Genomic DNA, 142,228 nt, shown 5'->3' on the forward strand with positions numbered 1-142,228 from the left:
ATTGGTTAGGGAAGAGAAACTTTGTTTAAAAATTTGGGGTCAGCAGAAAAGAATGTTAGCTCTGGCTTGTGGGTGTGACATTCTTCAGGCCCCTCAGGAAGAAATTTAGAACAAAGAGTGGTGGTCAGAGCTCAGTGCCCAGTGTCCCTTTATCTGAGGTCTATGTGCCCAGGCATCCCTTTTGGTGGGGTTTGGGTTTCTGACAAACAACTCCGGGACATATGTTAAGGTGCTATCTTTAGTTTCTATGGCGGAACCAAACATCCCACGATTCTAGCTTTCGTGGCTGTTGTTTTGGGCTACTGTTATCTTCTTGCTTGTCAAGTTGCTTATTTATTTCTCCAGGCTAGCAAGGTGCCCAGAATTTCCCTTGAAGGAACTCAAGATTGTCCTTTATTTCCATGCTTGAGGGGACCTGAAGGCCCCTACGAGGGCGTCCCTGCTCCATCTCAGAGTGCACTAGGTGGTCTCTAATCTGGAGAAGACTCTGCTAGCCTTACAAAGAAAAACTAAGATGACATGTGACATGGCTTCAGAGGATCCCCATGGGAGCTGTCACAGAGTTGCAGCCCCTCCAGCACATGCTAAGGATGTGTTCAGAGCGGAGGGAGGTGAGGAGAGCTCAGACCTGGCCTGTGTGGGTGCAGGAAGACCTCCTGGAGGAGAGCAGGATGGGGAAGTGACAGAACAAGAGATAGCGAAAGGCTGAGAGGGAAGGATGGAGGGAAGATGGATGGGAGGGATGAGGAGGGATGGAGAGAGAAGGTGAGAAAGAGAGAAGGCAGGGATAGGAAAATTCGGGTAGTTTCAGTAAGAGCAAAGAAGGCAAAATGGCAGGGGCAAGAGTAGAGGAAGGAATGCAGAGGAGTGGGAGGGACTGGAGTCCAGGCTCTTCCTCTAAACAATATGAGAGAGAGCCCCAAACCAGCCTGTCTCCAGATTTTCTTCCCTCCTGTGCCCCACCCAGCAAAGAGCTGCTGTTCACCCATGGGGCTCCAGCAGGGATCTCTGGGCAAGGGTGATCTTCAGGGACAGAACTGCCTTGGGTTGAATAGGGCCAGAGTGGCAATGGCGATCATGGGAGTAGCTGGGGCCCAACACAGGAGCCAGTGGCTAGGAAGCAGGGGCTGCAGCCAGAGTCTCTGGGGCTGGCATCAAAGGACTGTTTGGAGTAGCATGACATCGTGCTTACTGGGTCGCCCCCATTGGGTCTTTCTGGTCTGAGCCTGCCTGGAGGCTTGCACTCCTGGGGAGGGCTCAGCCAGCCTTGTTCTTGGCCCACTTGGGCCTGGACAGAGGCAATAGGAGTTAAGTTTCATGTTGATAACAGCTTCTTTATTTGAACTCTAAACAGATGATTACTGTCCTCAAGTTGTTCCTAGTCTTATTAGCAGATACACATTGGAGGAGAGACAGAAATGATGAAGTGGACCACCCAGGAATCTCCATAACCCTCCAGGCCATGGGCCAGCCTCTGTCTTTGTCTTCTCTGTACCTCCTTCCAGTCAAGTCCCCGAATTTCTCAGCCACCTGCCCCAACTCCATCCTCCTTTTCTCGTCCTCATTTTCTCCAGTGTTTGAAGCCTCCAGCCTGCTTTATTATGGGTGTTTGAAGGGGGTGAAGTGAGGATAGTGCCCGTGGTTGGCTCTGGCCTGTGCTGCTTCTGTCCCATGCTAGCGAGAGGGTCACTCCACCTCCTAATGCCCCATGAGTGAGAGCAGCTGCCCTCTATGGGTTATGTTTCCAGGAGGCCTGGGGAGAGGTAATGCCTGATCAGTCCCTTTCCAGGAAGGAGGAGAACAGAAGTTGGAGGCCCCAGTACTCTACCCAGTGTCCTGAACTATCCAGGAAAGTCCATCCTGTCTTCACCTGCTGCATCCCCAGGAGGAAGCCAACAACCCAGAGAAGATTAATCAGGATAGGGATGGTGCAGTGCCAGTGACATCCCCCTGGAGAGGCCGGGGCCTGGGGCAAATTACCCTATAACAGCAGGTTAATTAGATAAGACCCAAATTACATGAGCAAAGCTTGCAAGCCCAGCAATTTGAAGGTTTCATGTTGTTTCAGAGGTGGAGAGGGCTTGATCTCTAGCTCAGCATAGAGAAAATGACTTCTTGCTCCCAGGCAAGCCAAACCCACGAATTAAGCTCTTGACTGCCCATCCACAAGCCCCAGTGCCAAGCACATATAAAGGCACCTGCCAGTCCTCACTACAACCAGCGGAACCTTTTGGGATTTTGCCTTCCTCCCTCCTGCATCTGAGCTTTGTCTCCACCAGCAACATGAGCCGCCAATTCACCTGCAAGTCGGGAGCTGCCACCAAGGGGGGCTTCAGTGGCTGCTCAGCTGTGCTCTCAGGGGGCAGCTCATCCTCCTTCCGGGCAGGGAGCAAAGGGCTCAGTGGGGGCTTTGGCAGCCGGAGCCTCTACAGCCTGGGGGGTGTCCGGAGCCTCAATGTGGCCAGTGGCAGCGGGAAGAGTGGAGGCTATGGATTTGGCCGGGGCCGGGCCAGTGGCTTTGCTGGAAGCATGTTTGGCAGTGTGGCCCTGGGGCCTGTGTGCCCAACTGTATGCCCACCTGGAGGCATCCACCAGGTTACCGTCAATGAGAGCCTCCTGGCCCCCCTCAACGTGGAGCTGGACCCCGAGATCCAGAAAGTGCGTGCCCAGGAGCGAGAGCAGATCAAGGCTCTGAACAACAAGTTCGCCTCCTTCATCGACAAGGTGGGTCTTCTAGGGCCTGGGGAACTTGTGAACCGCCCTCCTCTTCTCTTCTTGGAACATAAGATTTTGTTACAGCAGGAGAGATTGAGGTTAGATGTGAGGAAGACTTTACTGTGGACAAGGTAGGTACATCCCATCAACAGGGTGACCTGTGTAAGGTTCTCTGTGTTGTCTTTCCAGAGAGAAAACAGAGGCAGGTCAATTTCTACTGGCAGAGGCTTCTCAGGGCTCCCAGCAAGAGATGTGGTCCTTCCTCTTGAGGGCTAGCTTGGTGCCATTTCTAGGCCTGCAGGCCGTGTGCAGAAAAGGCCTGTGAGAGCCAGTCTCGCCCAGAGTAAGCGGGGAAGCTGTCCTCCTCCCCTGGCATGCTGCCCTGCCCACTGGTCACTTGCCCAGCGGATCAGGAGCAGCAGGAAGGGGCCGCTTCAGGCCCTCTGATTGGGCATTTGCTCCAGTCAGTTGAAGACTTTCTTGAGAGGCAGAAGAGGGCACTGGGGAAGGGGACTCCACAGTGCTCTTGTGCTCACTGCTGGCCACAGCTGAGTGGCTCTGGGAAGGTGATCTGCCTGTCTGTGTCGCCATCTCCTCATCTCTAAAATGGAGATAATAACTTCTGTCTTGGGGTTGTTGTCAGGCTTATAAAAAAAATGCAGGTGAAGATCTTGTCACAAGCCTGACGCACACTAAATACTCCAAAAATGACTGTGATTGTGACTCTCATTTCTTATCTCTGGAAGGTGGGGGAGGGAAGCTCAGGGGAGGAATCAAAGGTGTCTAGAGACCTGAAGAGATGACACAGTCCAGATAGGCCCCAGACTTCTGGCAGAGAAGAAACGATTATCCCTATCGTATGAGTCACTGAAGGCATGGAGGTAAATGGCATTCCCAGGGTCATCTGGGGAAAGGGAAGGGTGAGGCTGGACCCTCAGCCTTTTGCCTCCAGACCCAGAGGAGGAGACTGGAGGGCTCTGTTGGCTCTGTGGCAGTCAGGCACCAAGGACGGGTCAACCCAGGACAAAGTCTATGGGTGAGACGGTCATGTGGCCATCAGAGTTTAGCCAGCTCCTGCAGCTCAGACTTCCTGCCTGGAGGAGTCCCTGCTGCTCTCGGCTCAGCCTCAGGGGCTAGGACTGGCTCTGCGGCTTCTTATTCTTCTAAGCCTTTTCATATCTGCAAGATCAAAGTGTTCTGAGATGGGGTCTGGGTGATGGGAGTGGACTGATTGATTCTTGGCTCGGCTGGTCAAAACCTACAGAAGGATAAAGTCTGGAGACATGGGAAGAAAGATGAACATGAGGACGGTCACATCCTGTTTATAAAGATGGTCGCCCAGAGGGAGGGGAAGGAGGCTGAAAGGCTTGGACAGTTCCCAAATAATTTCAGTCTCCAGAGATCAGTCCCTTAACCTCAGGCAGCCAGAGAAGATGGGTAAATCTTTTCGGCATCCAGATGTGTTCAGTAGTGCAGGTGTGTATTGTGGTGTCTCAGATGCAGGATTTACTCTGTGGTTAATGCTCAGCCTCGTAGATCACATGAAAAATTCAGGATTGGTTAAACCAGACCAAATGCTGGAAGACGGGCTAGAGACAAATTTTCGGGGAATAATTCTATCTTGACACTGAATCTTAGATAGTTTTCCCATGTCTTGTGTTTCTGATGTGGGGGAAGACAACCTTATTCAAGCAGTAGCTGTGCTCATGTAGATTAAGGGAAGTCACATTTTAAAAACTGTGTTCCCCATCCCCAAAAACCAAACAAGAGGTGTGTATGGACATCTCCTTCTGGCCAGTTTCCTGGCTCAGTGAGGGGCTACAATGGGATCAGGAGCTCCATCTGTCCATCATGTTCCATGTGCCATGCTTGTGGCAGAGAAGATGGTTCTGGGGAGCAGGACCAAGGAGGGAGAGGAGGGGCTATAAGCAAAGATGAAGCTGGTGCCTGCTCCAGGCATTTAAAATACCTAGAAGCCCTTGGCCCAAGCCTTACTGAGCTCTGACATGCCCTGAAATGAAGAGAAGACTTTTCTTCAGGATGGTCAACCTGTCCAAAATGGTGGACCCATCCTGGCTTCTCTGCTGGTATTTTCAATCACAGCCAAGCCCTGAGTTGGTGCAACCATGGAGGGTGCTGGGTGATTGCATGCACGGGTTACAGGGACATGTGTCTAGATTCAGTTCCGGGCTCCACCGCTTCTTAAACTGTTGGGCCTTGGAAACAGCCGAAGTTGCTCTGTGTCTCAGTTTTCTCTCCACAGCAGAGGGTAATGATTTGCCCACCTCTTTCAGCTCTATTGAGGAGAAAATGCAGATAGAAGCTTTACACAATGCCCTGTGAGAGACACATGTGACTATTACGGCAGGGGTTCAGCAGTTTCTGGGATTTGGGTTCCAGGTGCGGTTCCTGGAGCAGCAGAACCAGGTGCTGGAGACCAAGTGGGAGCTGCTGCAGCAGCTGGACCTGAACAACTGCAAGAATAACCTGGAGCCCATCCTCGAGGGCTACATCAGCAACCTGCGGAAGCAGCTGGAGACGCTCTCTGGGGACAGGGTGAGGCTGGACTCGGAGCTGAGGAATGTGCGGGACGTAGTGGAGGACTACAAGAAGAGGTGAGCAGGAGGAGTCCCCCTGTAACTGGACAACTGCCCTTGTCCCTCTGAGGGACCTCTGGCAGTCACCCCAGCTTAAATGCTTTGGAGGTCGGTGGAGGGCATTGTTCTTGGTCATACCAAGCAGAATCACCCCAACAAAACTCTGGAACTTGCTCTCTGCTCCTCCAGCCTCTGGCCTGACTCTTAGGACAAATGCCCAGTGAGCTGGGCAGTGGGCAGAGGGTTATCTCTGGCTCTGGGTTTAGGGAATGTTTGGGGAAACCACTCATGTTCTCCTCCCATGTAAGAGGAGGGTTAAATGCAACTGGCTCCAAGATTGCTCTCAGGGGTAACTGAGGAAACGCAGATTGGAGCACTTTGTCATTTGTAAAGCTGTACTCAAATTTGGGGAGGGCAGTTCACATCCTGGTTCCTCTGAGAGTCCCACAGGGCATTCGCTCCATGTGCTCCTTCCTCATTTGCCACGCTGGATCTTTAACAGTCTCATTCTTCCAAACTGGTTAGCATGTTCCCTCCTCCAGGAAGCCTTCCCCCACTTACCCCCGCCCAGTATTCTGTGGTCCCCAGCACCTGTATCTTCTGATGGACACGCTGCTCCTTGCTCAAACGCTGCCCTGTGCAAGCAAGGGCTTTCAATTAGATATTAACCAATGAGCCCTCACATTCCCACAGGTATGAGGAGGAAATCAACAAGCGGACAGCGGCAGAGAACGAGTTTGTGCTGCTCAAGAAGGTGAGGGGAAGGCAGGCCCTGAGTCCCGGGGGCTGGCCTGGGACCTGGAGGAACGGAGCCCGCCAAGGTGCTCTGTTAACCCCCCTCAAGGTGAACTGATTCAGGAAGAGCAAGGTGAAGGCAGAGAAAACTTGATGAAAGACTATCCAGAAAAAAGAATGAAAAGGCAGGGAGGGTGCCAGTGAGAGGACACCTGACTGCATGTCCAATGCAGCTGTGGTTTGAACACGGAGAAGAATACAGAGGACAACACTGAGGGGCTCCCCTGCAGCCCCGGGACCCGGCTCAGACACCACAGACGATTCATTCCTGCTGAGGGAACAGATTCCCAGGGTGGGGTGGGGTAGGGCTGGGCCTTTGCTCCTTTGTCTCCTTTCCCAAGGCAAAGTGAAGAGAAGAGAGTGACTCCTTCCTCACTCAGGGAACCCAGGCAGGGATGGCTGCTGCCTTCTTGGCTGTACCGGCAGTGACAGGGGATGGTGGGGGCATCTTTCAGGATGTGGATGCTGCTTACGCCAATAAGGTGGAACTGCAGGCCAAGGTGGAATCCATGGACCAGGAGATCAAGTTCTTCAGGTGTCTCTTTGAAGCCGTAAGTCTGTCTGCCCACTTGGTTCATATAGGGGAGGCTGGTGGGTTAAACTCTATTCTAGGGGCTGCAGGAGACATGGAGGCCCCAGCCCTCAGTGAGACCCCTCAGTTAGCCAACCATCTCCCGCATCAGCCTTGCGAGGCTCCTAGGTCTGCACACTCTGAGTGGGAAGGGAATGGGCCAGGCTCTTGCTCCACAGCAGTGGGAATCTGTCTGGGCCCAGCAGGGAACTTGCTTTTCCGCAAAGCAAACAGCCCTGGATGGCAGCAGCCTTGGGTTCCAGCCTCCAAGATGGCATCACCAGAATTTGCTCATCTTGTGTGGGGGTGGTGGTTGGCCTCTGACAGCAGTTGAGCCGAGAGACCATCTCTGTGTCCCCTGCAGGAGATCACTCAGATCCAGTCCCACATCAGTGACATGTCTGTCATCCTGTCCATGGACAACAACCGGAACCTGGACCTGGACAGCATCATTGACGAAGTCCGCACCCAGTACGAGGAGATTGCCTTGAAGAGCAAGGCCGAGGCTGAGGCCCTGTACCAGACCAAGGTGAGCTGGGCTGAGGTGGGGCCAGGGAGGGTGATGCCAGCGGGCAGCAGATGGAGACAGATCGTGCCCAGAATAGAAGCAGTGTCCCAGTAAGTGTCTGTTGTGTTCTGATCCCAAGATACATGCACTCCCATGACACACTCATGACTCTGTGCTTTGGGGTCCCCAGTTCCAGGAGCTTCAGCTGGCAGCTGGCAGGCATGGGGACGACCTCAAAAATACCAAGAATGAAATCTCGGAGCTCACTCGGCTCATCCAGAGAATCCGCTCAGAGATCGAGAACGTGAAGAAGCAGGTGAGAGCACCTTGGCCTTGGCCTGTGGTCAAGTGCAGGGGAGCATGAGTAGAGGGGAGATGAGCTGCTGAGAACATGGGCCTCCCAGATCGCTGCCTGGGAGAAGAGAGAAGGCCAGTGAGGTCGCTGCCTCAAACACCTGGAGCAGGACGTTCCTGGGGCATACTCATCTCTGACTCACTCCAAGGACCTCGGCCTCGAAGCCCCTCCTTAGAAAGCCTCCTCGGCACTGGGCTAAGACCTTCCCCCAGCGATGTTCCCTCCTGGCACCTGTGCTTCACTGTATTTGTCACACTTCCTGTTATTACTGACACTGCCACTAGACTGAAAGGGGGCAGGGAGCTGGCTGCTTTGTACCCTGTTTCTCCAGCATCTAGCACAGTGCCTGGTACATAGTTGCAGCTTGATAAACATCTGTGGAGTTAATGACTGAGATGGAGAAATGGGCTCAGGGAGCACCCATTAAGGTGCATTGTTAAGGATTGACTAGGGACTACTCCCAGGAATATAGGATGCAGCCTCGGCTTGTAGGTGAGACACAAGATGTACATATATGATAGCAATGGCAGCGGCACCTATTCTTCTATCGCACTTCATCCTCACCAAGACCCCGAGAGGCAACAGTTGCCCTCACTGTTGTTACAGATGAAGAAACTGAGGCTCAGAGAGGATAAGGGGGTTACACAGCTGGTAAGTGGCAGAGCTGTGATCTGAACCAAGGTCTCCTGACTCCTAGTCCAGTGCTCCTTCTATTCTTTTGTGGGCTTTAACACTTAGTTGCTTTGTGACCTTGGACAGGTTACTTCTGCTCACTTCACAGGGTGTTGCAAGGACTAAATGCGTTAAGTTATGTCAATGGTATGTACAGTATTGAGCCTGGTGCTGGCATACACTAAGTGCTTGGCAAATAATAGTTGCTCCCGGGGTGTGTCCTTCCCTGTCCCCCTCAACTGTGGTGCCATGCTCCTGGGCAGCTGCTGCCCTTGTGTCTGCCACAGCATATTCAACCATCTCTCCTCCCAGACCTAAACAACTCAAGAGCATTGCTGTCATTCATTTCGTGCCCTTGGCACAATATGGCTGAATAAATGTCTTTATGCTGAACTAAAGTGGCGCTCAGGAGGGCATGGCTGCATGATTTCCATCACCCACACATCCAACACAGGGAATGGGGCTAGAGCTAAGGAGGGAGGTGCCAGCCCCAGAAGGGGCTCTGCTGCAAGGAAATGTGATGGTGTGTGGAGGGTGGAGGCGGGCCACTCTGCCCCACTCTAAGGACCCAGAGGGATTTGGATGTGGATGGTTGCAGTGGCTCCTCCAAATTTTTCGACTTCACCAATTCCTTCCTTAGGCTTCCAACCTGGAGACGGCCATCGCTGATGCTGAGCAGCGGGGAGACAATGCCCTGAAGGATGCCCGGGCCAAGCTGGATGAGTTGGAGGGCGCCCTGCACCAGGCCAAGGAGGAGCTGGCACGGATGCTGCGCGAGTACCAGGAGCTCATGAGCCTGAAGCTGGCCCTGGACATGGAGATCGCCACCTACCGCAAGCTACTGGAGAGCGAGGAGTGCAGGTGGGCGGGGTGTGCCCAGACAGGAGGGCCCCAGGGGTTTGGGAAGACCCAAAGGAGAAAGCCTAACACATCTCAATCCAGAAGAGATGAGTTCTTACGAAGTGATAGGGTGATGAGGATAGAAATAATGATAGTAATTAACAACACTACCATCAGTGGACATGAGTATCCACTCAGTAGACTGTGAGAGCTTGCTTCATGGCAGGCACTATGCTATGTAGTAAGCTATGCAGATTTGCTCATTCTTCCTGGGCATACTAGAAACAACCACCGCCCTGCTCCCTGCAAAACCCCATTACTCTATTAGGCATTCTTGTTCCCTCTTCCTGATCTGTCCATGTGCAACATGGGCTTGTTGGGGGTATGCCGGGGCAGCCACCCCAGCTTCCCCAGGGCTCTACAGGGATGGCAGGCTGGTGTGTGGACCTGACACGTGGGAGGTAGATACACTGCCCCTACGTGTGCACCTCTTGTAAACTATTGTTTGACTAGGGTTGTTGTCTGGTTACCCCAAAGATTCAGGGGTAGTCTCCAAAACTTCTCAGGCTCTGCTTGCATCAAAGAAGCTTTGGAATTTCCACAGGTGCCTGTTGGGTCCAAAAACCCACATAAGGCTGATGGTGGCAGTAGCTTTGAAGAGACTGAGCTGGATGACTTCTCTTCTCCTCTTATTTTATTTCTCTCCTTAATAGGATGTCAGGAGAATTTCCCTCCCCTGTCAGCATCTGTAAGTATTTGTATACTTTGACCTAAAATTGTAAAATCTGCAGCCTGGAAAGGACCTTAGTGACACCCTCTGTGTGTAGATGAGGGATCTAAGAACCAGAGAGGGAAAAGCTTTGCCTGAGATCACAAAGCCAGATGGCAGAGCCATGGCCAGAATCGGCTTTCCTGACTCCCAGGCCAGGCCTCCTTTATTCTTATCCCTCTGACTTTCTGTTCCTAGGGGATGGCAGCAATGGAAAGCTAATGTCATGGGAAAGCAAGGGTCATGTTGCAGAAAAATGATGCATGGATCTGTGTGAGGCTTAGGGAGTCAAGTTTGCAAACTGCAACCAGACTTGGGCTTGGGAAGTAGGGAGGGCTGAGGGAATGAGAGAATGAGGGATCTTAGAGGTCAAGCTGGCAGTATCAGATCACTGCATTGCTTAGCAGGGCTAAAAGAGTTAAACCAGAGCTTGGGAAAGATGCCTGCTGTGGGACAGCTAGCAGGAGGAAGAGGTTAGAGGCTGGCAAGTTTAGCAAAAAGGCTAATAGAAAGGTCAATGGGTGGGTGTCCAGGAGGACAGGTAGGGGTATTGGTACCTGGACCAAGGAGTAGGGCCTCTGAGCATTAATGGGGCAAGACTCAGCCAGATTGGATATAAGCCAAACAAGCCAAGGACAAAGCATTAGGGAAGCTGTCTTTGGTACATTCTCCCCAGGGGGAGGGAGCGGGTGTGCACCTCCCCACTCAGCTTCTCCAAGAAGAGCCCTGTCTGCCCTGGGGAAAAGGAGGCCTCCCCAGCTCTCTGCCTGAGTGAGTGTTGGCTTCGGCTCCCCCTGCAGCCATCATCAGCAGCACCAGTGGCGGCAGTGGCTATGGCTTCCGGCCCAGCACGGTCAGCGGTGGCTACGTGGCCAACAGCAGCAACTGCATCTCTGGAGTGTGCAGCGTGAGAGGCGGGGAGGGCAGGAGCCGGAGCAGTGCCAACGATTACAAAGACACCCTGGGGAAGGGTTCCAGCCTGAGTGCACCCTCCAAGAAAACCAGTCGGTAGAGAAGACTGCCCCGGGCCCCGCCTCATTCCATGACCCGGCTCTGGATCCCACACTGTACTTCCCACAGCCTACTCTCAGCTCCATCTCCACCCTGCTGGTCCTGCTCCCGTACACCTGGCACTGGCCTTGGCCACCCACTTCTCCCAGCCTGTGTCTTCCTGATCCTGGGAAGGCCTGGATGACCAAGCTTGGTGAAATTCCTCCCTGTACACACCCTGTTCACTCCTTGGCTGTGGTCCCCCAGCTACACCACCAGCCCAGGTCCCGGCTGCCAGCTTTCCTCCTCTGCCCGGCCTCTAGCTCAGTTGCTAACTACTCTGCTGGGCTCCCTGGGTCTCTGCCCAAGGCCCCGCACACACTGGGGCCTAGCATAGTTCCTGCCTATGCTAGGAGCTGTCTCTGTGTTCAAGAAAAGGAGGACTGAAGGACAAACAACCAAGAGTGGCCCAGTCCCCACCCCCACATCTAGCTCAGTCTCAAATCTGAGTGGGACCAAGTGCAATTCAGGGCCTTTTTCTCCACTCACCTGCACCCAGAAGCAGAGAAGAGCAGGCACTGTTCACTTTTCCTTTATTCTTAACGGCCTTCCTCTGTTGCATCCTCAATAAACAGCACAATCTCATGGCTTGGTCTCTGAGTATTCAAAGTATGCACATGCACCTCAATTCACTCACATGAGCGCGCACCATGTACATTCATGAATGCATGAAGCACAAACACACACACACGAGTACATCACTGTGTATTGCCCATGCAGCCTATATGTCTGTGTTAATTTTCAGGAGGCAAATGGGGTGTGGAGCAAGGTCTGAGAGGAGGGGCAGGGAGGGAGGAAAGGAGAAGCCCAGAAAGCGTGTGCATGTACTGGCTGGAGGCTTCAGCAGATGGACACGCACAAACTGTGTCCAGTGACAGAAATGGTCGTGTTCCTGACCTGACCTTGCCTCTTTCTGAGACTGCACCTTTCCTCATCGGAAGGTGGGCTTAGTGCACAGGTATTTGCATTTGTCCAGCCCTTTTCTCACTGCTCAGAGGCCTGGCCTCCTGCGGGGGTCAGCAGGTGGGAGTCCCACACTCTTGGCTTCTCAGATGGAAAGATAAGTAACAAGTCTTGAAAGTTGGGGCTGGTGTAGGGAGGAGTGAGCTGGGGTCCCACCATGGGGTGGGGGTGGGCTGTGAATTTCAGTGACTGTGGGGTTGGCACTTCCCCAGACATACTCCTATCCCACCTTCCAGAACCACTATGGTGATGGCCCGTCCTGCCTTGGTAAGGGGTGTAAGGAGAGTGAACAGACAGATTCCCCAGGCCAGCTCTGTGTCTTGGGTGGGGAGGGGAGGTGTAGGAGGCGCAGGGCATTTGCAGGTGGGTGGGAAGCCAACGTCTTTGCAGTGAGTTGGCAGCGACCTAGTCTCACAGTAGCCACACTAATGACGTCATCTGGGGGAAGGAAGAGGGTTTCAGTTTCATAGAGGAGCAGGGAGGCCTGGTATTGGGGCTGGGCTGGAGGGGGATCAGAGGATGAGGGTTTGGGGCAAGAAGACCAAGTATAATGGAAGAGGAAGACAGAGGGTCTGGAGGAAGGGACGGATGGTCTGAGTTGACATCTAGGACATTTAGAGTAGTGACTGGGGCTTAGGGCAAGGCTCTAAAGCCCCTGCCCAGGAGATGGTCAGAGCCGGAGACTCCTGGCTGTCATCAACCTGTCAGCACCATCATCCAGCAGGTGGGTAAGTGGAATAAGACTCAACAACATGTTTGCGTCCTTGATTGATAAGATGAGGCATGTGTGTGTGAATGCATGTGTGTGTGTGTGTGTGTGTGTGTTCAGTACTGGGCACAGACATTGCCATTTCCTCAGTGAAGGCACCATGCACACCTGCTGCCTTTGCTAGCCTCCTGCCTTTGCAACAGTAGGGACCGAGGTTGGAGAGCAGAAAGAACTTTCCAGTTGAGAGGCTAAAAGAAATGGCTAGATTCTCAAATGTGAAGGTGGAGGCTTCTCTAGATGATGCTGGTTTATCTCACAGATTTGAGGAGGGAGGGAAGAACTCCCTTTATGCCCCAGGGCTCACAGAGGTCTCCTGAGTGGGCAGGGTTATCCTGGGTTCTGAGTCTGTTTTCTAGAGCCACAAAACCAAGTTCTGGAGACTGGAGCCTCCTGCAGGAGACTCAGAAACCCAGCACTGGGGCCCATGGCAGGGGCCTGAGCTATCAGCTTGACAGGTTCCAGCATGAGAGGGCAGGGCTTGATGGACAATTTTGGGAGCAAGTGAGGGCTCTGAGGAAAGGAAATAATGACAATGACTAGCAGGCAAGGTGGCCACCATGTGAATCTACATGGTAATTTGGTTATGGCTGCCAAGAGTAGTAGTTCTTTAAACAGGCTGAAAAATAACCTGGGAACTTAGAAAAATACTGCTGTCTAAGTCTCTACTCCAAACCAATTAAGTAAGGCTACCAGAAGTAGGGCCTAAGCACTGACTGGTATATTTTAAAAGTCAGCAAAGGAGTTCTAATGAGCAGCCAGAGCTGGGAGCCATCAGCCTAAACTGTGATTTGGGGGATGCTATGGTGGCATCCAGATACAGATGGAAAGAGTGGTTTAATCGATTAGTAATGTCTGCCACGGTCACCAGTGGAGGAAGTGATAGTGCATATTTTTCTTCTGATGGGTGCCTACCTGTTGCTTTACAGTTTACAAAGCATTTTCATGCCCATTGCCTAAGAACAGCTCTGGGAGTGAAGGACTGTTGTTACGGCCATTATACAGATGAAAAAATTGAGGATCAGAGCCCCAGCCTATTTATAGTCACCCTGGGCTAGACCTCAAGGATACCCTGTGTATTGTCTGCCTTTTTGGGGGCCACGGGGAGGAGAGTGAGTGCAGGCCTCCGGCTCGCAACTCTGGACAGGAGTTCGTCCTTGGCAGTGCTGCCACCTGCCTGCTTCCCCCAGCTGGAAGGTTCCAGGAAGAGGCCATCGCAGGGTAAATGTGGAAGAGGACTAGTGCTGCAGGGACTCTTCACAAGGCCCTGGTGTCCTGATGGGGGGTGGCTTCTGTACTATATAGCAGGAATTGCTCCGTTTAGTTTACCAGTGGGAACAAAATGTCAGTGGGTCAATCCCAAGGTGAGATGGAGATGCTGGAGGATCTCTTGGGCTGGAGACAGAGACTGGCCCAAGACAGCACTACAAGCAACTGGACAGCTTCATTGAGCAGGAGCGCTTTGTGCAAGAGGGAGCCTGGGGGCGGGGCGGCGGGGCTGGGGCGGGGTGAAGAAGGCATCCAAAGGCAGAGGGGGCTGTGACTGCAGGACTATGGGAGACGAGGAGAGGAGTCATAGTTTATTTGCTATGGAGTCTGTTTCCTCAAGTGCAGACAGTGAAGGCCCGATGCTTGACAATTGCCACTTGGGAGAGAGCCCTTCTCTCTTCCAGTTACTCCCACAGAAAGGACTTACTGGTCCTTTCTGGCATCTCTCCTAGTGCCAGTGACCAGAGACTGGATTGCCTTCACCTTCATATTCCCAGCACATGCCTGGCACCCATTTGCACTCAGCATGAGCTGATGGCCTATCTCTCCTCCCCATGGGGCTTTGACTCCAGGCTTTCCCTGTGGACACTGACAGGAGCCGGTCCTCAGGACACCCAACTGGAGGGTGCCTGCAGCAGTCCAAGCCAGATACAGCAGCCCAGAGGGGGAACCACCAGGGGCTGCTGGGGGTCAAGCCTGCTGTAGACACGGAGGTTGGCACCCTCAGGACACCTCTGGGGCTGAGGAGAGCAGCAGGTTCCCATGGCACCTGGGCGTCTTGCCGAGGTGGCGGAGGCCTCCCAGCCTTGGCCACTGCTCAGCTACTTCTCTCCATCTCCATGGCTTGTCCTGCACTTCAAACCCAGAGTACCGGGCAGGGGAAATGGAAGCTGATGTTTGTGGAGCACCTTCTATGGGCCAGGCTCTGGAGGCTGGGCACAGCTCCTTCATCATCCCTCTGAGATGGGTGTTATTATTCCCAAGGCAGAGACATAACAATCCCAGGGCTGCAGAGCCAGAATCCAGTGAGGTCTGTCTCTCCATAACCCACACTCTTTCCACACCACTGCCCTGCCTCCCGGGATGGGAACTCTGTGCCCCTTCGGCTGCACCTTTCCACCCTCCCCTGATGTCCTGCAGGCTCCCTGCCCATTTTCTGTTGGCACTTCTATCATATTCCATCAGCCAAAACCTGATGTCTCTGGGTCCCAGGCACTGGCTGGGTCCCTTTCCCCTGGGCTTTCCTACTGCATGCTGCCTGCAGAGGCTGTGGCCCATTGTCACTTCCAGGCCGTGGAGGTGGATCCTCTCAGTGTTGGGGGTGTCTGGACAGTGCCTAGGACTCAGCTCCACTTTTGCCTTCTTTGAAGCCCTGGTCCAGAGGTGGCTAGAGCAATGGAGGAGGTGTGGGCCCCACAGGAAGCAATGGGGACAGGGAGGAGGTGGGAGAGGGAGGAGGTGGTGGACTGAGGTGGAACTGGGGTGTGGAGGGTGGGCGTGACTTTGGAGGGAGAGAGGTTGGAGCAGACTGGAGTGGACAGCTTATCCTGAGCTGAGTTAACTGGGAGCAGAAGCATCAGAATGAAACCTGAGACCAGCAAGAAGGCTCTGGAGAGGCAGAGAGGAGATGGGGCCGGCCATGCAAGTGGCCTCTTCCGGGCACTGGCCTTTCTTCAGACATTGGTGTGGTGGTCCAGCAGGCTGGAGATGGCCATCTTGTCTCCCATCCTGGCTTTAGAAAAGTTCTACCTTACATCTGACCTCCACCCTCCAGCCACACGGGCCCTTGCTCCCAACAGCTCACTCCCTCCATGGCCAGCAATGAGGACTGTCTTTTCCCAGCTGGCTCTACCCTTGGCCTTCCCAGGCCTGCAGCCTGACCTGAGGCTCACTCTCTAATGTCCCTTCATTCAGTTGTGGCCTTCTCACAGTGCCAGCTCAAGGAGAGATGCATTTTCAAGCCCAGGTTTCTGCCATAACTATTTCTTGTTCCCTCCATCCTTGACTAGAGTACAGTTGCAGTCCACAGCTGGTGCTAGTGAAAGCGGTAGAGAAATCCACTGATGATCCAGAAATGAAGGCTACACCGTAACACAGAAACTTCAGGATCACAGCTGAGCCAAATGGGAACCAGCTGCCCTCACTCGATCCAGACTTTTTTTTTTTTTTTTTTTTGGTTTGAATAGCTCTTTAATGGTCTTGGAATCCAGCCAAATGGGAAGAGAGGGGCCTCTGAGATGCCATGGAAAATCCTTGAAGCAAATAAAAGGTGGATGAATCATAACACTGGACTGCTTTAGGGATGGCTGGGACAAGGGAGGGTAGAGGGAAGATTCTTTCTCGATTTTCTCCCCAAAGCAAACAAAGTGAGTACCAGGGAAAGGGGCCCCATGCAGGCTGAGGCAGGTTTGGAAAAGAGAGTTGGTGGGGACACTGCACCCTCTGAAGCCAGAAAGTCTGGGGCATTCCCTCTGCACATCCTTGCAGGCAAGTCCAGCTCAGCCTCAGGGCTCTCTGGATCTGAGACCCCTTAATCCATGGTCAGGGGTAATGGAAGGCATTTTCCCAACTCAGATGGAGGTGGCAGGGCCACCACCTTTGAGCATCCTTCATGTTTGTGAGCAGTGTAGGTGTCCCTGGGTAAATGCTTTGGCTGGAAGAGATGTGCAGTGAGGGAGCCCTGAGCCAGGCCCAGAGCCTCCAGACCACTAGAGTCAGACATTAGGAGTCCACCATCATCAAACAGCATTTCACATGAGCTGCTGGGGCTGATTTGGAGCTCCAGAGAGCCAGCCTTTTATTTTGCCAAATTGGACATTAAGAGTGCAACAATCACCACCCACTACCGTCATCATTTCATAAAAGAAAAGGACAATTTAACAGTAGGAAGGACATTCTCTCAGACTAAGCTCAGCCCTTTAGATAAAGTCAAGCTAGCCCCATGAAAGATTTACTGCATTGCACTTACTTTTCTCAATTGCTTCAGACTACTGAGAAACACATCAAACCTGCGCCCTGTCTCAGCATTTCCCATGCCACCTCTTTGTACCTCAGGGTCCTCATCTACACGATGGGAATATGACCACACTGTCAACTGCACAATGTTCAGAAAATCACCAAAAGGGATGGAGAAGGGGAAGCACACAGAAAAATACCAGGATCTCCTGCCTGTCAGGAACAAGGATGGCGATGATGAGGGTGACGACGATCCTGCAGGAGTGATGCCTTGCAGGGGTGAGGGGCCTGGCTCTGGGCCCAGCCTCCAGCAGGGCTGCCACACTTAGCAAGTTCTTTCATCTTCTTGCGTCTCTTTTCGCTTCTGTAGAAGTGAGGATAATAATAACAATAACAGTAATAATAATAATAATAACTACTTCTTTTCATCTTTTTGTTTGAGACATAAAATCCCAGGCCCATAGTAAGAGCTCAATAAATGTTAGCTATAGCAATAAATGATTACTATTATTAGATACAATAATACCTACCCTAGAAACTGTCGGTAATTTTTAGGGGTTCACTGGGGACTCTAGTCCTAAATCGATTTCCCAGCAGCGGGAGTACTTGTCTCCTCCTCCTTCTTCTTGTGCCCTAGACCAGTGTATTTTAGACCACGTTTCTGAAATGTTGCCTCCTCCAGGGGACTAATCAGAGCTTCAGTCTCTAACTTCCTTCTCCATCTCACCCCACTGCAGCGGAACTTTCCCCTGTACTTCTCCCTGAACCGAACTCTTGGAGTCTCCTTCTAAGGCCATGCCTTGCTCCCAAGTTCATGATTTACTTTAAACAGGATTGCTACTTCTACCCCCAAGTACCCCCTCCTCGACCTTTGGAAGTTTTGGTCAATGTGTCCCCTGCATCCTGGAGGTTCCTGGTGGGCACAGCTTGGGTGGTGCAGTGTTTTTTGTGTGTGGTGTTCATGACAGAATTGCTGCAGGCTGCACAAGGTGTTTGCAATGATGGCGATTACAGGAAACCTGCAGAGCCACAGAGCTGTGTCCCCAATGCTCTGGACACCATTCACTGGCACAGACTCCCCTCTCTGTGATGTGGGCACCCCTTGGTCTTGCTTCAGAGCTATCTTTGATGGGGTTAGAAAAGACTAGCAGATAGGTGGGAGACCTAGTCACCACCTGACATCCTGAGTGCCAGGCCTGTCAGCAGCCAGTACCGAAGGGCAAGAGCAGGCAGGCAGGGCTGGGGTTGAGTGCCAGCCTGGGGAATGACATCTCTGTGGCACTGTGGTTGACTATCCAGGGCACGTGTCTACAAACTGGGATGGGAGGCAGGACAGTGGAGTGGAGAATAGACTGAAAAAGATGTCCATAGTGGAAAAAAGGGAGGAGGGGAAGAGGAGGCGCAGGGACCTCTAGTCCACACCTCTGAGACTCTGCGGATTTGGAAAATGAAGGAAGGGAAGGGACAGGCTGTCAGTGCCACAAAGGACAGGGCCTGGGCAATGGGCTCACAGGGTAGTGAGAGGGGTGGAGACAGTGGTGTGCTGGTAACTAAAGTGTGCTGCTGAGCCTAACAACCAGCTCTCTGAAAAAATGCATAGATGTGTATATATACAAATATATATATGTAAATGTGTATTTATGTTTATGTTATAAGATTACTAGAAGTTTTACTGCTACATTAGATATGTAGCATACAGTTTACAAATAATAATAAAATCTACTATAGTCTTTTTTTTTTTTTTGAGACAGAGGCTCGCTCTGTTGCCCAGGATGGAGTGCAGTGGTGCCATCTCGGCTCACTGCAAGCTCCGCCTCCCAGGTTCAAGCCATTCTCCTGCCTCAGCCTCCCAACTAGCTGGGACTATAGGCGCCCGCCACCACGCCCGGCTAATTTTTTGTATTTTTATTAGAGATGGGGTTTCACCGTGTTAGCCAGGATGGTCTCGATCTCCTGACCTCATGATCCACCCGCCTCGGCCTCCCAAAGTGCTGGGATTACAGGCGTGAGCCACCGTGCCCAGCCCTACAATACTCTTTATTATAAACTTGATACAGCCAAGTGACCTTCACGGAATGCTTTCAGTTGGCTTTTGCCAAACTCTTATGCCCATGGCTGGCCAGTGGCTGCAACCAACAAACTAGCATAGCCCCCACATGAATGTTAGCTCCCATGTTCATCTTCACAGTTAAGATGAACGTGAAATGATGAAGATGAATGTTGGAACTTACTTGCTCCTCAATGATGTGAGTGACTTCTTGGCTGAATCAGATAATGGGTTTTAAATACCGGGATATTATTTTGTATTTTTTGGCTATTCATAATGTTATTATCAATGGGCACAACATACTTTGAATTTTAATCTACATTATAAACATTTTCCCCATCAGTTTATTAAATTTAGACCAGAGCTGTCCAGTAGAAATGCAATGAAAGCCACAGATATTATTTAAAATCTGCTAGTAGCCACATTTAAGAAATAGACTAAATTAATTCTAATATATTTGACATAATATATAGAAAACACTATTCTTTCAATAGATAATCAATATAAACATTTTTGATGATATATTTTACATTCTTTTCTTCCATTCTGAATCTTCGATATCCAGTACGTATGACATATCTAAGCTTGGACTAGCCACATTTCAACTGCTCAGTTAGCCACATGGCAGCTGTGTGAGGCTGTGCAGCTCCAGACAATCAACCAAACAATAAACCAAGCTCTGATGTGTAGTGCTTGCCAGTTCGCTTGGGGTAAATTCTCCCACAAAGGTGATTTCAAGCTACCAACATAATGTTACTGATTACAGGCTGGAAAGAGATGTGAACACCATGGTAGGGGATTTCTGCATGTAGATTCAATAAATGTCAACAACCACAAGAACTTTGATAATAGTAAAGTATAATAAAATTAGAAAATGATGAGTTTTAAACATTTCTTCCCTTTGTTTTTAATGCAATGTATTTAACTATAATTTTACATAATTTAATTTGAATTATGGCTATGTTTAATAACAGCTCACAACGTTCTTGAAAATTTAACAATTGGCTTTTGCAAACCCTTTCAGTTTGCTCTACCACAACAGTAGTCAGGTATAAGAACACAGGGAGGTCTTCAAATGAGATGTGGTTTTTTTGCAACGATCAAAATGGGATTTATGTTTAGTGAAACTTAACAGACACTTATTGAGGTACCATCTGGTACAGGGATGATGCTGGAGGGTTGGCGCAGGACGGGGTGGATACAGAATGAACACAATGTGATTCTGGCCCTCAGAGGTATTAAGGTTCTAAGGAAGCACAGATGATCACAGTAATAATAATATGTGCAAGTTAAAATGGTGGCCCTGAGGGTTGTGGATCCCAGAGGCGGCAAGGTTAAAGGGCATTTGGGTTCCAGACCTGGCTCTGTCTCTAAGTCACTGCCTCATTTTGCCCTCAGTTTCCCTGCCTGTTAAATGAGGGGTTTGAGCTGGGTGAACCCCCAGGTTTCCGTCCAGCCTCCAAGGTGGGTCTTCCAATGTAGCGACTGAAGAGTGTGGCTTTCTGGATTAAAGGGCATTGGAGCTGGGCTTTAAAACACTGCCTTCTCCAATGTCAGGAACTGTGAAGGTAAAAGGGGCAGGAACGTGAAAGAAGCTTTGGGAAGATGAGATCCCTGGGCTGAATGCAAAATAAAGAAGGAAGAGTAAAGGGGGTAAGTACCAGAGTTTTAGGGGTAGGAGTGATGTTAGAGTTTATCTAGAGATCTACTAGGCCAGGGCTTCAGTTTACAGATGGGGAACCTGAGGCTTAGAGACGTTAAATAACTTGCCCCAGGTGACGCAGCCAGAAGGTGGCAGAATCAGGTCCACATGACTCTATACAGATAAGGATATACGCAATGTGTGCTTTTTATGCCCAAACTCACACCTTTGGGTGGCTATTCCATATAGCAACTTATTTCTAAATGTTTGGGCCTAGGATAATCATGGATGAAACCAAAACTAAAATTTTTCTTCTTATATGAAGACGGTTGGGTCCAGGATACTCAAAAGGATGTCCTGAGAAAATGGCATGGAATATGGGGCAAATTCTATGAAAATGCGTAAGGAAAACATAAAAACTGATAAAGCTGATAAAGCAATTTGCTTACATGAGCCCCTGAGAAAGGTCGAGGTGTTTGGGTTCCTCAGCTTTGCATCTGCTGTCAGGAGGCCCCAGCAGCTTCCTCTTTGCATCTGAACGCTTAGCCCAGCTGGCCTGGTGTCAAGCAGAACACAGTCAGCAGGCCGGGAGCCCAGGCAGGCCTATCCCCTCCATGCACCGAGACAAAGCCTCCACTTCTAAAATGTCTCCAGGCCAGTGGCCCAAGAGGTTTGAGTCTCCCACAGATGGACCCAGTAGGCCAGGCTCAGTTGGAGATTTTAATTTTGGACTCGTCAGAGTTCCAGAACTCTGGAATGTGGCAGCATGGAGAGAATTCCCGGCTCCTGGCCTGCAGCCTGCCCCTTTCTCTTCCTACCCCTGGCTTTGCTCCCTTGCCTACACAACCACAATCTGCAGACAGCCTAGAGGTGTGCCCAGCACCCGGCAGTCTGCTCTCCAGAGGACAGGCCTGAGCGTGGGCTGGGAGTCACTGGGGAGGGAATGCTGGGGTTTTAGGTAGCTGAGCAGGTCTAGAAGAGGAGTGTGGCCCCCATGAGCATGGCCCTTGGCCCTGCAGACTCCTCACTCTGTGGAACAAGGGCAACTAGAAGGCCCAAGGCAGGGGCCCCTCTTGACCAAGTCTAAGGGGACTTTGGAGACAGCATCCACACTTGGGACACCAACTGGGGGAGAACCAGGTACCCAGGCCAAGCTTCCGGTGTCAAAAGACAGGAGGACGGGATAGGAAAGGAGAGGTGCAGAGCCCGTCAAGGAAATGGGAATGGGAAATAAACACAGAGATAAACCTTGAAGGTGGGAATCGTGATCATCGCTATAGTTAATTGAGGGTTTCCTGTGTGTCAGGCCATGAGCTACGTTCTTTAAGGATATTTCTTCTTAAATCCTCAACAATCCTATTAGCAACCCCCCCCCCAACCAATTTATATTAATAAGGAAATTTAGGGCCAGAGGGACTATGAAACATGCTTAGGGCCACCAGGGTGAAGTGGCCGGCCATATTCTCTCCTACCTAGGGAGAGAGAAATTTTACTGTCTCCCTCTTTTGTCCCAGATCCGGCACCTGAAGACACAGGTCCAAGTCCTGGAGTAGCAATGGTCCTTAGGGCTTCCAGAGAGGAGGGGTACTCTGTGTGGGGCCAACAGTAAGGGTCTGGGAGGGAAAAGGATGAAGCTGGAGTCAGCCTTTGGGACTGGGCAGGAACTGCAGAGATGGTCAAAACCAAGCAAGGGGCCCAGTGACCCAGTGACCCAGGGAGAAGCCAAGTGCGTTAGGGTGAGAAGCTTTTCAGGTATTTGTCCCAGGTCTTGCCAGAGGGCGGCAAGAGTGGTTCCCAGCATCTCTCTGTAGGCAGCACCTATCACAGGTGGGGTGGGGTAGGGTGGGGCACCACAACCTTCTCCCCCTTCCCCAACACACCCAAGCTGAACCTCCCACAGCCCCTGTTGTTTTGATGGCCTGGTCAGAAGCTGCAGTTTGCCACACTCACCCTCTCACCCTCTAAGGACTGCAGTACAACTTTCCAAGTGCTCATTTGTGGTTTCCCGTCCCTCGATGGTGTCATTACAGAGATTCCCCCACGCCACCCTGACTCTGCGTCAGGGGTGTGTGTTCATCCAGGCACACAGCTGGACACTCAGAGGTTTAAGGCGGCCCAGGCATGAACCCTGGCCCCACAACCCAGCCCTCTCCTAAGTGTTGCAGAGGAGGTTCCTTGTGTGGTGGGAGAAGAGGCCTGAGATCAGAGAGCAAGGGAAAGGCTTGGCCTTCCAGGCTGGAGAATGAACAGGGACCCAGGAAACAAGTAAGGTCTATCTCTAAAACTACTTACTCAAAGGAGGAGCCCAGAGCTATGTTAGAAGGAGTCTGGGGCCAAGGCTTGAGGAGGGGCAGAGGGGAGGGCAGATGTGGTAAAGCCGAGCTCCCTGGGCAGAAAGGGTATGCTGCTGCAGGCACACAAAATCACTTCAGGTTGCATGGCACAGCCTGTGTTATGGTCATGGCATGATTTTGGTGTAATTAGAAAATATGTAAGTCAGTAGTTAACAGAGTTTCCTTATCAAACAAATATACTAGGTCAATATGTAAGCCAATTAAACAAGATACATATTAAAGAAAATAACAGGACAAGTGGTTTGTGGATACAGGCAAACTTCTGTTGGTGGTCCCTGAATGACCGTAGCTTGGGAAATATTTGACTCATATAAATGTGAAAGAGGGCTGAAGGGGCACCGCTGGAGAGGCCAGCAATGCCATACTGGGCTTGCATTAGTGGCAAGGGCTGCAGACACTCCTGAGGGCTGTGAGGAGCTGGGTCAGGAAGCTGCCAGTGTAGGCAGCCTAGGATTTAACCATGTCTTCTCCCTAGGAGTCAGCATCCTTGGAGTTGGAGAAGGGAGACCAAGCAATGTCCACAAACATAGAAATACTTGTTAAAGAGGAAGAGGGTCTGATCCTCTTCAGTGAAACTCCACAGAGCGGAACAACGATGTGGAAGTGGATGTTAGAGGGAGGCAGATTTCAACTCACAATGAGGAAGAACACGCTGGCCGTGAGAACCGCCAGCAGCTGTACTGTGGGTCTGGTGCGTGTGTGGTGAGCTCCATTTCGCTGGTGCCTCCCAGCAAGCACAGTGCAACTGTGGTGCTCCAGGAAGGGGAGGTAGAAGGGAGACACAGACACTCTGCTTTCAGAGGCAGGTGGAGGAGCATGTCTGCGACCAGGTGGCCGGTGTCACTTAGGGCCCAGCCACGTGCTGAAGAGAGATGCTTCCCAGGCTGGTTAAAGGCCAATTCTGCTTCAGAGCAAGATGAATAGGAACAGGGAGTATAGACTCTGAAGCCTGATTGACATGCTCCTGCCCTCAGCCCTCAGGAGGGTTTTGGAAACAGCCCGCCTCAGCCATCTTAGGATTCTTATCCATGGAAAACAACTGCAGGCTGAACCTGAGCAGATAGGAAGGAAGCCTGGGGCCAACTTGCTGCCCAGCCCAAGGCCAAGCTGGGCTCTAGAACCTGACCGAGGCAGGTAATCCATGGCGCTGGAGGCCTTGGGAGGCACCTGCCCCACTGACTCACAAGGTGGGGCTCAATTTGGTAATGTGAACCCCAGGATTGGGGGTTAGAACTCCCATGTTGGATTGGCTTCCTCAGGGAGGAAACTCAAGGTCTTGTCTACTCTTTCCCTTCCACTTTCATCTAGAGCTGTCCCCCGGCAGTAGGACCCGCCATGCTCATTTCTTGGAGGGGAGTGGAGAGGGCGCAGGCTGTGGGAGCCCTCACGAGGGTGTAGGGTGAAGTGCAGGACAGAGTTGCTGAGCAGCCCAAAGCTATTTTCAGATCAAATACTTTGTCTTTAGATTGTGCTCCCTGCTGAGGTCATGATGAGATAAATCTATGTGGCATGCCCCTCTTCTCCTCAATGAGTAGACTCTGTCAAGATTCTACACAAAGTGTGCCACAGTTCTCTGCCAACTAAGAAGGCTATGGGGCCTTGGGAAGATGGACAGGGTCCATTTCTTTCAGGCTGAGCCCTCTGGGACTATCTGGGGGGAAGGTGTGCATCAGGCTGGTTTTCACTGCCTCCCCACAGGAGCTGGGCCTCTCAGGAAATGTCTACATTTGTCTGCCAGGGCAACGACCTCATAGAAATCCCAGTTAATGGTGTCATATTCTATGACAGACACATGCCTCACCAACCAGACTATTCCCTGCAAGCTGCCATCTTGCCTTCCTTGATCTTTCCAGAGTGAGAACCTGTACCTAGCAGCCAGCGATGGGGGAAGAACCAAAAGTGGACAAAAGCAGCAATGGGCGGAGCCAGTTGCCTGGGAAATGAGGCCACCGAGCTGCTGGGAGACCAATCCCCTCCACAAACCAGGAGAAGCCTGGGAAGGTGGGGTGTGCTTCATCAGACCGCTGGGTGCAGCAGGCATGGATTTGAGGGCTCACTGCTATCAAAGAGTAGCCAAAGGGTGGGTCTAATTCCAGCACCAGTTCTTCCCCCCCTCAGCCAGAGAGTGAGCACCTAAGCCTGGCAGTCAGCACAGGGTACAGCTCCTGCTAAGCCTCGGGGCAAAGCAATGTGGAGGGATGGGGAGAGGAAGTCGGTACTGAGGAAGGTAGACTCAGGGACCAAATTCACAGTGAGCTTTCGATCTGAGACCGGTGGACAAAACCCTCAAACACATAGAGGCGCTGGGTCAGTAAAGCACACGTCCCGCAGAGGGTCCTGGCAGATTCCCCAGCGGATGGTGAAGGCTGCCTGCTCACTTATTCCATAGACCTAGTCCAATGCCTGCGGCTACACAGTGGCGCTCAGTGAGGTCTGTGGGGTGGGCAAGTAAGTGAGGTGAAAAGCGGTCCTCAGGAGGAGGCCACCTTTTGGAGGGAGCTTCCAGGAGCAGAATTCACAATGAAGGAAGGGCAGGCAGGGCTGGGAGGCAGGGCCAGGGGAGGAGACCATGAAGGTGGAAGAGGGTCTCCTGAGTGTGGCAGAGAAAAAGAAGCCTCCCTTGGCTGCAGCAGAATCTAGATAGAGATGGTGTGTCTAGACATGGTTTCTTGTTCTTGCTGTAGTAAAGTTACCCTAAACTCTGGTAAGACGGCACAGATTTGAGATGTGATGGATCTGGAGGTCAGAGTCTCTCTGGGCAAAAATCAAGATGCTGGCAGCTCTGACTTCCCCTGGAGACTCTGGGGTAGAGTCTGCTTTCCTGCATGTCCAGCTTCTAGAAGTTGCCCACATTCCCTGGCTCATGGCCCTCCTCCCTTCATCAAAGCCAGCAACAGGGGATCAAGTTCGCCCCAGACGGTGTCACTCCAATCTCCTGCTTCCCTCTTCCACATTTAAGGACATTTGGGATTATATTAGGCCCACCCAGATGATCCAGAATAATCTCCCTATTTTAAGGTCAGGTGGTTAGCAACCTTCATGCTATCTTCAGCCTTAATGTCTCTTTGCCATGTAACATAACAGATGTACAGTTTCTGGGGATTAAGATGGGGTCTTCTTTGGGGATCATTATTCCACCTATCATAGATGGTAGGAGGGATGATGAGGAAGGGGGACCCAGAAGAACGAATGGTTGAGGATAAGGCCAATAAGAAACTACTGTGCATTCCTGGGCAAAGGAAGGCCCTGCTTCACCGAAGGACTGGGGCTAACCTTGGTTCTCAGGATGAGAGTGAAATCATTTTCCAGACTCAGAACAATGGAGCCATGTTGTACCTGAGGACTTGCAGACCATAAAGTGTTATTGTTCTTTGCTGAGGGCGGCGTGCCAACCTGCAGGAGGCCATGACTGATGCCAGAGTGAGGGGGCCCAGCCCTCAGGGATGCCCAGGTCAGCTGCCCGAGAGGCCTAGACAGGTCATGGCATCTGCTGCGTGGCGTCAGTGGCTGCTGAGTGTCTCCCTAGCCCTGGACACTGAGGCCCTCCCTTCCAGGATGGCCTGGGGATGAGGAGGCTGATGGCTGGGTCAAGGCCTCAGAGCAGATTGAGAAACTGGCTGGGACTCCTGGGGCAGGTGGCTGAGGAAGGAAGCAGGGCGAGGTGGGAAGCAGGGCATGGTGGGGGAGGGGAGAGGGTCATGGTGAATGGAGCTTTTGTTCACTCCTTGGCACAGCCCTGCCTGGGAAGGCTGATGGGTAGAGATGGAGAGCATTTGGGCCTCATAGACCCAGAGAGCTCGCAGCTACATCTTGCAGGGGGCATTGTGGCATTGATGACCCTAGTGGCACCCCCAGAATTTCTTCCTGGGTAGGGCTTGGGGCTTAGAGGTGGCGATCTGGTTAGGAGGGGTGGTGGCATGGCAGGTCTGTGTCAAAGCTGGTTCGCAGAGGAGCATACCATTTTGTTTAAGTGGCATGTCTATTTGCGTGACTTCAGTATATGGGCTGCTGATGTTGCTGACGGGGATACTGGCTTTTCAGGGTCCCCTCAGCAATTCCCCTTATGTGCTGATTGAGAGCATAAGCTCTAGGAGCAGCCAGACCTGGGGTCAAATTCCAGTTTTGACAAATATTATGAGCTTAGGTAAGACATGTTCCTTTCTGAGGCTCAGAAAACGGGACAAATAGTAGTGCTGATCACCTGTGGATGAATATGGATGAATAGTAAGTAAGATAACGCATGCTACATTTTGGCACAATGTCAGGCACACAGTAAGCACTCAGTATCCATTCACTTCAAAGAAGGGCTGGAGGAAATCAGGTCCAGTATCACCAAAAGCAACGAGGCTACATATCTCAGTGAATGGTGCTAATTTCTTTTCTAAGTGGGGCAGCCTCATGCAAGGAGCTGGTCAGTCTCCAAGAGGCCACAGGGTGGTTTGGCCCATCCCAAAGGATCCAAAATGCCAAATAATGCTCAGGCTGGGTTATTCCATTTCATACTCTCCTGATCATGGCCTCTGCTCATCCTGAACAAAGTGTCGCAGGGCCCTGTTTGAGTGTCTTGGCCATAAGCTGTTGTGGGGTTTGGAGAGGGGAGGAATAGAGCAAATCGCTGAAGCTTGGGCCAAGACACTGGGCTACTCCCGAGGTATTAGGAAGTATCAGCAGTTGTTAGCCACGTCTCATGCATCTGGAAGGACTGCCCCAGGAAGCATCTGGGCTTTGCCCTGGGCCTAGTGCCAGGGTAGGAGGGAGATGGGTGTCAAGCGATCCCCAAGCTTCACCCTTGAGGACATTGTATAGGATTTTATAGGGAACCCCAATCCCCTGAGTCTTGCCCCAGAGTCTTAGTGGCCCTGCCCTGGGTTCTGGCAGTTCAGAGAAGGGAGGGGGTCTCCAAGGGCACCTCCCCTGTCTATACTCCAGGGCAGGGGTCCCTCTCTCTTAGGGTTGCTGGAAGATGTTGTGGTATACTGACTGCTGAGTGGTATCTGGGGCCCTCTCTGTTTGCTGCCTTCACAGACTATCCGGAGGTTGAGGCCTCTGCTGAAGTCATCCTCTTCAGAGTCAAATCACAAGTCCTGCACTGAAAATCCAAGTGCCCACAATGGTGACGACAAGGGCTTTTGGAGACACCCTTGCCTGGGCTCTTACCTAGGCTCTGTCACTTGCCAGTTGCTTACCCTCTCAGGGCAACAGTTTCCTCATCTGCAAAACAGAGATCATATTAGGCCCACCCCACGAGGCTGTGAGGAGTAAATGAGTTGATACATCCAGAACCATGCCTGGCTCACAGTCAGTGCCACTCAAGTGTGGCGATTGCTGTCATCTTTCACCAAGCCACAGAGCACATCGAGGGCTCAGGCTCATCCCACGCTGTGAGCTTTTTGGGGATCATGAAAGTCCAGAACTTCAGAGAGACAAGCTGCCTAGAAATCGTCAGATACATCTCCACATCTCCCCCATTTGCAAGAGACTGCCAGAGAAGGCATCTGGGTCTTTGTTTCATGTTTTGTGCCAGAGAAGATGGGAGTGGGGAGGCACAGTGTAGGGAGGGAGGGAGCAGGCAGAACCAGCACTGAGCACTGACCCTCTAACATTAAATCGGGAACCGGCAGACATGGGGTTGAGGCTGTGAAGGGATCCACCTGGCTGGAGAGTGGAGGTGAGGCTGAAAGGCCCTGGGGACCAGGGACTTGTGAATGAGCAAGAAATAGTGGGAGTCCTTGACAACTGTTACAGAGGATGTGGGTTTGACTGGAGGCCCAGCTAAGCACTGTGAGGCTCTGGGCACGGGCAGAGGGAGTCATGTGTGAATTCTCACTCCTTATTATCAGCCACTGGAGTAGAGGCGATCAGCGTCTGCAGACTGGTGGGACCTCGTGGCCTAGAGCAGACAAATGCCTTGGAGGAACAGGCTTCGGTGCTAACTTAGGCTTGAAGGCCAGTCTGCTCCCTGGAAAGACCCAGACCAGCACCTGGACACGAGGGCTCTGGACAGGGGAGGGGTGGGGAGCAGTAAAAACACCCTCACCCATCACGGTCACCTGTCAGCCCTGTCATGCACACAGCCCTCGGGAAATGGCTCTCTGAAGGGGACTGAGACGTGCAGTCTTGGACTGGGAGACAAGTAGGCTCTTGCTGAGGCCCAGATGGGCAGTGCAGGGCAACAACAGCGTGTGGGACAGGACCAGGACCCAGGCTTGGCTCTCACCTCACCTTGCCAAGGGCTTGGCGTTAGGCTCCACCTCCCTGAACTCAGCCTGTTCCTCTATGGATGGATCACTGGGCTGTTTTTTTTCTCTGAAACCAAGTCAGGCCAGCTTCCCTAACCCGGCCCTTGCACAGTGACCCGTCACTGTCAAGTGGTGTGGGCCACCATCCTGGGTCTGGTAAGGAGATCCTAGAGGAGACCCAGCTCTGTTCACAGTCCTGGAGTCTGAGGGAGGAAATGGGGAAGGGCACAGGGCCACACAACCAGAGTCCAGAAGTCCAGTGCATGGCATCTGCCTTGGCCAAGTCACACATGTGGAACAGGACCTGATTCAATGACTGGCATGAATTGAAACGCTCCTGCATGCTCTCTTGTCTCAGTTGCTTTTTGCACTGCGTCTCCCTTGGAAGAAGCCTTAACCTGTTTTCACAAACCCTCAACAGTTATCGTTGGTCCAAGTGGACAGTGAGCAGGTCAGTGTTCACATGTGCCCACGGAACCTGAAAATGGGAGCTGCGAGTGTGTCCTGGAGTCTGAGGGAGGAAATGGGGAAGGACACAGGGTCACAGTCTCACATAGACGGTGGGACTGGGGCCAGCAAGGTGTCCCCTGGCCTTGAGGACTGTGCAGATGCCGAGTGCATTTCCTGAGGGTGGCCCTGGGAGAGGCAACAGCTCCAGCCTCAATGCTGTCATTTACTTTCTTTTCTCCCTCACCATATTACCACCCTCTGTATTGATTCGCCCCACCTGCCCTCCACCCATGATCAGAGCTCACCTGACTCACCCCACTTGCCCCCCACCCATGATCAGTGCTCACCCAAAGCAGGAAAGCCAGATGGAATAAGCCTCTGTCTCCGGCACTTGCCCTCCCTCCCAGGACCAGGAAGCCCTGAGCCAAACACAAACTTGGAGTGGGGGCAGCTGCAGCATCTCCTCTGCCTCCCCGTTCCCAGTTGTGGCTACTGGTGAGAGAACAGAAAGTAGCAGGGAGAAATGGAACAGTGGGTGAGTTGGGGACGTCAGCAAGCTTCCTTCTGCACCTCTGATGCTGCAGGGATACAACCTGGTGTAAATGAGTCGTGTCTCTGCCTCTCCACTGAAGAGGGAGGCTGCAAATCCCCAGAGTATGGGACACACTCACACCTACATTGGACAGCCAAGCTGAGGAAGTGCTAAGAGCCCTTCTTTGCATGCTCCAGTTTCAGATTCATATATGTAAAGTGTGAAGGGCAGTGCCTGGCACATGGTCACTCCTACGTACATGTTTATTTAAAAAATAAAACCACCCTCTACGAGAAAGCAAAGCACAGAGGACTTTGCTGTATATCCTTTTTTAGTCCCTCTGACTAATTAAAGTATCTGTTGATTTCCAGCCCATAGTTTCAATCAACCAAGGGGGATTTTCAAAGAGTTTGGTGTGCCATGAGCAAAACTCCTTTCATACAAGGGAAGAACATTCCTCAGACTTGCAGAGGCCTGCTGGAGGGAAGCAGAGGGCTCTGCTCTGCACCCTCTCCTGCCAGGGCCAATCAGCTGCTGAATCTAAGGGATGGGGGCCAAGGCTGCTCCCCATAGCCCCCTGCAGGCCTGCCCCTCCCTTCCTGCTCAGCCCCAGCCAGCTCAAAATTAAAATTCCAGCTTGCATGGCCCTTCCAATGAGCCCAGGCCCCTCCCTTCTCTCCCAGCTCCACTGGACAAAACTATGTAGTGAGAGGTTGGGCAACTTGTTCAGGGTCCCAGACCCATCCAAGGACTGGGTCAGGACCAAGACATGGTCTGGAGTGGTGCCATATGCTTTTGCACCGATGCTGTGACCCACAATGTGTGCGAAGCCCGTGCACAAGAAAAACTCAACTCCAGGGGGTAACTTGTCACTACGACCTCAATAATGGCAGCAGGGACTCACCTCCAAAGGCCCTCTGAGCCAAGGCTGAGCAGTTGCTTTACATCTGGACATTTGCCTTTCTACCTAGTCCGGTTTTCAGACTGGGGTCTGAAAGCCCTAGAGACATTGGGCTGTAGGAGGGAGGGGGTGGTGTGTCCAGCTCTGCAGATCCAGAGTGGCCACTCCCCTCAGGGCCCTGTGATTCTGAGAATCTAGCTAGGACCAGAGCTGGGACCCAGGTTGGGATGGGGGCAAGATTCCACTGGCTTTGGGTGGAGGCAGGAAAATTCTTCCCTCCATTCCCCCCGAGGCTAGGGCTTTGTGAAGAGCTATCTGGGGCTGGCCCGCTGTTCCATCTGCCCTTCCCCATCCTGCGAATCTGGCTGCAGGCTCCCTGATGGGGCTGCCAACCATAGCCCAATGAATAGGGTGACTCACACCTCAACTATTGCTCCCCACTTTTTGTGCTGAACAAGCGTGAGGTGGAAGGGCTGCAAAGTTGAGGCCACTAAAGCTTTCTTTCTCTCCTGGAGGGGCCTGGGGGCTGGGGTGGCACGTGCAGGCTACTTGTTAGTAGGCTCAGATGCAGAACACCCTCAGAATAAGGGTGAGGGAAGAAGAAGGATGGAGGGAAGCCTAAGGAATAAAGAATCCTAAGTGCTAGATTAAATCCTAAATCCTAAACACAGAGCATACCCAGTGTGAAGGGGACAACAGACTCATCCTGTAGACACGGACTGAGAGACAAAAGCAGATGGACAAGACTCTGGGACTCAGCATAGGGCTAGAGGATTCACAGAAATATATGTGAATATATATAATGTATATACATTCTGTTATACATAGGTTGGTGTAGATATAGGTTGGTGCAAAAGCAATTGAGGTTCTTGCCATTGTGGGCTTCACATAACAATCTGGGGAAGGAGCGGAGGAAGAGGATTTTCTGTCTGTCAATTCACTCCAAAAAATATCTGCAGAACACTTCCAGTGCCCAAGGCTGGGCTGAGGGTGTGGGTCATGCAGAGATGTTCCCTAACCTTGGAGACTGCCCTGCTGGGGGGGACTTAGAGGATATGTACAAATGCTGTTCTATTGAACATGTTCTATTTATCATGCTCTATTAAATGTATCTTCTACTAAAGCCCTACAGATTGGAGTGGAGGCTCTGAGGAGAAGGAATCCTGGGCTGGGATGGCAGGATTTGCCTAACCCTTGTTCCACGAATGGATACCACCCTCTCCCTGGTGTCTGTGAAGGGCTTCTCCATGTATGAAATGCTGACCAGGTCCTACATTCCCTGCACAGCTCTGCGAGAGAGGTCAGGGCAGCCGGCTTACTGTCCTTTCTCTGATGGGGAGAGCAGCAGGGCGGGCCCTGCACTGTCTTCTGCTGACGAGGAAAGCAGCACCCAGAGGAGAAGCTGAGCAACATGTCCCACCAAGCCTGGGAACTGCCTCTGTGGGGTGCCCAGCAGGAAAGCTCCCTGGTGAGCCTAACACAATCCCTCCCTTCCTGCCACAGTGAAATTCCAGGCTGGGGTGGGACTCTCCCGAGCTGCAGTGGTGCTGGTGCCTGGCTCCCCACCAGGAGAGGCTCCATTATTTATACCTGTCCAGGTCTGGCATTGAGGGAGGGGCAGCCCTGCCTGCTCATGGGAGGATTCCCACGAAGCTCGGACAGAAGAGTGCTGCTGCTTCTCCCATGGAGCACCCACATGCTCCCTGCTCCCGTGGAGCACCACACACTCACCTGTGTTGGTCCCTGGCACATGGATCTGAGCTTGGCACACTCTAGCAATCCTCAGACTAGCCAGAACGCATTCCTGCTCTGCCAAGTCCTCTTTCTTCACAACACAGCTGGGAGGAGAATGAATGGGGAGAAGAGAATGTCCCAGTGTCTCAGGAGGGGTGGGGCTTCCCTGAGGGCAGTGAGGTCTGTACCCGGGACCTGTGAGTGTATGTGGTGGTGGGGATATACCCCGATATCGATCTTTGAGTGGAGAGGGAGCATCCCACTACGAGTCCTCAGACACTTGCTTCAGGCTTGGATCTGTTCTGTTCTATCAGGAGCCGAGGGTCCCCTGCTATGTCTCAGGCCTCCAGGACACTCACATCTGTTCTCCAAAAAGCAACCAAATGTGAAAATGGTGAGCTCAGCACAATTCATCTCTGAGGGTCTCAGAAATGCTCCAGCCAGGGAGGCCACCCAAACCATTTTGCTCAAGACCTGTAAGACCGGCTCCGGCCATTGGTCTGTCTGCCGAGATTGACCTGTCAGCTGCTTGCTCATCGCAGCCCTCTGGTGAGAAGTCACTGTTTCAGCTGATCCTCAGCACCAGGGAGTCATTTTCCCACAGCCTTGGCTTCCTTGTGGCCAACCGCAGGCCCTGGTGAGAGATTCCTGAGCCTGGGTCTGGTCCTGTTCTTCTACTCTTGAGAATATAGCCCCCCCTCCCTGAGGCTTTGAACCCATCCCCATTGCATTCCTACCTGCAGCCTCGGGCCACAGGGCGCCCCCGAAACTCTGAACAGCCCAAGCACTGTCCTGCCTGAGAGCCCTGCTTCTATTTGGGGGACGGCAGAGAGGTGGCCCCACTCAGATCTGCTGCCAAAAAGAGTGGGTGTGGTTTAGAACAGACGTGTGTTAAAACCTCATCAGAAACCCCCTTTCCTCCACCTGGTGCCACAACCCCCCAGACAAGTTTTGCAGAGGGGATCTCAAAGGGCCCTCCCTAAAGCAGCTGGCAGATTGTCATGCCAGCTGCCTGGGCCCACAGGCCTGCTCTGGCTAGCCTTTCTGGCAGGACAATCCATAGACTTAGAATCCCGTTTTCCATTGCCTTGGCCCTGAAGGAGGCTTTGGGCTACAGCATAGAGAAAGCAGAGCAAGTCCCGCTGCTTGGAACAGGGTGGTTCGCCGTTATAACAGGCCGTCAGACTCTCAACATGTTCCTGATGAGATTAGAAGCTCCTGCAGGTATGTGTTTGTGGCGGCCTTCAGCCTGTATCAACACATACGATGACTCATTTCTTCCCTAGTGGAATAGAGCTTGCTGGAACACACCTGGGGGGTTGGGGAGCCGGCAGAGTAGCTACCCCCAAAGAGAGACGCTATAGCCCATGAGTCTCAGGGTTTTTTTTAAAGGGATTGCATGGGATCCCCGGGTTTCCTAAGCCCCCCACAGAGTCCTGCCCAGGCCAAAGAGCAAGGAAAAGGTCAAAGGGCAGAAAAAATGCTGAGTTAGGAGGAGCTATGGAAGGATAAACCTGGCCTTAAAGAGGTCAAAGTGGTTTATAGGGGGCGCTGAGGGCTTCCCACATTCTCTGGCCTAAACCTTGCAGGCAGATCTGCCCAGTGGGCTCTGGGATAGCTGTGCCTTTCCTAAGAAAGAAATTGTGCAGAAAAGGATGAAACTCTGTTTTCCCTCTAGCATATAACCAAGATATAAGGCTACAGATTGCCTTTCCCAGAGGGGAAAACCCTGCAGCAACCTGCTGCCTGGAAAAGTGTAAGAGCAGATCACTGGGGAATCGTTTGACCCCCGCTGATGGAGAGCTTCCCCAAGCTGGAAGGGCAGGTGCTCAGCATGTACTGTACTGAGATGGTTGTCAATACTCCTGGTCCTGTAAGAGTCCCCAGGACACTGGCCATGCCAATGCCCCCTCACTTCCTGGCATCCTTTTTGGGCTGCTCACAGCCCCCAGCCTCTATGGTGAAGATATACTTGCTAGCAGCGTCACCAACTTGCTGCCAAGAGATCAGTGCTGCAAGGCAAGGTTATTTCTAACTGAGCAGAGCCTGCCAGGAAGAAAGCGTTTGCACCCCACACCACTGTGCAGGTGTGACCGGTGAGCTCACAGCTGCCCCCCAGGCATGCCCAGCCCACTTAATCATTCACAGCTCGACAGCTCTCTCGCCCAGCCCAGTTCTGGAGGGGATAAAAAGGGGGCATCACCGTTCCTGGGTAACAGAGCCACCTTCTGCGTCCTGCTGAGCTCTGTTCTCTCCAGCACCTCCCAACCCACTAGTGCCTGGTTCTCTTGCTCCACCAGGAACAAGCCACCATGTCTCGCCAGTCAAGTGTGTCCTTCCGGAGCGGGGGCAGTCGTAGCTTCAGCACCGCCTCTGCCATCACCCCGTCTGTCTCCCGCACCAGCTTCACCTCTGTGTCCCGGTCTGGGGGTGGCGGTGGTGGTGGCTTCGGCAGGGTCAGCCTTGGGGGTGCTTGTGGAGTGGGTGGCTATGGCAGCCGGAGCCTCTACAATCTGGGGGGCTCCAAGAGGATATCCATCAGCACTAGTGGTGGCAGCTTCAGGAACCGGTTTGGTGCTGGTGCTGGTGCTGGAGGCGGCTATGGCTTTGGAGGTGGTGCCGGTAGTGGATTTGGTTTCGGCGGTGGAGCTGGTGGTGGCTTTGGGCTCGGTGGCGGAGCTGGCTTTGGAGGTGGCTTCGGTGGCCCTGGCTTTCCTGTCTGCCCTCCTGGAGGTATCCAAGAGGTCACCGTCAACCAGAGTCTCCTGACTCCCCTCAACCTGCAAATCGACCCCAGCATCCAGAGGGTGAGGACCGAGGAGCGCGAGCAGATCAAGACCCTCAACAATAAGTTCGCCTCCTTCATCGACAAGGTGAGCTACGATCTTTTGTAAACAATCACTGTGGGTCTGAAATAAATGCCAAAGAGAGAGAAAGAAGGAAGATGTTTTGGCTTTGTGCAAATACTTTTATAGTTGTACAGTTCTGTGTTTCCATTTGTTTCTGTGCCCTGGATTTGTGGACACGTTCTGAATTAGACTGGAAGCTGGGAAGGGAGAATTATTTCTTCCCATTCAGAGGTTAGCTCACAAGGGCCTCTTGACAACTGTTGGACAGAGAGATGAATTCCATGCCGTATATAAAGGGGCTGACTGTACAGGAAGGTAGACAAGTGCATGGGCAGCAGCCTGAGTGCCTTTGCAGCCACCACTGAGCCGGGACACTCTCCAAGCAGCACTCCTAGTGCTTTCTGTGCCCTGGATAAGTGTCCTATCTCCCCCTGGAAAAGTGAGTTTGGGTGCCTCAGTCTGCACCTCCCCTCCTGGGGCCCAGGGCCAGGCACAGTGCACAGGAAAGCTTTAGAGGGACAGAAAGAGGTGGGAGGCACCTTAGTGAGTTGATCATAGAACATGAAATCCAAGTTTCTCTATCTTCAAACTCTGCTCCCCTCCAGGTGCGGTTCCTGGAGCAGCAGAACAAGGTTCTGGACACCAAGTGGACCCTGCTGCAGGAGCAGGGCACCAAGACCGTGAGGCAGAACCTGGAGCCGTTGTTCGAGCAATACATCAACAACCTCAGGAGGCAGCTGGACAGCATCGTGGGGGAACGGGGCCGCCTGGACTCGGAGCTGAGAAACATGCAGGACCTGGTGGAAGACTTCAAGAACAAGTGAGTTGGAGTGGAGGGTGGACACAGGGGAGGGTGGTGTCTTCTTGGTACCAGATGGGCTTTGTTACTAGTCCACTACCATGCCTTCCTTGGGGGCTGGGAGGCTATACCTTCCATGGACACCTCCAGTACTAAAACAAACAAACAAATACACAAGCCAGGCTCATGTTTCGAAAGTTCCAGCCCCAGGCTCAGGCCCTCTGCAAAGAACCTAGTCAACAGCCAGAGCAACATGCTCTGTGCCCTTGGCACTACCTGGTGAAATCTGCCCTGATGTAAGGCTTGCTCTCTGGGACTTTCCTCCCCGGTACATGGGCCTTTGGATAGATTTGTCTCAAAGCAGGAGCTGGTGACATAACCCAGCTTGGTGGCTCAAATAATTTCTTTAGTCTTATGAACCAGCAACTAGGATGCTAGATTTAATTTTGTTTCTTTTCTTTTTTTTTTTTTAAAGCCTCTGAAAGCTCAAAAAAGAACACTAGAGAAATTGACTAGGTAATGCAGTTGGGGAGAAACAGCACAGCTTTTCTGCAGGAATCTGCTTGAAACAACTGAATTAGAGCAATAATAGAATTATTATATGGTAGGCAGTTACAGAGAAAGCAGTATTTAAATGGAGAGCGACCTTGGCCAGAGGTTCATGCTACCAGTGTCCCCTCCCTCTCTGCCTATGAGGAGAAGCCCCTTCCCACTGCAAAAGTAGGCTTACAGTTGACTGCATAATAAAGACCCCTTACCTGTTGCTCATCCTCTGACAAACACTTCCCATCCCTTTCACCACCAGGTATGAGGATGAAATCAACAAGCGTACCACTGCTGAGAATGAGTTTGTGATGCTGAAGAAGGTGCGTGTGGGTGGGAGAGAACCAGCAGCCTGCAGCTATGCTCTCTAAGCGTGGAGCTCACTTAAGTAGGGTGACGGTGTGTGCAGTGCCAACCATCCCTGTTTCCCCAGGATGTAGATGCTGCCTACATGAACAAGGTGGAGCTGGAGGCCAAGGTTGATGCACTGATGGATGAGATTAACTTCATGAAAATGTTCTTTGATGCGGTAAGAAACTTATCTAAATTTTTCACATGGGTGGGTTTTTTTCCCTCAAGTTGTCATATCACAATGAGTGAAAGATTTGAATGGAACTGACATTAAATAACATAACACAGAACCAGATGACCAACTCCAAATCTCCCTGCAGGAGCTGTCCCAGATGCAGACGCATGTCTCTGACACCTCAGTGGTCCTCTCCATGGACAACAACCGCAACCTGGACCTGGATAGCATCATCGCTGAGGTCAAGGCCCAGTATGAGGAGATTGCCAACCGCAGCCGGACCGAAGCCGAGTCCTGGTATCAGACCAAGGTGGGTGCTCTGATGACTGTCTCCTGAGTGAGGGGACACACCCATGTCTAGGATTCTAGGCCATGACGACACTAAGAATGGGGCTCCTGGAACCTGCTGAAGCCCATTGGGATGCTTTATAGGAATGGCCTTGTAGACAATTTCCATCTAAACCCAAGGACCTGAGAAAGAATCTCACTCTGAATCTCACACCAGTATCTCCAGGAGAGCAAAGGCACTAGACTAGCTTGACCTTGGAAAAGCCTGAACCAGCCCCACACTATTTGCCACCACTTAGTACTCACTGCCTGTGAACTTTGGGAAAGTTCTTCCCATTCTCATATAAACAGAATCTTTCCTCTTTCCTGGCCGCATCAGTATGAGGAGCTGCAGCAGACAGCTGGCCGGCATGGTGATGACCTCCGCAACACCAAGCATGAGATCTCTGAGATGAACCGGATGATCCAGAGGCTGAGAGCCGAGATTGACAATGTCAAGAAACAGGTAGGGTGAAATTGAAAGAGGGCAAGGAAGGGGCCTGAGCTCTAAAAGAGACACCTACTTTGTTTTATTTTGTTTTACTTTTGCTAAACACATGCAGCTAGATCCAGTACCAGTGTTTCAGTGTCCCGCCACCCACGATGTACTGGTTTCTCTCTGGGATTCATGATAGTTTGGTTTGCCTGACCCAGAATCTCAGAAGGAGACACCTCAGGTCCCAAGCAACCCCACTCTCCTCCTTTCTATCTGTAGTGCGCCAATCTGCAGAACGCCATTGCGGATGCCGAGCAGCGTGGGGAGCTGGCCCTCAAGGATGCCAGGAACAAGTTGGCCGAGCTGGAGGAGGCCCTGCAGAAGGCCAAGCAGGACATGGCCCGGCTGCTGCGTGAGTACCAGGAGCTCATGAACACCAAGCTGGCCCTGGACGTGGAGATCGCCACTTACCGCAAGCTGCTGGAGGGCGAGGAATGCAGGTGAGTAGAGAGCATGAACTCAAGATGGCCCTCAGCTGATAAAGCGAAGCTGCTCTACTGTGGGGTGTACAACACACATACATGAGATCAGTGACTTGTGCGTGATAATGACACATCATCAACACTATTTCAGTCTGACTCATGGCCATATAGCTGACCTCAACTCACTTTTCTGGTCTCTTTTCCCCCACCAGTGTTCCTGGGCACTGGCTGTCCTCCAAGCACCTGAGCAACTCAGCAATCGTCTTGACACTTGTGCCTTTTCTGCTTTTGCTCACATCCTTTGCTCAACCTCAATATCCATGTCATGCCCACCTCCATCCACCCTTGTCCTCCAGTACCCCTTCCTTCAGGAAGGCTTTCATGTTTACTCCAGCTGAGTTAAACTCACCTACCTTTGGATTGTCAAACTACTGTTTGCTTCAACCTCTGACATTGCCCATTGCCTACTTTCTGTTGGAGGAATTTCTGTCCGTGCCAAGTTCTCTCACAGAATGTAACTCCTACAAGGCAAAAACTGCTTTCGACATAATCACATTTCCCAAATCTCTTATACTTTCCCCATAGTGGGTGGAGAAGAATGTGAATTATAATTCTTTCCTAACAACTTGTTTCTAGGTCAATCCCTCTTCATTGGAAAATCCCTCTGGAGAGTTCTCCCTTCCTTTAACTTAAGCAGCTTTTGGGTGTACAGACTCCTGGCTTATGGAATGAACTCGAATCATAAGGATGGGAGTTAGCCATATAGACTAATGCTGTCTTTTTGGGAGCTTTTAACCCTTAATTCAATTTTTCCCCTTTCAGACTCAGTGGAGAAGGAGTTGGACCAGTCAACATCTGTAAGTAGCTTTGAACAGACATTAACAACGACAATAATATAGGATATATTTAGTGCCAACTCAGAATTCTGCTGTTTCTAGATCCAAACTTTTCCCATCCCAGCATACGGTTATTTATAATAATACACTTAGTAAGTTGTGGGTGGTGGAGGGGAAGGACAGATTGGGACAGGAAACAATGTGGCTTATGTCTCATCTCTTAAAGGGTAAGCCACGCATCCTATGCTTCTTGGACCCTGTCCCCTGCCTTGCCCCTAGTACCTAGCTCCCCCCAGTACCTAGCTCCTCCCCTCAGTACCTAGCTCCCTGTAGTACCTAGCTCCCCTCAGTACCTAGCTCCTCTTAGTACCTAGCACCTTGCCTCTTACACTCACCCACTTTTTTAGGGACCTTAACTAAATGACAGTTCTTCCGGGCCTTGTTTGCTACTCTGTAAAGGGGGTCCAGTAGAGTGCTCCAACACCAGCAGATCAAATAAGTGGGCCATGCAGGATCAGCCTGGCAGATGGTCTCACTGAGTCCCCCCTCCTTTCCCTGCAGCTGTTGTCACAAGCAGTGTTTCCTCTGGATATGGCAGTGGCAGTGGCTACGGCGGTGGCCTTGGTGGAGGTCTTGGCGGCGGCCTTGGTGGAAGTCTTGCCGGAGGTGGCAGCGGAAGCTACTACTCCAGCAGCAGTGGGGGTGTCGGCCTAGGTGGTGGGCTTAGTGTGGGGGGCTCTGGCTTCAGTGCAAGCAGTGGCCGAGGCCTGGGGGTGGGCTTTGGCAGTGGCGGGGGTAGCAGCTCCAGCGTCAAATTTGTCTCCACCACCTCCTCCTCCCGGAAGAGCTTCAAGAGCTAAGAGCCTGCTGCAAGTCACTGCCTTCCAAGTGCAGCAACCCAGCCCATGGAGATTGCCTCTTCTAGGCAGTTGCTCAAGCCATGTTTTATCCTTTTCTGGAGAGTAGTCTAGACCAAGCCAATTGCAGAACCACATTCTTTGGTTCCCAGGAGAGCCCAATTCCCAGCCCCTGGTCTCCCGTGCCGCAGTTCTATATTCTGCTTCAAATCAGCCTTCAGGTTTCCCACAGCATGGTCCCTGCTGACACGAGAACCCAAAGTTTTCCCAAATCTAAATCATCAAAACAGAATCCCCACCCCAATCCCAAATTTTGTTTTGGTTCTAACTACCTCCAGAATGTGTTCAATAAAATGCTTTTATAATATAAGCTGGTGTGCAGAATTGTTTTTTTTTTTTCTAAGTTTACAATCAGCCTAGAGACACCATGAGGGTCAGTCTACCCAGATGTGATTGGTTCTTTTGATGATTCACAGGGAGAATGGGATAACATTTAAGGGAAAGTGGCTATTGGGGGTGGCCCAGAGACTCCAAGAAGCACAGAGATTATAAAGTCTCTGCAATGAAGGAGTCTCTGGAGGGCATTAATGGGCATGTGCATTGTACTACAATTTAGACAGATTTTAGAGCCTTTTGTTAAAGAGGGCCCTATGCAAGGTGAGATGATTTGCAAGTAGCAGCATATTTGGGCTTACGTAAAGTTTGTAAATGAAGAATATGTTGCCTTCAGGACCTCAAAAGACCTAAAAGATGTTGGTCCTATTGTAATATTGTGGGCACTAAGATGCTCAATAGCTATTTTTTGACAGTGTCAGGGATGGAGTAGCTCTTGGTTTACCAAATAATTTCTGAAATTTAATGTGGCAGGACTTTGCATGACCTGTGGGACAATGGCAAATCCTTTTTTTCTGAGCTCCTTGGTATCTATATGTCCTGAACGCGTGTATCAAATGCATCTCTTTGGAGGAGGATTCAGCAATGTAAATCATATCTGTACTCCTGGAGAAAGTCAGATGCATTTAAGAGCTTGACTGCAAAAATTGCATGTCATGGCAGGGCTGTTGAGGCAATCCCTGAGTATCTGGGAAAGCTGTGTCATGCCCCCTTGGTGGTGAAGCGAGTTGTGACTGAGAAGCTGTGGCAATGGGCATTCAACAGAATATTCGACAGCCAAATCCATAAGAAGGAAATATCTACCAGCTGCCAATTGGATAAGTCAATAATTTCAGTAATATTGGGTATGGAGCCTTAGTAGGCATGACCATGACATTATGGTTGTGGTAATCCACTGTGAGTCACCATTCATTTTTCCCAAGTTTAAAAATAGGCCAAATTAGGTTGTTGATGGAAAAATAATGGATATAAACAACCCTTCTCTAAATAGATCCTGTTTAATGGGCTTCACTCCTTAAAGGTCCTGTTTTAATTTACACTGGGGCATATTAACTATTTTAACTAGGGGTTGGGGAGGCCCATGGTGTCCCATTTTGTCAAACCAATTTATAAATGCCAAGGACTTGATTTAATTTTAATTTATGACTTATTGGGTTAGACTGTCCATGCCCATTGTGGGAAACTTTAGAGGATGCTATGATCGTGGGAAATTTAAGCAAGTCAGTAGTTCTGCTAATTAAAGTGAGGCATGCCTTTTTGTTCTCTATTTTGTGTTCATTAACTTCCCCAAGATTACAGGAGTACCTTGTTTAAATTTAATAGGATCCCCAGGTATAAGTATTATTTGAGCTTCAGTATGGATTAAGGCCATGAAGAATTGTCAATTATTGTATGTCAGCAAATGTGAAAGTAAATTCAGAATTTATGTGGCGGAGACACCAAGACAGCCTGCACACCTTTTTATCTTTTAGATGTATAAATTATTTTAGCCAATTTTGGATTTCCAATTGTATCAAATTATGGATCTTTGTTTTAATTTTTTGTTTCTTCTCCCTGTTTTCAGGTTTTTATCTCTATCTTTCTTGTGGTTTCTGAATATAATTTGGCAGGAGAGGAATTCTCTCTACTCTGCCCATATTTATATATTTATTCCTCCAAGGAGCCTCAAATCTGTATTGTCAGGGCTCGAGGCCTCCCCCATGGAAATAGTTGAATTAACCCTTTGGCTGTGCCATGTGTGTTTTTTTCTATAACCCAGAGGATGAGGATCTTTTCTGGTAACAGAGGCATAGACGGCGGCAGCGGCGGCAACAGGAGCAACAGCAGCAACAGCAGGCAAGATATTTTACAGGACTCTAGTTAGTAAGCACTCTGGTTTTTTGTTTTTTGTTTTCCTACAGAGTTTTGCTATTGTTGCCCAGGCTGGAGAGTAATGGCGCAAACTTGGCTCACCACAACGTCCTCCTCCCAGGTTCAAGTGATTCTCCTGCCTCAGCCTTCCCAGGAGCTGGGATTAAAGGCGTGCGCCACCATGCCCGGCTAATTTTGTGTTTTTAGTAGAGACGGGGTTTCTCCATGTTGGTCAGGCTGGTCTCAAATTACTGATCTCAGGTGATCCGCCTGCCGTGGGCTCCCAAAGTGCTGGGATTACAGGCGTGAGCCACCGTGCCTGGCTGCCATCTGTTTTCAGGAGCGTGGCTTCAGCATGCCTCATAGTAACTGCTCTTCTTCCACATGAGTGACCACCGGAAGGGACCACATATCAGTCTTTTCCCTGAAAACTCCATAGAATGAGGGCCGACACCCGCTTGAGACACACAACCAGTAGTCACGGGGTAAGAGCCATTCCCCTGAGCTTAGCATCAGTCCCAGTTTATGCTGGAATCAAGAAATACAATTCAATATGGTGCATACAGATAGGTCTGGGCTGAGGAACATGATTCAGGGCCTCCTTAAGAGGGCCCCCAATCCCATACTCCTGTCCTTAAATCCCAATTTTTGAAACTTCTGACTTGGGTCAATTAAATCTGTAACAGAGGCTCAGCAGAACTCAGCAAATGCAGCGCAAAGCAACACAGCTCAAAGTGCAAGTTTGCCAGCAGGCAGCAACACAACTCAAAGAGCCCCATAGTCAGCACACAGCAACCCAGAGCAAGACAGCAGAGCCAGACTGGAAGCCAAAGCAAGAAAGAAAAGACTCCGGTGGTAGCAGTCATCATCTAGACATCTAGCAGGCTCACAGTGCTGATTGTCATGACCACCTTCCAGAGGCAAGATGGACAGCCACACAAAATTTCGTTTAGCTGTTGAGACTGATGACATCACACACACACACACACACACACACTCACACACACACACACACTCCAAGAGGGGATGAATGGATATTTAACTCAAATAATAAGGCTTTCTGAGGAAAGCAAGGCAGGACTTCCAAGCTGGTCCAAAAGTGGCTTGAGTGAGCAGGGTTTTTTATAGCATCAGGTTTTTTATGGTAATTAGGGGTGGGGCCTGCATGTGGTTTGAAGTTGGAAGTTGCTATCATTGCCAAAGGAAGGAACACCTCGGTTTTCATATCAGTTTTTCCAGATATGAGCATAATAGGAAAGGGAGGCAAGCGGCTTGCTTAGAAGTTGTCAGCAGTCAAGCATCAGTGCAGTCAAGATGGTTTAATGTTTAAAAAATCATGTAATACACAAAATGAATAGAATAAAGGGAGATAAATCAAATGGCCGCCCAAAAAAGCAAAAAATATTATACTTAATAGTAAATGAAACTTTTCCATTGAACAAAAACGGGGTAAGGATAACTATTATCACAATGATTACTCAACTTTATACTGGAGATCTTAGCCATTGCAATAAGGCAAGACAAAGAAATAAGCATCTTCTGGATCAGAAGAAAAGCAAACTGCAGGCGATCACATATGACATAATTGTATACATAGAAAATTAAAATAATCTACAAACTACTAGAATTAATAAGTGAATTTATCAAGGTCACCAGAAAATCAATATACAAATATCAATTATACTTTTGTACACTAGAAAACAACAGTTAGAAAACAAAATTTGAAAGATATTTTTAGTAGCATAAAAAATCTAATACCTAGAAATAAACTTAACCAAAGATGTGTAAGACAAAAAACTAAAATGATCCTTTTGAAAATATTAAAGAAGACCTAATAAACAAAGGTATATGATATCTTCATGGATTGGAAAACTTAATATTGTAAATACATCAATTTCTCCAAATTGAACTATGGGTTTAATGCAATTTCAATCAAATTTTCACAGATTTTTTGTGGAAATTGATAAATCTATTCTAAAATTTGTGTTGAAATGCTATGATTTGAATGTCTTGCCTCCAAAATTTGGATGTTGCCAATGTAATGATATTTAGAAATGGGGCCTTTCAGAGTTCAGAAGCTTCACACAGGATTCAGTTAGGTTGCTCTTCTGCTCTTCTGCCAGTTGAGGAGATAGCATTCCTCCCCTCCAGAGAATGTAGCCCCCATTAGACAACCAAACCTGTCAGTATCTTGATCCTGGACTTCCCAGCCTCCAGAACTGTGAGAAATAAATTTTTGGTTTTTTAAACTACCCAGACTCAGCTATTCCATTATAGTAGCACAAAATGAACTAAGACAGGAAATGAAAAGGAGCTAAAATAGTCAAAACAACCCTAAAAAAGAAGAACAGCTTTTACACTGTTGGTGGGAATGTAAATTAGTTCAACCATTGTGGAAGACAGTGTGATGAGTCTTCAAAGATCTAGAACCAAAAATACCATTTGACCCAGGAATCCCATTACTGGGTATATACCCAAAGGAATAGAAATTATTCTATTATAAAGATACATGCATGTGTATGTTTACTGCAGCACTATTCACAATAGCAAAGACATGAAACCAACACAAATGCCCATCAATGATAGACTGGAAAAAGAAAATGTGATACATATACACCACAGAATACTATGGAGACATAAAAAGAAATGAAATCATGTCCTTTGCAGGGACATGGATGGAACTGGAAGCCATTATCCTCGGCAAACTAATGCAAGAACAGAAAACCAAACACCACATGTTCCCACTTATAAGTGGGAGCTGAACAGTGAGAACACATGGAGACAGGGAGGGGAACAACACACGCTGGGGCCTATCGAAGGGGTTGGGGGAAGGGAGAGCATCAGGATAAACAGCTAATGCATGCAGGGCTTAAAACCTAGGTGATGGGTTGATAGATGCAGTAAACCACCATGGCACATGTTTACTTATGTAACAAACTGGCAGATCCTGCACATGTATCCCGGAACTTAATATCAAATTAAATTTTAAAAAATGATGAATAAAGTTGGAAGACTTATAGTTCCAGATACTGAAACTTATTATAAAGTTGTAGTAATTAAGAAAGTATGGTGCTGGGGAAATGATTGACAAATGGACCTATGAGATAGTATATAGAATCTAGAAGCAAACTACATATTGACTCAATTGATTTACAACAAAGGTACTATTACAGTGCAATAGAGAAAGGATAGTCTTTTCAATAAATGGTGCAAGGTTAGTTGGCTGTCTATATGGGAAAAATGTATTATGATTTCTACTTCATCCCATAGATAAAAATCAATTTCAGTTGTATTATAGTCCCATATGTGAAAGGTAAAACAATAATTCATTCAGAAGAAAACAGAAGATATCTTTATGGAGTGAGGATAGGCAAAAATTTCTTAAATGGGATAGAAAAAAGCTTACCTTAAAAAATTGATAAACTTTGTTCATAAAACAATATGAAGAGAGCAAAACAGTAAGCCACAGCCCTGCAAAATTTTGAATATATATAAATATTATATATATACATAATTTTTATATATATGTGAAATTGTATTCAGAATATACAAAGAACTACAAAACAGTACCCACAACAGCATTCTTCTCACAAAGGACATTCACAAAGATAAGTAATATGCTAAGCCATAAAACAGTCTCAATACACTTCAAAATATTGAAAACATACTATGTTCCATGATCATGGCATATTAAATTAGAAATCAGTAATGAAATATATCTCAACAATTCAAAAATATTTAGAAACTGAACAAGACTTCTAAGCAACCTATGGGTTAGTTAATGCGGATGATTTGGAGGAAGGGTCTTAAGCTTGGTCCTTGTCTATTGTCTGCCCCTTACAGGAGAAATCCAAAGCAGTAGCCCAGCAAACAACCTGTGCCCTTGTCTGTGATTCCATATAAAGGCAGGATGACTTCATAGGCAGGGTTGCCAGATTTAGCAAACAAAAATACAGGATGTGCCGTTCAGATTGAATTTCAGATAAACAATAAATAATTTTTTTTAGTATAAGTATGTTCCATGCAACATGTGGAACATACTTACTCTATATTTTTTGTTGTTTATCTGAAATTTAAATTTAACTGAGCATTCTCTATTTTGTCTGAACAACCCTATTCACAAGTGACTGGGATGGCAATGCCTGCTCCAAGTCTCAAGCCAACTGGCATCTAGTTGGTCTCTCAGTTGTGGGTAAGAGTCTGGCCTTTACTCGAGGCTGGCGAGGTACCCTGCCAGTAGCCTGCTGTCCTGGAGCTTTTCAGCTGGGGAAAGAGAACAGACTTTGCCTGGCACACCGGGAACTTGTCCTAACAGCTTTTGAGGCTTATACAACATTGGTGATCGTCCACCCAGAGTGTCCTCCAGAATCACTGACTGACAGAGTAGGTGTGGAGCATGGTGAGTTGTCGGTGTGGAGAGGGGCAGTTCCTTGAAGATGAGGAATGTTTGTGGGATGAGAATATTTCTAAACCAGCACATGGTCAGCAAGGCAATCTAACAGAAAAGTTCATATTCTCAATCTCCTTTATTCAACAGAACAAAAGAAGGCAAAGAGAGCAAAGAAAAGCAGTGCAGAAATGCAGACTGCATCAGAAGGTACATCACACACCATTCAGGGACACTGCAAGGGAAGATAAGGACAACTTATTTGTCAGATGGGAACTCCTGAGTGTAGTTATGATGGGCAGGACTGTTGGGAATTGAAGAGAGGACTGCTCCTCTGCAGCTGGACCCAGATTGAGCTTCAGCTTTTAGTGGGGGGCATATGTCATTTTCATCTCAGAATTATGGCAGACTCATGTATCTGTAATAAGATGGAAGCATGAGAAGGATGTTTGCATGTCTGTGTGATAATGACCGTTGATCTTTTGATGGTGATCAATGGGAGCTCAGTGGAACAGGTATCAGCACAGAGGGGAAACAAAGGGTAGAAAACCTCAGCTCTGATTTAAAGAGCAAGAGAGACTAGAGGGACTTTTAGTTTGGGGTCTGGCACGTCAGGAGGTTGAAAGTCATCACTACATTCTAACAAAAAGTAAAAAATGGAACAAATGAAAAGCAACAACTCTTCTTCATCTGTCAGAGAACTGAGATTACAGGGCAAACCACTGCCTTCCAACTGGAGAGTTAAAGAGGCAATTACAGAGAATCCCAACTTACCAGAGTAGTAACCCATGAGCAGAAATCTCCACAGGAACCAGTATTTGGGTAGAAAACCCTGAGCCATAATTGGTAAATTGCCGGAGGCTCCATGTGGATAAGTTTGAGTGTTGAGAATTCCAGGGGAGCCCACTCTTAGAGGGGCATACTTAGTTTTACTCCATGGGCTCCACCAGGTCCTCACAGAGAAAATGTGAGAAAAATCTCATGCTTCCAGTAGGGGGAGCAGACAAAGAACCATTTTGAAATAGACAGAGCATTCTGTTCTTAAGGCAGTCCGCCGTCAGGAACAACTATTTAACCACAGGCAGCCCTGCTGAGGTTTTATCAGAGCCTGGTCTAGCTGGAGAAAGGGAAATACCCAACCCCAGCTCCCTCCAGCTATGCTGGCCCTACTTAAAGAGGTGAAAAAGCCTCAGAAGCACTTGTGAAGTTCACAGCCAAGGGGCGCAGGCTCACTAAAAGACTGAGACCTAATCCTAATCATAGGTCTATAGAATACCTCCCCTCACCTCATACCTCATCACTACATTACTAAAGCTTATTTATCAGTTTCTTCCATCCATTTTCAACAAAAAAATTACAAAGCATACTTCAAGGTAGAAAACAGTTTGAAAAGACAGAGCAAGTACCAGAACCACACTCAGATATGGCAGGGATGTTGGAATTATTAGATCGGGAATTTAAAACAACCATGATTAACAAGCTAAGAGCACAAATGAACAAGGTACACAACATGTGAGAACAGATGGGTAATGAAAGCAGATAGACAGAAATTCTAATAATAAAAAATAAATGCTAGAGATAAAAAACATTATAACAGAAATGACGAACGCCTTTTGTGGGCTCATTAGTAGACTAGACACAGCTGACATTAGAATCTGAGCTTGAGGGTATGCCAATAGAACTGTTTTTTCAGTTCTTTCTAAACTGAAAAGCAAAAATAAAAGAAGACTGAGAAAAAAAAAACAGAATATGCAAGAACTGTGGGGGAAACTATGAAAGATGTAACTTGTGTAAAAGGAATACTAGAACAAGAAATAGAGAAAGCAACATAATAAATATTGGAGAGAGTAATGACTCAGAATTTCCAAAAATTAGTGTCAGACATAAAAAAACCTGTGTATATTATATTCAAACTGTAGAAAATGAAAGATAACAAAAATCCTGAAAGAAGCCATGGTTGGGGGGGAAACAGCTTATCTATAGTGGAACAAAGATAAGAATTAAATCTCACTTCCTCACAGAAACCTTGCAAGCAAGAAAAGACTGGAGTAAAATATTTACTGTTGGGTGAGAAAACAGCAACACAGAATTCTATATCTTGCTAAATTATCCTTCAAAAATGAAGAAAAAATAAAGACTTTCTCAAGACAAACAAAAATTAAGAGAATATGTTGCCAGTAGTCCTGCCTTGCAAGAAATGTTAAAAGAAGCTCCTCACCGAGAAGGAAAATTATATAGGTCAGAAACTCGGATCTACATAAAGAAAGGAAAAACATTAGAGAAGAAATAAGATCTAACAGATAAATTGTTCGTTCAAAATAATAATAGCAACAATGTCTTCAATGTTTATACTTTATGTGTAAGTGAAATGAATGACAGCATTGATACAAAGGATTCAAGGGAGGAATTAGCGATACAGTCACCCCTTGGTATATGCCAGGGATTGATTCCAAGACCCTGCACATATACCAAAATCCTGGCATACGCAAGTCCCACTGTCAGCCCTGTAGGATCCTCTACATGAAAAGAAAAGTTGGTCCTTCATAATACTTGGATATTGCATCTTGTGAATTCTACATATATGTGGATCCATGAAGTTCAAACCCATGTTGTTCAAGGGTCAACTGTACTTGGTTATTACAAAGAACTTGCAATACCCATGAAGCAGTATAGTGTTATTCGAAAGTAGACTTGGATTAGTTGTAAATGTATATTGCAAACTCTAGGGCAACCACTGAAAGAGGTTAAAAAAAAAAAGTATAACCGATATACTAAAAAGGAGAGAAAATGGAATCATAAAATGCTCAGTTAAAACCACAAAAGATGAAAAAAGAGTGGGAGACAAAAAAGGAACGAAAAACAAGAGCAATAACTAGAAAACAGTAAGAAATATGGTAGATATTAATCCAACTATATCAATAATAACTTTAAATGGTGATGGTCTAAATGCACCAGCTTAAAGATAGGGATTGTTAGAATGGATCGAAAAACAAAACCCAACAGCATGCTGTCTTAAACAAACCCATTTTTAAATATAAAGACATATATGATTAAAAGTAAAGGTATGGAGAAAAGATATACCATGCTAATGCTAATTAAAAGAAAGCTGAAGTAGCTGTATTAATTTGGGACAGGACAGACTTCATAGCAAGGAAAATTATCAGTAAGAAAGAGGGGCATTACCTAATGATAAAGGTGTCAATAATAATCCTTAATTCCAAGATATAACTATCCGTAATGTGTACGTGCTTAACAACAGAGCGTCAAAATATGTGAGGCAAAAACCAATGGAATGGGGTAGAGAAACAGAAGAATCCACTATTCTAATCAGAGACTTCAACACTATTTTATATTAGAAAATATTTATATTGATTTTTTATTAGAAAATGAGTAAGGACATAGTTGAACTCAAAAACACCATCAATCACCTCAATATAATTGACACCTTTAGAACACTTCACCAAACAAGAGCAGAATACACATTATTCTCAAGGTCACATAGAACATTCACATTGTGGCCATAAAACATACCTTAAAATTTTTTAAAAAATATAAATCATACAATGTATGCTCTCAGACCACAATAGAAGTAAGCTAGAAATCAATAACAAAGATAGTTTAAAAATCCCCAAATACGGCCAGGCATGGTGGCTTATGCCTGTAATTCCAGCACTTCGGGAGGCTGAGATGGGCAGATCACGAGATCAGGAGTGAGAGACCAGCCTGACCAACATGGTGAAACCCCATCTCTACTAAAAATACAAAAATTAGCTGCACGTGGTGGCACATGCCTGTAATCCCAGCTACTCAGGAGGCTGAGGCAGGAGAATTGCTTGAACCTAGGAGGCAGAGGTTGCAGTGAACCGAGATCACGCCACTGCACTCCAGCCTGGGCGACAGAGTGAGACCATCTCAAAAAAAAAAAAAAAATCCCCAAATACATGGAGATTAAAAAAAAAAAAATCCCCAAATACATGGAGATTAAACAACACACTTCTGAATAACACGTGGGTCAAGGAAGAAATCTGAACATACATTTTTAAATATTTTGAACTAAATAAAAATGAAAATATGACACCAAAATTTATGGGATGCAACAAAAATAGTGTTTAGAGAGAAATTTATATTGAATGCATGTATTAGAAAAGAAGAAAGATCTAAAATCAATAATCTAAGCTTCCACCTTAGAAACCTAGAAAAAAAGAAGGAAATTAAATTCAAAATAAGTAGAAGAAAAAAGTAATACAGATTAGAGCAGAAACAAATGAAATTAAAAGCAGGAAATTAATAGAGAAAATTAATGGAACCGAAAATGATTTCTTTGAAAAGACCAGTAAAATTGATAAGCTTCTAGCCAGGCTAAGAAAACAATAGAAAGGACACAAAGTTACTAATATCAGAAATGAATAAATCGACATCACTATATATTCCATGGGGATTGAAAGGGTAATGAAGAAATATTATAAACAACTCTACATCCTCAAATATGATAACCTAAATTAAATGAACCAATTTTTTGAAAGACATGATCTGCTAAAATTCACACAAGAAAAAATAGACTAAAGAAATTGAACCAATAGTAAATAACTTTCCAAAAGTTATTTATTTACCCATCCAGGCCTGGATGGGTTCACAGGTGGATTCTACCAAACATTGGCAGGAGAAATTGTACCAATTCTCTATAATCTCTTTCCAAAGATAGAAACACAGAGAACATTTTCTGACTCATTCTATGAAGCCAGCATCACCTTAATACCAAAACAAGACAAAGATATTGCAAGAACAGAAAACTATAGAGCATTATCTCTCATAAGCATAGCTGTAAAAATCCCCTATAAAATATTAGCAAATCAAATCCAACAATGCATAAAAAGAATTATAAAAGAATTATACACCATGACCAAGTGACATTTATTCCAGGTATGTCAGACTGGTTAACATTTGAACATCAGTTAATGTAATCAATCACAACAATAGGCCGTAGAAAAAAAAACACATGATTATATCAATAGGTGTATTATGAAAAACAATTTCACAAAATCCAACACCATTTATAATGCAAACTCTTAGCAAGCTTGGAGGAGAGGGGAACTTTTACAACTTGATAAAGAACATTTACAGAAAACCTGTGCTAAGATTATACTTAATGGTGAGAAACTAGAAGCTTTCCTGCTAAGATCAGGAACAAGGCAAGGATTTCCCCTCTCATCACTACTTTTCAAAATAACTGGAAGTCCTAGTTAATGAAATAAGACAAGAAAAGGAAATGAAAGTTATACAAATTGGGTGGGAACAAATAAAACTTTGATCACATGACATAATTGTCTATGTAGAAAAAAAGATGCAATGAAAAACTACCCAAACTTACAAGTGATTATAGCAAAGTTGCATGATACAAGGCTAATATAAAAAGTCAATCACTTTCCAATGTACTAGCAAAGAACAATAGGAATTTGAAATAAAAACATGATACTATGTATATTAGCACCTCCAAAAATGAAATAGTTGGTATAAATCTAACAAAATATATACATATCTACATAAGGAAAACTACAAACTCTGATGAAAGACATCAAAGAACCAAATAAATTGAGAGATATTGCACGTTCATGGATAAGAAGATTCAATATTGTCAAGATGTCAGTTCTTCCCAACTTGATCTACAGATTCAATGCAATCCCAATCAAAATCTCAGCAAGTTATTTTCTGTAGACCAAAAAATGGATTCTAAAGTTTTATGAAGAAGCAAAAGATCTAAAATGGCCCAACACAATATTGAAGAAAAAAGTCAGAGTACTGTCAATACTTAACTTCAAGACTTACAATGAATCTACAGTAATAAAGACCATGTTGTGTTGGTGAACGAGTTGATAAATAGGTCAATGGAACATGATAGGAAGGCCAGAACTAGACCCACACAAATATAGTTAACTGGTCCTTGACAAAGAAACAACAGCAATATGAGGGAGCAAAGACAAATGCTATTGGAATAATTGAATACCCCACATGCAAATGAATCTCAACACAAACTTTACACTTCCCACAAAATTAACTCAAAATGGATCATAGCCCTAAATGTAAAATGCAAAGCTATGAAACTCCTAGAAGATAACATAGGAGAAAACCTAGATGACCTTGGGTATGGTGATGACTTTTAAGATACAACACCAAAGCCATGATCCATGAAAGGAATAATTGATAAGCTGGACCTCATTAAAATTAAAATCTGCTCTGCAAAACACACTGCCAAAAGAATGAGAAGCCAAGCCACAGACTGGAAGAAAATATTAGCAAAAGACATATCTGATAAAGGACTCTTATTCAAACTACAATGTATTAGATAACTCTTAAAATTAACTGTAAGAAACCACCTGATTATAAAATGGACCAAATTCTTTAACAGACACATCACCAATGCAGATAATACAAATAGTAAGTAAGCATATGAAAGATTTTCAACATCATAGGTCATCAGAGAAATACAAATTAAAACAATAATGAAGTATCACAACATGCCTCTTAGAATAGCCAAAATCCAGAACACTGTCAATGCCAGGTGCTGTCGAAAATATGCAGCAATGGGAACACCTATTCATTACTGATGGGAATGCAAAATGGTATAGCCACTTTGGAAGACGGTTTGGTAGTTTTGTACAAAAGTAAACATACTTGGCCGGGCACAGTGACTCACTCCTGTAATCCCAGCACTTTGGGAGGCAGAGGTGGGCGGAACACGAGAGCAGGAGTTTGAGAGCAGCCTGACCAACATGGTGAAATCCTGTCTCTACTGAAAATACAAAAATCAGCCGCGCATGGTGGCGCTTGCCTGTAATCCCAGCTACTCAGGAGGCTGAAGCAGGAGAATTGCTTGAACCCAGGAGGCGGAGATTGCAGTGAGCCGAGATCGCGCCACTGCACTCCAGCCTGGGTGACAGAGCGAGACTCTGTCTCAAAAAAAAAAAAAAGTAAACATACTTTTGCCATACAATCCAGCAGTTTCACTTCTTCATATTTACCCAAAGAAATGGAAAACTAATGCCCACATAGAAATTTGCACATATATATTAATAGCAACTTTATTCCTAATTTTCAAAACTTAGAAGCAACCAAGATGGGTGCTTAGACAATTGGCTGAATAAATAGACAATTTGTGGTACATCCATACAATAGAATTTCATTATTCAGCACTAAAAAGAAATGAGCTATCAAGCCATGAACAGGCATAGAGGAGCCTTAAATGCATATTGCTAAGTGAAAGAGGCCAGTCTGAAAAGGCTACATGCTGTATGATTCCAACTACACAACATTTTGAAAAAGGCAAAACTGTGGAGACCATAAAAAGCCCAGTGGCTGCCAATGGTTAGGGGGGAAGAAGGAATGAGTAAGTGGAACAGGAGGATTTTTAGGGCAGTGAAACTATTGTGTATGATACTATAATGGTGGGTTGTTGCAGGCTGAAATAGTGAGGGTCGTGATCAACTCAGTATACCACTGGAGGCTGTATGAGTAAACAGCAAACTAGTCTCATGAGTGCAGGTTGTTGGCAAACTGGCAAACTGCATCTGCCACCCAGAAGGAATGCTGAGGGCAGTCACGCCGGCAGTGGTTCTTGTGATTAGGCATAATTGACACCTGTTAACAGTAACGTGAACCTGTGATCAATTAAGCAGCTGACCAATCATTACCTCCTCCTCCCTGCTCTTTCTACACAATAAATACGAAGGGCTGTGGAAGCTCAGCGGGCTGCCTTTGCTCACTAGAAGCATGGAGCTCTCTTCTCCCCTGGACTCCTTCTTTAAAACAGTTTCTTTGTCTTAAGTTTTCATTTCTACGTTCATCCCCCTTGGTTCAGTCCCATGGTAACCGCGGCAAACTGCCACAGTGGATATATGTTATTACACATTTTTAAAAGACCCATAGAATGTACAAAACCAAAGTGACTCTAATGTAAGCTATGACCTTTGAATAACAATGGCACATCAATGTAGATTCACCAATTGTAACCAATCTGCCACTCTGGTGGGGGATGTGGATAATGAGAAAGCTATGCATGTGTGTGTGTGGGTGTGGGGTTTATATGAGAATTCTTTGTAGTCTCTGTTAAATTTTGCTATGAACCTGAAGTTGTTCATAAAGTCTATTTTAAAAAATTGTACAATTAATTTGGAAAGCTAATACACATTGACCCTTGATGTCACAATTCAATTTCTAGGTATTTATTTAAGCAAAATGAAAACATTTGCCCACAGAAATATTCACAAATATGTTCATAACTGCTTTATTCACAGTAACCCCAAACTGGAACTATCCCAGGAACTCATCTGTAGGAATGAGTAAGCAAACTGTGGTATATTCATACAGCAGCACACCACTTAGCTGTAAAAAAGCATGAAATACTGATACGAATAACAACCTGGATGAATCTCAAAAACATTTTGTTGAGTGAAAAAAGCCAGACACATACAGCATGTATATAAATGGCACATGTGCAGTATGCATACACCCTATGATTCTTTGGTGGAAAAATCAAAACAGTATTTGCTTGGTGCAGTGGGATTCATAGGGAAGGTGCACAAAAGAATTTTCTGGAGTAATGGGAATATTCTATACCTTGATAGGGTGTGACTTATAGAGGTGCATGGATTTTTCAAAATAGATTGAACTCTGTACTTAAGAGCTACACATTTCACTGTATGTAAATTCTACCTCAATAAACAAAACTGTTTTCTTAAAAATAGAAAGTGGTTGGGCATGGTGGAACTTCTCTTTAATCCTAGCACTTTGGGAGGCTAAGGCCAGAGGATCACTTGAGCCCAGGAGTTGGAGGCTGCAGTGAGCTATGACCGTGCCACTGCACTTCAAGCCAAGCTGTGGAACAGGGAAAGACCTCCATCTCTTAAAAATGAAATAAAATGATATGCAATAAAATAAAAATACAGAGAGAAAGAAGATTTCACTTTTCCTCTTTCTATAGTGGAGATAGGAAAGAAAGACGTGTGTTAGGAATGGAACCTCCTGTGGATGGATTAGCCAATCTACAGTTTCTGCCACAAGGTCCAGACTTTCCTAGCCACGTTGTGTGTTCCTCTGTGCCTATCTGGAAAAATTCAGGCTATTTCCCTGAAACAGCTGAGGGAAGGGAAGAGGGAAAAGAGAAGGAAATTAAATTTATCAGATCCCCCTGAGGCCTCACTTGCAACATGAGTTCCACAGACTTCTGCCAGAATAACAAAGATCTGTCGCTAATCCTGCCCCTAGGCTTAAAGTGAAATTATACAAGATTAACAGATGGAAGCAGCCAGGAAATTCCAGGAAATCTCAGAGGAGACTGGCTTACTTTCTAGGGTATTTGTACTCTAAGAGTAAAATGATTTGAAAGTAAATTTTATAGGTGGGAATTACTCCAGATCATTCCAAATGTGGAGGAATTACCTATTACCTCATAATTAATCAGATATTTTCCCTGAAATATTTTCCTGAATTAACCAGATATTTTCCTGAAATAAAGGGTGTTTGACCAGAAGGCCGATGGAGTGAGACATCCCTCTGTAAGAATGCACTTCATCCTATCTTTTACATTATTTAAGCCAGGCCCTGGGTATGTCACTGGGGGATAGTTGAAATATTTTTTCCCAAGTATACTTAAAAAAAATTAGACTGTGTAGTGAGGGGAGCCTTGCAGCAGTGAGGAAGTAGAAACCAGAGTTCAAAGTGGAGATGGGATAAGAAGGGAGATGGGAACTGGGGAAGGCAGTGGAGAGAAAAGGAAACCAGTCCATTGGAAACTCTTCTTGCAGTTTTTACTGGTCTCTCTGGAAGGCTGGCAGGGCTCCCTTCAACCCTGTTCTTATCAAGGACCTCAGCCACGTGACAGAAGGAGAGCCTGGTCCTTCACCTGCACACTATCTCCTGCTCACAGAGGAGGGTTCCTGCCTTGTCCTGTTGTGCAGCCTGTCCCTTTCTCGCCTTCTTATCTTCCCGAAAGCACTTCTCTGCACTTCCAACCTCACTTCTTGCCTCCCATCATCAAAATGCCTCATTCATAAGATACACACTGCTCTTCCTCCTCTAACTAGTGTCCCCACACGGATCAGGAAAGCCAAAGGTTGTCCCCTTCTTCCAAATATGCCCGTCAGTGCCCAGCCCAGTTGTGCACTTTCCAGTGATGTAAACATCCAAGTGCACCTACTTACCCAGTACCAGCATGCACAGGGTGAGTCAAGACGGATTGGACACATGCAAAATATGTCACTCGGTAACTACATTTTATATGAACATGCGTCAAACTCAATGTGTAGAGAGCCATCAGAGTAATTTCTGTAATCGTACAAACACTCAATATTTGCCCCTCGAAGCACAGAACATGCATCAATCCTTTAGGCTAATGATTGTTTCCAGTTCACTCCAGGCTCCTTGTCAAAATCCACTTTTTTTTTTTTTTTTGGACACAGGGTTTTGCTCTGTTGCCCAGGCTGGAGTGCAGTGGCATGGTCATAGCTCACTGCAACCACTGGTTCCCGGGCTCAAGCAATTCTCCCACATCAGCCTCCCAAGCAGCTGGGATTACAGGTGTGCACCACCATCCCCCATTAATTTTTGTACTTTTTGTAGAGAGTAGAGATGTGGTCTCACTATGTTGCCCAGGCTGCTCTCAAACTCCTAGACTCAAGTAATCCACCTGCCTCAACCTCCCAAAGTGCTGAGATTACAGGCGTGAGCCACCGTTCCAGGCATATAATCTACTTTTGATGGTTGAAGTGGCAGCTACAATGCTTCCCTCCATCCCTCAAGTCTGTGAGGAAGAGGTTCTTGATGTATCCTCAATGGGAAAGTCACATGGAGTGACATCTGGGGATTTAGGAACCACACTTTTAAAGGCAGGTTGGCCTGTGCAAAATGTTATTCCAGTGACCTCTGGACTCCACAACTGACCTGAGATAGAGCCCCATCCCGCTGGAAAATGGAGTTGTGAGACTTCCTGCAGCTGTAGAGAAAGCCACTCATGGATCATGTTCAGATAGGCAATGCTGTCAATGTTCTCTGCAAAAAAAAATTTTTTTAAATAAATAAACGGACCGTGTGTGTGAAAATTGAGAAACAGAAGGGAAGCTCCAGAGCTAGGTGCATACTGAGTATTCATAAACAACATGATTACTAAGTAAAACAATTTTGAGGGTTTCAAGACTCTCTAAACCACTAGGTCTACCATAGAAGGCTGCACATCTCACACTAGCCTTCGTGCTTCTCTCTATGTTGCTTACACGTGTGGCTGCCAGTATTTCTCTTTCAGTGGGTGCTCCCTAGGGACAGGCCTGGCTCACTGGGATTCCCTCTGAGCAGCATCATCCTGCATTGTGGCTTGCAGGATTAGGCACTGAATCTTAAAGCTTTTGATGATGATGACAATAGCCTCTCCCTCATTCTCATCTGCCAACTCCACCCTGGGAGGCAGAGCGCCTAGGCAAATCCTCTTTGAGGCAGAGTTTCCATGAGCTCAGGCTTCAGGAGCTCCCTCCTGTCCTCCCTCCACACTGGGAACAACTCAAGAGTGCAGGTTAATCCCTGGGCCTGGAACAAAGGCATTCTGCATTCCAAGGCAATCACAGACAGCTCCCACCTGAAGGGAGGCTCTCCCGGCAGAAGGAAGAGGCTGGGTTCAGCTGTCCCCTGGGGAGGAGGCTGGCTGTCATCCTGCTTACTCATACTGCGTGCTTTGGTTTCTCTCACATAGTTGCCTGAACCATCACCCTTTGTTCTAATCTTCTTATGAAGGTTGTGCCTTCCCCACTCTGCTCTTCTAGGGAAACAGAACACCTCTGGGCACCACCATGGGACATGAGCCATGGTCACCAGAGAGGTTTCACCTGAGAATAACCATCCAGGGTAGATAGGGTGGCCTGCCTATGAACATGACCCTCTCCTGGGATAGGTGGTCGCTGGCAGAGGTAGACTCAGAGGCAGAGAGGGCTGGACTCACAGGAGAGAAAAGAACAGTGCCCAGCCTAGGGCAGCTGTCTGAAAGCAGGCCAGGAACAACAGGCACCTCCCACACCAGGACAAAGAAAGACATAGACAATCAATGGCAAATGAGCCAGGTGCAAACTTCCCCTTTTAGGGGTGGTGGGGGCTGGGAAGAAGTGGAATCAGAAATAGATCTTCCGGCAGCAGCAGGATTCCCTCCTCTCTAACTCCCCCTCCACTGTCTTAGAAGCCCTTCATCACCTCTCATGAGTCCTCCCAGCTGACCTCACTCTATGGGGTCACTGGACTTCGTTCCCAGAGCATGCCTGGCAGCTGGGAATGGGAATTTTTTTAAAAAACCTCTTAGTAGATATATAAGAGAATGTCATATAAATCTAGCAAAAGGAGATACACTGGTGTCAGGAAATTAAACATGGCACTTTATATTGCTGGTGCTGTCTGATGCACACGCCAAGCCTGAGATTGAATAAGATGTTGAAGTTAAACCATCCTCTGATAGACTAAATGAATTACATTACATATTTTATTCAGGGATGAGTTCACCCCCACACTTAAAAAGACAGGAACTCATTAATGAAAAAGGAACTGATGCAGTTGGCACTGCTGGTTAATAGCAGCTGCCCCTGTGTGTGTACCCCAGAGAACAGCCTGAGACCCAGCAGAGGATGGGCAGGGGAACCTGACTCCAGAAGAGGGAGAGCAGTCTTCTGGGCTCCTGCCAAGAACTCAGAGGTTGGATCCTCTCTCCAACCACCTTTCCTTCCAATCACTCAGACAACATGCTGCCTCCCCCACTGGGCGGAGCTCTGTCTGCCCCATGCTGCTGCTCAGCAGAGTAGCTGCAAGCTGGCAAATTGCTCTTCTGATCCTGTTGCTCTTCTGCCTTCTGCGGCTCTGTGTGGCATCTGGGAGCAGGGCAAACCTCTATACATGGCTTCCTAAGTCCTTACTAATGTGGCACAAGCCTGCAATGTTGGTTTCATTTCTCTTACCGGTCTCTGAACCACCCTCCTCCCCCACACACGTACCCTGCACTTGTGTCCCTGTTCTTGATGCTTCTTGTGGGCCTCTACATACAAAATGTCTTCATACTTTCCTATGATAATATTAGCTCACCTTCGGTGAGAAATTATATGCCAGATGCCTTGCTAAGACCTTCAATTAATTATCTCACTGAAGCCTCACAATAGCACTTTGAGGCTGGTGCTATGTTCACTCCCAGATTACAGGTGCAAAAACAAGGCACAAAGGGGTTAAGAAAGTGCAGAGGGACACCCAGGTGCTTGGTCATGAACCTGAGCCCTCTGTCTCCAAAGTCCATGCTCTTAACCAGGGGTTGGCAAATGTTTTCTTTAAAGGGACAAATAGTGACTATTTTAGGCTTTGCAGGGCATACAATCTCTGTTGTAACTACTGAGCTCTGTCTTGTAGTGTGAAAGCAGCCGTGGACATTGGACATTGACACAGACATAGGACACTGGGTAAATGCATATAGCTCCCACCTGAATTGCCAACCCTTCTTACCCATCCTAGCATCATTCATGCCAAGCCTAAAGCCTCTATCCCAAGAGAGTAGAGTGGGTCGGAGCACATACCAGAAGGAACACTTCTTTCCCAGAACTGGGTGGAAGCACATTCTTGGTCAACCATTGTGCAACCAGGGTGGAGGGAGGGGAGCTGCTTCCGTTGTCTTGAGAAGGTATCTCGTTCTTGCCAGACGCTGAGTTAGCACCTCCTTTAGACAGGGAACACCCTGTTCTCCTGGATGTTGTGTCCCCCCCTCCAAATGTTGGAGAAATGGGACTGCTTTTAAAATAGTAACAAGAGCTTTCCTGAGGCTCTTCTTAGCGTGGGAGTTTGTTCTTTCTCCTGCAGTTGCTCATTTATCCATAGGTTCTCACAGAACAAGATTGCCCAGGATTGCTCTCCATTCTCCTCATGCACAGTGCTTAATGCATGGACTGGAGAAGTGAAGCTCATTCCTCTGTAAACCAAGCACACTCATCTTTGGCAGCCTGCCCACCCTCCCAGAAGGTGTATATGGATTTGAGATTTCAAGCACTGAGATCAGAAATTAAAATGTGGAATTGACATGTTACATCATCACACTTGTAAGGGCACAATTTTATGATTCACTGCTTCCATATGCCCCTTGACTTTCCCTACACACCCAATTAAACTGTCTGACTCTTGATTCTTAAGAAATGTCAAAATCTGTGGGAATAAAAATCCAGTGAATTCCTTAATGATTTTTATATCACTCATTTTCCGTTGTTTAAATTAAGCTCTATGTAAATGCTCCAAAACAGCAGGGAGAAGGTGTCTATGAATTTCAACTGGAAAGGCAGATTTACATGAGACTAAGCTCAATAGGAAAGCAAGCACTGGAGAGAGAGGTGCAGATATGGAAAGAAACTCCTGGCAGAAGTCAGGTCTCTGAGCACCCTGGGCAATGTCTGCTCCCTTCATCTTAGGTAAACGGCATGTGGGCAGGTGATCACACAGTACACAGAACAAATGTTGCTCCTACAGTGTAAAGACTCAACTCCTCTGTCCCTCTTGCCTGACAAAGGAGGGTTAGATCCCTAAAGCAGACCCCGTTCCTATGTCCAGGACACAAGGGAGGACAGCCAGGAGCTCCAGAAGAACTGGTCCAAATGCAGTGGAAAAAACACAACAGGCTACTTCTTGCTCAGGACATCGGGCAAATGCCCATACGCCTTCAGGAAGGATCCCACTCAGAGGGTGAGGCTGGTGCAAGTGGAGTAGAAAACCTGTGTGGGAAGGGGGCACACAGGGAGTGTCTGATGAAGAAGAAAGAGGGGACAATTATCACAGATCAGCTCCTTGTCTCCTTTGTTTGAGGACATGACTAACTCATGACTTCAGTGAATGTATACCCGGGCTTATTGTGTTAGGATCAAGTCAAGGCTGGAAGGCAGGAGAATTTCTCTATGACTAAAGGAAGCCAAAAAGCAATCTTCATATTTCATACCTTTCTAGAAACTGGGTGTGATCTCACTGTTGGTAAAGCCCAGCCCTTCCCAACCTGCAAGCTCACCTTCCAGGACTGGGCCCAGCCCATGCTCTCCATATATAAGCTGCTGCCCCGAGCCTGATTCCTAGTCCTGCTTCTCTTCCCTCTCTCCTCCAGCCTCTCACACTCTCCTAAGCCCTCTCATCTCCTGGAACCATGGCCAGCACATCCACCACCATCAGGAGCCACAGCAGCAGCCGCCGGGGTTTCAGTGCCAGCTCAGCCAGGCTCCCTGGGGTCAGCCGCTCTGGCTTCAGCAGCGTCTCCGTGTCCCGCTCCAGGGGCAGTGGTGGCCTGGGTGGTGCATGTGGAGGAGCTGGCTTTGGCAGCCGCAGTCTGTATGGCCTGGGGGGCTCCAAGAGGATCTCCATTGGAGGGGGCAGCTGTGCCATCAGTGGCGGCTATGGCAGCAGAGCCGGAGGCAGCTATGGCTTTGGTGGCGCCGGGAGTGGATTTGGTTTCGGTGGTGGAGCCGGCATTGGCTTTGGTCTGGGTGGTGGAGCCGGCCTTGCTGGTGGCTTTGGGGGCCCTGGCTTCCCTGTGTGCCCCCCTGGAGGCATCCAAGAGGTCACCGTCAACCAGAGTCTCCTGACTCCCCTCAACCTGCAAATCGATCCCACCATCCAGCGGGTGCGGGCCGAGGAGCGTGAACAGATCAAGACTCTCAACAACAAGTTTGCCTCCTTCATCGACAAGGTGAGCCAGTGCCATGCCCTCCATCGGGCACTTCAGGGTCCCCAGACCAGAGGAGCAACACCTTCCTGCCAGGGAGACCTAGGAGGGTGGGAGAAGGGGACTCAGCCCAGCTCTGCAGAGAGTGCAGATGGCTGCTGGTGCCCAGCAAGCAGCAGAGAGGGCATCACTCCCCATGGGATCTCTGGAGTGGCCCTCACTCCTGCCTAGGGAGAACCATAACTTTTCATAAACCTGAAGCACAGATGAGGCCATCAGAGAACGGAGTAGGTTAACTCTTCCCTTTGAAGCGTCAAAGAAAATGCCAGGAGTACACGGGCTGGTAAATTACACTCTGGGGTCTGGATAAGAGGAAAAAATATTGGAAACAAAAGAAAGGATATTTTGGCTAGATTAAGAAAAAAAAGACTTAAAACGTTTATACGTTATGTGGAAATGTTAATTAATCCTCAAAACAAAGAATGATCATAACATCAGGATGTTTTAGAGGAGAGACTTGCACAAATGGGAAATGAGACTGGAATCGAATCATTGGGCAACATTTAACATCTCTTCTAACTGAGGTCCTATCAGTAATAAAAACTGTGTAAAATTTATCAGATGAATACTATTTTATAACTATGTTTGTAATTTTGGCTGGGAAAAGAAGGAAAAGACATGTTGAAACTCATTAATATGTCCAATAACTTAGAGAGTGAGAACACCTCAACGGTCCGTGGGACAATTTCTCTAGTGAGATTGGTGGGGTACAAAGGAGAAGAGGTTGGGGGAGCAGAGCTCAGCCTGAGCCTCTCTACATGCACTGTAGTAGCCCAGCACCATGGGAATCTCCCGGACCTGCCAGGAAACCGGATACCAGACACTTTTTCTTCCTTCCCTTGCCTGGAAAATGATCATCTTGTCTCTCTTTCAGGTGCGGTTCCTGGAGCAGCAGAACAAGGTTCTGGAAACAAAGTGGACCCTGCTGCAGGAGCAGGGCACCAAGACTGTGAGGCAGAACCTGGAGCCGTTGTTCGAGCAGTACATCAACAACCTCAGGAGGCAGCTGGACAGCATTGTTGGGGAACGGGGCCGCCTGGACTCAGAGCTCAGAGGCATGCAGGACCTGGTGGAGGACTTCAAGAACAAGTGAGTTAAACAGGAGAAATGGACTCAGTTTCCTGCAGCACACACTTCAAGACTATTGGGTCACCAGGGCCAGAAGGGGGTAATATTCCTAACAACCCATGTCCATGGAAATAAAAAGCACAAATTAGTCCCTAGGAGCAAACCTACAAGAACCACAGATGGTTATGGGAGGATGGGGAGATTAAACAAGTGGCAAATTTAGTAGAAGCAAAAATCGTCTCTTAGGCTCTCTGTGGCAGGAAAGCCCAATTAGAATACATTCCATTCAGGAAAATGTTGAATCCCAGGCTGCTTTTCTGTTTCATCCCACCCACTGGCTCATATGTGTCCCATGCCTTTCTTCCTGTAGATATGAGGATGAAATCAACAAGCGCACAGCAGCAGAGAATGAATTTGTGACTCTGAAGAAGGTGAGCAGATGAAGCTGGGGGTTCAAACTCATTTAGGAGAGAAGTGGCTCTGTGTCCTCGCTCCCCTGGGAGAGGAGAATTGGCATGGGGACTAGAAGATGGGTAGATTGGAAAGGTGTGTTCAGGTAACTCCAGGTTGTTGGCTCTTTCTCCAGGACGTGGATGCTGCCTACATGAACAAGGTTGAACTGCAAGCCAAGGCAGACACTCTCACAGATGAGATCAACTTCCTGAGAGCCTTGTATGATGCAGTAAGCATCTCCACCATCCTTCTGTTTACTCTGATGGGGTCTGCAAAGGGGAGAAGATGTATAGGGTTGGGTATCTCTGTAAATGTTGGAAGTGAAGTTGACCTTATGACCTTCTGTTCTGCAGGAGCTGTCCCAGATGCAGACCCACATCTCAGACACATCCGTGGTGCTGTCCATGGACAACAACCGCAACCTGGACCTGGACAGCATCATCGCCGAGGTCAAGGCCCAATATGAGGAGATTGCTCAGAGGAGCCGGGCTGAGGCTGAGTCCTGGTACCAGACCAAGGTGAGCAGGGAGTGGGCAGCTGCTGAGGAATCCCTGTGTCCATCCCTGAATCCCAGAGGACTGCAGACTTCATTGGGGACATCCCCTGAGAGGAAGCTGGAGTCCTCTCACAGGACATGCACTCTGCACTATTAGAGTAGACATTTGGGGAACTTATGCCCAAGTCAAGGAGGAAAAAGAACCCAATGCAGGAGGAAAGCTGCCATAGACAAGGACATAGTCATCTCTGCATTTAGCTTCACCCTGATTGCTGGCTTTTAGAAATTGGTACAGAACATTTCTACTCCCTAAAGAAACTAGGCAGGCAGTGGTGCCATAATGAGGATGGTCTGTGACTCCAGTGTTTAGTATCCACCAAACACATAATATCAACTTTTCCTCAAGTTTCTTGAGGAGAAGCCATTAGGTCCACTTCATGACATGCATGATACACAAGTGAAAGTCATCACTCCCAGGTAAGAACCCATAGACACTGTCTCTCTCTCCACCTCTGGGCTGCAGTACGAGGAGCTGCAGGTCACAGCAGGCAGACATGGGGACGACCTGCGCAACACCAAGCAGGAGATTGCTGAGATTAACCGCATGATCCAGAGGCTGAGATCTGAGATCGACCACGTCAAGAAGCAGGTATGGTGAGGGACAATGGAGGAGAGAAGCATTTCCTTGTCAGGTCATCAGGCAGCCATCAATCATTATATTAGGGAAAATCCCCTGGAACTTATCAAAACCAGGGAGAGGAGGCTATCATTTCCTACCCTTAGTGGGTACCCACTGCTTAGGAGACATAGATCCTACCTATGGCATGACACAAACACATGAGAGAACCAGTCATGATGCTCAGAGTTGCAAAAACATGGTTTAGAGCAGGAGTGTCCAATATTTTGGCTTCCCTGGACCACAGTGGAACAAGAAGAGCTATCTTGGGCCACACATAAAATACACTAATACAAATAATAGCTGATAAGCTAAAACAAAACAAAACAAAACATACAGCCTTGTCCAGTGGCTCATGCCTGTAATCCCAGCACTTTGGGAGGCTGAGGCTAGTGGATCATGAGGTCAGGAGTGAGAGACAAGCCTGACCAACATGGTGAAACACCGCCTCTATTAAAAATACAAAAAAATTAGCCGAGCATGGTGGAGCATGCCTGTAGTCCCAGCTACTCAGGAGACTGAGGTAGGAGAATCGCTTGAGCCTGGGAGGTGGAGGTTGCAGTGAGCTGATACCGCGCCACTGCACTCCAGCCTGGGTGACAGAGCAAAACTCTGTCTCAAAAAGAAAAAGAAAAAGAAAAAACCCTCATAATGTATTCAGAAAGTTTAAGAATTTGTGTTGGGCTGCATTTAAAGCCATCCTGGGCTGCATGTGGCCTGTGGGCTGTAGGTTGGACAAGCTTGGTCTAGAGGAATTGGATTTATTTCCATAGGAAGACTGACTTGGAAACTGCAAAGGAACAAATTGAAAAAGAAAAGAGCAGATAAGAAAGCACAAGGAACATTGTTTCAACTCTGCTCAAGACTCAAGGTGAAAGAGAGAGTAGAGGAAGGGCAAAGGACAAAGAAAAGTAGATGAGAGATTCTGAGGGGGAGGAAGGCAAGGTCTCAGCAGTCTCATGTGAAGACTCATCACCTCACTTCAGGATGGTCTTAATTTTGTGTATGTTAGTGTCATCTATATGAGGTAATCATAAGTGGTCTTGATTTGACTGTGGAGACAACACTCCAAAAAAACCAGCAGGTACATTTCTTCCAGTGTCTGTGTCCACTGCAGTGTCTCCCATTAGTAAATATCCACATTCTCCCACAGAGTGGTTCACAAAAAGGGTTATGAGTTTTTGTCAAATGAACCAGACTGGACAAAAACTGCAAAATAAAAAAAACAATAGATAGGAAGAGTCAGAGCTCATTCACCATCAATTCTGGGCTCCTGGCCCCTTCTTCACTAGGAAATAACCAGCCAGGTTTAGTCTCCTCTGGAAGACCGGATGACAAGTTTCTTCTATTCCTTTCCTCTTCCAGTGCGCCAACCTGCAGGCCGCCATTGCTGATGCTGAGCAGCGTGGGGAGATGGCCCTCAAGGATGCCAAGAACAAGCTGGAAGGGCTGGAGGATGCCCTGCAGAAGGCCAAGCAGGACCTGGCCCGGCTGCTGAAGGAGTACCAGGAGCTGATGAATGTCAAGCTGGCCCTGGACGTGGAGATCGCCACCTACCGCAAGCTGCTGGAGGGTGAGGAGTGCAGGTGGGTAACTGACACGACCTCCTTCAACAGCTGAGTCCATCTTCAAGTTTCCTGGCACTGAGCACAACTTTAAGGTGCACTGCCCATGGCCATAATTGCTCTTCCTGAGAGAAAACTAAAAGAGCAGTTTCCCATGGACTCTTCCACCCACCGAGGCTGCCCACGCTGGTCCAGGGAAGGAAGAGCTCTCTGAGGTCTCACCCTCCCTGTGTTCCTCTCCACAGGCTGAATGGCGAAGGCGTTGGACAAGTCAACATCTGTAAGTACCTTTGCTTGCCTTCCTCCCCTGCCCTCGCACTCTTCTGACTGGGCTCAGGCTGACAGGATGAGCTCACCATGGCTTTTTGTGTCCTTGTCCCCTCCCCATCACAGCTGTGGTGCAGTCCACCGTCTCCAGTGGCTATGGCGGTGCCAGTGGTGTCGGCAGTGGCTTAGGCCTGGGTGGAGGAAGCAGCTACTCCTATGGCAGTGGTCTTGGCGTTGGAGGTGGCTTCAGTTCCAGCAGTGGCAGAGCCATTGGGGGTGGCCTCAGCTCTGTTGGAGGTGGCAGTTCCACCATCAAGTACACCACCACCTCCTCCTCCAGCAGGAAGAGCTATAAGCACTAAAGTGCGTCTGCTAGCTCTCGGTCCCACAGTCCTCAGGCCCCTCTCTGGCTGCAGAGCCCTCTCCTCAGGTTGCCTGTCCTCTCCTGGCCTCCAGTCTCCCCTGCTGTCCCAGGTAGAGCTGGGGATGAATGCTTAGTGCCCTCACTTCTTCTCTCTCTCTCTATACCATCTGAGCACCCATTGCTCACCATCAGATCAACCTCTGATTTTACATCATGATGTAATCACCACTGGAGCTTCACTTTGTTACTAAATTATTAATTTCTTGCCTCCAGTGTTCTATCTCTGAGGCTGAGCATTATAAGAAAATGACCTCTGCTCCTTTTCATTGCAGAAAATTGCCAGGGGCTTATTTCAGAACAACTTCCACTTACTTTCCACTGGCTCTCAAACTCTCTAACTTATAAGTGTTGTGAACCCCCACCCGGGCAGTATCCATGAAAGCACAAGTGACTAGTCCTATGATGTACAAAGCCTGTATCTCTGTGATGATTTCTGTGCTCTTCACTCTTTGCAATTGCTAAATAAAGCAGATTTATAATACAATATATTCTTTTACTTTGCCTTGCTTTGGGGCCAAAGTTTTGGGCTTAAACTTTTTTATCTGATAAGTGAATAGTTATTTTTAAAAGATAATCCATTCTTTATACACATAACTCCCCTCCTTTAGAGAGGTTCATCAAACTTCAGCTTGGTATCATGACATTCAGAGTGTATTTCTAGATCAAATTCCATCTGAACTTTTGGCAAATGGAGTGGGAGGCATCTGGTCCACCAGCATTGTCCACTCCGTTTTAACTGTCCATACCAGGAACTAGCATCCCATTCCCTCTGCCTTGGTTTCCAGGACCACTTTTCCCCTTATGCCAGGGCTCAGCCTAATTGTCCAGTTAAGAAACATATTCTCGGCCAACTAGAGCAAGTTATTTGACAAAAGAATCAGATATGTGATTAATCATTATAATTGCCCTCATAAGCAAGAAACTTGCCTGACAACATGTATCAAGCACAATTAAAATGTGCATACACTGAACCGTAATTATACTTCTAGAAATATATCCTGAGGAAATAGAACAAATTCAGAAAGGTGTATGCACACAGATGTGCATCACAAGAATCTTCACAACAGGGAAAAGTTGGAGACATTCGAGTTGGTCAAATTAAGAGCTCAAAGACTCAGGCCAAAACTCAGATGCTTATTCCTTGAAGAGTGAAGACAGTAGAAGAAAAAAATTTCCTCCTTCTCATAGGAGAAGGCTCTGATAGAGATCCACAGATAGCAAGCCTAAGGCTCTGATAGAGATCCAAAGAAACCAAATCCATGTTGCTCAGAAGAGATGGTCCTATTCTTCTCTTTGGTGTGAACTGTCCTGGTTTAACTTCTATGAATGGAGAAGGGAAAACTCAGAATAAGGTTCAAGGTTGGTCTATTGACTTGTCCTGTCCCCAGGCCACTTCAGTACTTGTTGCCTCCATGAGTGACAATTATCTTCCTAACTCTAAGATTCTCGTATCACTGAAGAAATTTTCTTGGATTATACTGGTGTTTCTGGATCCTGCTGTATTGGTATCCAACTGTGTTCATCTCCAAAAGTTCCCCCAGCAATATGGGAAGTTTCTCACATTGGCACTTCCTCACATTCTCCCCAGAACTTTCCTGACAGCAGAAAGGTGAAGACTGACTTCCAAAATCTAAGCAATCTTACCGCATATATATGTACCCTTGAGAAATAATGAAAAAGAAAATAATTGATAAGAAAAATTATCTAGAATACAACAATACAGCAAAAGGAGGTTAAAAATTATCCATATAGGTTTAAAGAAAATTAAAATCTTATGGTTCGTGGGCATTAAAGATGTAATAAAGAAATACTACAAATCACTCTATTGGAAATTTGATAGCTTAGTTTGAGAAGAATTGTTACTAATTCTTCTGTAAATGTTGAGTAGAATTCAGTAGTAAGGTTATCTGCTCCTAGATTTTTCTTTGTTGGAATACTTTTTATTACTGATTCAACCTCATTACTTGTTATTGATCTGTTCAGGTTTTCTAATTATTCTTAGTTCAATCTTGGTAACTGTTTGTGTCCAGGAATTTACCCATTTCCTCTAGTTTTTCAAATTTATTGGCATATAATTGTTCATAAGTAGTCTCTAGTGATCCTTTGTATTTCTGTGTTGTCCATTGTGATGGCTCCTTTTTCATTTCTGATTTTATTTATTTGCATCTTCTCTCTTTTTTTCTTAGTCTAGCTAATGGTTTGTCAATTTTGTTTATCAGCTTTTTGTTTCCTTGATCTTTGGTATTTTTTAGTCTCATTTTTGTTTATTTCTGATCTGATCTTTATTATTTATTTCCTTCTACTAATTTTGGGTTTGGTTCTTTCTTGTTTTTCTAGTTCCTCAAGGTACAACATTAGGTTGTTTATTGAAACCTTTCTAGTTTTTTTATGTAGGCACTTATTGCTATAAACTTGTCTCTATATTAACCCTTCTCAAACTATTCCAAAAAAATTAAAGCAGAGGAAATTCTTCCTAACTCATTCTACAAGGCCAGTATAATCCTGATATCAAAACCAGACAAGGATACAATATGGAAAAGAAAATTAAAGGCCAATATCCCTGATGAACACAGAGGCAAAAATTCTCAACAAAACACTAGCAAACCAAATTCAACAACACATCAAAAAAAGAATACACCATAATCAAGTGGGATTTATCACAGAAATACAAGGATGGTTCAACATACGCATATATGTCATACATCACATTAATAGAATGGACGAAACCATATGATCATCTCAACAGATGCAGAGAAACTTTTGATAAAATTCAACATCTCTTCATGATAAAAACTCTTAATAAATTAGGTACAGAAGCAAAGTACCTCAATATAATAAAGTCCATATAGGAAAACCCATAGCTAACATCTTGCTAAACAAGGAAAAGCTGAAAGTTTTTCCTCTAAGAACTGGAATAAGACAAGGATGTCCTCTCGCCACTTTCATGCAACATAGTATTGGAAGTCCTAGCCAAAGCAATTAGGCAACAAAAAGAAATAAAGGGCATCCAAACTGGAAAGGAGGAAGTCAAATTGTCCCTGTTTGCAGATGACATAATATTTTATATAGAGAAACCTAAAGACTACAAAAGTGCTTAGAATTGATAAACAAATTCAGTAAAGTGGCAGGATACAAAATTAATAAACAAATACCAGTAGCACTTCTATACCCAAAAACAAAACTAGCTAAAAAAATCAAGAAGGCAATCCCATTTACAATAACTATAAAAATGAAATAAAATTTCCAGGAATAAATTTAACCAAGGAGGTGAGAAACTTCTGCAAGGAAAACCACAAAACTCTGATGAAATAAATTGAAGAACATACAAACAAATGGAAAGATATCCCATGCTCATGGAATGGAAAAATTAATATTGTTAAAATGACAATACTACCCAAAGCAATCTACAGATTAATGCAATCCCTGTCAAAATATTAATGATGTTCTTTCCAGAAATAGAAAAAAAATTCTAAAATTTGTATGGAACCACAAAAGACCACCACCCCATGCCCAATAACCAAAGCAATCCTGATCAAAAAGAACAAAACTGAAGTTATTATACTACAAGATGTCAAAATATATCACAATGCTGTAGTAACAAAAATAGCATGATACTGGCATAAAAACAGACACAGAGACCAATGGAACAGAATAGAGAACCCAGGAATTAATCTACATCTCTATAGCCAACTGATTTTTGACTAAGTTTTCAACAACACTCACTGGGGAGAAAAACAGCCTTTTCAATAAATGATGCTGGGAAAACTGAACATCCATATGCGAAAGAATGAAACTAGAGTCCTACCTCTCATTTTATATAAAAATCAACTCAAAATGAATGAAAGACCTAAATGTAAGACCCAAAATGATAAAACTACTAGAAGAAAACATAAGGGAATCACTTCATAACATTGGTCTGGGAAAAGATTTTATAAATAAGACCTCAACAGAACAAGCAATGAAAGCAAAAATAAACAAATGGGATTGTATCAAACTAAAAAGCTTCTGTACTGCAGAGGAAACAATCAACAGAGTGAAAAGACAACCTACAGAATGAGACTAAAGTATTTGTTGAGTCTTCATCCAACAATATCCAGAATATATAAGGAACTCAAACATCTCGACAGCAAAACAGCAAACAATTCAATTTAAAAATTGGCAAATGATCTGAACAGACATTTATCGAGAGAAGACATATGAATGGCGAACAAATATATAAAAAATGCTCAACATCACGAATCAACAGGGAAATGCAAATCAAAACTACAATGAGCTATCATCTCACCCCTGTTAGGATGGCTATCATCAAAAAGACAAAAAATAACAAAAGCTGACAAGGAGGCAGAGAAAAGAAAACTCTTTTACATTGCTGGTGAGAATATAAACCACCACAGCAACTATGAAGAATAGTATGGAGGTTCCCAAAACAACTACAAATGGAACTACTATATGATCCAGCAATCTCACCACTGAGAATTTATCCAAAGGAAAGGAAATCATGATATCGAATAGATATCTGAACCTCATGTTTATTGCAGCACTATTCACAATAGCCAAGATGTGGAATCAACCTAGGTGTCCAGCAACAGATGAATGGATAAAGAAAATGTGGTATATATACACTATGGAATACTATCCAGCCATATTAAAAAGTCAAATCTTGTCATTCATGGCAACATGGATGGAACTGGAAGACATTATCTTAAGTGAAGTAAGCCACGGACAGAAAGTTAACACCACACATGCTTGCTCATATGTGGAAGCTTAAAAAACTTGATCTTAGAGAAGTGAAAAGTAGGACAGAGGATACTAGAGGACAGGAAGTGTAGGGGGAAGGGTGGGATAGAGACAGACTTGTTATAAGGTGTAAAATTACAGCTACTTTGAAGGAATAAGTTCTAGTGTTCTATACTACCGTAGGATGACTATAGTTAATAATGTATATGGTTTCAAACAGCTGGAAGGAGGATATTGAAATTTCTCAACACAAAGAAAAGCTAAATGTTTGAAACGATGGATATGCTAATTACCCTGATCTGATCACTATACATTATATGCCTAGAAACATCACTATGTACCTCATGAAGATGTACAATTATTATTCATCTATTAAAATTTTAAAGGACTTTCATATTAAAAACAAATTGTAAACTTAGATTAAATGGGCTTAATCTTGAAGACACAAAATACCAAATATCTCACAAAGATAAACTGACAGTCAGAATATCCATATACCTCTTAGATAAATTGAATCAATAATATATAACCTTTCAATAAAGAAAGCATTGAGATAGATATTTTCATTGGTTCACTCTAGGAGCACTTAAAAAATGAGATGACAACAATACTCTACAATCTCTTTCAGAAAATAGAAGCAAGACAGCACTTTCTAATTCATCATATGGAGTCCAGTATAACACTTACATTAAAACTAGATAAAGACATTTCAAGAAAGAAAAACTACAGATCAATACCTATTATAAACATAGACACAAAAATGTTTAAGAAAATATTACCAAATTGAATCCAACCAAGTATATAAAGAATTATATACTATGAACAAGTGGGATATATTTCAGATATGCAAGCCTAGTTTAACATTGAAAATCAATCAATGCAATCCACTACATCAAAGGAATAAAAAAGGAAAATCAAGTGATTACAACAATTGATGCAAAAAAGGTATAAAACACAACCTAACACCCATTCAAGTTAAAAAAAATTAACTCTCAGAAAGTATAGAGACAACTTCCTAAACTTGGTAAAGAATGTCTAGAGAAATTCCATAGCTAATAACATCACACTTAATGTTGAGAGATTGGACCCTTTTCCCCTAGACTAAGAACAAGGCAAGCATATCCTCTCCCACTGCTATTCATAATGTACTGGAAATCTAACTAGATCAAGAAGATGTGAAAAAGAAATAAAAGTTAGACAGAAATGGAGAAATAAAGCTTTTTATTCTCATATGACATTATAATCTATGTAGAAAATTCTAAAGAATCTACCAAAAACCTCCAGGAAATAATAAGCAAAGATGGCAAAACTGCATTAAAAAAGGTTACTGTAAAAAGTAAGTACATTCTTTTTTTGTTTTGTTTTGTTTCATTTTTGTTTGTGTTTTGAGACAGGGTTTTGTTCTGTTATCCAGGCTAGAGTGCAGTGGCATGATCATGGCTCACTGTAGCCTCAACCTCCCTGGTTCAAGTGAGCCTCCCACCTCAGCCACACAAGTAGCTGGGACTACAGGTGCATGCCACCATGCATGGCTGATTTTTTATATTTATTGTATATATGGGGTTTCACCATATTGTCCAGGCTGGTTTTGAACTCTGGGAATCAAGCAATCTACCTGCCTCAGTCTCCCAAAGTGTTGGGATTACAGGTGTAAGCCACCACACCTGGCCAAAAAGTAAGTACATTCTTATATGCCAGCAATAAAGAACTGAAATTTGAAATTAAAAATCAATATTATTCACAATAGCACAATTAGATTAAGTACTTAGGCATAAATCTGACAAAATATATAGAAAAGAAGCTATAGGTAGAAACTACTAAATAATGATTAAAGAAATCTAAGAGGTGAATAAATTAAGGGGTATTACATATTCAATATTATTAATTGAATTGACTCAATATTATTAAGCTGTCATTGCTTTCTAACTTGATGTATGGATTCAACATAATTTCAGTACAAATCCCAGCAGGCTAGTTTCAACAAACTGAATAAAGATTGTATGTAAAGAAAATAGATCTTTGCAAGGTGAATAAGTGAAACAACTGTAGTGATGAAATAATGATATACATTTGCCAAAACCCACAAAATTTTTTGTTTTAAGATTAATGTTATTTTAACTGAAAAAGTAAGAATATAAATTTATGAAGTTCAATATGATGTTTATACATGTGTATACACACACACACATTGTGTAATGATTAAAGCAGGCAAATTAACAAGTACAAGCTATCAGTGGATCTACCATTATGAGGTCTGGAGGACGGTAACCCGCTTCTGACAGCCCCACTAGGCAGTGCCTCAGCGGGGACTCTGTGTTGGGGCTCCAACCCCACATTTCCCTCCCACACTGCCCTAGCAGAGATTCTTCATGAGGGCTCCACCCCTACAGCAAATTTTTGCCTGGACATCCAGGTGTTTCCATACACCCTCTGAAATCTAGGCAGAAGTTCCCAAACCTCAATTTTTGACTTCTGTGAACTCAACACCACATGGAAGCCACCAAGGTTTGGTGCTTACATCCTCTAAGACAATGGCCTGAGCTGTACCTTGACCTTTTTTAGCCACAGCTGGAGCTGAAGCAGTTGGGATGCAGGGCACCGTGTTCCAAGGCAGCATAGAGCAGGGGGACCCTGGGCCCAGCCCAGGAAACCATTGTTCCCTCCTAGGCCTCTTGGTCTGCTGCTGTGAAGGTCTCTGACATGCCCTGGAGACGTTTTCCCCATTGTCTTGGTGATTAACTTTCACCTCCTTGTTACTTACGCAAATTCCTGTAGAGGGCTTGAATTTCTCCCTATAAAATGGGTTTTTCTTTTCTACTGCATCATCAGGCTGCAAAATTTCCAAATATGCTCTGTCACCTCTCGAATGCTTTGCTGCTTAAAAATTTCTTCTGCCAGATACCCTAAATTGTCTCTCTCAAGTTTAAAGCTCCACAGATCTCTAGGGCAGGGTCAAAATGCCTCCAGTCTCTTTGTGAAAGCTTAGCAAGAGTGGCCTTTACTCCAGTTCCCAACAAGGTCCTCATCTTTATCTGAGACCACCTCAGCCTGGACTTCATTGTTCATATCACTGTCAGTAGTTTGATTAAAGCCATTCAACAAGTCCCTAGAAAGTTCCAAACTTTCTCACATTTTTGTATCTTCTGAGCCCACCAAACTGTTCCAACCTCTGCCTATTACCCAGTTCCAAAGTCACTTCTACATTTTCAGGTATCATTATAGCAGCACCCCACTTTCTGTGGTAACAATTTACTGTATTTGTCCTTTCTTTTGCTGCTATGAATAAATATCTGAGACTGAGTAATTCATATAAAAAAGAGGTTTAATTGACTCACAGTTCTGCATGGCTGGGGAGGGTCTCAGGAAACTTACAATCATGGTGGAAGGCACATCTTCACAGGGCGGAAGGAGAGAGAATGAGTGCAAGCAGGGGAAATGCCAGATGCTTATAAAACCATCAGATCTCATGAGACTCACTCACTATCTCGAGAACAGCATGGGGTAAGCCACTCCCATGATACAATCACTTCCCACTGAGTCCCTTCCATGACACATGGGGATTATGAAAACTACAATTCAAGATGTGATTTGGTTGGGGACTCAGCCAAACTATATTATGTTTATTTCTTAGAGCAGTTTTAGGTTCACAACAAAATTGTCCAGAAGATACAGAGACTTAGCATATATCCCCTGCCCAAACAAATTCATAGCTTTGCCCATGAACAACACCAAACAGAGCAGTACATTTGTTGCAACCAACGAATCTACATTGGCATGTCATTATTATCCAAAGTTCATTGTTTATATTAGGGGTCATTCTTAGTGTTGTACATTTTATGGATTTTGAATAATGTATTATGACATTTATCTACCATTATTGTATCATACAGATTAGTTTTGATCTTAGTTTTGTACATTTTATGGATTTTGAACAATGTATTATGACATTTATCTATTATTGTACCATACAGGTTAGTTTCGCTACCCTAAAAAATCCTCTATTCTAAGCCTATTCATCCTTCTTTCCCCACTAACAGCCAATAATCTTTTTGCTGTCTTCATAATCGTGCCTAAAGTATGCCATCTAACAGGAATCATACAATATGTAGCCTTTACAGATTGGCTTTTTTCACTTGGTAACATGCCTCTAAATTTCCTACATGTCTTTTCATGGCTTGACAGCTCGTTTCTTTTTAGTGTTGGATATTATTCCATTGTCTTGATAGGCCACAGTTTGTTTACTACTCACCTACTAAAAGACATATTGGTTGCTTCCTAGTGTGAACCCCAAATATATGAGACAGGTCTCAGTCAATTTAGAAAGTTTATTTTGCCAAAGTTGAGGATGCACACCATGACACAGCCTCAGGAGGTCCTGACAACCTGCGCCCAAGATGGTTGGGGAACAGCTTGGTTTTATACGTTTTAGGGAGACTTGAGACATCAATCAATATATGTAAGAAGGTACATTGGTTCAGTGTGAAATATGGGACAACTTGAAGCTGGGAGGGAGGCCTCCAGGTTATAGGTAGCTAAGAGGCAAATAGTTGCATTCTTTTGAGTTTCTTATTAGTCTTTCCAAAGGAAGCAATCAGATATGCATCTATCTCAGTGAATACAGACGGTTGACTTTGAATAGAATGGGAGGCAGGTTGCCCTAAGCAGTTCCCAGCTTGACTTTTCCCTTTAGCTTAGTGATTTGGGGATCCCAAGATTTATTTTCCTTTCACACTAGTTTGGGCAATTGGTAATAAAGCTACTATAAATATCTGTGTATTAGTCCATTCTCGCACTGCTATAAAGAAATACCTGAAACTGGATAATTTATAAAGTAAAAAGGTTTAATTGGCTCACAATTATACAGGCTCTATAGGCCTCTGCTTCTGGAGAAGCCTCAGGAAACTTATAATCATGGTGGAAGGTGTAGGAGAAGCTGGCATATCTTACATGACTGCAGCAGAAGGAAGAGAGAGAGAAGGGGAAGGTGCTACACACTTTTAAACAACCAGACCTCATGAGAACTCACTCACTATCATGAGAACACAAGGGGGGAAGTTTGCCCGCATCATCTAATCACCTCCCACCAGGCTCCTCCTCCAACATCGGGGATTACTATTCAACATGAGATTTGGGTGGGGACACAAATCCAAACCACACCAATCTGTGTGCAGGTTTCTAAGTGGGCATATACTTTCAATTCATTTGGGTAAATACTAATGAGGTCAATAGCTCAATTGTATGGTAAAAGTAGGTTTAGTTTTGGGAGAAACTGCCAAACTGTCTCCCAAAGTGGCCATGTCATTTTGTATTTCCACAAGCAATGAATGAGAGTTCCTGTTGTTCCACATCTTCACCAGTATGTGGTATTCTCAGTGTTCTGGATTTTAAACATTTGAATAGGTGTGTAGTGTTATCTCATTTTTTTTAAATTTTAACTTACCTGATGACATATAATGTTGAACATCTTTCATATGCTGATTTGCCATTTGTATATCTGCTTTGGTTATGTATCTGTTAAACACTGGCCCATTTTATAACCGGGTTGTTTCTTATTGTTAATTTTAAGAGTTCTTGTATAGTTTTGGTAACAGTCCTTTATCAAATATGTCTTTTGCCAACATATTCTTACTCTGTGGCTTGACTTCTCATTCTCTTGGCAGTGTTTTGTGCAAAGTCTCATGCATTGAAATTTTGATGAAGTTCAGCTTATACACACACACACACACATATAGAAAGAGATATCCTTTCGGTTATACACACACACACATATATAGATAGATAGATGATAGATGATGGATACATAGATAGATAGATAAGAGAGAAAGAATTATTATTATTAACAATCAGCTGATGTAATCTGGGAGGCTAACAAGTCCCAAGATGGTAAGTTGGAGAGCCGATGTTCTAGTTCCAGACTCCATCCCAAGGAATCCAAAGATTTGATGGTGTAGCTTCAATCCAAAACACCACAGGCTTGAGACCCAGAACTTGCAGATGTTTTAGATAAAGTCTGAGGGCAATATAAAAACAAAAATCCAATGTTCCAGTTCAAAGACAGTCATGCAGGATGATTATCCACTTACTCAGTCTTTGTATTATATTTATGCCTTCAACTGACTAAATAGGCCCACCCACATTAGGAAGGGTAACCTGCTTTACTCAGTCTAACAATTTAGATTCAGATTTTAATCTCATACAGAAGCATCCAAAGAGACACATCCAGAATAGTGTTTGAGCGAATATCTGGGCACCCTGTGGCCCAGTCACGTTGATAGCATTTTGTTGCCCATTGGCATCATTTTGTTGGTAAGGCAAAGAAAGTAGACAACCTGTGATTTGTGAGCCACTCTGCAGTGATCTTTGTTGGCTTTTTTGAATTGATGTTTAAAAGAATTATTCACACAGCCTTGTACCATAATGAGAATTCCAACCCACCTGAATATGCCCCGGGTCCTTCCTCCCAGAATACCTCCTGTAAATGGCAGCCCCAGAGGATGCTCATCTCATTAAAAGTGAGCACCAGTTGGAAAGGAAGCATTCCAGGATCCACAAAAGATCTATGCATTTAAAACTGAAAGGAGTGAGGAAAAAAAAGGCACTTAACACTCAACAGAAAAAAGGCACAATAAAGTGTTAGCAAAAAAATTTCAGTGAAATGATGACCTCCATAAATTAAGAGAACTAAGGGACAATATATTGAGACAATAAAGAACAATTGAAACGAAGACCAACTGAAAGCAGCACAAAGAGGAAAGAAAGATATTGCTGAAGGCACAGTAATTGATGTATAGGAAAAGATGGAGAAATCAAACAGAAAAAAAGGGATCAGAGTGGTAAAAGAGAATAAAGAGAAAAAAATAGATTTGGAAGGCAAAGTAGAGACAACACAAACTTAATTGGAAGATAATACATGTGTATGTGTTTTATATATATAATTTTAAAATATTTTATATATGTATGCAAATTTAATATATAAAACACACAGACAAACCTCTCTCTGTCTCTCTTTAGCTATAATTCACTTATACAATACCTTTCTAGAGGCCTTACTCTTTACATATAAAACTCCCCCTCCTCTCTCACCCTTTGTCTTCTCTCTCATACACATACATATGCACACACACACACAAATACACACATCTCACATATTCCCCAGAAAAAGCTCAGAAACATATTCAAGTAAAGTTACTAGAAGGATACACAAGGACCTGGTAACAGTGCCTACTTCCACATAAAAAAGTTTGCATGGCTGGGGAATGGCTTTAGTAAGTATTTTCTCCTTAAACATTTATTACATATTCAATTTATAAACATATAAATGAATGTGTAAATAACAATTTTCAATTTTTTTATTTTAATTAATTAATTTTTTTGAGACAGAGTGTCGCTCTGTCACCCAGGCTGGAGTGCAGTGGTGCAATCTTGGCTCACTGCAACCTCTGCCTCCCGGGTTCAAGGGATCCTCCCACCTCAGCCTCTAGAGTAGGAGCTGGGATTACAGACATGCACTACAACACCAGCTAATTTTTGTATTTTTAGTGGAGATGGGGTTTCACCATGTTGGCCAGGCTGGTCTAAAACTCCTGACTTCAGGTGATTCGCCCGCCTCGGCCTCCGAAAGTGCTGGGATTACAGGCGTGAGCCACTGCACCCGGCCAATTTTCAATATTTAAATAGGCATTCTACTACATCCACATCTGGAAAGTCTAAGTATATGAGAGTCTTATTAAGCTTCAAGTTTTAATGATCAGTTTGCAGGAAATATAGAGGACACAGTAGCATCTTAAATGAAACACTGTGAGTAAGCAATGAGGAAATCCCAAAGACTGAAACACTACTCAGGACAATTAACCTGGTCTTATCAACAAAAGAATTGTAAACAATAAGGAAATAAATAAACAAGGACATTGGAGAATTGAATAGACACATTGATGTTAATAAATACACAAATTGGCTGGGAGCGGTGGCTCATGCCTGTAATCCCAGCACTTTTGGAGGCTGAGCCAGGTGGATCACCTGAGGTCAGGAGTTCCAGACCAGCCTGGCCAACATGGCGAAACACCATCTCTATTAAAAATACAAAAAATTAGCCGTGCTTGATGGTGGCCACCTGTAATCTCAAACTACTCGGGAGGCTGAGGTGAGAGAATCTCTTGAACCTGGGAGGCGGAGGTTGCAGTGAACCTAGATCGCACCACTGGACTCCAGCCTGGGCGACAGAGAGAGACTCTGTCTCAAAAAAAAAGAAAAAAAATTACCCTTCCCCACTGTCCCCTCTACACCCCCTCTCTATGCTCTTTTCTTCCTAGTAAAGCATTACTTTCTTTCTAGCTCAGTGATGCCACTGGATGTGATGTCTTCTATCTCCTTTTGTGTTGTCATCTTTATTAGAGTCAACTCCTTGAGGGCGAAGACTTAATAAATACATAAATTTTTAAAATACAAAATAATATTTCAGTTATATTTCTAAAAGGCCTATCATTTAAAGATTAATATTGAATTAATATTGAATTAAATCCCAAATATTTTTGGGATTTAAAAAAATTTAACATTGATAAGGGAACCGGGTGGAAATATACAAGAAATAAGACTGGCCATAAGGTAATCATCATGGAAACAGGTAATAGGTATATACAGGCCCATTGTGTTGTTCTGCTCCTCTACATGTTTGAAATTGCACACAGAAGGAAAAACAATTACAGGAAAAATGTTAATATTTCTGTTAAGGCATTTGCAATACAGTGCTTGTGATCTCCAACATCTCTGCTGGAAGAAAGTCAGGCTGGGAAGAGGAAAGCACTCACAGCATGTTGATAAACAGCCTAGCATGCAGAACCTTTGCTGAAGACAGTGACTAACTTCAACTTCATGAACTGAGAATGCTCTTACTGTGCTGAAATCTCGAGTCAAAGCTGGAGGCAGGAACATTTTCCCTGACTAAAGGAAGTGAAAAATGCCATCTCAGCATTTCATAACTTTTCTAATCCAGGTGTGATCTCACTATTTGTAAAGCCCAGCCCTTCCCAACCTGCAAGCTCACCTTCCAGGACTGGGCCCAGCCCATGCTCTCTAATAATATATAAGCTACTGCTGGAGCCCGATTCCTTGTCCTGCTTCTCCTGCCTCTCGCCTCCAGCCTCCAACGCTCGCCACAGCCCTCTCATCTCCTGGAACCATGGCCAGCACATCCACCACCATCAGGAGCCACAGCAGCAGCCGCCGGGGTTTCAGTGCCAACTCAGCCAGGCTCCCTGGGGTCAGCCGCTCTGGATTCAGCAGCGTCTCCGTGTCCCGCTCCAGGGGCAGTGGTGGCCTGGGTGGCGCATGTGGAGGAGCTGGCTTTGGCAGCCGCAGTCTGTATGGCCTGGGGGGTTCCAAGAGGATCTCCATTGGAGGGGGCAGCTGTGCCATCAGTGGCGGCTATGGCAGCAGAGCCGGAGGCAGCTATGGCTTTGGCGGCGCCGGGAGTGGATTTGGTTTCGGTGGTGGAGCCGGCATTGGCTTTGGTCTGGGTGGTGGAGCCGGCCTTGCTGGTGGCTTTGGGGGCCCTGCCTTCCCTGTGTGCCCTCCTGGAGGCATCCAAGAGGTCACTGTCAACCAGAGTCTCCTGACTCCCCTCAACCTGCAAATTGACCCCGCCATCCAGCGGGTGCGGGCCGAGGAGCGTGAGCAGATCAAGACCCTCAACAACAAGTTTGCCTCCTTCATCGACAAGGTGAGCCAGTGCCATGCCCTCCATCGGGCACTTCAGGGTCCCCAGACCAGAAGAGCAACAACTTCCTGCCAGAGAGACCCTAGGAGGGAGGGAGAAGGGGACTCAGCCCAGCTCTGCAGAGAGTGCAGGTGGCTCTCGGTGCACAGGAGGCAGCACAGATGGGCATCACTCCCCCATGGGATCTCTGGAGTGGCCCTCACTCCTGCCTAGGGAGAGCCGTAACTTTTCATAACCCTGAAGCACAGATGAGGCCATCAGAGAGTGGAGTAGGTTAATTCTTCCCTCTGAAGTGTTTAAGAGATTACAAAGCAAATGCCAGGAGTATATGGGCTGGTAAATTACACTCTGGGGTCTGGGTAAGAGGAAAAAGATTTAGAAAGAAAAGGAAAAGATAATCTGGCTGGATTAAGAAAAAAAGGGACATAGAAACAACTGTAAAACATGGAGAAATGCTAATTAATTTTAAAAACAGAGAATGACCATAACATCAGAATATTTGAGAGGAGACACTAAATGGGAAAGTAGACTGAAATGTAATCATGAGTCAACATCTAATATTCCTCCTAAGATCCTATCAGTAAAAAAACTGTGTACAATATATCAGGTAATTAGTATTTTTAAACTAGATTTGTGATTGTGCTTGGAAAAAGGAAAGAAGAAATGTTGAAACTCACTGATGATCAATAGCTTACAGCGCGAGAACACCTCAGTGGTCCGTGGGACAATTTCTCTAGTGAGACTGGTGGGGTGCAAAGGAGAAGGGGTTGGGGGAGCAGAGCTCAGCCTGAGCCTCTCTACATGCACTGTAGTAGCCCAGCACCATGGGGACCTCCCAGACCTGCCAGGAAACTGGATACCAGACACTTTCTCTGCCTTCCTTTGCCTGGAAAATGACCATCTTGCTTCCGTTCCAGGTGCGGTTCCTAGAGCAGCAGAACAAGGTTCTGGACACCAAGTGGACCCTGCTGCAGGAGCAGGGCACCAAGACTGTGAGGCAGAACCTGGAGCCGTTGTTCGAGCAGTACATCAACAACCTCAGGAGGCAGCTGGACAACATCGTGGGGGAACGGGGCCGTCTGGACTCGGAGCTGAGAAACATGCAGGACCTGGTGGAGGACCTCAAGAACAAGTGAGGACTCCATTTCCTGCAGCACACACTTCAAGACTATTGGGTGACCAGGGCCAGATGTGTGTAGGATTCCTAACAACCCATGTCCATGGAAATGAAAAGCACAAATTAGTCCCTAGGAGCAAAGCTGCAAGAACCACAGATGGTTATGGGAGGATGGGGAGATTAAAGAAGTGGCAAATTTAGTAGTAGCAAAACTCATCTCTTTGGCTCTCTGTGGCAGGAAAGCTCAATTAGAACATATTCCATTCGGGAAAATGTTGAATCCCAGGCTGCTTTTCTGTTTCATCCTACCCACTGGCTCATATGTGTCCCATGCCTTTCTTCCTGTAGATATGAGGATGAAATCAACAAGCGCACAGCAGCAGAGAATGAATTTGTGACTCTGAAGAAGGTGAGCAGATGAAGCCGGGGGTTCAAATTCATTTAGAAGGAGAGAAGTGGCTCTGTGTCCTCGCTCGCCTGGGAGAGGAGAATTGGCAGGAGGACTAGAAGATGGGTAGATTGGAAAGGTGAGCTCAGGTAACTCCAGGTTGTTGGCTCTTTCCCCAGGATGTGGATGCTGCCTACATGAACAAGGTTGAACTGCAAGCCAAGGCAGACACTCTCACAGATGAGATCAACTTCCTGAGAGCCTTGTATGATGCAGTAAGCATCTCCACCATCCTTCTGTTTACTCTGATGGGGTCTGCAAAGGGGAGAAGATGTATAGGGTTGGGTATCTCTGTAAATGTCGGAAGTGAAGTTGACCTTATGACCTTCTGTTCTGCAGGAGCTGTCCCAGATGCAGACCCACATCTCAGACACATCCGTGGTGCTATCCATGGACAACAACCGCAACCTGGACCTGGACAGCATCATCGCCGAGGTCAAGGCCCAATATGAGGAGATTGCTCAGAGGAGCCGGGCTGAGGCTGAGTCCTGGTACCAGACCAAGGTGAGCAGGGAGTGGGCAGCCGCTGAGGAATCCTTGTGTCCATCCTGGAATCCCAGAGGACTGCAGACTTCATTGGGGACATCCCCTGAGAGGAAGCTGGAGTCCTCTCACAGGACATGCACTCTGCACTATTAGAGTAGACATTTGGGGAACTTATGTCCAAGTCAAGGAAGAAAAAGAACCCAATGCAGGAGGAAAGCTGCCATAGACAAGGACATAGTCATCTCTGCATTTATCTTCACCCTGATTGCTGACTTTTAGAAATTGGTACAGAATATTTCTACTCCCTAAAGAAACTAGGCAGGCAGTGGTGCCATAATGAGGATGGTCTGTGACTCCAGAGTTTAGTATCCACCCACCACATAACATCAACTTTTCCTCAAGTTTCTTGAGGAGAAGCCATTAGGTCCACTTCATGACATGCATGATACACAAGTGAAAGTCATCGCTCCCAGGTAAGAACCCATAGACACTGTCTCTCTCTCCACCTCTGGGCTGCAGTACGAGGAGCTGCAGGTCACAGCAGGCAGACATGGGGACGACCTGCGCAACACCAAGCAGGAGATTGCTGAGATCAACCGCATGATCCAGAGGCTGAGATCTGAGATCGACCATGTCAAGAAGCAGGTACAGTGAGGTGCAATGGAGGAAAGAAGCATCATTTTTTGCTAGACCCATCAGGCAGTCATTAGCCATTATTTGAGATAATTCCTGAAACGTAAACCAACACTGGGGTGAGGAACATGTGTAGTTCTTGCCCTCAGTGAGAACTGAATAGAGAAGTGAATCCCACCCAAGAGGATGAGCCTCTGAGGCACAAGCAAGGCCAGGTCTCAACAGTCAGGTAAAAAGTTATCACCTCCCTTACAGATGGTCATAATTTTGTATATTTTAATGTGGCATCCAGATGTATTCCTCAAAATCATTCTTGTAGTTTTGAAAACAGCACTCAATACAAACCGAGCATTCATCTTCCATATGGCTTGTTTTTGGGTCCATTGTAGTGTCTCCCATAAGATGCAATGCACATTCTCATGCGGGTGCTTAATACAAGGGGCATAGGACTTTGTCACTTGACTCCCAGAGTAGACAAATATTGCCAAATGGAGAAATACTGGACAGGAAGAGTCAAAGCTCATTCTCTGTCAATTTTGGGTTACAGGACCCTGGTTCACTAAACAAGAGCCAGCCTCCTCCGGAGGAGCAGACAAGAAGTTCCTTCTCTTCCTTTCCCCTCCTAGTGTGCCAGCCTGCAGGCTGCCATTGCTGATGCTGAGCAGCGTGGGGAGATGGCCCTCAAGGATGCTAAGAACAAGCTGGAAGGGCTGGAGGATGCCCTGCAGAAGGCCAAGCAGGACCTGGCCCGGCTGCTGAAGGAGTACCAGGAGCTGATGAATGTCAAGCTGGCCCTGGACGTGGAGATTGCCACCTACCGCAAGCTGCTGGAGGGCGAGGAGTGCAGGTAGGTAACTGACGCGACTTCCTCCAACAGCTGAGTCCATCTTCAAGGTTCCTGGCACTGAGCACAATTCTAGGGTGCACTGCTCATGGCCGTAATTGCTCTTCTTGAGAGAAAACTAAAAGAGCAGTTTCCCATGGACTCTTCCACCCACCGAGGCTGCCCACACTGGTCCAGGGAAGGAAGAGCTCTCTGAGGTCTCACCCTCCCTGTGTTCCTCTCCACAGGCTGAATGGTGAAGGCGTTGGACAAGTCAACGTCTGTAAGTACCTTTGCTTGCCTTCCTCCCCTGCCCTCGCACTCTTCTGACTGGGCTCAGGCTGGCAGGATGAGCTCACCGTGGCTTCTTGCGTCCTTGTCCCCTCCCCACCACAGCTGTAGTGCAGTCCACCGTCTCCAGTGGCTATGGCGGTGCCAGCGGTGTCGGCAGTGGCTTAGGCCTGGGTGGAGGAAGCAGCTACTCCTATGGCAGTGGTCTTGGCGTTGGAGGTGGCTTCAGTTCCAGCAGTGGCAGAGCCACTGGGGGTGGCCTCAGCTCTGTTGGAGGCGGCAGTTCCACCATCAAGTACACCACCACCTCCTCTTCCAGCAGGAAGAGCTACAAGAACTAAAGTGCTGCCTCCAGCTCTCGGTCCCACAGTCCTCAGGCCCTTCTCTGGCTGCAGAGCCGTCTCCTCAGGTTGCCTGTCCTCTCCTGGCCTCTAGTCTTCCCTGCTCTCCGAGGTAGAGCTGGGTATGGATGCTTAGTGCCCTCACTTCTCTCTGTCTATACCTGCCCCATCTGAGCACCCATTGCTCACCATCAGATCAACCTTTGATTTTACATCATAATGTATTCACCACTGGAGCTTCACTTTGTTACTAAATTATTAATTTCTTGCCTCCAAAATTGTTATCTCTGAGGCTGAGCATTATAAGAAAATGATCTCTGCTCCTTTTCATTACCGAAAATCGCCTGGGGCTTATTTCACAACAACTTCCACTTATTTTCCATTGGCCCCCAAACTCCCTATGTTAAAAGTATTGTGAACCCACCCCCTGCAGTATGCATGGAAGCACAAGTGACTAGTCGTATGATGTACACAGTCTTTCTCCCTGTGATGATTTCTCTGCTGTTTGCTCTTTGTAATTTCTAAATAAAGCAGGTTTTAGAATAATGCATGGTACCAATATTTCTTCAGCTTTTTCAGTTGACAAACGCCTTTTTATTTTTAACTGATAATCCATATCCCCATGTGCTTAAACCTTCTCCTTTAGAGAGGTTCGATTAACAGCACTATGGCATCCTGATATTCAGGTCTCTTCTCAGATTAGATTCCTCCTAAATGTTTGGCAAGTGGAGCGGGAGGCACCTGGTCCACCATGATTGTCCACTCTGGTTTTACTGTATGTAGGAACTGGCAGCCCAGTCCCTCTGACTTGGTCTCTAAGACTACTCCTCCTTTTACACCGGTGCTTGGCCTAAATGCCCAGTGGAGAAACATTTTTGGCCAAATAGAGTAAAAGTCATTTGGGAAGAAAATAAGATACTTTATTTATACTTAGAATTGCCTCATGACTAAGAAAATTATTTGACAAGGTGTATCAACAGCAATCAATATGTGCCTACCTAGAACTGGACTTACACCTCTGGAAATGTATCCTGAGGAGACCGTGCAAATGCGGAAAGCTGTACACACATGGATATGTACCACAGTAATCTTCACAACGGGGAAATGGGACATTAAAGCTGATACAATTAAAAATCCAAACAGCTGGGGGTGGTGGCTCATACCTGTAATCCCGGCACTTTGGGAGGCTGAGGTGGGTAGATCACCTGAGATCAGGAGTTCGAGACCAGCCTGGCCAACATGGTGAAACCCCATCTCTACTAAAAATATAAAAATTAGTTGAACATGCAGTGGGCGCCAATCCCAGCTACTCGGAAGGCTGAGGCAGGAGAATCACTTGAACCCAGGAGCAGGAGGGAGGTTGCAGTGAGCTGAGATCACACTACTGTACTCCAGCCTGGGCAACAGAGCAAGACTCCATCTCAAAAAATAAAAAATAAAAATCCAAACAGCCAGGCACAAAACTCTCATGCTTATTCTTTGAAATGTGAAAGCAAAACAAGCATGGAAATTCCCTCCCTTTCACACTCTAAGCCTCTCACAGAGATCCCACGAAACCGAGTCTGTTTATCGCAAGAGACAGTTATATTCCTCCCTCAGGAGTGAACTGGCCTGTCTGTGAACTGGGCTGGCATCTCTGAATGGCTAAGGAAAGTCTCAGGATATAAGTGAATGGTCAGTGAACTAGTGTTGCCTTTGGGCCACCTCAGTTCCTGTTTTCCTCAGGAGTGACAATTATCCCCCGAACATTCTGGCTCCCACATCACTAGAGACATTTTATTATTTGGTTGGCAAATTCACAGAGGGTGTTTCACGATCCTGCTGTGTCAGATTCCCACTGTGTTCACCCCTAGGCTTTTCCTCAGCAACACGGGGAGCTTCTGACATTGACATCTCCTCACTGCACTCCAGACCTCCCCAACAGCACGCATGTGATAACTGACCTAAGCCCACTGACCACGCATACAGTTATATACTCATGAGGCATAATGAAAAGGAAAATAACTGACAAGGTAAATTATCCAGGATGTAGAAACATACCAAAAGGAGGTTAAAAACAATGTGCATGTATGTGTATCTATATAAAAAATAAAAATCTTATAGTATATGGACATTCAAAGTATAATAAAGGAAAACTACAGATGAACAAACTTGAAACTTCAATGAAATGCACCAAATCCTTGAAAGACACAGGTTACCAAAAAATTCATACAGGGAGAAACAGATAATTGGAATAGTCACATACCTATTAAATAAATTGAATCAATAATTTATAGCCTCTCTAAAAGAAAGCACCAAGCCCAGATATTTTTTTATTGGTTAATTCTATTAACATTTAGAAATGAAATGATACCAATTGTCTACAATGTCTTCTGGGAAACAGATGCAGAGAGAACGCTTATAACTCATTCAATGGAGGTCGGTATTACTCTAACACCGAAACTAGACAAAGACATTTTGAGAAAAGAAAACTATAGACCAATACTTCTTATAAACATAGATGCAAAATCGCTCAACAAAATATTACCAAATTTAATCCTACCAAGTACTTCAAAGTTATACACCATAACTAAGCAGGATTTATCCTATATATGCAAGGCTAGTGTAACATTCAAAAGCCATCAATAAAATCTACCATATCAGAAGACTAAAAAAGAAAAATCATATAATTATATCAGTTGATGCAGAAAAAGTTTATTATATAACCCAACACCAATTCATGTTTCAAAGAAAACAAGCTTGTCAGCAAACAGGAAATGGACGGCAACTTCCTCAACTTGGTAAAGAACATCTGAAAAATAAAAAATCCCGTAGTTAACATCATACTTAACAGTGAGAGACTAGGCCGTTTTCACATAGTTCGAGAGCAAGGCAGATATGTCCCCTCTTTCCACTGTTACTCGCATTGTACTAGAAGTTTAACTGCAGCAGTAAGATGAGAATAAGCAATAAAAGTAATATATATTAGAAATAAAACAACTCTCTTTATCCTCATATGACATTAAGTCAATGTAGAAAATTTCAAAGACTCTACCAAAACTTTCCTGGCAGCAACAAGCAGAGAGAGCAAAGTTGCAGGCACGAGGTTACTAGACAAAAGTAAGTACTTTCTTATATACCAGCAATGAGGAACCGAAATTTGAAATTAAAAATCAATACCATTCACAATAACACCGAAAGATTAAATGCTTAGGCATAAATCTAACAAAATATAAAGAGACTCCATAGGCGGAAAACTACTAAATAATGATGAAATAAATCAAAGATGTAAATAAATGAAGAGATATTCCAGATTTGTAGATTGGCAGACTCAAAATTATTAAGCTGTCAATTTTCTCTAAATTGGTACATAGATTCAACACAATCGCAATTAAAATCCCAGCAAGATATTGTTTAAATATCAATAAACTGGATAAAGTTTATATGAAAAGGCAAAGGATCTTTGCAAGGTGATAAGTGAAAGAATTGCAGTGGTGAGGTCACATTATGCATTTGTCAAAATCCATAGAATTTTGGGGGGATTTTAAAAATTAATATTTTAAATTGACAAAAACAAAACTGCATAAATTTATGAGGTACAATATGATGTTTTTATATATGTACAAAATATGAAATGATTAAATCAAGCTACTTAATATATCTATCACCTTGCTTTATCATTTTCTGTGGTGAGACATTTGAAATTTACTTTCTTAGCTATTTTGAAATATGCAATATATTATTATTGATGATTTTCACCCTGCTGCATAGTAGATCTCAAAACTTATTCCTCTCATCTAACTGAAATTGTGCTCTTTGACCAGCATTTCCCATTCTGTCCCATCTCCACCCCCTCTCCCAGTCTCTGATAACCATCATTCTACTCTAAACTTCCATAAGTTCCTCTCTTCTACATAACACGAATAAGTGAGACTGTGCAGTATTTGTCTTCCTGTGTCTGGCTTATTTCACTTAGCATAATGTCTGCCAAGTTTATCTATATCGTCTTTATTTTTTAGAGCAGTTTTAGGTTCACAGTAAAATTGTCCAGAGGTACAAAAACTTACCATTTACCCACTGCCCACACAAATTCATACCCTCACTCACAATCAATAGCCCCTACCAGAGTGGTACATTTGTTACAATCAAATCTACGTTGATGTGTCATTATTACCCAAAGTCCAAGCTTACAGTAAGGGTAACTCTTGCAGTTGCACATTCTATGGTTATGAAAAATGGATAACATGTATCCACCACTATAGTATCATACAGATTCATTTCACTGCCCTAAAAATCTTCTGTGCTCCACCTATTTATCTTTCCCAACTAAGCCTTGGCAGCCAATGATCTTTTTACTGTCTTCATAGTTTTTTCCCTTTTCCAGCATGTCATATAGTTGGCTACAGTATGTAGCCTTTTCAGGTTGGCTTCTTTCACTTAGTAATATGCATTTAAGTTTCCTCCAGGTATTTTCATGGCTTGATAGCTCATTTCATTTTAGTGTTGAATAATATTTCATTGCCTTGATGGGCCACAGTTGACTTACCATTCAACTACTGAAAGATTTGTTGGTTGCTTCCTAGTTTGGGAAATCAGGAGTAAAGCTGCTATAAATATCTGTGTGCAGGATTTTGGATGGGCATAAGTTTTTAACTCATTTGGGTAAACACCAAGGCATGCAGTTGCTGAATTGTATGGTAAGAGTATGTTTAGTTTTGTAAGAAACTGCCAGACACTATTCCAAAGTAGCCATACCATTTTGCATTACAATGAATGAGAGTTCCTGTTGCTCCACATCCTTGCCAGCATTTGGTATGGTCAGTGTTCTGGATTTAGCCATTCTAATAGGCATGTAGTGATATCTTATTGTGCTAATTTGCATTGCTCTGATGATCTATGCTCATCTATTTTGTATATCTGCACTGGTGATGTGTCTGTTAAAGACTTTGGCCCATTTTATAATCAAGTTATTACTTACTGTTAATTTTAAGAGTTCTTTGTACAGTTTGGATAATAGTCCTTTATTGAATATGTCTTTTACCAATATTTTCTTCCAGTCTGTGGCTTGAATTCTCACTCTCTTGGTAGTGTTTTGCAGAGCAGAAGTTTTATTAATAATTTTAATGAAGTCCATGTTACCAATTATATCTTTCATGGTTCCTGACTTTGATATTGTATCTAAAATGTCATTGTCATACCTAAGGTTATCAAGGCTTTCTCCTATGTTATCTTCTAGGAGCTTTACAGTTTTGCATTTTACATTTAGAGTTATGATCCATTCTAAGTTAATTTTTGTGGTGAATATAAGACCCGTATCTAAATTCGTTTTTCTACATGTAGATATCTAGTTATTCCAGCACCAATTGTTGAAAAGGCTGTCTTTGTATTGCCTTTGCTTCCTTGACAAAGATCAGTTGATTATATTTATGTAGATCAAATTCTGGGCTGTCTATTTTGTTCCTTGATCTATTTGTCTATTCTTTCACCAATACCACCGTGTCTTTGTTACTGTAGTTTCATAGTAAGTCTTAAAGTAGGATGCTTGCAGTCCTCTGACTTTGTTCTCCTTCAATATTGTGTTAGCTATTCTGGGTCTTTTGCCTCGCCATAAAAACTTTAGAATCAGTTTGTTGATATCCACAAAGTACTTTGCTGGGATTTTTTTATGGTGGAAAACTCATAGAACTTTATAGAGTGGAATTTTTATTAGGGAAAGCTCATAGAATTTTATACTGTGGAGTAAACCTTAATGTTTGAAATTAAAGAAAATGATTTATGAGATTGAAAGATCTTAGAATGGAATGTACAATGTGGCAAAAGGATCTACCTATATTACAAATGTATGAAATCACCTCCCTGAAGTGGATGGGAAGAAAAAAGGCTGACATTAGGAACTCTGCAAGTGAGTGGAGTCTATGAGACTAAAGGCAAAGAAACTTGTAAGAACTGTATGTCAGTATTGTACTTGAGTTGATAAGGTTGCTTCCCATGGTGGCATGACTAACAATTCTGAAACCACTATGCCTGTGCTTTAGTCAGTGTTCTCCAGAGTAATGGAAACTATAGGGTATATATATATACACACACACACACACACACACACATATATATATACACACACATATATACACACATATATATATACACACACACATATATATACACACACACATATATATACACACTCATATATATATACACACACACACACATATATATATCTGTACCTATCTATCTATCTGCATCTATCAATCTACTTACCTATGTATTTAGAGAGAGAGAGAGAGAGATTATAAAGAATTGGTTGATGTGGTTTAGGTGGCTGACAAGTCCCAAGATCTGCAGTGGACAAGCAGGAGACCCAAGAAAGCAAATGTTCTAGTTTGAGTCTAAAGGCAGAAAAAACCCAGCTCAAATGCTATTAGGCAAAAGGAATTCTCTCTTACTAACCTGTTTGTTCTATTCTTCCCTTTAACTAATTTAATGAGGCCCACTCACATAAGTAAGGCAATTTGCTTTACTCAGTATATATACTCAAATATTAATCTCATCCAGAAACATACTCACAGACACACCCTCACCCTGAAAAATGTTTTACCAGATATCTGGGAACTCCCACAAAAATATTCCACAATAATTTAAATTTTTTTTTTCTATTCTGCAAGATGTGTTTTAAAAAAATTCAATAGTTTTGGGGGAACAGGTGGTGTTTGGTTGCATGGAAATGTTCTTTAGTGGTGATTTCTGAGACTCCGGTGCACTCATCACCCAAGCAGTGTACAATGTACCCAGTGTGTAGTCTTTTATCCCTCACCCCACTTCTACCCTTCTCCCCAAGTCCCCAAACTTCATTATATCATTTGTATGCCTTTGAGTCCTCATAGCTTAGCTCCCGCTTACAAGTGAGAACACGCAATGTCTGGTTTTCCATTCCTGAGTTACTTCACTTAGGATAATGGTCTCCAACTTTAGCCAGGCTGCTATGAATGCCATTATTTGATTTCTTTTTATGACTGGTGGAGGTGGCAGGGGTGTGAAGTAGACTCTGTGAGAGTCTTTCGTTGTTGATATGTTTAGTGTGCTGGTTTTCTCAAATTCTGGTTATGCTAGCAGTGAAGTTGTCACATCGACAGACCAGAATGTTGCAGGCAGTGGAATGAGCCGTTTTTTTCTCCTTCTTTGGAGCAGGGTTGTTCTGTCCTGAGTTGCTGTACTGTCCTGAGTTGGTTGGCCTCCAGCCAGGAGGTGGCACTTTTGAGAGAGCACCAGCTGCGATAGTAGAAGGGGAATATAAGCTTGCCCTAAGTTGGCCAGGATAAGTATTCAGGTTTCTCAGATGATGGTTGGGATCATAAAGCTCTCAACAGTTTATGTCTTTTGTGACTGGAGTTCTTCATTTGTCTTGTGGAATTTGCAATGGACTTCTTCTCTTTTCAAAAAATCTGTGATTTATTTCTGTTTTCATGGTATGCTTCTGCAGTGGTTCCTGGAGCAAAAGTTCACAGTGTGAGTCTCCATATGATGTTCTGTTCTTCAAAGTGGGAGCTGCAAGTCAGCCCTGTCTCCAATCCGCCATCTTCCCTCTAATTTTAATTCTATTCCACAACATATGTTCTGATGATTAATTTTATGTGGCAACTTCCATGGATGTTATGTGTTCCATTCATGTTATATGGTCCCATCACAATATATACTGAGGAACAAAACAATTAAGTAAATGGATAGCAGATAGTTGCAGCCAGGGTTTTTGCTGTTGTTATGTGAGGTTGTAGATAAGCAAGAGAAGATGCTAGAATGATCCATGTGGTAATGAATTCAAGTTGGAGATTTGAATAGATAGATACAAATTGTAACATATAATAATACATATAAATATATTTATTGTCACCTAACAGGGCCCAGAAGCAATGACACACCAGCAGCAATGAGCACATCTTGTACCTAGATCTTGGTTGCTAATGCTATTACCCACTGTTACCCACTGTTACCATGATGGTTAATTTTATGTGTCAACTTAACTGGGCTACAGGTGCCCATATATTTGATCAACACTATTCTAAGTATTTCTGTGAGGATGTTTTGGATGAGATTAAGATTTGAATCCATAGACTGAGTAAAGCAGATTGTCCTCCCTATTGTGGGTAGGTCTTATTCAATCAGCTGAAGGCCTGAATAGAACAAAAGCCTAACTGACCCTCCCTCTGGTAGGAGAGAACTCTCCTGCCTTATGGCCTTCAAACTGGGACATTAGCTCCCTCTGGTTCTACAGCAGCTTCCAGCCTTCGAAGTCAAACAGACACATCAGCTTTGCAGATTTTGGATTTGCCATTTTCCGTAGTTATATGAGTGAATTCCTTAAAATAAATCTCTTTATATATTTATCTCCTATTGGTTCAGTTTATCTGAAGAACCCTGACTAGGAGCAAGTGGCTCTTGGGGAAATTGTTGATTTTAGGACTAGGGCAGGAGACATAAAAGATGATCCTGGAGCATCTTGCCATGTCAGAAAGTAAGGAAGTTTTTTAAATAACAAAGAAGCAAACAAAAATGAAAAAACACAAGGTGTCAATTAAAAGTGCTGCCAATGGCCAGATCGGAAAAAGTTGAGCAATGAAGTAAATAACTAAATATATGTATTGGAATATAGTACAAAGCACAAAATAAATACCCATAAACCTATAGTGCTATAAATAAATGATTGAGTAAATCAGTGAGAGAGGATAGACAACTGTCACATGGAAGAATTCCAAACAATTTATATAAGTACTCCCCCAGAATGAGGTAGAGTGTAACTGCTCCCCGCTTAAGTGTGGGCTGTGATTAATGACTTCTTTCCAAAGAGTAGAGCATGAAAAGGAGGTTCAGTAGTCCCCCCTTATCCATGGGGATAGTTCTAAGACCCCCAGAGGATGCCCCAAACCTCAGATAGTATCAAACCGTACATATACTGGGTTATCTCCTATACAAACATACCTACGATAAAGCTTAATTTATAAATTAGGCACAGTGAGAAACCAACAATAACCAGTAATTAAGTTATTATCAGTATTTTAAGTAAAATAGGGGTTCCTGAACACAAGTACTGTGATACTCTGACAGTTGATCTGAAAATCAAGCCAGCTACAAACAGTCTCATGGACCACAGCACAAATTATGAATCAAGACTAAGAAATTCACTCAAAACCGGACAATTACATGGGATTTGAATAACCTGCTCCTGAATGACTTTTGGGTAAATAATAAAATTATGCAAAAATCAAGAAGTTCTTTGAAACTAATCAGAACAAAGATACAGAATTTCTGGGATGCAGCAAAGGCAGTATTAAGAAGGAAAGTTATAGGACTAAATGCCCACATCAAAAAGTTAGAAAGATCTCAAGTTCACAACCTAACGTCACAACTAAAAGTACTAGAGAACCGAGAGCATACAAATCCTAAAGCTAGCAGAAGACAAGAAATAACCCAAATCAGAGCTGAACTGAAGGAGATTGAGACACGAAAAACCATTCAAAAGATTAGGGCCAGGTGTGGTGGCTCACACCTACAATCCCAGCACTTTGGAAGGCCAAGGTGGGCAGATCACCTGAGGTTGGGAGTTCTAGACCAGCCTAGCCAACATGGTGCAACTCCCATCTCTACTTAAAAAATAAAAATCAATCAATCAATAAATTAGCCGGGTGAGGTGGCCCATGCCTGTAATCCCAGCTACTGGAGAAGTTGAGGCATGAGAATCACTTGAACCTGGGAGGCAGAGGTTGCAGTGAGCCAAGATCATGCCACTGCACTCCAGCCTGGGTGACAGAATGAGTCTCTGTCTCAAAAAAAAAAAATCAATAAATCCAGGAGCTGTTTTTTAAAAATTAATGAAATAGGTATGCCACTAGCTAGAGTAATAAAAAAGAAAAGAGAGAAGATTCACAGCTGAATTCTACTAGATGTACAAGAAGAGCTGGTACTGTTCCTACTGAAACTATTCCAAAAAATTGAGGAGGAACTCCTCCCTAACTCTTTCTAGGAGGCCAGCATCATCTTGATACCAAAATTTGGCAGAGACACCACAAAAAAAGAAAAGTTCAGGACATTATCTGTGATGAACATTGAAGCAAAGATCCTCAACAAAATACTGGCAAATCTAGCAGCACATCAAAAAGCTTATCCACCATGATAAAGTAGGCTTTATCCCTGGGATTCAAAGTTGGTTCAACATACACAAATCAATAAATGTGATTCATCACAATAACGGAACTAAAGACAAAAACCACATGATTATCTCAATTGATGCAGAAAAGGCTTTCAATAAAATTCAACACCGCTTCATATTAAAAATTCTCAATAAACTAGGTATTGAAGGAACATACCTCAAAATAAAAAGAGTCTTCTGTGGCAAACCCACAACTAACATCATACTGAATGGGCAGAAGCTGAAAGCATTCTCTTTGAAAACCTGTACAAGACAAGGATTCCCTCTCTTATCACTCCTATTCAGCATAGTATTGGAAGTCCTGTCAAGGGCAATTAGGCAAGAGAAAGAAATAAAGGGCATCCAAACAGGAAGAGAGGAAGTCAAACCATCCCTGTTTGCAGATGACATGATTCTATATCTAGAAAACCCCATAGTCTTGGCCCAAAAGCTCCCTCAGTTGATACACAACTTCAGAAAAGTTTCAGGATACAAAATCAACATACAAAAATCATTAGCATTCCTGTACACCAACAACAGCCAAGCAGAGAGCCAAATCAGGAAAGCAACCCCATTCACAATTGCCACAAAAAGAATAAAATACCTGGGAATACAGCTAACCAGGGAGGTGAAAAATCTCTACAATGAGAATGACAAAACACTGCTCAAAGAAATAAGAGATGACACAAACAAATGGAAAGAACATTCCATGCTCATGGATAGGAGGAATCAATATCATTAAAAAGGCCATACTGCCCAAAGCAATTTGAGCAGATTCAATCACATTGGATTATATTCAGTGTGATTCCTATCAAACTACCAACAACATTCTTCACAGAACTAGAAAAAAATTATTTTAAAAATCATATGGAACTAAAAAAGAGCCTGAATAGCCAAGGCAATCCTAAGCAAAAAGAGCAAAGCTGAAGGCATCACACTACGCAATTTCAAACTATACTACAGGGCTACAGGAACCAAAACATGGTACTGGTACAAAAACAGACACATGGAACAGAATAGAGAATCCAGAAATAAGTCTGCACACCTACAACCATCTGATCTTTGACAAACCTGACAAAAACAAGCAATGGGGAAAGGATTCCCTATTCTATAAGTGGTGCTGGGATAACTGGTTAGCCATATGCAGAAGGCCGAAACTGGACCCTTTCTTTACACCATATACAAAAATCAACTCAAGATGAATTAAAGACAAATGTAAAACTCAAAACTATAAAAACCCTGGAAGACAACCTAGGCAATACTATTATGGACACAGGAACAGGCAAAGATTTCATGACAAAGACACCAAAAGCAAATGCAACAAAAGCAAAAATTGACAAGTGGGGTCTAATTAAACTAAAGAGCTTCTGCACAGCAAAGGAAACTATCAACAGAGTGAACAAATAACCCATAGAATGAGAAAAAATTTTGCAAACTATGCATCCGACAAAGGGCTAATATCCAGCATCTATAAGGAACTTAAACAAATTTACAAGAAAATAACAACCCCATTAAAGAATGGCAAAGCACATGAACAGACACTTTTCAAAAGAAGACATACATGTGACTAACAGTCATATGAAAAACAGCTTAACATTACTGATAATTAGAGAAATGCAACTCAAAACCATAATGAGATACCATCACACACCAGTCAGAATTAAAGAGTCAAAAAATAACAGTAGCAGAGAAAAAGGAATGGTTATGCACTGTTGGTGGGAGTGTAAATTAGTTCAACCATTGTGGAAGATATGTGGATTCCTCAAAGGCCTAAAAACAGAAATACTATTTGACCCAGCATTCCCATTACTGGGTATATACCTTAAGGAATATAAATTATTATCTTGATACTAGTATAAGTATGTTGTAGGATAAAGCAAATAAACAATATGTTAATGTCATTTAGAGCCAAACTTATCAGTGTGAGAAAATTTAAATACAGGTATGCATTATTCTATTAGGTTGGGGCAAAAGTAATTACTGTTTTTGCCATAACTTTTGCACCAACCTAATATAATCTTCTATTTGAATTGAAATATCAGTATAAGCTTCTGATTTGCTATCTTTTAAAACATATTTGTACATTTTCCTAGCTCCGACCATTGAAAAGACTTCACAGCAACGGCAACTCAGTAATAAAAAGGGCTCCTAGCATCCGAATTCTAGTTGATGTACATCATTTCCCAATAAAAGCAACTAGATCTACAAGGAGAAATAGGTGATTTCATGTCCATTGCATAAGTACAAAGTAGGCCTGAGACATCTGGTCCTAGAAAACAAGGAACCTGTCGAAACCAAATGAGGTCCTGTCAAAGGACACAGAAGCCAATCTAAAGAACTTCCATTGCTTCAAATAGGACCATTTAAGTGCCAAAAGAATTAATGACTGCAGTGGACTGAAACATATCAAATATATTTTTTGTTAAACTGTGAATTTTTAATTATATCAAAACAAAAATACCTTCTTGGTTACCTTTGAAGATTGCTAGAGAACCAATCTATTATCTGAAAACTGATAAATAAAGGGAAAGAGTCAACCACTTATTCTAAGTTTCTTGTATGAATTAAATGTTAGGTTACCTAAAAGGTAAATGATGAAGAATCCTTCTTTGTAGAGGAATCCCAACTAATAAACACAGAAGGCATGATAAAATCAGCAAGATGCCATTTTGCAACCTCTAATGAAGCAGTGAATCTGGAAATTGATGGAATCAATGAATATTAATATATCAGATGAAAATTGTATTGTGTGCAGTGGTTTATAATGGAGGGATTGGGTTGAAACCACTGAAATCCCCTAATCAGTCTTAACAGCACAAAAAGTAGGCAATTACTATTACATATCTTATGATATGGTGCAAGAGGATGTACATAGCACCAGCTATTGCATAATCTTGCCTGCCACAATGGGAACAAATCTAATCAAGTCTTCACTAAAACTACCAACACATAGGAAAAACTAGGGGAGAGAAGGCGTTATGTGATACCAACAGGAAGCAATGAGTCAAATCCAGAATATGAACATTCTATAGAAACAAACAAACAAAAATTCCACAAATCAATGGCAAATAAAAGAAAAAGACAAGGTTCATTACAGAATAAATAACCTTAAAAGACATGGCAGCCGAATGTAATATATGAACCTAATTAGGTTGTTGCTTGGAATAAGCCAGCTACAAAGAGAAATTTTTGAGATAATCAGAGAAATGAGAATATGAAGGAGGTATTGGATAGATTTAATACTGTTACACAACTAGATTATAAATTCACTACTACTCAGCTATATATACAAATATTGACAAGTGAAATGTCTTGATGTCTAGATTTCCTTTAAGATACTTTAAGAAAAGAAGTAGGGGAGTTAGATATAAAAAGACTAGGGGAGTTAAATGGAACAATAATGAGAAAAATGTTGATAACTGTTTAATCTGCGTAATTCATTCATGGAGGTTTATATACTGTTCTCTTTACCTGTTGGAAATTTTCAATAATACAAAGTTTGTTTTAGCAATGAAGTGGCTTATTACACTGAGAAAAACACAAATATAGCTTGAGATTAAATTTCTAGTGATAGTAAAAATGATGTTTTATGGAAAGCATTCAAGTTACTCAAAAACAGCTCAAGGGAAGATAGAGGCCCTACAGAACAATGAGACATCTATATTAACAAAGTGCGAGAGAGGAAAAAAATAATATTTCAAACTTAGGTTATTGGATTAACATTTTACATAATATGATATTTTAAATATAAATGAGTGGCTTCTGAACTTAATCTAGTGGAAGAAAGGGAAGCACTTTCCTCTTCTCAGAAATTGCCTAAAAACAACAAAGAGAACAAAAAACATAAAGGCAGACTCTACCCTCAAAAACCAGAAGTAAAAGATCTTAAAATCCCTAAACCAAATGATGATGATGATGATGATGATGATGATGATAATAATAATAGAATGTCCTCACATAAATAGAGAAATACAAACAAGGTTGTTAGGAAAACTCAGAGAGCAGATGCCACGGCTGCCAATCTCAGACAAAGCCAGTGGAGAACACTCACAAATAAACAGATCAAAATCAAACAACACAGTAACCGCAAAGGAAAACCAAACACAGCCTAACAGTGAGGTTTTACTACATGCCAGGCACAGTTGACTCATTTTCCTCAACTAAATCAATGTAAAGGGCATGTCCTCATGTGAAAATCCAAGAATCCCTTATTTGCAACTATCACAACTGGGTGTGTGAGCAGGAGCCAGGACCCTGCTTGTCATGAAGTTTCAAGAAACTATGAAGGCAAATTTGAATAAGAAGAGAGACAAGGTCAACTAGTAGCATTTTGTTGTGAGGCACAGAAAACAAAGAGGCTGTAAATTGTGAGCCACTCTGCAGTGATCTTTATTGGTTTGGCTGAATGAAAGAATAAAAGAACTATTCACACAGCCCTGTGTCACAATCAGAACTCCTGTTAGCCTGGATATGGCCCTGGCTCCTCCACCCATAATACTTTCTACAAATCACAGGTCCAGAGGGGGCTCATCTCATTAAAAATAAGCACTAGTCAGAAAGGAACCATGCCAGGACTCACAAAAGATCTGTGCATTCAAAATTGAAAAAAATAGGCAAAAAAAAAAAAAAAAAGACTCTTAAAAACTCTCAACAGAAAAAGGCACAATAAAATACTAAAAAATAAACACTATAAAGTGGGAAAAAGAAGACAAAATATAGTGAGACAGGTAAAAGATAAAATATTCATTTGTGGAGCACAGAAAAGGGGTAGAGATAACAACAAAGTCATGCTTAGAAATGAAGGCCAAATTGGCCAGGTGCGGTGGCTCACGCCTGTAATCCCAGCACTTTGGGAGGCCAAAGCGGGTGGATCACGAGGTCAGGAGTTCAAGATCAGCCCGGCCAACATGCTAAAATCCCGTCTCTCCTAAAAATACAAAAATTAGCCGGGCATGGTGGCAGGTACCTGTAGTCCCAGCTACTCGGGAGGCTGAGGCATGAGAATCACTTGAACCTGGGAGGCGGAGGTTGCAGTGAGCCGAAATCATGCCATTGCACTCCAGCCTGGGTGACAGAGAAAGACTCTGTGTAAAAAAAAAAAGAAAAGAAAAAAGAAATGAAGGCCAAATTGAAAGCGGCATAAGGAGGAAAGACATTGGTAAACAGACAGTAATGGACATTTGGGAGAAATGTCCTCAAATAACTGGGAAAAGCAAACAGCTATGAAAAAGAGACTAGAGACTGTTAAAAAGAGAATCAGAAAACATAGATGTGGGACACAAAGCAGACACAACACAATCACAATTGAAAAAGACAATATTTTTATGTTTTGTACATATGAATACATGAAATATTTTATATACATAAAACACACTCAAACACATACACACAAAACATTCATGTATTTATTTATATACCTTTGTACAATGCAGGCTCCCTCTCTATATATGCCAACTCCCTCCACCTCTTCCTCACCCATACAAACACACGTTGACATAAACACATATGCACAGACATGTCACCCATGGCCCAGGAAAAGCACAGGAAAATATCCAAGTAAAGATACAAGGATACACAAGGAACTGCTAACATTACTTCCTCCATAGATAGGAATTGGGTAACTGGGGAATGGCCTTGAGCTATATTATTTTGTTGTTTAGCATGTTTTACAAAAAATTTTTTAAAACATGTATCATGTATTCAATTTGTAAACATGTAAATAATTGTGCAAATAGTACTATTCAAAATTTAAATGGGCAATCTACTACATTTACTTCTAGAATGTTTAAATATAGACAGAATCTTAATAAGCTTCTAATTTTAATATGAAATATGAAGGTTAGAGTCGCATATTAAAGGAAACAATAGGGGTATGCAATTAGAAAAATCCCAAGAATGAAAAAGTACAATGAACAGTTAACCTGTTTTATTTAACAAATAAAAGTAAGAAATGAAGGGAGATTTTTAAATTTCAATGATTTAAAGGATATATCACTCAAATACAACGTTTATAGAGCTTATTTTGACTCTGACTGGGACACCAAAATATAAGAAATATATATCAAAAATAGGACTGCTTGAAGACTAAATAGACACTTGTTCATTTTAATTAGTATGTAAATTTTTAAGATATAAAAATAGTGTTTTGATTTTTTAAAGGACCTATTATTTACATATTAATATTGAATTATTTATTGAAGACATAATATGACTTCTGGAATTTCCTTTCAAACAATCTAGAATGGAAGAGGAAATAGGGTTGAAGTATGAAAGAAATCAGGCTGGCCATGAGATGATCATCATGGAAGCAGGTGACAGGTATATACAGGCCCATTGCAGTGTTCTGCTTCTCTACCTGTTTAAAATTGCACCTAAAAGGTGAAACAATTATGGGGAAATTGTAATATTTCTGTTAAGGAATTCATAATAGAGTGCCTGTGATCTCCAACAGCAAGGCTGGAAGAAAGTCAGACTGGGAAGAGGAGGGCACTCGGGGCATGTTGATAAACAGCCTAGCATGCAGAACCTTTGCTAGAGACAGTGACTAATTCCAACTTCATGAATTGAGAATACTCTTATTGTGCTGAGATCTCGAGTCAAAGCTGGAGGCAGGAACATTTTGCCTGACTAAAGGAAGCGAAAAATGCAATCTCGGTATTTCATAACTTTTGTAATAATGCAGGTGTGATCTCACTATTTGTAAAGCCCAGCCCTTCCCAACCTGCAAGCTCACCTTCCAGGACTGGGCCCAGCCCATGCTCTCCATATATAAGCTGCTGCTGGAGTCCGATTCCTCGTCCTGCTTCTCCTCCCTCTCGCCTCCAGCCTCTCACACTCTCCTAAGCCCTCTCGTCTCCTGGAACCATGGCCAGCACATCCACCACCATCAGGAGCCACAGCAGCAGCCGCCGGGGTTTCAGTGCCAGCTCAGCCAGGCTCCCTGGGGTCAGCCGCTCTGGCTTCAGCAGCGTCTCCGTGTCCCGCTCCAGGGGCAGTGGTGGCCTGGGTGGCGCATGTGGAGGAGCTGGCTTTGGCAGCCGCAGTCTGTATGGCCTGGGGGGCTCCAAGAGGATCTCCATTGGAGGGGGCAGCTGTGCCATCAGTGGCGGCTATGGCAGCAGAGCCGGAGGCAGCTATGGCTTTGGCGGCGCCGGGAGTGGATTTGGTTTCGGTGGTGGAGCCGGCATTGGCTTTGGTCTGGGTGGTGGAGCCGGCCTTGCTGGTGGCTTTGGGGGCCCTGCCTTCCCTGTGTGCCCTCCTGGAGGCATCCAAGAGGTCACTGTCAACCAGAGTCTCCTGACTCCCCTCAACCTGCAAATTGACCCCGCCATCCAGCGGGTGCGGGCCGAGGAGCGTGAGCAGATCAAGACCCTCAACAACAAGTTTGCCTCCTTCATCGACAAGGTGAGCCAGTGCCATGCCCTCCATCGGGCACTTCAGGGTCCCCAGACCAGAAGAGCAACAACTTCCTGCCAGAGAGACCCTAGGAGGGAGGGAGAAGGGGACTCAGCCCAGCTCTGCAGAGAGTGCAGGTGGCTCTCGGTGCACAGGAGGCAGCACAGATGGGCATCACTCCCCCATGGGATCTCTGGAGTGGCCCTCACTCCTGCCTAGGGAGAGCCGTAACTTTTCATAACCCTGAAGCACAGATGAGGCCATCAGAGAGTGGAGTAGGTTAATTCTTCCCTCTGAAGTGTTTAAGAGATTACAAAGCAAATGCCAGGAGTATATGGGCTGGTAAATTACACTCTGGGGTCTGGGTAAGAGGAAAAAGATTTAGAAAGAAAAGGAAAAGATAATCTGGCTGGATTAAGAAAAAAAGGGACATAGAAACAACTGTAAAACATGGAGAAATGCTAATTAATTTTAAAAACAGAGAATGACCGTAACATCAGAATATTTGAGAGGAGACACTAAATGGGAAAGTAGACTGAAATGTAATCATGAGACAACATCTAATATCCCTCCTAACTAAGATCCTCTCGGTTAAAAAAACTGTGTACAATATATCAGGTAATTAGTATTTTTAAACTAGATTTGTGATTGTGCTTGGAAAAAGAAAAGAAGAAATGTTGAAACTCACTGATGATCAATAGCTTACAGCGCGAGAACACCTCAGTGGTCCGTGGGACAATTTCTCTTGTGAGACTGGTGGGGTGCAAAGGAGAAGGGGTTGGGGGAGCAGAGCTCAGCCTGAGCCTCTCTACATGCACTGTAGTAGCCCAGCACCATGGGGACCTCCCAGACCTGCCAGGAAACTGGATACCAGACACTTTCTCTGCCTTCCTTTGCCTGGAAAATGACCATTTTGCTTCCCCTCCAGGTGCGGTTCCTAGAGCAGCAGAACAAGGTTCTGGACACCAAGTGGACCCTGCTGCAGGAGCAGGGCACCAAGACTGTGAGGCAGAACCTGGAGCCGTTGTTCGAGCAGTACATCAACAACCTCAGGAGGCAGCTGGACAACATCGTGGGGGAACGGGGCCGTCTGGACTCGGAGCTGAGAAACATGCAGGACCTGGTGGAGGACCTCAAGAACAAGTGAGGACTCCATTTCCTGCAGCACACACTTCAAGACTATTGGGTGACCAGGGCCAGATGTGTGTAGGATTCCTAACAACCCATGTCCATGGAAATGAAAAGCACAAATTAGTCCCTAGGAGCAAACCTGCAAGAACCACAGATGGTTATGGGAGGATGGGGAGATTAAAGAAGTGGCAAATTTAGTAGTAGCAAAACTCATCTCTTTGGCTCTCTGTGGCAGGAAAGCTCAATTAGAATATATTCCATTCGGGAAAATGTTGAATCCCAAGCTGCTTTTCTGTTTCATCCTACCCACTGGCTCAAATATGTCCCATGCCTTTCTTCCTGTAGATATGAGGATGAAATCAACAAGCGCACAGCAGCAGAGAATGAATTTGTGACTCTGAAGAAGGTGAGCAGATGAAGCCAGGAATTCAAATTCATTTAGATGGACAGAAGTGGCTCTGTGGCCTCGCTTGCCTAGGAGAGGAGAATTGGCAGGAGGACTAGAAGATGGGTAGATTGGAAAAGTGCGCTCAGGTAACTCCAGGTTGTTGGCTCTTTCCCCAGGATGTGGATGCTGCCTACATGAACAAGGTTGAACTGCAAGCCAAGGCAGACACTCTTACAGATGAGATCAACTTCCTGAGAGCCTTGTATGATGCAGTAAGCAACTCCACCATCCTTCTGTTTACTCTGATGGGGTCTGCAAAGGGGAGAAGATGTACAGGGCTGGGTATCTCTGTAAATGTCAGAAGTGAAGTTGATCTTATGACCTTCTGTTCTGCAGGAGCTGTCCCAGATGCAGACCCACATCTCAGACACATCCGTGGTGCTATCCATGGACAACAATCGCAACCTGGACCTGGACAGCATCATCGCTGAGGTCAAGGCCCAATATGAGGAGATTGCTCAGAGGAGCAGGGCTGAGGCTGAGTCCTGGTACCAGACAAAGGTGAGCACGGAGTGGACAGCCGCTGAGGAATCCTTGTGTCCATCCCTGAATACCAGAGGACTGCAGACTTCACTGGGGACATCCCCTGAGAGGAAGCTGGGGTCCTCTCACAGGACATGCACTCTGCACTATTAGAGTAGACATTTGGGGAACTTATGCCCAAGTCAAGGAGGAAAAACAACCCAATGCAGGAGGAAAGCTACGATAGACAAGGACATAGTCATCTGTGCTTTTAGCTTCACCTTGGTTGCTGACTTTTAGAAATTGGTACAGAACATTTCTACTCCCTAAGAGAACTAGGCAGGCAGTGGTGCCATAATAAGGATGGTCTGTGACTCCAGTGTTTAGTATCCACCCACCACATAACATCAACTTTTCCTCAAGTTTCTTGGGGAGAAGCCATTAGGTCCACTTCATGACATGCATGATACACAAGTGAAAGTCATCACTCCCAGGTAAGAACCCGTAGACACTGTCTCTCTCTCCACCTCTGGGCTGCAGTACGAGGAGCTGCAGGTCACAGCAGGCAGACATGGGGACGACCTGCGCAACACCAAGCAGGAGATTGCTGAGATCAACCGCATGATCCAGAGGCTGAGATCTGAGATCGACCACGTCAAGAAGCAGGTATGGTGAGGGGCAATGGAGGCGAAAAGCATCATTTTTTTTATTAGGTCATGAGGCAGTAGTCACCCATCATTTAGTAAAATTCTTTGGGAATTGATTGATAAGCAGAGAAGGAAAGACACGCAGTTCCTAGGCTCAGTGAGAACACTCTGGCTCAGAGACATGGATCACACCCAAGGATATGAAACAATCACCTGGGCAGAAGCACTGTCAGCTGGTCAAAGCTGTAAAAGTATAGTCTAGAGGCATTGGAAGGGCTTATGTAAGAAGACTGATTGACTTTGGAATTGCAAAAGACCAAGTTGGGCAAGATGTCAGGTCAGAAAGCATCAGTAACATTGCTGCAAATCTGCTCAAGGTTCACGGTGAAAAAGCAAGTGAAACCAGGGCTATGAGGAAGGAAAACGTGGCCCAAGCAGGTGAGAGGATGTGAGGCAGGAGGAAGGCAAGGTCACAACAGCCTCATGTGAAAACTCATCACCTCAGTTGACAACGTTTGCAAATTATTGTGGCATCCATGTAAGATCATCAAAAATGGTTTTGGTTTTTTTGCTTTGGAGCCAACACTTAATGTCCTTGGTCTTGTGTCCACTGTGGCATCTTCCATTGGTCATCACCCACATCTTTAGGCAGTGGAGTTAACAGAAAGGGCACAGGATTTTATCATGTGACTCCAGACGTAAAAACTTTGAAGACAGTAAAAAGGCTAGACAGAAAGAGTCAGAGCTCATTTACCATCAATTCTGGGTTCCTGGTACCTTCTTCACTGGAAAAGAACCAGCCAGGTTTATTCTTCTCTGGAAGACCAGATGACAAGTTCTTTCTCTTCCTTTGCCCTCCTAGTGTGCCAACCTGCAGGCCGCCATTGCTGATGCTGAGCAGCGTGGGGAGATGGCCCTCAAGGATGCTAAGAACAAGCTGGAAGGGCTGGAGGATGCCCTGCAGAAGGCCAAGCAGGACCTGGCCCGGCTGCTGAAGGAGTACCAGGAGCTGATGAATGTCAAGCTGGCCCTGGATGTGGAGATCGCCACCTACCGCAAGCTGCTGGAGGGCGAGGAGTGCAGGTAGGTAACTGACGCGACTTCCTCCAACAGCTGAGTCCATCTTCAAGGTTCTGGCACTGAGCACAACTTTAAGGTGCACTGCCCAAGGCCATAATTGCTCTTCTTGGGAGAAAACTAAAAGTTTTCCCATGGACTTTCCCACCCACTGAGGCTTCCCATGCTCGTCCAGGGAAGGTCTCACCCTCCCTGTGTTCCTCTCCACAGGCTGAATGGTGAAGGCGTTGGACAAGTCAACATCTGTAAGTACCTTTGCTTGCCTTCCTCCCCTGCCCTTGCACTCTTCTGACTGGGCTCAGGCTGACAGAATGAGCTCATTGTGGCTTCTTGTGTCCTTGTCCCCTCCCCACCACAGCTGTAGTGCAGTCCACCGTCTCCAGTGGCTATGGCGGTGCCAGCGGTGTCGGCAGTGGCTTAGGCCTGGGTGGAGGAAGCAGCTACTCCTATGGCAGTGGTCTTGGCGTTGGAGGCGGCTTTAGTTCCAGCAGCGGCAGAGCCATTGGGGGTGGCCTCAGCTCTGTTGGAGGCGGCAGTTCCACCATCAAGTACACCACCAGCTCCTCCTCCAGCAGGAAGAGCTACAAGCACTGAAGTGCTGCCGCCAGCTCTCAGTCCCACAGCTCTCAGGCCCCTCTTTGGCAGCAGAGCCCTCTCCTCAGGTTGCTTGTCCTCCCCTGGCCTCCAGTCTCCCCTGCCCTCCCAGGTAGAGCTGGGATGCCCTCACTTTTCTTCTCATCAATACCTGTTCCACTGAGCTCCTGTTGCTTACCATCAAGTCAACAGTTATCAGCACTCAGACATGCAAATGTCCTTTTTAGTTCCCGTATTATTACAGGTATCTGAGTCTGCCATAATTCTGAGAAGAAAATGACCTATATCCCCATAAGAACTGAAACTCAGTCTAGGTCCAGCTGCAGATGAGGAGTCCTCTCTTTAATTGCTAACCATCCTGCCCATTATAGCTACACTCAGGAGTTCTCATCTGACAAGTCAGTTGTCCTGATCTTCTCTTGCAGTGTCCCTGAATGGCAAGTGATGTACCTTCTGATGCAGTCTGCATTCCTGCACTGCTTTCTCTGCTCTCTTTGCCTTCTTTTGTTCTGTTGAATAAAGCATATTGAGAATGTGAACATGTTGTGTTATATTGTATTGCTGACCACATCCTGGTTTAGAAACATTCGCACCCCACAAATGGTTTCTTATCTTTGGGGAACTGCTGCTCTCCCCACTGACCAGTCATCATGGAGGATGAGTCGGGAGCTCCTCCTCCACAGCCTACTCCATCAGTCAACATTATGTGATTCTGTCGGACACTCCGGTGGACAATCACCAACTACTCAGCCCTCACCACTTGGGAATTTTTCCACAAATGGATTCTTTTATAAAGCATCAGAACAAAAAGGGAAGCTAATTCCTGGAATCTGGATCAGCATAATCTGATAACTAAGATTCATTTATATTTTTTATTTTTCAGCCCCATCATTTGGTGGCTTGACCCCACACTGATCTCTGAGACTCCCTCTCTCCCCGGCTCCCCACCACCAGGGAAATATTGCACTGACCCTGCAGATCAGAAACACTTGGTAAGAAGCAGGTGCTTGCCCTGACTCTATGAGTATTAAGACTTTTGCCACCAATGCTTGCTCTGATATAAACTTCTAAAATCCATCATTCGAACTAATACATACAGTAAAGGAGCATCCTCAAATCTCTGTGTATGGATTTAAAGCCATGCAGTGCCATATGTGTTGGAATGGTTTTGACACAACTCAGATACATGGGCTGAACTTAAGAACTTATCCTGGGGCCGGACTTGGTGGCTCACACCTGTTAATCCCAGCACTTTGGGAGGTCAAGGCGGGTGGATCACTTAAGGCCAGGTGTTTGAGACCAGCCTGGTCAACAAGAAGAAACCCCGTCTTTACTAAAAATACAAAAATTAGCTGGGCATGGTGTTATGCACCTGTAATTCCAGCTACTCAGGAGGCTGAGGCACAAGAATCACTTGAGTCTGGGAGGTGGAGGTTGCAGTGAGCCAAGATAATGCCACTGCACTCCAGCCTGGGCAACAGAGCAAGAACTCCATCTAAAAAAAAAAAGATAAAAAGAACTTATCTTGGGAAAGGCTGGTTAGAATGTTTATGACTGTACACCTAAAAACAGTGACTTTGACTGTCTGTACATTATACCTCAACAACTCTTAGAAAAAGTGAAGTTGTAAAAAAAGATAAAATAAATTCATAAAATTTCTTTATAAAATTAGAGAGTTTGTGTTGAGGTGCTGCTGGCAAAGATGACATGGTCCATGAGATGACATGGTCCATGCTGACAGACGACACTCAGATCAACATGGGGACTGAGCACAGCGGCTCATGACTGTAATCCCAACACTTTGGGAGGCCAAGGCAGGAATCACTTGAGCTCAGGAGTGTGACACCAGCCTGGGCAACATAGCCAGACCCTGTCTGTACAAAAAAACTAAAAAATTAGTTGGGCATGGTGGTGCACACCTGTAGTTTTAGCTACTTAGGAAGCCGAAGCAGGAGGATCACTTGAGCCAAGGTGTCTGAAGTGGCAGTGAGTTATGATTGCAACACTGCACTCCAGCCTGGATGATGAAGGTTAAGGGAGTTCCTCATTTGATGATAGGATGCAAAAACAAAACAAAACAAAAAACCATGCACATTTTAACTGTAAACTTTCATGATAATTTTGACAAGCAAAAATTGATGGTTGGACGTTCATTCAAATTGACCAGATATCAACATCAGGGTTGTAATTTTCACTTTTAGACAGAAACAGACTCTCTATCTTTTAGGCCATGTTTACACAAGCTTATTCTAGAAACTGGCTAATCAGGTCTTATCCGTGAGCAGAAGAATACAAAGTGAAAGAAAATTCCTGAAGAACAACAATAACCCTTTCAGTTATGGTCATATTTTGCCCATTTGATGCCACAGCAGAGACTCTTTCCCATGCGTCACTACTGTAGTTGAGGTCTGGCCTTCTTCCCATGGTTGTCTGTGGGTGAGCAAGGGTCTTGCCACTGAGTAGGTCATTAGCAGAAGCTTTGGAGCTGGAGGAGACTTTGGGGAATTAGTGACCCCCTCCCTTTCTATCATTGCAGTCTAGAGTTTGAAGTCAAAGGCATGGTGGAAGCAGAGCGTAGGAACTGCCATGTTGTTCAAGTCCCAAAAGCTGTTAGGACAACTTCCCAGTGTGCCAGGCAAAGTCATTCTCCCTCCTCAGGTAAAAAGCTCGAGGACAGCAGGCTACTGGCAGGGTCCCTCACTACCCTCAAGTGAAGTCCAGATGCTTACCCTCTCTGAGAGGCCAGCTAGATGCCAGCTGGCTTGAGACTTGGAGCAGGCATCCCAGTCACCTGTGAATAGGGTTGTCCAGACAAAATAGAGGAAGCCCAGTTAAATGTGTTGTGTTTATTTTTAGACATAGTCTCATTCTGTCACCCAAGCTAGAGTAGAGTAGTGCAATCATGGCTCCCTGCTGACTGGACTTCGCAGGCTCAAGTGATCCTCTTGCCTCAGCCTCTTGAGTACCTGTGACCACAGGCATGCACCACCATGCCTAGATAATTTCTTCTTTTTTGTAATTTTTGTAGAGTTAGGGTCTCACTATTTGTCCAGGCTGGTTTCAAACTCCTGGGCTCAAGTGATCCTTCCACCTCAACCTCCCAAAGTGCTGGAATTATAGGCATGAACCACTGCACTGAAACCCCAGTTAAAGTTGAACTACAGATAAACAACAAAAATTCATAGTCTAAGTATGTCCCAAATAGTGTATGAAACATACTTAAACTAAAAAGAAATTTGTAGCCGATCTGAAACTCAATCTGAACTGCACATCCTGTATTTTTGTTTGCTAAATCTAGCAACCCTGCCTGTGAAGTCAACCTCCTTTATGTTGAACCACAGACAAGGACACAGGTGACTGGGCTGCTGCTTTGGATTTCTCCTGTAAGGGGCAGACAAAAGGCAAGGACGAAGCTTAAGACCCTTCCTCCAAACCACCCCCTCACTGTTACCTCAGGCCTTAGCTCTACTCACCTGTCCCAACCCATATCAGCTCAAAACAGACTTGGGTGCCCCTGGGGTGTCTTCATTTGTGAGGTCCTAGTTCATACGTCCTAGTATCCGTGCATTTCATGTGTTTCTACAGTTTCTCAGGATTCATCCTGTGGGAGGGAGATAACAGCCCCAGCTGGTTCGCCGTCTTGCCAGGACAAAATATTAATAGTGATTAATTCTGAGGAGTATGAATTTGGGTAATTGCTATTTTCATTTTCATACTTTTCTGCTACATAAAGATCAACATCCTACTTTTTCCACCATTGAAATACCATTTGTATTACATGCTGAATTCATACACTTTATCTTCTGTGTCATTGATCTCTTTGTCTGATCACACCACTGTGATTACTAGATCTTTATATTACATGCTGCTTTCTCTATTACTTTAGGGTCAGTCTCTGGTGCCTTATTTTGTCCATTTGGTGAGGTCTTTTCCATGAACATCCTCGATGCTCAAGGATGTGCAATGATGTCTGAACCTGCAGAGAGATTTTGGACTGTGGTTGGGAGCAGAATTCTTGTTGTTGTGGGGGGATATGAACAGGTTACCTTGTATTCTGCCATCTTGGTGACATTCACTCTGTTATTTACATGTTGGTTTCTTATACAGCAAGTCCTACTCATTGTTTGTCTTCAATGTTTTCTGGTTATTCTTGTGCATTTTGTTGTTGTTGTTGTTGTTGTTGTTGTTAGGTATCCCTAGGCATCTCAGAGTTTTTGTGTTATGAGTTAGAACTCCTTTCTCTCCATCACGTTTTCTAATTACTGAAAGGTAATGAATGAAAATGATTGATTTCTGTACCTTGGTCTTGTACCCAACTGCCTTGCTAAACTTTATCTTCATTTTAAAGATGAGGAAACCAAGCCTCAGAAAAGTTAACTAACTTGGTGAGTAAGAGGCAGAGCCAGGATCCAAGGAACAACCTGCCTCATCTTAGGAACTCTGCTCTTCTGCATTGCTAGGGAGGTGTGGTCTTACTCAGGGAATCTGACTCCACCAGCTCCCACTCTGGCCCCAGGAGGGAGGGAGAGTGCTGCCAGCATGGGCAAGATGAGACTGACCGCATTCCCCACCACTCCAGTCTTTCCTTGCTTTGCTTGCCCTCTAGTGAAGGAGCTACTGCTCTGGGTGCTAAGAGCAGACGCCAGAGCTGGCTCCTCGCCTAAACTAGGCATCTGCTGGACGGTGACATCAGCCAGTGCAATGCTTGCCCTTTAGCCTGGAAATTCCAGCCCACATTGGGAAAAAGAGGAATGCTTGCTTTTCCCCCAAGGTGGCTCAGCCGACTGTTCTCTCCTCCCCCAGCTCTGGACTCCCTCCAATCTTTGCTTTTGTCTTTCCTTACCCTGGGAGCCTATGCTAGTCTCTGAAGCTTTATTTCCCCTACTTTGACTTCTTGTTCATTCCTCGGTGATGAGAAAGTGATGAGTGAAATGTGACTGTCTTTAGCCTGTGTTACCTATGCCTTGGAAAATGTCTTCAAAAGTTCATTATTTGTTCAGAGGTGCCCTATATCACTCAGCAACCCCGCAAAGTCACTCAGCAATACAGTTTAAGATTACCTGTGGCATAGCAGGGTCCTGAATACTTCAGAACAAATTAAAAGAGGGTAGGTACATTATTAGATGCATGTTGAATTCAACTGAATTATGTGCTTACCTTTGAAAAATCCCTCTCACCTGGCAGAGCCAGAAATATACCCATGAACACGTAAGCACACTCCACATAAACAAAGAGGCAAGGGCAATGGATGCAAAGAATGAAGGAACATGAGCAACGGCAGGTCCAAATTCAGAGGGGCTCTGTGGGCATGTCCCTTCCGGGGGAGATTTTGAAAGGTGCAGGGAAACCCTATTTCCATCCTAAATCTGTAAAATACCATGATGCCTAAAGAGCATTATCAGGGTAGAGAGTATAGGTGCTTATCTTAAAGATTTTTTTTAAACTTCCATTTATTGCAGAATCACACCCCCTAAATCATTCAAGGAAGAATCTACAGAAATCTCTACAACTTCCCTTAGAAGCATATTTTTCTGTTCACCATTAGAACATAGAAGTCCTCAATGGAATCCTTCTTGCCAATTAAGTTTACTCCCTGATGGTAAGAGCAGCAACAACAAAGAAAGACATTGGTCTCCTGTCATAGTTCCTTTCCCCTTTGTTCCCACCTCTGTTTCCCAATTCATTGGTCATTTTCATTAGTCTCTGGGCTCACCCCAGGTTGACTAACTCTTGCTTAATAAACCAGTGCTGAGGGGTGAATGAAAAGCACTTTCAGGCATTTCCTTTAAAAGGAATTCCTCTCCCTCACGGCCAGATGGGAGAACAGCCGGAATATCCACAGGTAGGATCATGCAGAGGTCATCCTGGCGTCTGCCTGTGGGCCTTCTAAGCCATTTTACCCTTTTCTGGGAAGGGAGGAAAGTGGTGTCCTGGCTGCTCAGATGTAACCTGCATCACAGACACAGCCCTGGTCTGTTCAGTGGAAACTATCTTACTCATGACATCCCGGTAATATGTCTGGTTTTACACTCTGGAAACCCTCCTCCAAGAGACATGCCAATCAATTGCACTTTGAACACACACAAAGAGAGCTGGCTGATTAGAAAAGCCCTCTGCTGAGTCTTCCTTCAAAGAGATTAATTCTTTGTCAAGAATGAGTCATGGGCCCTAATTTTTCATCCCCCTGCATCGGGGCTTTCAAGTATCTACCCCTCTTAAAGCAGAGCAGGAAGAGGTTTCTGTTCTCCATTTACACTGAGTCAGTCACTCCTAGCATAATGGCTGTTTCCTGACCTCATGTCATTGTCACCATCCTCATCATCAGTGTGTGCTGATTTAGTGCTTACAGGTCAGCTGGGAGCCATGCACCTCAGAATGAGGCAAGAATTCCTAGGCCAAGACTGGGTGCCAAAGGGACCTGTCCTCTCAAGATCATGGAAAACACAGCTCCATGGCTACAGAAGTTCTCATTCACAGAAACACACAAGCAAACAATGCATCACCCGGATGCCTCATGTCAGACACAGCTTTACAGAGACAAGGCAGGAATGCATTCAGTGATCCCATCTGAGGTGTCTGTGGGTGGATCCACTCTGATTTATCCCTGGGAAATGTTTAGACCCAACCAGCTACCTCAGCCTCACCTCCTGTGCTCAGTGCTGCTTCCCGCCATGCTACTGTGTGTGCCCGAGATGGGGCATCTGGAGCCAGCAGGAGAGCAAGGATCCTCTGAAGCCCTCAAGGCCCATCCAGAGACTGCATCACTCACAGTCTGAATTTCATTGTTTTTTTTTTATTTTTGAGACAGGGTTTCACTCTATCACCCAGGACGGAGTGCAGTAGCACAATCACAACTCACTGCAGCTTCAACCTCCCAGGGCTCAAGCCATCCTCCCACTTCAGCCTCCTGCGTAGCTGGGACTACAGGCGCACACCACCATGCCCAGCTAATTTTTGTATTTTTTGTAGAGATGGGGTTTTGCCATGTTGCCCAGGTTGGTCTCAAACTCCCGGGCTCAATTGATCTGCCCACCTCGGCCTCCCAAAGTGCCAGAATTACAAGCGTGAGCCATTGTGCCCGGCCTATATTTTTAAATTCTTTTATATACCATTTTACATGATGTCTGCTTCACATGTGTCTGTTCTATCTTCCCCACAGCCCAAGCCCCTAGTGGGCGGAACTCATGGAGAACACTTAACCATCTGCTCCAGCACACAGATCAGTGTGGCACGGGGCAAACACTGTTCTGGGGGACAGGAGACAACTGTCCTATTGCAGTTTTACTCTAAGCTTCCTCTCAGGCTCTGGGCCTCACACTCCTCATCCATGAAATATGGGATCTGTATGATGTGTGCTTTCTGAGCTCTTTTGGAGTTGCAGTGAACAGCAAAGGCCTGGCCACCAGGCTGCATGGCCACAGCCTGGCCACCAATGGGGTGATGGCCTCCCAGGTATCATGAGCTCCCCGTGCACACCCTGCACCTACCCCTAAAGTGACAACCTCTCTTAATGACTCACTTCCTTGTCACCATGCTGGGACTGTGCCTCCCTCACTGCTGTATCCCAGTGCCTCACGTGCCATAGGTCCCCAGCCAATACTTCTTGAAAGAATAAATGCTGAGCAAAGGCAGCTTGTTTGAAGGCTCAGGTCAGCTATGTCTCTCAGATGTAACTGGGAGAGGAAAGGGGGCTGGCAAGCAAGAAAGAGGGAAGAGTTTTCAGAATGTCCAAGTTTTCAGTGTGCAAGAGACACTGAGGCAGTGCCAAGCCCAGCACGAGGGTGAGGCTACCACTTTCAGCTCGGACTTCCCATCAGGTGACAAACACCCCCAAGCCTCCACAGCAGCCACCAGACCCTGTGACACTGGGGAGGTTTCAGCAGCATCCCGCAGCGTGCCAGGATCACCAGCCCCTGAGCCTGCACCCACAGGCTGGAACTCCATGCCAGTGTTCACCAGGCTGGTTTCTAGGTCCTGCACTCCTCAGTTCAGAGAGGGCCTCTGGGTCCCTACCCCGAGGAAGAGCTGGAGCAGCATCCCATTTCTTCCCACTTTCCCTCCCTGCAGTTTCCCTGTGTGGCAGCTTCTCCCCAGCACAAGCCACAGAGAGACTTGGTGGAGGAAGCGTCCTAACTCTGGGAACAAACGAGGCCATTAAAGTGGCTGAAGAAGCCAAGCACAGTGGCTCACACTTGTAGTCCCCGTACTTTGGGAAGCCAAGGTAGGAGGATAGCTTGAGCCCGGGAGTTTGAGGCTGCAGTGAGCCGTAATTGTGCCACAGCACTCCAGACCCTGTCTCAAAAACAAGAACAAAAAGCAAAAAACAAACAAACAAAAAGGTTGGAGATGAATGGCCAAGATACACCTGGAATTCTTCAGTCTCCTGTCAGGGTGCCCTGGGAGGGCCCCTGAGAGGCTGGCATCTCACCAACACCCTCCTTCCAGGAGGGCCCCACCTGTGCCTCTCAGGCAACAGGGAGGTTTCTTGCTGTGCTCTCTAACATGGAGAAGCCTCAGGGCTAATGTGGGGCAGCAGAAGGGATCAGGAGTTCTGGCCCAGCTACCAAACAGCTGTGTGGCCTTCGGCAGTTCTTCTCTCCTCTCTGACCCCAGTTTCCTCATCTCTAGGGCTCCTCCAGGCTTTAAAGACTAATTCTGCTCCTTCACTTCTGTATCCTGACACACCCAGGCAGCACCACACTCGTGCAGATTGCTGTTTTGTGAATATTCTGAGGACATATGTGTCTGTGTGTCTACCTTGTACATGCACACCTGTTGGGTGTGTCTGAAGGGCTGGATTACGGAGGGACAGGACAGTTTCATCACACTTTCTTAAGCCTGAGTTTGAATAAAAACAGCACACCACTTTCCTGCTGAAATGGACTGAGAGGGGAGGTTGTCTGCCTACCTGCACAGGCTCTACGTCTGCCCATCAAATTTGGGCCCATGTGAAGTGGCTGTTGAGTTGGCAGTGGACAGGAGCGGATCAGGTGAGTGTGGCCATTTGCAAGCAGATGTCCAAAGTCCTGCACCTTGGCAGTTTGTTCAGATCAGCTGGCACCTGTAGTGCCCCTTGGGGAGCAATTATTGCTTCTGACTACAGGCACAAAGGGGGCTGTAAGGTGGAAGATCTGAGGCAGGCTGGGCAGTGCCTATTAGACACACCAAACATTGAGGAAGTGCGGCCACCCCAGCACAAATAGTGAAGACGGCAAAGCATTTCTGGCCAGCATGTCTCAGGTGCCATCACAACAGAATTACCTTCTCCACACTTGGCCCCTGGAGTGTCCACAACAGAATTACCTTCTCCACACTCGGCCCCTGGAGTGTCCACAACAGAATTACCTTCTCCACACTCGGCCCCTGGGAGTGTCAGCTGGGAGACCCGGATTGTGTCTGCCCCTCCAAATCACCTCTGCTCCCCTCCTCTTTCCATATAAACTCCAGGAGGGAAGGGAGTTGTGGCTGCTTTCTTCACTGCTGTATCTCCTGTGCTAGAACAGCGAGTGCCTGGCATATTATAGATGCTAATAAATAGTTACTCACTAAAGCCAGGACTCCACAGAGAGTAGGAGAAGTCTTGGAAGTCTAGCAGTCGAGGAATTGGGGGCAGGTGGCTGTGGCCTAAGTCCTCAGATGCTGTGCCCAGGCCCCTGGTTCTATGATTCAGGCCAGCTTGCTCTAGGGAGGTAACCCCTGCTGCCCCATGGTCTTTAGCCCTGGCGGCCCTGCCCTGGCCCTGTTCCTGGCTGGAAGCCAAAGCTCCCTGGGGCATTCCCCACTCCTCATCTGTGGAAGAGGCATCCCCCACCCACTTCCTCTCCTCCTCCACAGCCCTGATCGCCACCTGGCCCCATGTCCTGGAATCCACCACCTGCGAAGGACGTTAGTGTTGCTCCCAAGATAACAGAGATCACCCTGAGCAGGATGGGTGGAGAACAGGGAAATTGAAGAGTTTTCCTCTCCCAGCCTCATGCACCAGAGCACAAACCATGGCCCCTGAATCCAGCACTCCTCCAAACTCAAGAAAACTCCTCTCAGATAGACCCAATAACACAGAGATGGAGAGGGCTGCAGAAAGACTGGAGAACAGAAAGGAATGTGTAGTTCTTCTTTAAATTAGACAGCCTGAATCACACAAACTTCTGCCACAATTCTATCTGGGGTGGCTAGGAGGCTAGTCAGAGCTGGGAGGAAAACGCCCAACCCTCAGAAGTGGACCAACACTCGTACCACCAGAAAACGAAGACATCAAAGGGCATGCCAGACACAGGCATTCCAGGCAAACAGCGTTAAGGGCTAGTGCTGGGCCCAGTTCACCTTCGATGACTTCTTAGGGATAAGTTGTAAGCAGAATTACAAAGAGGTTAAAAACAAAACAAAAATGTCAGAAAGCGAAGAAGGTGTTAACAATCCTTGAGTTTTGAGATTTTTAAAAGGGTGGTGACACAAGTTGTCAGGGAAGCCAGGTGTCCCAGGCACTCTTCTAGATATTGACCACCAGGATAAAGGTCACTGTGCAGGTCAAAGGTCACAGAAGAGGGAGTGGAGGAGGAAGGGAGGTGAACGATCTTTCTATTTCAATCTAACTCGGCAAAGCCTGTGAGTAAGACTGTCTAGCTTCAGAAACAACAGTCCTGGAAAAACTAGAGGGGAAGGAGGAAAAGAATAAATGAGCAGCCCCAGGCAAGAGGTGATGGCTGAGAAAAACCAGAACGGAAACAGAATGAGATGAAGTGCCTGGGAAGAGGGCTCCAGCAGGGGACATGGGAAAGAAAGGAATGGCTGGGAGGGAAGGCAGCCTGGAGCCTGCTTCCCACGTGGGAAGCATGGTGAGAGAAGGCTGGGGACCTCCCTTCCCGTGGGCATGCTGGCCCAGCCACTCACCACGCCTGGACCCTCCAAGGCCTTTGTTTTGTGGAAAGCTCTGCAAGCGTTTGCTCAGTATGGCTCAGGAAACAAGTGTCCTTTCTTCTGGGGGCCAGATTATCATGCAATGAAGAGTACAAAAAACAAACATAATTATTCTTTCCACTTGAGAACCATGCACCACCCCGGCTGGGGTTGGCAACGGAACCAGGTGAAGGAACTCCTCTGCTCTTCCTGGCCTGTATCAACACAAGCTATGATTCATATCTTTCCTGTGGAAACTGAGACTCCCAAATAATCTCTAGATGGGGGAGAGGCCTACCCCCTGGCCTCAGTCCCAAGGAGGAAACAGTTTAGAGAACAAAGAACTACCGCTCCAAGTGCCAAGCTGCCATTCCAGGCAGGTGAGAATGTCTGCCAAATGGTCGGTTACCAGTGTGCCCCTAAAAGGACACCTGTGTGGAAAGACCATGGAATCTGGCTCTGCTTCTTGTGGGTCTGTCTGACTAGTTAACCATTCTGGGCTCAATGCCCTCATCCACGAAATGGAGACTGAATGCTGATTAATTCCTCTCTTACTCTCCCAGGCTTCAAAACCACAGCAAGAAGAAAGCAGGCAGCAAGATAAAAGAAGATTCAGGCCAGGAGCGGTGGCTCAAGCCCGTAATCTCAGTACTTTGGGAGGCCAAAGAGGATGGATGACTTGAGCTCAGGAGTTCAAGACTAGCCTGAGCAAAATGTCGACACCCAGTTTTTACAAAATAGTAAAAAAATTAGAGAGGCATGGTGGAGCATGCCTGTAGTCCCAGCTACTCAGGAAGCTGAGGTGGGATGATCACCTGAGCCCAGGAGGTGGCGGTTGCAGTGAGCCGAGATTGAGCTGCTGCACTCCAGCCTGGGTGACAGAGTGAGACCCTGTCTCAAGGCAGAAAAAAAAAGAAGAAGATTCAGCAATGTTTTGGTTTGACTCTTCCCATGGTGGAGATGGGGCAATGAGTTGCAGAACAGAGAGATGAGGTGCCTTGAAGTCTTCTTTGCGGTTTGTAGACTAATATAGAATGTAGGGCACAGTCTACAAGGTTAACAGGAGAAACAGGGAAGGAACGAATCCTCTGCTAGGTGCAGCTGTTGGAGCTCTTTTGATGAAGGACTGGAGAGCTAGGAATTCTTGGTCCTCAGGAGGAGGAGGAACCTGCCTGGAAGACTTCTGGGATAGGCAGCCTCAAATGCAGCTTGGAGGTGATGATTCATGGTACACCATCTTGTACAGTTTTATCTTCCCAACAGGACCATGAGCTTGTTGAAGATAAATAATGTGCATTGTGTTTCTTTTGAATTCCCACAGGACTAGTCACAGGATGGACATGGTTGGCACTTCCTTAATATTACTTGATTGTATCAGAAAGAGGGAAGCCTCAATAGACATTTACTCAGCACTTATATATACCAGGCATTGCGAAAGTTTTCACATGTGAATATTCATTACAAACCCCATTTTACAGACATGCAAGTTGAGGCACAGAAAAGTTTCATGGCTTGCTCAAGGTCCCACAACTATGAGCAGGTCTGAGATTCAAACCCGAGTCTTTCTCCTCTCACAACCTCTCTTCCCAGGAGACAGAGCACTGGCTGGCCTTGAGAGTCACATTATATTGCAGTGGGCAGGGCACAGGCACACATACACTCCAGAAAACCATGTGTGACCTACACAATAGACACGGAAGCTTAAGAGCAGAATAAAGGGGCAATCAAAATGGGGTGGATTCCTAAGGAAGATGATTACAGAGCGCGACCTTCAAGGTTTGGAAAGACAGCTTGATGGGGCTTGGGGAACCAGGCAGTAGGTGCTGAGAAAATGCTTAGGGAATAGGAAGCACCCCAAGGAAACAGTGAAGTGTAGTGGCTTGTATTAACACAAGATGTTTGGACAGGACGGAGTTGGTCCCAGGCCTAAGAAAGCAGTTTAGAAATGAGGCAGTGTTTGCTGAGTCCTTTACAAGATGCATCATTAGCACATGACGGAAAGCAATTAACTTGCTTCTTACTCATATGCTGATCAAGTTGCAACTGGAAAGGAGTTTGCACGTTGTGGGGAGGGGGTGCCAGGGAACCAGCCAGTGGCCCTTACACCATTTCCCGAGGGATGCCGAGTGTGAGCTAAGGGTTGGCGGATGCCCAGGGAATGCCATCAGAAGGCCCTCTCCACTAGCAGTGCCCCGCCCCCACAGGATGCTCATAAAAGCCACGAGACCAGGGCTCTCCAGCCACCTGTCTTCTCCACTGCCTGTACCAGCCCACCTCAGGTGCCTTCTCGCCGGCCTTCCTCACCCACCATGTCTCGGCAGTCCTCCATCACCTTCCAGTCTGGCAGCCGCAGGGGCTTCAGCACCACCTCGGCCATCACCCCGGCAGCTGGCCGCTCCCGCTTCAGCTCTGTCTCTGTGGCCCGCTCTGCAGCAGGGAGTGGGGGCCTGGGAAGGATCAGCAGTGCTGGGGCCAGCTTTGGAAGCCGCAGCCTCTACAACCTGGGGGGTGCCAAGCGGGTCTCCATCAGTGGGTGTGGCAGCAGCTTCCGAAGTGGCTTTGGTGGCAGGGCCAGCAACGGGTTTGGAGTCAACAGTGGATTTGGCTATGGGGGTGGAGTTGGAGGAGGCTTCAGTGGCCCCAGCTTCCCCGTGTGTCCCCCTGGAGGCATCCAAGAGGTCACTGTCAACCAGAGTCTCCTGACTCCTCTTCACCTGCAAATCGACCCCACCATCCAGCGGGTGCGGGCCGAGGAGCGCGAGCAGATCAAGACCCTCAACAATAAGTTCGCCTCCTTCATTGACAAGGTAAGCAGGGGCTTCATCCACCCCCTTGGGTTTGGGATCAAATAAACTCTTGGAAGGGCCATCCCATGGGGGGAGAGCAATAATGCAATGACCCCACTGTGGGAATGAGCACTGTTCAGCACGGGCTCCCAGGGGCTGAGACCCTTCCAAGTCAGGCCGGCTTGCCCCACAGGACCTGGTAGAAATTTCCTCTCTTTCGGAGCCACATGGGCTGGTTCAGTCAACACCAAGAGAAGAGTTTTGTTGATTCTCTACAGGAGAGTTGCTGCTCAGCAAACTACCCTAACCCAGAGTAGGTGGTGTTGAGAAACTTAACCCAAGAGCAGCTCCCCAACAGAAGCCTCTAGTCCCCACCACCCGAATCCTATGCAAGCCCTAGGGAACTTTGCGGTAGCTCCATGGACTGCCTCCTTTTGGGTTGGAGTTGTCAGTTACATTATTGTCAATGGGTGCCAAGTGAAAAAAATATCTTTTTCTTCTCTCCCTTATTAATAGGAGTGTCTAACTCTGCCTCTCCAACTTCTCAAGGTTTCATTCTCTCTTCTTCCCTCCAGGTGAGGTTCTTGGAGCAGCAGAACAAGGTCCTGGAGACCAAATGGGCCCTCCTGCAGGAGCAGGGCTCCAGGACTGTGAGGCAGAACCTAGAGCCCCTCTTTGATTCCTATACCAGTGAGCTCCGACGGCAGCTGGAAAGCATCACCACTGAGAGGGGCAGGCTTGAAGCTGAACTGAGGAACATGCAGGATGTTGTGGAAGATTTCAAAGTCAGGTAAGTGGGAGACTGGCTTCTGGCCACACACAGCCATCTGAAGGCTCCTTTGTGTGAGGACCAGAGAGGTGCAAAGGAGCAAATGCCGATATCAGCCGGGAGCTTTGGAACTGCAGCCTTTATCCTGCAAGGTGGAGACAGCACTGTGTGGGGTAGCACAAGGACCTTCATCTTGTGTATTGCTGTTGATGAAGATCCTATTCCTATTTGTTCACATGACTGCAAAGGGATATCAACATCATCCGACAAAGCATTGCTACTCACTCTAGAAATCATAATGTAATTTCACAGTCAGCATATTGTTTAATTCCATTGGACATGGGCTCAATTATTGAGATGGTTTGCATTTCCAGGATGGCATTCACTGTAGAGTGAAGAGAGGTAACAAGGAAGAGTTTAAAGGAGGGCAATCTGACTTTTCTTGTGGGGGGCAACTTTTGACTGCACATCATCCAGGCTGCAGTAGGTGAGGTATCCAGTGGAAAGGGATTTGGTCCAGACTAACCCATTAGCCAGCTTGCCCTTATTTCTAAGCTCGAGCTACCCCTAGTTACAAAAAGCATATTTCTCAGGGGCCACCCTGAGGTTCAGTGAAAATATATCAAAATCTACCCGAAACAGCCTGCTGAACAGATAAAGTTTACTCCACGATTTCGGTAGACACTTGAGGTGGAAAAACATTTTAGATTAGCATTGCATATCTATCAAAAGATGGAGTTGCATAAGTATATTTTTGTATTCCTTTAAGTTCCATGCTCACCTTCTACTCTTAGAAAAGTTTATTAAAAACTAGCAGAAGAAATTATCCCCCTTTTATGGAGGGAGAAATAGAGGTTAAATGAATCACACAAAGTCATGCCCAGGTCAGCGGAAGAGCTGGAAATGATTTGAGGGCTCTTAACTCTTGCTACACCAGCCTGGAAAGAGTTTAATGCAGACTTGCTCAACAGCACACCCCCCGCTCTGTCCTTATAGGTACGAAGATGAAATTAACAAGCGCACGGCTGCTGAGAATGAATTTGTAGCCCTGAAAAAGGTGAGTGGGGATGTCTCTCTCAAAGGAGAAGGTTTAAAATGGAATCTGGAGTGTGGGGTAACCTGACCTCTGACCCTTGGGCCACCCAAGAAATGTCACATCAACCTTGAGAATATCTGCAGAGTTCAAACCTCCCAACATGTTCCCTCTATGTTGATGGCCCCATTAGCCCTACTTGGGTTTCTGTGAGCTCAGGGAATTCAAGCCCCCAGTTCTCCGTAATTACCCATCCCCAACCCCAAATCCCCCAGACCCAGAGTTTTCTAAAATCCAAACTAGATGGGCTGGGGAGAAATCTGCTCAGCTTCTTTTGGACTGGATACTTGGGGCTGCAGACTCAAAGGAGCATCCTGCGCTGTCATTCCAGGACGTAGATGCTGCCTATATGAACAAGGTGGAGCTGGAAGCCAAGGTCAAATCTCTGCCCGAGGAGATCAACTTCGTCCACTCAGTCTTTGATGCAGTAAGAGTCTGCAAGTATTTCTGTCTCTCCTAGGTCTGGAGCCTGGAAAGAAAAGGATGATGTATTGTGCCATTCATTCATTCAGTGCCTCTGCCCAGCATCTTGCTTGGATACTTCAAGCTGGGGCTTGGGTGGTAGGGGGACCAGGGAGAACCACTTGGAGCCTTGTCATACTAAACTACCCCAGCTCTGATGCTTCTCCCCCGAGCTCCCTCATCCCATGGCAGGACAACATCTAGCAAGGAGAGAGTACTGATTCCCAAATTCTAGGACACTGGGTAATTTCCCAAGGAATCAACACATACCTGCTCCCTTCCCCTTCCCTGAAAAGTATTAAAAAAAAAAAAAAAGGCAAGCTGTCCCTCAGCTCATTGGTCAGGGGGCTTCCTACCCTTTGAAGATGCCTCATTCTGGGCGCTACCCCTCCAAAGGCAGAGACCTGGGTCTGTGGAAAGGGAGAGAGAGGTAGAAAGTGATGGAGTCACACTGTGCAGGGGGAAGCAGTGTCCCAGATGTCCCCAATGCTCTTAAAGAAGCCGTTTATGTTGGCATACTGAACAGACACGTGTCACATTCAAATCTATGTAATTCCAATTCAGAGGATGCTTACCCACCCTCATGCCTGGGGAAAGCACACAGATGGGAGCCTTGAGAAGTAAGGCTGGGAAAGATTTTCACCACACTGATCTTTTGGGATGAATGGGAATACCTAGGGAATAGCTGAGAGAATCTGCCAGGAATACCAAGGAAAGGATTCCTGACCTAGATGGGTAGTTAACCACGAAGATTTAAGATTCTTCATCTTATGCCTTGGTGATGCTGAGTTTACTGCCCTGCAGGAGCTGTCCCAGTTGCAGACCCAGGTCGGTGACACATCCGTGGTGCTGTCCATGGACAACAACCGCAACCTGGACCTGGACAGTATCATCGCTGAGGTCAAAGCACAATACGAGGACATTGCCAACCGCAGCCGGGCCGAGGCTGAGTCCTGGTACCAGACCAAGGTGAGCATGGACACCTCCATGATAGGTTCCAGGGTTAGTGTTCTCTGAGGCTCCACATTATCACTTAACTCAGCCTCAGGAAACGTGTGAGCACATTCGTTTATTTCAACTTAGCAGGCATGTCTTTGATGCTATGACAACTTAGCTTGAAATGCATGTGGAAACCAAACCAGACACACTAATACATGGTCAGCCCAATGCTGGGAGCTCAGGACATCCACTGGCCCCACATTCCTCAAGATCTGGGTGGGAGCAGGGTGAGACACCAGGACAACCGAGACACAGTCATGAAGCAGTTTCTAAAAGGCTTATTTATTCTCTATATATTTTCTGAGCTCCTGCTGTATGCCAATCAGGGTTACAGGGTTGCAAATAAATAAACCGCAAACAGAGAACCCAAGCTCTGGGAGGCCATGAAGTGAATGGACAATCATGGAAGGGAAAAGATAGCATGAATAAAAAGCTTCCAGGAAGACGTGGGGGCTTTGTCCAGTTGGGAAGCCATGAGGGACAAAAGATTGCCGAGGAGTGGGGAGAGGTTTAAGGCTGAACAAGGAGCTGGCAGGCAAGAACAAGCAAGGGAGTTTATGTCAGGAAAAGGAAGGCTGGGATAAACACAAACAGCTACTGCCCAGAGCTCAGACAGCCGCAAAGAAGTTTGGCTTTGCGGGGTACAATTGACCCATGATACCAGCTCTCTGTCAAATCCAGACCCCTCTTGGGGCAGCTTCTCACCTACGAGCTGGTTCCTACTCTTTCCCTGCTCCATACATTGCCTCATCCCTTCTGGTCAGGAGTGTGGTGGAAAGGAAGGTGGGTAGCAGGGATCAGGGGTCCACAGGGCAGAGGCAGCGCCTTGACGGTGAAAGGAAATGTGATGCACTTAACCCCAAGGTGAAGTGGTTGAAATCGATAGCAAACGATTCCTCATGTTGTTGGGTTGTTGCTCCATTTAATCGTGTATACCTAGAAGCGGGAACCTGAGCTATTCAGCACTTTCAAGAACCCCACAGATCTTGACTCTGGCAGGGGATCTCCTTTTGTCAGGGAAGGGTGTAGGTTTCACTTCAGTCTGCTGGAGGAGACAGGGTGTAATTATTGCTCTTAAATTCACATGTCCTGGATATGCACCATTAGATTGAGAACTACCTGAGATTGGGAATACTTTTACAAAGTCTTCAAAATTGTGCCTTCCACAGCCTCTGCACCATCCCACACCATTCCCCCATATCTCCTCCCTGTTTCCCCAGCATTGGTGTTCGGAGGGCTACCAAAATTCATGGGCACAATTGGTCTGGATGCACGCTCTGTGACCAGGAACTCCCCAGGGACCGTGACCAAATCACCGTCTCACTTCTAGAACTCACCATGTTCCTTCCCTCACCCAGGGTCTTCATGCAAGCTGTTTCCTTTGTCTGGAATATTCTCCCCCACAACTGGTCACTTAGGTCCCTCCTTCTCATCCTTCAGACCACAGTTCAAGCATCTCCATCTCTGGAGAGACTTCTCTGACCACCACTTCCCACTTCCAAATCTAGGTCAGATTCCTTCATTACACTCTCCCAGGACCCTGTTCATTTCCTAAGGGCACTGATCTTAGTGTGGAACTATACATTTGATAATATGCTAATTCAGTTAATGTCTATGTCCCCCAATAAACTGTAAGCTTCAGGGGGAATGAGTGAATGACTAGGAATGAATGAGCCTGCTTGTGGCACCCAGGGTGGGTCTGTGTGCACAGCGAGTGCCTGGGCCAGGCATTTGACTCAGTGACTGGGTTTGCTCTGGTTCTCTCAGTACGAGGAGCTGCAGGTCACCGCAGGCAGACATGGGGATGACCTTCGAAACACCAAACAAGAGATCTCTGAAATGAACCGCATGATCCAGAGGCTGAGAGCTGAGATTGACAGCGTCAAGAAGCAGGTAAAGATTTGGCAGGGCCAAGAGCTCCTCAAATGCTCATTTCTTCTGGGCCTTTCTGCCATCTTTAAGAACTCCTCCCCAAGAAGCACCACACCTCCATGGGCTGTCAGCAGGACTCATGGCTTCCTCCTGTCCTTACAGTGCTCCAGCTTGCAAACGGCCATTGCTGATGCAGAGCAGCGGGGAGAACTGGCTCTCAAGGATGCACGGGCCAAGCTGGTGGACCTTGAGGAGGCCCTGCAGAAGGCCAAGCAGGACATGGCTCGGCTCCTGCGTGAGTACCAGGAGCTGATGAACATCAAGCTGGCCCTGGACGTGGAGATCGCCACCTACCGCAAGCTGCTGGAAGGCGAGGAGTGCAGGTGAGGCAGATGCACCAACTTCATCCTCAAAGCAAGTTGAGCTCACCCCAGCTTCCTGGGCATTCCTAGGGGCTCGGGCTGTTGCAGCCCCTTCTTCTCCTGGAAGAAAATGCAGTTCAGAATTGGGCTATGGCAAAAAAATAATTTTAATTTCCTTCCAGGCTAGTAAATCATTTGAGGTGCAACTACAGTTAGCATCCCCATAGAAACCTAAAACCTGATCAGGTCTAAGTAACTGAATTCTACCAAAGGAGACATTTGGTTACATGGCAGCTCTCGAAATGTGGTCTAAAAGGCCATGGGCTGAGAACAAACAGTCCTAGGATTTGGGCTTACAGATCTAACACTAAGTAGCTACATAACCTTGGGAAAGTCAGTCTCCCTTCTCTGGCCCTCAATTTCTTCAATGATAAAATGAAAAGGTCAGATTACATGATCCACAAAGCTTCATGGGAGCTTTGTGCTCTGCCAGTTAGGAGCTGTGTAGCCAAGAGCAGATACTTAACCTCTCCACCTCTCAGTGTTCTCATCCAATAAAATGTGAATAACAATAGTTCTAAACTCTCACTTTATTAAAAGGGTTAAAATAAGGGAATACACACAAAGCTGTTAGAACAATGCATGGTGCACAGCGTGTTCGATAAATGTTAGCTATCATTCAGTTTCATGGCCAAAGACATAGGCTTTGGTGTCAGATGAATCTGCCTTCAAATCCAGCTTTGTGACTATGGGCAAGTTAGTTAACTTGTCTGAGCTTCCATTTCTCCCTCTATAAAAGTGAGCAAATAATACCTACCTCATGGGGTTGTTGAGAGAACTAAGTGGTGTGATATAAGTAACAGGTACTCAACAGCTGTTACCTCTTGTTAAGTTTCTCAGTATGTGTTTATGAATGAATGCCAGTTCTGTCCTGAAGATGCTAAAGCAAAGTTACTTGGTTGCTAACATAATAATAAACTGATATTACTATTGTTATTTTTATGATTCAGACGCCTCTCCACACCTATATACAATAAGCTCAGCCCTGCTCAGTGCATGACAATGGTCCCTTGTTGAGAGACAAATCTTATTATAGGACAGGCCCTTCTTTCCAGTTGATGCCAGTATATGATTACTTTTAATTTCCTTAAGGCATCTAACTAGTTTAAACCAAAAATTGTATTACTGAGATTATAGATTTTGCTCCTGTGAACCTCAAACTCCACCTTATTTTATTCATTAGATTATTAATATTATCTTTAATACTACTAGTTCTCAAATAATTTCAACCTGTATTACTTCTGCAATAAAAATAATAAAGTATGTTTAAATGCTTTGTCAACAATTACAAAAGTGTCATTGCAAAGGCCCGTAAGCTGCTGGCCACATTGGTAACCTTCCTTCTCCCTGCTCTTCCCAATCAGGTTGAGTGGAGAGGGAGTTTCTCCAGTTAACATTTGTGAGTATGACATACTTCTTGGGCCATTTGGAGTGTGTGTGGTAGAGGGGATGGGGATGTGGTGGGCTTGCCAGAGGGTGAAGATATGACGGGTTAGACGGGATCTCACAGACAGCGTTCATTTGGAGAAGGTTTGAGGTTTTGGGTCCCTTAAAAAGCAAGCCATATTAGGAGTCTTTAATGTCACAGTTCTTTCCTCTTTGAGAGTGAGGGTGTCACAGAAGGGGTGATGAGAGGTTTGATGTCATTGTTCTGAGTGGGTTTAAAAGATCCTGGCCACATCTCCTACCTCCCAGAATTCCCTGCCTTTTTGTTGGGGCTGCAAGCCTAGCACAGAGGTGAGCACTTGATGTAGATGGGATTTATGAAAATTCCTGGTCTGGCTTGGACCTTTGAAGGGAGCCTTCATGCTGTGGACAAGAGCATTGCCAACTAGGCAGCTTCTCTCCTGAACAGTTTGAGAAGAAGCTCCACTGCTTGGCTCAACTCTGCCGAGTATAACTGCAGAAGGATGCCAAGGGTTTTCAAGGCAGTAAGGGCAGCATAAAATATGGCAGTTGGGTACAGTAGCTCTAAAACAGGAGAGGTATTAACAAGCTGGCATGGCCCTGTGCTGGTGAGAGAAGAAGTGGTCATTCGCAGAGCTCAGTGCTGGCATCACAAGGGCAACAGAAATGACTCTTACAACTCACCCTCTACAAGTGAGTTTGAGTTTGGTTTTCTTGATGGGCATTCATAAGGGCAATTCATTATATTAGCCAATGAGTCTAGAAGGCAGAGCCCTCTGAACCACCCAGGTGTCCTTCTTCCCTGATGTCCTTGTCTAGTGGTGCCAGAGACCCTCAAAGCTAATTTTGGGGACAGGCCTTCAAGCATAACCTTGAAGCTCCTTTTCTCTTGAAAACACCTAATTGTCTGTATTAGTTTTCCAGGGCTGCTGCAACAAAGTACCACCAGTCAGGTGGTTTAAAGCAACAGAAATGTCTTGTCTCACAGTTCCAGAGGCTGAAATTAAGGGTTAGCAGGGCCCTGGTCCCTCTGAAACTTGGAGCCTGGGCCAGCCTCCTGCTCTGTATATCATGCAGAGTGGCACTATCCCCTGTCCAAACCAGATGGTGTTCTGGAACACGGAGGCAGCATGGGCAGCCCAGCCCCCCTCCAGCCTCCTCCTAGCTCTGGCGGTGGCCATCCATCCTCGGTGTTCCTTGGCTTGTGACTGCATCCCTCCACTGTCTGTTTCTGTGATTGTATGACCGTGTCCCTGTGTGTCTGTGGCTTCAGATGAATGTCTTCCTTCTTTCTGTATGGACACCAGTCATGTTAGATCAGGGCCCACCCTACAGATTTTATCTTAACTTGGTTATACCTGCAACGATCCCATTTCCAAATAAGGTTGCATTCACGGATACTGGTGTTAACACTTCACCATAGGTTTTTGAAGGACACAATTCATCCTATAACGGAGTCTATTTTTTTAAATTTGATTTTCCTTCTGCAGGACCCAAAGTAGGGTGCTAGAATGTGTAAGGGGATGAGTTATAAATTAGGAGAAGAATAGGTTGGGAGGAGAACGGGGGCAGAGTTCACTGGCCAACAGGTTAATCTGTCACTTGATCCATCAAGAATATTCCAGCCTCCACCCTGGGATTCTGAGTGTGGGGCTGGGAGACGCTGAGGGAAGAGGAGTGTGCCCCTCCCCCCATAAGCATCCAGAAGGAAGAGAAACTTTGGAGTCAGGCTCAGACAGGGAGACAGACTCAGATGGCACAGCAGGAGGATCAAAGGGAAAGCAGGTGGACTGGAGCTGCTTCCAGGAGGAGAGGGCTCCAGTAGGTTCTGGAAGGGGAGGAGGAAGCCATTCCAGCCTAAGAGGCTGCCTGGAGCTGCAGCTCAGGAACACAGGCAGTGATCTCACTAAGCAGGGGACGTTGGAAGGAGGCAAACTGCTGGCTGACGAGACCACCCCCTCCCCACCCAAGGACTCCAGGGCACAGGCCCTGACACTCCCAGCTGTCTTCTCGCTTGCACTTGATCTGACCACACCTCCTCTCTTCCCGGCAGCTGTGGTCACCTCCACTCTTTCCAGTGGCTATGGACGCGGCAGCAGCATTGGAGGTGGAAACCTGGGCCTCGGTGGGGGCAGCGGCTACTCCTTCACCACCAGTGGTGGGCATAGCCTGGGTGCAGGCCTGGGAGGTTCTGGATTCAGTGCCACCAGCAACCGGGGCCTAGGGGGCAGTGGTTCTAGCGTCAAGTTTGTCTCCACCACATCCTCCAGCCAGAAGAGCTACATGCACTAAGAGAGCCCCATGGCTCCCTCTCCCCTGCCTTGAGGCCTGTTTGCAGTCACACCTGGACACCAGGGTCCTCCTCCTTCCTCTCTCCTTGTAAGGTGCACCTGTGCTGCTGGGAGCCTGGAGTACTGGCTACACCCATTCCCAGGCCTAAGCCAACCTCTCCCTCCTGACTGTGCCCAGACTGCCAGCAGCACCCGTCTGTTACACATGTGAAACCAAAGTCTGCTCTCTCCCAAGGCTCTCATTCAGCCTATCTTGCAAGGCCCGGGCAGCTGGAAAGTCCTCCTCCAGCTCCACCTCCCTCCCTCCCTCCAGATGCAGAGGCTGGGGAGTCTCTCAATGCCAGGTTGTCAACCACCTGTCTCATAGTGTTTATAAGTGGCCTGCTGGGAGTGAGTGCTCCCTCTGTTCCCTCCCTGGAATGTGTCTATTAAATGCATGTGTCACCTGTTTGGTGTCTGGCCCTCTGTTTGGAATGGTGACTGACCCAAAGCAATTCTCCTCCTCTCCCAGGCCTGCTCCCAGCATGGGGATCACACAAGCAGTGCTCAGAGGCATCAGCCCTTGCCCCTTCCCTCTGAGCTAAGAAAGCTGGCTGGGAGGAAGGGAGGGCGGCCTGCAGAGGTGCAGGGAGTGCAGGGCTGGCCAGACTTCCTTTTTCCTCTCCTTGGCATGCCTTGTTTGGGAAGCCGGAGCTGCTGGGAGAAGCCCAGACCGGCCTCCCTGCTCTGTTAGTGCCGTCCCCATTCCAAACCAGTATTCCAGAATACTGACGCCGGGTGGGCAGCCCAGCAGAGGGGCTGATTGTTCCCTGACAGTTTCAAACTTGCAGACCCAGCAGAGAAATAACAGGCCACGAAGAGGAATTAAAAGGCAGCCCTGGGAGCAACGCTTTCACCAAGGAGAGGAGCCATTTAGCCCACAATTGCAGGCAGCAGTGAGATATCCAGTAAGCTCCCACATTCCTGAATTTACAGTCTCCTAGACCCCTCCCATCAGGCCTGAGCTGGGGCATAGCCCAGTGGGCTCACCCAGAGTGGGGCAGTCGATGTGGGCTTGGAGAGAGTGAGTTCAATGCTCAGGAACTGATGTGAGCTACTTGGGACGGGGTTCTAAAACACCCTTGTCCAGGGTGAAGGAGCAGGAAGTGAAGTCGGGGGAGAGGGAGGCCGTGAATCAGGAGGGAAGATGAGTGTAAAACCAGGGGCTAAAATTTGGAATGGATGGGAGAGGGAGGACGGCAGGAAGGAGAGAAATGACACTGAGAACAATTGTGAAATCCCTGGTGTTGGGGTGAGGGCGAGTTCAGACCAAGAGAGGAGAGAAGTGGAGGGACAGGAATTTGGAGTGACATTCTCAGGCTTTCTCCACTGGCCAAGCTGGCTCTCATCTCTGAGCCTGATCTTCTCAACTGTGTGGGGTGCAATGATTCAGGGCATGGGACCAGGAGTCAGGGTTCTGACAATGGCCCCAGTGCTCACTAGCTATGTGACCTCAACAAAGGTGCCTAACTACACTGTGTCTCAATCGGCCTCCTTTGTCAAACAAGGATCTTAACAGCAACCCCTGTAGTGCTATTTCAGATTAAAGAAGATACATGGAAACCAGCTACCCATAGTGGCTGCTCAAAAAATATTCAGAATTGTCCTTATTTTTATCATCCACCCTCACAAAGTTATTATGAGAATTAAATGAAAACATGCTTGCGGCTGACCTGTCGTGTGGTGTGGCACAGACTGAATCTCCAATAAATGAATTTTTAGAAATCATAAGTGAACAGAATGGGAGGAGCATAATTTAGTGACTTTGGGTTCAGAGCCCAAGACCTGGGAATAGAGAAGGGAGTTCAGATGAGAGGCTACAGGAGTGTCCACAATGTGTGGCTGAGAGCCTGGGTGGGTAGGGGGCCCGGAAACCCCCAGGCCTGCTCCAAGTCTGCTCCAGACTCCAATCCCCAGATTTTGTCCTGGGGGCTTTGTTTAAGGGGAAAAATTGTGTGTATTTCCCAAGTCTGTCTTCCATGCTGAGGTGAGATAAGGGTTATTCAAGAAACCCAAATTGGCTGCACAAGACCACAAAGGACTCGAGAGAGCAGACAGAGGAAGGGGTGTGGGGGCTGGCCCTAGGCCACACAGCTCATGATGGACATGGCTGGGGACATACCTGCGTCCTCACAGTGCAACTCCAGTGTGACCCATTGCAGCATTCCCAGAGTATATGGACAACTGAGTCCAGATTCTAGGTCTAGAGAGATCATGTCAGAAAGAAAATGGACATATTAAACTTTCTGCCAAGAACCTCCTGCCCATTTAATGGAATTCAAAACTTCACCCAGTAATATGATGGTGGCGTGTTCTTTTCTTGAATTATCACACATGCACCTGGTTGGTGCCAGCCCCTCTGATTCTTCCTGCTTCTCCCCTCTCCAAACAAAACCATTTGTCCCCCAAGCCCATTGCACCAACATCTGCTTGGCTCTCTATGTTCCAGGTTCCTTCCAGGCTGAGGAAGAGGAGGAAGAGACTGCCACCTGGACTCTGAGATCCATGTTGTGCAGAGCCTCCCTGCACTGTTAGGGATCCCATATCCCAGAGCCCTCTGGGAGGCTCCTGCATGGAAGCTCTCTCAGTCTCTTACCTCTGACTGGGGCAGGTGTGGTTTCTGGAACAGGAGAACAAAGTCCTGGAGACTAAATGGAGCTTCCTGCAAGACCAAAAAACCACCAGGGCCAATTTTGAGCCCATGTTTGATGTCCACATCAACAACATGAAGCAGCAGCTGGACTGCCTGGGTGGAGGGTAGGTGAGGTTGGATGTGGAGTTAAAGAACATCCAGGACGTGGTAGGGGACTTCAAGAACAAGTGAGCAGACGCTCAGCCAGTGCCTGGGCCAGGGTCCTGCCCTGGGGCTCCAGGGGAGGTCAGAGGGGGCAGGAGAAACAGCCTCTGCTCTCCAGAAATGTCCAGTCTAGTGGGGAAACGGAACACACTTAGGGCACAGAGGTGGAATCAGAAGTAAACATAAAAGTCTCAAGAGAGCTGGGACCCACCCTGTGGTCAAGAATGCTGAGGCTTTAGTGAAGGGCTGGGATTGTAGATGATGATACCTAACATAGGTACAAAAAGCATGATACACACAGCATTCTTCAAACTCTGCAGATAAGGAAAGTAAGGCTCTGAGATAGCATACCAAAGATGACACAAAGTGGCAACTCAGGAGTTAAGAATGAATCCCATAGAATCTCACTCTCACATGAATGCAACTAAATCTCACTGCTAATTTGCACAGTGTTCACATATTCACTCTAATCCAGGCCAAGAGGCTGGAGAACAAAAAAGAAAGGACACATTTGCTGCCTTCTCCCAGGACCACACACACACACACACACACACACACACACACACACACACCACTAAACGTAATGAGATGCTCAAATGCTCATGCCTGCAGATACAAATTTCTTGATTTTATTGTTTTTACTTATTTTTATTTCTTATTTTTCTGGTTCTAATTATTTTTAATTCTCTTGGTCTAACCAAAATTAGTAACTGGATCATGAGTTTTGGTTAACACTGTTTGTATACTGTAGCACAAGTTCAGGTTTTAGAGTTGTGCTGTCCAACATAGTAGCCAGGAGCCAGTGGCCACAGATGACTATTTAAGTTTAAATTAATTAAAATTAAATAAAATTTAAAATTCAGTTCCTCAGTCACACTTGCCACATTTCAGGTGTTCAATGGCCACACATGGCTAATGGATCCTGTAATGAACACAGATACAGAGCAATTCTGTTATCGTGGAAAGTTCTCCTGGATAGCACTATAGACTTCAGAGTCAGTGGTTTTAGGATCTTGGCTCAACCACTTAATGGCTGAATGACCTTAAGAAAACTATTTAATCTCTCTAAGCCCCAGGTTCTTTATCTGTTAAAAGAGACATCAATAGTGCCCACCTCACAAGAGCATTGAGATTATTAAATCAAAACTTGCATGTAAGGTGCTTGGTAGGGTTCACAGTGCCTGGCACATAGTAAGTTGTTAATAAGTGTTAGCTATGTTTATTGTATTTATGATTAGGTACGTGTAGTGATACAGACGCAGACAAGAGAAGCAAGTGCAGATGGGTAATTTATAACATGTATGCAAGCGTGGACTAACAGTGTTTCAATACAAGAAGACTTCCTGGAGGAAAAGGCTAAAGCTTAGCGTTGAAAAGGAAGAAGGCACAGGGGAGGGATATGGTAGGGCATCTGTTGAAGAGTGTGTTCCTAGTCAACGACCAGGCAGTGTTCCTATGGCATCAAAGTGGCCTGTGCAGGGCCAGGCGATGCTTGCCCTTCAGCAGAGGGACTGTGAGCTGGGCCACATGGAAGACGAGGACAGTTGTATGGAGTTAGGTGAAGAAGAGACATTCAGAGTTCATTAAAAGGCAACTCAAAGAAACGATGAGGAAAACCAAATTGCTCTTCCCAGAGAACACTGAGAGAAAGCACAATACTGAAATTTCAATGGCAAGCAAGAGATTTTCTCAGATCCTATAGAGTAGCAGAGGAAATATGAAAGCCAGGAAGATCCTGCTTCATGTAAGTCATGTGTGATGGGACTCTGTGGTTTTAAAAGAATGACAACTTTCCATTACATAGTAGAGAAAGATCCTCTGAGAGGTCATATGGCTGATGGGCAGAGCAGCTGAGATCAAAACCACAGCTGTCTAGCACCACGAGGGTGGGGTGTGCTGATGCACCCAAGTAGGTTGGGTGGGGAATGGGTCACCTGGAACAGAAGCAAAACTTCCTTCCCAGAGATCAGTGAGCAGGAGGCACCTCCACATGCCCCTGGGGGACAGACAGGGTGGGGTTGCTGCCTACAGGTAAGTTGAAGAATGAGAAACCTTTGGGGGAGAGGGTTCCTATGGTCCTGAAGTCTCTGCTCCTTAGGCCACAGTTCAGTGTGCCTGAACAGAGTGAGGGAAATGCGGGTGTTGTACAGTGAGGGGCTGCCGGCCTCTGACCTTTCTCCCTGTTCCTCTCCTCCCTGCCCTGGGTTGGGGCAAGACCATAAAAAAAAAAAAAAGAAAGAAAAAAGGAAATGTATATGCCCCTTTATGGGACCCAAATACTCCAAGGAGCTGAGCTGTGAGAAAAGAAACCTCAAGTAGACTGAGAGGGGATCTGTTTTGTTGTTTTGGGTTTGGGTTGTGTTTGGTGGTTTATTTGATTTGGGATTTGGGGCCATGTGTGTCATAGGAGAGCCAGGCTACAGTGGAGCATTTGCTAAGGCTGCTCTGCAGACCCACCATTGCCTGTCCACCTCCACCCTACTGCTCTGACCTCACTACCAGCGCCCAATCCAACCCCAAACCACTTCTTGATCCTTCCCACAGGTATGAAGAAGAACTCAACAGGTGCACTGAGGCAGAGAATGAGTTTGTGGTGCTCAAGATGAGTGGACAGAGTTCCTCCTGCCCAGCTCCCAGTGGCCTCATACAAGGCCTTATTTAATTTGCACAGCAAGCCTAGAAGTAGGTCTTACTTTAACAGTGGGAAAACTGCAATTCAGAGAGGTAAAGACACTTGCCCAAGGCTACCTAGGTAATCAGGAGTGAGTCAGGACCCAGGACTCCAAAGTCTGAGCTGCAAATCCCAATACCAGCCCCCGCCGTGTGGAGTCCAGTGTGGAGACAGGGGAAGCAAAACGGGCCTTGTCCTGGGCTGGGTCTCTAGGCACCCAGTCAGGCTCAGGAGGACGGGGCAGCCCAGAAGCAGCTCCACGGAGTCCTGGGCCTTCCTGCTTGGTGGCCAGGGCCAGAACAGGGTTGTCCTCACAATGTGAGGTGATGCAGGAGACCTTTCAATGTGGCACCAGAGCTGATGAGCAGGTGGGCACCCCTGAAGGCCCTGGTCTTCACAGAGTTTGGAAGTTCTACTCCCTCCCTCCTTTCCAAGTTCTAAGTTCTACTCCATGGCCTGGAGTAGACAGATGCTCTGTCCTTGGGAACTGAAGTTCTCCCACCTAATTCACAGACAGAGGGGGCTGGTTATCCCTGGAAGGGTAAGGCCCAGAGTGATAGCATGTTCTGTGGGACATGGATGCTGTCTACATAAACAAAGTGGGGCTGGAGGCCAAAGTGGATGCCCTGATGGAGGAAACCAACTTCCTGAGCACTTTCTATAAGGCGGTGAGAGTGCCCGGTGCCCCCTCCAACAGGAGGGCTGGGGGCTGGGTCTTACAGCCTCAGCTGGGCACAGAGCCTGTGGGCTCCTTCCCTGGTCTTCTCTCTGCTCCTTATCCCATCTGCATATTGCAGGGCAGATGCCACTTCCCCTACCACAGGAGAAAATGAGGTTCCATAGAGCGGCTGGCAGGTCAAGAGAGATGAAAAATTCAGCCTTAACCATCTGGATCAAGCATGTTCTGTTGGGCAGGCAGAAAAATGGACCACCTGTCATTAAAATATGGATTTCCATAGAACTTTCTGAGCAACTTGGCTCATCCTGCCCTGCCAAAATTTACCTGCTGCTCTTCCTAGAGCAACTGCAGGGTGATGCAATTACACAAATCAAGTGGCAATTAGTGAGCCCTCAGGTGCTTCTGGGAGCAAACAACACAATTGCCTGGTTCTCCGTTTGTGTCCTCCACAGAGCTGCAGGCACAATGCTGAGCAAATACAACGGGGCCTGTAAGTTCTTGAAGCTTACAGTATAGTGCAGGAGAAAGGCACAACAGAGATAATCAAATCACTGTACTATTTCAGGCCCTACAGAGGCAATGAAGAGAAATGACAGTAGAAAGCAATCATAGGCAGTGGGTGGGTGATATTGGACAAGAAACTTGAAGGAATTGAGCATGTCAGCCAGGAAGGCATGGTGGGTGGGGGCAGTGCTCCAGCAAGAGGGAATGGGAAGTATAAATGCCCCCGGGTGTGATCCAGGAATGCCAGGAGGAGGAGAGTATGGCTGGGGCAGAGGGGAGAGTGGTGAAGATAGGGCCAGCAGTGTCGAGGTGGGGTGTAGGGTGAGTGGAGTGCCTCCAGGTAGGCCTGGTAAGGACAGGTGATATGCCCATAGGGTCACACACATGTGATGCCCAACAGAAGCTGGTCACATTGTTCCAGGACCTGGGGCTTCAGCTCTGATTGTTTGGGTGGGCTCCAATTCCACCTTACAACCCACAGGGGGATAACCAGCCTCCTCTCTACTTGTTCTCTTCAGTGCTGACAACCAGGGTGATATTGGCTCTGAATTCTGAACTAGCCCACAGCCAGCAAGCCTGTGGGACAAGACCTTTGAACTAGATCTGCTGCCAGGAAAAACTGTTTGGGAAAAACAAGCTGCAGCACAATAAGAAAATAATAATTTGTTGAAATGGGAAATGTATGAATCAGTCATCAATAAAGAGAGAAAAGGAATATTTTTACTTAGACTTCTGGTTTGGCCTACTGATTCTCAAATTTTAAAGAGCATCAGAATCTTCTAGAAGTCTTGCCAAACACCAATTCTGATTTAGTAAGTCTGGGCTGGGCCCACAGTGTTGCATTTCAATCAAGTTTCCAGTGATGCTGATGCTGATGCTGGTTTGAGGTCACATTTTGAGAACCACTGAGTTAGATGATCCTGAAAATGGACCATTAACAAATTAATTGTGGGTTCACTGTTTCCAGAACATCTTATCTGGATGTCATTTAATCTTCACAAATTCATTTGAGGCCAGTATTATGATCAGCCTTGCTGAGATCTGGGATGCTATTTAAATGTGATTGGCAGATACAAGACTTGAATTTGTCAGTTGGGTGCCCTTTCTGCTATTTCCAGCTGATTTCCATTTCCCATCCTATCCCCGAGGAGCAGGGAGGAGCCAAATTGGGAAACGCAACTGGAAAGTAGCCAAGTTTTCTGGCTTCTTCTGACTCAGTTTTCTTTCACAAGATATTTTCCTTATTTGGTGTGAAGGGCTGTATTTTCTCAGAACATGAGACATCTGTGATACTGACAGGTCACAACATGGTGTGCTCCTGTGACAACAGAGTGGCTTCTGGAGAATGCTGGCTGGAGTTACATGTGCTGCTGCTCCCTCCACGCAGATGAGCTGATGACAAAGAACAGCTATAAACTCAATGACCTCCCTAATGTTCTTCCCAGCCCTTTCAGCCTACACAGGCCACTCCATCCCTACCGTGCAAGACCCTCAATGCCAGGGTCTGTTCCAGGGGGCAGATCACAGTCTCCCAAAACATGCCCCCACACACACATGCATACACATGCTCACACACGCACATGCATGCACACACATACATGCACTCGCATGCACATACGAACGCACATGCACACTTGCACACACACACACGGACACACATGCACATGCACACTCTGCCTCAGCTCTCTCATTTGGACCCAACCACAAAAGCTGGCTCAGCTTCAGGCCCAGATCTCTGAAACCTCCATGGTCCTCCTGTTGATGGAAAACAACTGCAACCTGGAACTGGATAGCATCATCATTGAAGTCAAGGCCCAGCATGAAGACATCGCCAACAACAGCAGGGCTGAGGCTGAGTTCTGGTACTAAACCAAAGTGAGACATCAAGGTCAAGTTCATTAAACAAGCACAAAAAACCGAGATTTCAAAGGCAAACAAGATAAGAGCCATGTCCTCTCAGATGTCCCAGTCTGATAGGGTCAAGGGATCTGAGTTCAGCTTGGGGCTCACCCTATGTTACCTGGGGGAAGCATGTCAGGACCTGGGGAACAGCCAGATAAAGGCAGGAGGTGGTCAGTCCCTCTGCCAAGAGGAAGATGGACACACCTCCAATGCCCTGTATCAGAGAGAAAAGGGACAGCTGGACAGTTCCAGCCATCAGTGCCAACAGGAGGAACAGAGAGGGAGGGTGGGGACAAGAGGAAAGTTTAACCCCTTGTGGAGGAGGCTGGAGGATCCAGAGAAGAAAGGCGGAACTGGCTGGGGCCCAGGGGCTGGAGGGCAAAGTCTTAATCTAAGTCACAGAATGGGATTTTCCAGATGAGAGCAAACATTCTGCCCTGGGAGTCATTGGGATGATAATTTGCAATGCCGAGGAAAACACGAACAAAGGAAAAGTGATTGGCACCTACCTGATGCTGAGTTTGGGAGGGTGAGATGCATGGTGTCGAGGGAAAGGGAAGAAAGACCAGGTATAGGAAGAAGAGAAAGAGCACAGCCACAGCTGTCCAGCTGTAGGGTGAAGCCAGTGGGCATAGAAAGTGAGGGACAGAGTCAAGAGAAAATGCAGATGAATTTGATTGGGCCAGAGGCGGCCCAGCAGGGAGGCTCTCAGACGCACATGAAAGCCTATGGGGCTGTGGGAAGCCACAACCTTCTCTTCCCTGGCTTGGCTGTCCCTGCCCACTGCACGCATCCCCCATCCGAGGTCTGCTTCTCCTCCCTCCTAGTACAAGGAGCTACAGCACTCTGCTAGCCTGCACGGGATGACCTCCACACCACCAAGATGGAGATCTCTGAGATAAACTGGTAATGCAGAGGCTGCACTCTGAGATTGATAACTTGTAGAAGCAGGTAGGGCTGAGCTCCCAGGTGTCCTTCCATCCATGCTCCTGCCTCCAGGTGGACTTGTGCCTGGGCCTCACTCAGCCCCTGCAGAGAGAAGCCTCCCAGATGAGTGGCCTTCCAGGAATATAAATATGCATTCACCTAGTGCAATGGTTAATATTGTCAACTTGATTGGATTGAAGAATGCAAGAAAGGCACTTTCTTCTGGAAGAGTAAATGGCAAAACTTTGGCTTGCTTTACTTACTCGCAATCCAGAAAAGTTCAGCATTGAAAAGGACCTCAGAGGGCTGGGTGTGGTGACTCACGCCTGTAATCCCAGCACTTTGGGAGGCTGAAGCGGGCGGATCACCTGAGGTCAGGAGTTCGAGACCAGCCTGACGAACAGCGTGAAACCCCGTCTCTACTAAAAATACAAAAATTAGCCAGGCGTGGTGGTGCACGCCTATAATCCCAGCTACTCAGGAGGCTGAGGCAGGAGAATCGCTTGAACCTGGGAGATGGAGGTTGCAGTGAGCAGAAATCGTGCCAGTGCACTCCAACCTGGGCGACAGAGTGAAACTCCATCTCAAAAAAAAAAAAAAAAAAAGAAAAGGACCTCAGAACATCATTTTCTCCATTCTGGCTAAGTCTCAAACTACCCAAGGGGGACAGAAATCAATCTTAGTTTTAAAGATGATGCAGCTCCAACCTCCTTTGCATTAAATCCACTTCAGGGAATTCTTTCATATTTTCAACTTAAAGTTCATAGAGGATCTTACTGCATCCTCCATGAACAATGTCACACACATTCTCATCGCCACCTGGCAGTGTGCCATGCCCCAGGCCACCATCGCCTGCTGATGCCAAGCAGCATGGGAACCTGGCACTAAGAACAAGCTGGTGGAGCTGGAGATAGCCCTGCAGAAGGCCAAGCAGGACATGGCGCAGCAGCTGTGCAGGTACCAGGAGCCAATGTATGTCAAGCTAGCCCCGGACATTGAGATCGCCACCTACAGGAAGCTGCTGGAGGGCTTGAAGAGCAGGTGGGCCACCCCTCCCCTCCCACTACCACCCAAACAGATGCACCAGACCACGACAGCAATGCCACAGAGGCCCCATGAGCCCCACAGTGTCAGCCCTCCAGATGAAGCTCCCAGGTCAGAAACAGGGTTAAAATGCAATTGCTCCCTTAAAGGCGTCCTGCAGTCGCAGCCCCTCTCACAGCTGTTGGACCCAGGGCAGGGGTGAGGGTCAAAGGGGTCAAGGAAGGGACACTAAGCAAGACCCTTTCTTCCCAAGTCCTGTGAGAAATGCAATCATGCTTGGGACAAGCCTCAGGGGCTCTGGAATTTCCCTGCAAGCTGACGGTCTCGCACTACCTCTCTACCACAGCTGCCTCTTCTCATTTCTCTCTGTATTTGTGACTTGTTCTCTCTCCTGGATTTTCCTCACAGATGCACTTGAGCTTCCCAAGGCTAACAAGCTGAGGGAAGAGCTTGCCAAGCA

At 46.1% G+C, this 142,228-nt stretch overlaps 6 protein-coding genes across 6 annotated transcripts; all 6 read left to right on the top strand.

Annotated features, from left to right (window-relative positions):
* The first annotated feature begins 2,283 nt into the window (after positions 1–2,283).
* On the top strand, positions 2,284–11,435 carry KRT71 (keratin 71). Its single transcript, XM_003313681.3, has 9 exons — positions 2,284–2,724; positions 5,116–5,330; positions 6,006–6,066; positions 6,563–6,658; positions 7,043–7,207; positions 7,377–7,502; positions 8,854–9,074; positions 9,767–9,801; positions 10,623–11,435. Exons 1-9 carry the CDS (start codon positions 2,284–2,286, stop codon positions 10,832–10,834), a joined length of 1,572 nt encoding a protein of 523 aa, XP_003313729.3. The 3' UTR covers positions 10,835–11,435.
* Positions 11,436–34,938: 23,503 nt separating this feature from the next.
* KRT5 (keratin 5) lies at positions 34,939–40,749 on the top strand. The gene is given in 9 exon segments (NM_001280067.1): positions 34,939–35,597; positions 36,179–36,393; positions 37,178–37,238; positions 37,349–37,444; positions 37,587–37,751; positions 38,109–38,234; positions 38,484–38,704; positions 39,509–39,543; positions 40,084–40,749. Coding segments are annotated over 9 exon segments (1,779 nt in total). The 5' UTR covers positions 34,939–35,036; the 3' UTR covers positions 40,383–40,749.
* A 21,367-nt stretch (positions 40,750–62,116) lies between these two features.
* KRT6A (keratin 6A) lies at positions 62,117–68,194 on the top strand. The gene is made up of 9 exons (XM_509078.7): positions 62,117–62,725; positions 63,636–63,850; positions 64,200–64,260; positions 64,416–64,511; positions 64,636–64,800; positions 65,302–65,427; positions 66,820–67,040; positions 67,265–67,299; positions 67,413–68,194. The coding sequence occupies exons 1-9, from the start codon at positions 62,186–62,188 to the stop codon at positions 67,646–67,648; spliced, it is 1,695 nt and encodes a 564-aa protein (XP_509078.2). The 5' UTR covers positions 62,117–62,185; the 3' UTR covers positions 67,649–68,194.
* A 13,387-nt stretch (positions 68,195–81,581) lies between these two features.
* On the top strand, positions 81,582–86,846 carry KRT6C (keratin 6C). Its single transcript, XM_024347833.3, has 9 exons — positions 81,582–82,162; positions 83,077–83,291; positions 83,625–83,685; positions 83,844–83,939; positions 84,064–84,228; positions 84,730–84,855; positions 85,470–85,690; positions 85,915–85,949; positions 86,063–86,846. The coding sequence occupies exons 1-9, from the start codon at positions 81,623–81,625 to the stop codon at positions 86,296–86,298; spliced, it is 1,695 nt and encodes a 564-aa protein (XP_024203601.3). The 5' UTR covers positions 81,582–81,622; the 3' UTR covers positions 86,299–86,846.
* Positions 86,847–103,140: 16,294 nt separating this feature from the next.
* Positions 103,141–108,750, top strand: KRT6B (keratin 6B). The gene is made up of 9 exons (XM_001143340.7): positions 103,141–103,861; positions 104,781–104,995; positions 105,329–105,389; positions 105,548–105,643; positions 105,768–105,932; positions 106,434–106,559; positions 107,403–107,623; positions 107,828–107,862; positions 107,976–108,750. Exons 1-9 carry the CDS (start codon positions 103,322–103,324, stop codon positions 108,209–108,211), a joined length of 1,695 nt encoding a protein of 564 aa, XP_001143340.3. The 5' UTR covers positions 103,141–103,321; the 3' UTR covers positions 108,212–108,750.
* A 12,483-nt stretch (positions 108,751–121,233) lies between these two features.
* KRT75 (keratin 75) lies at positions 121,234–131,653 on the top strand. The gene is made up of 9 exons (XM_522391.5): positions 121,234–121,911; positions 122,466–122,680; positions 123,656–123,716; positions 124,084–124,179; positions 125,019–125,183; positions 126,981–127,106; positions 127,248–127,468; positions 128,872–128,906; positions 130,968–131,653. The coding sequence occupies exons 1-9, from the start codon at positions 121,252–121,254 to the stop codon at positions 131,204–131,206; spliced, it is 1,818 nt and encodes a 605-aa protein (XP_522391.3). The 5' UTR covers positions 121,234–121,251; the 3' UTR covers positions 131,207–131,653.
* The last annotated feature ends 10,575 nt before the right edge of the window (positions 131,654–142,228 follow it).

This window comes from Pan troglodytes, chromosome 10, assembly GCF_028858775.2.
Source record: "Pan troglodytes isolate AG18354 chromosome 10, NHGRI_mPanTro3-v2.0_pri, whole genome shotgun sequence".
NCBI lineage: Eukaryota > Metazoa > Chordata > Mammalia > Primates > Hominidae > Pan > Pan troglodytes.

Bases quoted from the DNA above. Each gene is read 5' to 3' on its own strand.
- KRT71 (XM_003313681.3), top strand. From the start codon at position 2,284: ATGAGCCGCCAATTCACCTGCAAGTCGGGAGCTGCCACCAAGGGGGGC. The intron at 2,725-5,115 runs GTGGGTCTTCTA...TTTGGGTTCCAG, and splicing joins TCGCCTCCTTCATCGACAAG to GTGCGGTTCCTGGAGCAGCA. The intron at 6,067-6,562 runs GTGAGGGGAAGG...GGCATCTTTCAG, and splicing joins AGTTTGTGCTGCTCAAGAAG to GATGTGGATGCTGCTTACGC.
- KRT6A (XM_509078.7), top strand. From the start codon at position 62,186: ATGGCCAGCACATCCACCACCATCAGGAGCCACAGCAGCAGCCGCCGG. The intron at 64,512-64,635 runs GTAAGCATCTCC...TCTGTTCTGCAG, and splicing joins TGAGAGCCTTGTATGATGCA to GAGCTGTCCCAGATGCAGAC. The intron at 67,041-67,264 runs GTGGGTAACTGA...TCCTCTCCACAG, and splicing joins CTGGAGGGTGAGGAGTGCAG to GCTGAATGGCGAAGGCGTTG.
- KRT6C (XM_024347833.3), top strand. From the start codon at position 81,623: ATGGCCAGCACATCCACCACCATCAGGAGCCACAGCAGCAGCCGCCGG. The intron at 83,686-83,843 runs GTGAGCAGATGA...CTCTTTCCCCAG, and splicing joins AATTTGTGACTCTGAAGAAG to GATGTGGATGCTGCCTACAT. The intron at 83,940-84,063 runs GTAAGCATCTCC...TCTGTTCTGCAG, and splicing joins TGAGAGCCTTGTATGATGCA to GAGCTGTCCCAGATGCAGAC.
- KRT6B (XM_001143340.7), top strand. From the start codon at position 103,322: ATGGCCAGCACATCCACCACCATCAGGAGCCACAGCAGCAGCCGCCGG. The intron at 104,996-105,328 runs GTGAGGACTCCA...TTCTTCCTGTAG, and splicing joins GTGGAGGACCTCAAGAACAA to ATATGAGGATGAAATCAACA. The intron at 105,390-105,547 runs GTGAGCAGATGA...CTCTTTCCCCAG, and splicing joins AATTTGTGACTCTGAAGAAG to GATGTGGATGCTGCCTACAT.
- KRT75 (XM_522391.5), top strand. From the start codon at position 121,252: ATGCCCAGGGAATGCCATCAGAAGGCCCTCTCCACTAGCAGTGCCCCG. The intron at 124,180-125,018 runs GTAAGAGTCTGC...ACTGCCCTGCAG, and splicing joins TCCACTCAGTCTTTGATGCA to GAGCTGTCCCAGTTGCAGAC. The intron at 128,907-130,967 runs GTGAGTATGACA...TCTTCCCGGCAG, and splicing joins AGTTTCTCCAGTTAACATTT to CTGTGGTCACCTCCACTCTT.